Source organism: Impatiens glandulifera, chromosome 4 (assembly GCF_907164915.1).
Source record: "Impatiens glandulifera chromosome 4, dImpGla2.1, whole genome shotgun sequence".
Lineage (NCBI taxonomy): Eukaryota > Viridiplantae > Streptophyta > Magnoliopsida > Ericales > Balsaminaceae > Impatiens > Impatiens glandulifera.
This window is the reverse complement of record NC_061865.1, coordinates 4,567,167-4,711,345: the sequence shown is the minus strand read 5'-3', so window position 1 is coordinate 4,711,345 and position 144,179 is coordinate 4,567,167. Positions and strand designations below refer to the sequence as shown.

Sequence of the window (144,179 nt, the reverse complement as noted above, 5' to 3'; positions counted from 1 at the left end):
CATTAGTTTTTTTTATAAAGACTTGTTTGATGTAGGATTATTTAGAATTGTTTTAAAAAATATATTTGTTTGATTTATGTTTAATCTGAAATATTATAATGAAAACTAGAAAATAAAAAATAATTGAAGACAATGTTGTTATACTAGAAATTTATATAATTAAAAACTTTATTTACAATGTTACAATTTGTCCTTTATAGCACATTTAAAATACAACCTATTATAAATTTCGAAAAATCTTAAATAATCTTATTTCTTCATTAACTTGATTAATAAGAAGATCTGAATTTTCATAAATGACCTACAAATCAAATTAACATTACAATAAGATTATTGGTTTTAAAAAAAAAAATAGTCATAAAAGATCGTATAGAAACAATTTCGGAGCCCGAAATAACCATTTTTGGGTCCGAAATAACCATTTTGGGGCCCGAAATCACATGTGATTTCGGGACCAGAAATGACCCAAATGGTGGATTCGAGACTAGAAATTGTGGTTTCAGGACCAGAAATGCTAGTTTCGGGACTAGAAAAGCTGGTTTCGGGACCAGAAATACTGGTTTCGGGACTAGAAAAATTGTTTTGGGATTAGAAAAGCTGTTTTGGGACCAGAAATGCTAGTTTCGGGACCATAAATGCTGGATTTGGGACTAGAAATGGTGGTTTTGGGACCAAAAAAGTTGGTTTCGGGACGAAATGCTGGTTTCGGAACCATAAATGCTGGTTTCGTGACTAGAAATGCTGGTTTCGGGACCAGAAAAGCTGGTTTTGGGACCAGAAAAGCTGGTTTCGGACTAAAAAAGCTGGTATGCTGGTTTCGGGACCAGAAATGCTGGTTTCGGGACCAGAAATGCTAGTTTCGGAACCAAAAATACTGGTTTCAAAACCAGAAATACTAGTTTCGGGACTAGAAATTCTGGTTTCGAGACCAAAAATGCTGGTTTCGGAACTAGAAAAGCTGGTTTAGGGATCAGAAAAGCTAGTTTCAGGACCAGAAAAACTGGTTTCGGGATCAGAAAAGCTAGTTTCAGGACTAGAAATGCTGGTTTCAGGACCAGAAATGCTGGTTTCAGGACTAGAAAAGCTGGTTTTGAGACCATAAATGCTGGTTTCGGGACCAGAAATGCTGGTTTCGGGACCAGAAATGTTGGTTTTGGTACTAAAAATGTTGGTTTCGGGACCAAAAGCTGGTTTCGGGATCAGAAATGCTAGTTTCGGGACCAAAAATGCTGGTTTCGGAACCATAAATGCTTATTTCGTGACTAGAAATGCTGGTTCTAAGACCAAAAATGTTGGTTTTGGAACAAGAAATGCTGGTTTCAGAACCAAAAAAGGTGGTTTCAGGATTAGAAATGCGGGTTTCGGGACCAAAAATGTTGGTTTCGGGACTAGAAATACTGGTTTCGGGAACAAAAATGGCTCTTTTTTACAACCCTAATTGAAATTATTTCTGCAGCTAAACCTAAAATACAGTTAAACCTAATCGCTAAATCCTAAACCCTAAACCAATCATTTAAACCCTAATCATCTTAACCCTAATCTCATACACTAAACCATCAATGCTAAACAGATTCAATTATAAAAAGATGAATATATTTGTTTTTTCTTGGAGTTGGTGTTGTTTTGTTAGATGATGAACCTGCACCAGCCTGAAGACGAGAAGAAGTATGAAACGGAAGATAAACAGAAGATAAACGGAAGATAACGAACGATAGATAAACAGAAGAAGACTTACCATTTCGATCAAGCGAAAGACAAGTCGATAAAAAATGAGAGAAGAGAATCGTCGGTGGGTTTATGGAAAATGAAACGAAAGAGAAAGAAGGTTTTGATTTTGGGGGAAATGAAACGTTTCAATTTATTTTAGGGAAGAATGCCAATTTTACACACCAAGTTGTAAGAAGGTGTCAAATTTACTTATTAAATATCAAAATTCTATTTATACCTATTAACTTGTAAAAAAATGTCAAATTTATTTAAAATAACGGAAATATTAAACACCGTCAAAAATTTTGCCACATGTAATATCCACATATTTTTTATTTATTTTTATATTGTCATTACTTTGATTATTTTTTCATTTAAACAAAAATATTAAAAATTGTCCTTATCCATTCTTTATCTCTCTTATCTCACAATTATCCATTTTTTTTTTCTTAATTTCCCTCTTCATCTCCTCTCTAATATGCATAGGGAGTGCATAAATAAGTCTCTTCCTAAAATGAAATTGAGGCCATATCTTTGTAATAAGATCATTCAACCTCTATCCCTAATTTAATTCAAATGAAACATAATCTCTTTATATTATAAATCAAAAATAATTTATATTAAATTGAGTCTTTATAACTATCTAAAAAAACTGTAAAATTAATAATTGAACTTCAACAAGTTCAACTAAAATGACATTAAATGATTCAAAATAAATTATGTGTGACAAAAATTTATTGTGAATTTAATATAATCTATTAATTTTGAATCATGTAATTTCCATTTGAATTAAAAGTGGATAAAATAATATAAGATAATATGATGTGCCTATAGAGATGGAAATGGAAAGAGAAAAGTTCAAAGAAAATGAATAATTGTGAGATAAAAAGAGAGAAAAAATGAATAAAGAAAGATTTAATATTTTATTTAAATTGAAAAATAATTAAAGTAATGTTAATTTAAAAAAAAAATGGATATTACATGTCGCAAAAAAAAATTAACGGTGTTTAACATTTCCGTTATTTTAAATAAAATTGACACTTTTTAACAAGTTAGTATATAAATAGAATTTTGATACTTAATAAGTAAATTTGACACCTTCTTAACAAGTTGGTGTGTAAAATTGAGATTCTTCCCATTTATTTTATTTTTTTTGTCTCTCTAACCTATCCACGTGTCAAAACCGCATAGGATTCGTGGCTTTGTTTTCGCTAACATTTCGTTGAGTTTATCATTTCTCTTCTAATTTATAGTCGCGGTGGTACTCAAACGTCGATACTGTGGATAAGCACCGTCTCGACCGTAAGCCCCGGCCCAAATCCAAACAGAACTCCCCATTCAATCCCTTCTCCGGTCGTCTTCAACCCTTCCTCCTTCGATTTCCTCCACATTTCATCCATTATAAAAAACACGCTCGAACTCGACATATTTCCGTAATCGCTCAGCACTTGCCTCGATGCCCTAAGCTTCTCCTCCTTCAATCCCAGCTTCTCCTCCACCCGATCAAGAATCGCCGGCCCTCCCGGATGAGCGATCCAGAAAATCGAATTCCAATCAGAAATCCCCTACGGTTGAAACGCCTCCACCAGGGCTTTCTCAATATTCTTCGATATAAGCCCGGGTACGTCTTTAAGCAAATGAAACGTCAGACCCACTTCACGTAAATGACCATCAATCGCCCCCTCGCTGTCAGGTAAAATCGTCTGAGCCGCAGACACCAATTCGAACAGAGGGTTCTCCACCGGCAAAGGATCCGCTCCGATTATGACCGCCGCCGCTCCATCGCCGAACAAAGCCTGTCCGACTAGACTATCCATGTGAGTATCGTTCGGACCGCAGAAAGTGAGGGCGGTGATCTCGGAACAGACGACGAGAACTCTGGCGTTTTTGTTGTTCTCGGCGAAATCCTTGGCTAAACGGAGAGCCGTTCCTCCGGCGAAACATCCTTGCTGATACATCATGGTACGTTTAACGGAAGGAAGAAGTGCGAGGAGTTTGGTGAGCTGGTAGTCTGCTCCGGGCATGTCGACGCCGCTAGAGGTGCAGAAGATTAGATGGGTGATGTTTGATTTGGGTTGTCCCCATTCTTTGATTGCTTTCACGGCGGCTTCTTTTCCCAACTTGGGAACCTCAACCACCAACATATCTTGCCTTGCATCCAACGACGGCGCCGAGTACTCGCATACATTTGGGTTTTCTTTCAAAATCTCCTCCGTTAAGTACATGTAACGCTTCTCGATCATCGATTTCTCGCCTGAAAATTAAATCAATCAACCAACCAAATTATTTCATAAGAAGAAGATAATGGTTTAAAGGCTAGCTTACACATGCGCTTGAACTTCTCCTTCAACTCTGTCTTATGTTGGCTGTTTGTGATTCGGAAGTAATAATCGGAATAAGTGCTCTGATACACGCAGTTAGGAGGGTTGGCTGTTCCGATGGCCAAGACAGTGGCGTAGCCCTCAGCCCGGCGCTGTGTCTTCCTAAGTTCATCGACGGTTACCATATTCGCCGGAGAGATGTTTATGGATGTTATGATTAAACATTTGTATAATGCCTTTATTTATAGGAGATTTCAGAAAGACGTGTTCATATAAGTTTTTTTTGTTCATCTGCATGCCCCGCCGTTCGTTGTTGTCGGCTTTAACTCCACCGATCTTAATCTTTTTTTTCATCATTTTAATAAAAACAAAATTCAATTTAAACATATTAAAATATGATTAATTTTCTTTATTATATTATAATTTAATTTTTTTATTATATATTAATACTATTTTAATTTGTTTTACTAAAAGACTCATCTTTTACAATTTTATATGGAATAAGATTATTTAAATAAATTATTAGTTTATTTAAAATACCTATAAATTTATAATTTTTTTGAACAATAATAGCCATTTGGGGACTCTATAATACATTAAGTTTAATTTTTTTAACTTTGTGTTATAAATTTGTTTAATTTTGAGTTATAAAAAAATTTGATGGTTGATTCGAGTCTTGGGTTAAACACATTTCCCTTAAAACAATTCTATCGTCTCCCGTTTGTACTGGAGTTTATCGCAGATGAATGTCTCCCAAAGTACAACGAATCTAGCAGTGATTCTGCACTAGAATCACTACGCATCGAACTTGACCAACGTACCTGAACTATCACCGGGTTTCAATGGAAAATGTCAAACAAAGAACTCAAAGATCACTCATAAAATAAAAAGAGGACTTTTGAAATTTTAGAGTGAGAAAGAATAAGATAATATAGTGTACAAAATAAAGAGAGGACTTTTGAAATTATAGAGTGAGAAAGAATAAAATAATGTGATGCGGTGAAATGAATAAATAATTAGTATATATTGCTGATAATTAAACTTTCAAATAAAATCATTCAAACGTTTATTAGCAATGAATATTGCTCATTAATTTGTCAATTAGTCAGGTTAGACGTACAATGCTAACTAATTAAATATTTAATTATAATGTAGATTAAATTTATCGTTAATTCACGTTTGAATTTAATATGAATTTTATTTGATTTTATTACTCACAATCTTATTTTCATTCATTAATGGAATTAGCTTAATTCCAACAATTACATCGTTATTTCTTATCTGGATAGTATTATATTCACCGACAATTCTTCCTCTCACATCTCCTCAACCGTCTCTCAAATTAACCACATTTCCCTCGTCAATATAACTCCGCTATTTTTCTCTCTCAATCAATATATATAAATGACATTCTTATCTAAGCCAATATGAGTGATTTAAAACATCTTAATACTTCAATCTCTTATGGGTCATCTTTATCTCTCCAAGATGGAGACACTCTTCCTGAGTCATTTCTGTATCGAATCATTGTTGGTGCTCTCTAATATTTGATGCATACTCGACCTGAACTAGCATTTGCTGTCAACCATGCCTTCTAATTCATGCAATCTCCTACCATCACTCATTGGTCTACAGTAAAATGAATACCCAACTATCTTCATCATTATTCTCCTCACATGGACTTATCATTCGTCCATCATCTTTTCTCGATCGATATGCATTTTCTAACTTCGACTGGGCTGGTTGTCCGGACGATCATCGCTCACAACTGGCTACTACATATTTCTTGTTGACAATCTTATCTATTGGAATACAAAGAAATAACAAGTTGTTTCTCGGTCTAGTACCGAGTCTGAGTATCGAGCTCTAGCTCATGCCACTACTAAACTCATCTAGCTTCAATACTTACTACGTGAACTTTGCATCTCATTACCTCAACCTCCCATTTTATGGTGTGATAACATTGGTGCTGCATTTCTCTCGATCAATCAAGTTTTCCATGCTCGTACGAAACATATAAAGATTGATTTTCACTTCGTTTGTGAACGTGTTACTCTGAAATCTTTTTTAATCTAATACATATCTATTAATGATCAAATTGTCAACATTCTCACCAAATGACTTACGTTAAACCGATTTAGTTTATTATGTAACAAACAGAAGGTGTGTCTCCCTATTTTGTTTGAGGGAATGCAATAAAAACTCCACAAATAAAAATAACACTTGAGTCTCTTAGTATTCATATTCTAATTATTAAGGGTACATTATTTAAAATCTTTACATATTTTAACTCTTTAATTTTTTTTTATTTTTTTTTTATAAATTCACTCTTATAATTTAATAACATACTGAAAATATATTATTAATTAATCCATGGGTAAGTTCTTTTACTTATCTTCTCCATCTAAAATTATAATTTTATTTTGAAACTTTTGATCAATTATTAAATTTAATTTATATAAAACAAATTATCTATGCTTGTTAAAATTAATAATTAATAATTTTAAACAATAATTTTATTTATTTTAATAAGATTTAAAAAAATTAATCTATATGTACTTTTATTTATAATACATTTTATTTAAAATAATTTCTAGCATATATATTAAATAAATACTTAATCAAATATGTAAATAATAATAATTTAAAATAAAATATATTGAGATAATAATTTTATTTTTAAATTTTTAATAAAATTTTATATATAATTTTTTATAATACATTATTAAAATATATTTAATTTTTAAATGATTCAAGTATATTATAAAAAAATAATCTTACAAAAATTACAATTAATGTTTAAAAATATTATTATTATTAAATAAATGAATTATATATAAATTAAAATTATTCATTTTATTAAAATTTTGAAAAAATATTATAATTTGAAAATAAAATTATAATTTAAAAGTATATTATTATTTAATAGTAAAATTATTTAGTTAAAACATTAAATATATATTATAAAATATATATTTTGAATATAAGGGTGGAGTCCGCTTGTGTGTTTAGCTTAGTACACATGTCATTGTAGTTTTGTAAACATAATTAAATAGTGGGACAGTAAGACATTTATTACTATATTAAATAAGACTTAATTATTAATACCTAATTTTTACGCATGCCAACAATAATTGGATGATGATAAATTATTTGTCTTTAATTTTATTTTTTATTAGAATTTTGAACTAACATAATTCCACAAATTTAACCCGTTTTAAATCATAATTGAACCATTTTTCTTATTTTACATTTTTATAAAATTTGAAAATTAACATGTCCCCTGTCCTATTCAACTTAGAGTGTTTTAAATCAAATCGAAACTCATGATCATTGATTTCTTAAAATAAGCTTATAAATCATCTAGGGATTGGTTTCAAATAAAGAAAACACAATAATTGAACCCTAAATATAATTAATCCGATCAAACTTGGAAAAAATCAATTTTGAATCACAAATTGATCTATAGTGGATCTGTAAGCTTACAAATGGTTGGAAAACATTCCAATGATGTGCATTAAACTTTCCCAAGCCCTAGATCAAAGTTTAGATCGTCGAAGAAGTTTTTACAAAATCCAGTTGCTGGAGTTCATGTGAATTCTTTGATTAAGCTGTAATTTGTGATGATTGTTTGATGGATTGGGAGAAGAATGCCTATAGACTATTTATACCCAATCTAGGTCGGTTATTGAAGTCGAATTCAACTTCAATTTGACTTTTGAAGTTCTTCTTCAATGATTTTGTTTTGTACTTAGCAGTCTAGGTATAGGGTAGGATTTGAATTCAAAGTTTAGGGGTAATGATGGAGAGGTAAAGACGTGCTCGTGGGTGAAATATGGAGGGATAAAGATGGAAGATGGCGGAGATAAACTTCTAGAAGGTTGTCGGCGTCGGCCGCGGGCTTCCGACGTTCGCGAAAGAGACGAACATAACGATGATGTTTTGTTTAAAATGGAAGCTTTGTTGCATTCCGTTGGCGATCCGTCAACGTTTGAGCGATGAGGCTAACGGGGTTAGCATCTCGTTAGTTGATCCCATGTGGACTGGGCACGCGTGTGCTTCCGCTACCGCGGGGTGCGTGGCTTCTTCCTAGGCACTAGATAAAAATCCAGCGTTGATCTGATAGCCCTAAATCATGCTATAATATTTAAACATAATTTCAGCCACACATGATTATTAGTTTATAATTTTAATAAAATGGTTATTTGAAATCGATTTTTTTACCATTTCTTACGTTTTTATTCATTAAATTAATACACAAAAATATTTTTGACAACATAATAAAAATTATGATCATTTATTTTATTTTTGGGTATTTTTTGGTATTTTGGGATACTTATTTAATTGTTTTAAGTCATAAATTATAAATGATTTATGTATAAAATCATAAATAAATAATTTCAACCCCTTTTGGGGTTTAATTTGGTTAAAATAAATACAATGTTTTAACCTCAAATTATTTTTGAATTTTTAAATAATTTTTCTAATTAAGATTTATTTATCATAATAATCAACCATAATTTGATTTTTAATCTCTTTTTTGTTATTTTAAATTTAAAAATTCAAAATATTATTTTAATATTATTATAAATAATATTATTTATAAATTAAGGTATGCTATATTTTTATGTTTTAAAAAAGACTATATATACTAGCCACCTCCGACAATGTAAAAATAAGTGAGTTTCGATTCAACCTCTTCGTGACACATACAACTAATCATAATATAACATTTTTAATAGTCATAGATAAAACTCAATCTTTGACTTTTACAATGCACATATCATCCATAAAAATTTCACCATAAATAACGATTTATCCAAAGAACGAGATTTTGATGGAATCTTTGACTCCCAAAAATTTTCCCAACAAAAATTATATGGAATAATAATCTTAGAGAACAACTTGTAACAATGCTCCACATAAAAATTATTCATATCTTGCCAACGCATAACGTCTTATTCAGACGGAGACACTTGTTGTATCTCACTAAAAGTAAAACTCTATTTTGGGATGACCTCTCTAATGTTTAATCCTTTTCTAAATATAATTTGGTTAGTGAAACCATTAGAACGGTGATCAAATATGTCCTTAATTGTGATATTTCTACATATAGCAATGGAAGTAAGCTTATGATACAGTGTAACTAGACTTTTGACATTACACCAAATGTCGTCCCAAAAACTGATCAAATAACCATCCCTACAATGAATCTAGACTACTCACGGAAACTTTTCCACTGAGAATAAATTTCCCTACAAATGTTACACCCTGCTGGATAATTAAACATTTTGGTGAACCGACCAGACCAATCATGACTATACTTACATTTAATCATCGATGCCCAAAGACTATTCGGCTCTGTTACAAATAAAATACACCATTTTGATAGAATATTCTTATTAAAGAAAATAAAATCTTGAATATTCAGACCTCATTAATCTTTAAAATATTTAACCTTATCCAACACACTCTTAAAATCTCGAATATCCAGACCTCATTTCTCTCAATTTTCACCACTACACTCTTGGAAAGAATGAATAAAGATATCATATATGTGGACATAAATAACAACACGCTCTTAATGAGGATTTAACCGACTCCCTTTCGAGATTGTTTTATTTTTTCATCTAAATAGTTTACATTCTATTTTAGTGATAATCGGGTCCCAAAAGACCTTGAATCGTAATTTATCACTCAATGGCATACCAAGATATGTTGACGGAATACCACCAATTTTGAACCCCAACACATTTGTTAACATCACCCTTCTTCTATTCGAAACAGAATCTGAGAAAAAAATGTTTTACTTATTAAAATTAACTCGAAAACTAGAGCATGTATCGAATAATCATAAAATATCTCGAAGGTGTTTAAAATTTTTGTAGGTAAACTGAACCATGCAGATTGTGTCATTAAAGAAAATCAAATATGATATGGTAAAAATATATCTTCTTGACCCACAAATCACTCCACGGATGAGTCTCGAGTTTTCTACGAAAGTCATCATTTTTTAGAGGGCTTCCATAACAATAACAAACAAGAAAGGAGAGAGTAGATCACCTTGTTTGATCCCTCAGGAGCTCTCGAAAAATCAGTGAGAACTCCCATTGATAATGACAAAAAACTTAACCATCGATAGACAAAATCTAATCATACAAATCCATTTTGCACTCATTCATATTATGTCCATTACATCAAATAAAAGCTCTCAATTGACATGATCAAAAGATTTTTTGATATCTAACTTGACAAAAACACATTTATCACCACTTGAATTAGTTGAGTCTATGCACTCATTAACTATTTATATTGCATCATAGATTTGACAAAATTTGATGAACGTCATATGATTACTATATATGATTGTCTCTAACACCCTCCGCAACATGTTGGTCAAACATTTTGTAACAATTTTATAAAACGACGAAACAAGACTAATAGGCCCAAAGTTTTTCACATCAATAGTTCTTAGAGCTTTACGAATGAGACATATCAAAATAGAGTTTCAACTCTAGTCAAATGATGAAAACGATAAAAATAGTCAATTTATTTCATTATTTCAGTATTAAGGAAATACCTTTTTAAAAAAAACAAAATAAACATGCATGTTAGAGCATATGCAGCGCATGACCTGTGCCCGCATCGGACAACGTGTAAAAGGGCAGGTCATTGTTTTTTTTAATTTTATGCGTTGTATGTAAAAGCAAAAGGAGGGCGCTGACATGCCAAACTCTTATTTTTTTAATTATTATATAATATAATATACTATAATAGGAATATTAGTTATTTATTTAATTAATAAATATATATTTTAAACAAATCAATATATTTTTTTATTAACATTATAATATACATTGCACCTAATCTTTTCCTATTTTGAAGGCCTCAACTTCTTAATATTAATTATATATTTAATTATAAAAATATTTTTAATATTATAATATATTTTAAATTATAAAAATATTTTATATTTTATTATAATATAGAAATATTAATTATATATTTAATTAATAAATATATATTTTAAATAAATTAATATATTTTATTATTAATTATATTAACACGTTTTAAGAATTTAAATTCTCAAATTTTCCTATAATATAGAATACTAGTTATATATTTAATTAATAAATATATATTTTAAATAAATTAATATCTTTTAAAAAATGTAATTTTATAATAATTTTTAAAATGTAATTTTATAATATTTAAAATAGTATAAATAAAAATAACATTTTAATTATTCAGAGAAAAGTGTGGGTGGAAGCAATTGAAGTGTTTTTGACGAAGTACAACATGTGCACGCTTTCAGCTGAGGTGGAAGATTGATTTGAAAAAATAAATAGACAGAGGTCTTGTGCTGGACATGCTCTTACCTCCAGACGCTTTATCACTTCGGCACTCATTAATAGTGTCTTCAATCATTATATGTTTTAACAATTTATTATAATAGAATTATATATATATATATATAATTTAAAATAATTAGATCTATTGTTTATGAATATTGTTATTATTGTAAAATATTTATCTTAATTATCATAATTGAAATTAATTTTTTTAAAATTTAAACATATAAATTATTCTAAATGTATTTTATTAAAAAAAGTATTTATTTATTGAAAGTTTGTCTAACCTTACATAATGGTTATGAATCATAATAAAGGTTAAAAAACTATAACTATTAATTATAAATTATTTTTAATCCATACATAAATTTAAGATTTTTAAACAAACTTTATAAATAAAAAGGTATTTTTCTCATTTTTTTACACCATCTTTTAAAAGTCATTTTAGACCGAGTCATTCAAAACTTGTCCGAAAGTAGCTTGATGGTTAGCATAAATTCAACTTAAGAGCTTAAATATTTAATTCCTCAAATGTTTTTTTTTATATTTAAATTTATTAATAATAAAATAAAAATATTTTAATAAGCTTATAATTTGATAGTTATAATAATATTGATGTGATAGAGAAAAATTTATAAAAAAATAATTTAAGAAAATTCAAAAAAAAATCTCAAAAATACTAGATCAAAAAAACTTTAAATATTTTGTTGAAATGGTGATGGGAGGTGGTAAGGACGGTCAGGATTGGGGATGAGGAGGTAAGTAAGACTGGTTGATAGGATCGTGGGTCTTTGTTGTCAAGATTGTTTGTTGATTATTTTTCTCTTGTCAAGATTGTTTGTTGATTATTTTTCTCTAAGCCTTGTTCGATTTTTTTGTTATTTAAATAACTAAAAAAAAGTTTAATATTATTTATTTTACTCTCATTTATTAAATTATTTAATTTATTACTCAAAATACTTTTTATTTAAAATTATTATTTTATATATATATATATATATATATATATATATATATATATATATATATAAAAGTCTTCTTAAAAAAAATTTCCATCTGTTCAAAATTATCATAATTATTATTTATTTCTAATAATCTCTAACAAACAAGACTTAAGTGGATTTTTTTTATGAGAAATGATTTGGAAATGGAATTTGAGAAAGGAACGTTTGACGAAATGACATGGCGCAAGCAATCTGATTGACCGAAAAAATAACAATTTTTTTTTCTCTTTCCTCATCATTTATCATTTTTCCAACCAGTTATATAAGTTATATAATGACACATCATTCTCTCATCATTTTCTTAATATATATATGAGGAATGATAGAGAGCGCGACTCTAAGACAGCGACTGGAAACGCGATGCCTACGTGGTGTGCCTACGTGGGTTAACAGGTAGAATATTCTCTTTTTTTTATTAATTATTTTATCTCTCTTCTTATTAATTAATTTCTCTCTCCTCTTATTAAATAATTTCTCTCTCTATCTCTACAAATTAATTTATCTCATTTATCCATATTCTCATTTATTATTTTACTCATTTATTTGATATTTATTATCTCTCGTTTAACGGTTAAAATAAATCAATAATTTACAACAAATTCTTACATTAAATATTTTAATAATATGTTTAAATAAATTCTAAACCCTAAACCTTAAACCCTAAACTCTAAATCCTAAACTCTAAAACCTAAATACTAAATTCTAAACCCTAAACCCTAATTAATATCAATGATTAATTGATTTATGAATTTATCTCTTTTATTTTTATGACTTTTCAATTCATTTATTTATCAAATATTTTTTATGGCCTCTTTTTTCTTTTTTTTTATTATTTATTATTATTTTTTTTATATTCACTTATTAATATTTTTTTTAGTTTTATTACTTATAAATAAATGTTTATCTAATATTTCTATTCTCACGATTAATTATTTTCTCTCCAGTAACTAATTATTAATCAATTAATTTTTTCACTCATTTTTTGTTAAATTCATAATTCAACTAAATAATAAATAAAAGATATTTAATAAGAGGAGAGAGAAAATAATTAATAATAGAAGAGAGAAAATAATTAATAAAAGGAGAAAGAATATTCCTGTCAAACCCACGCACACCATGTAGGCATCGCGCTCCCAGTCGCTGTCTCAAGTCGCGATCTCTATCATTTTTCTATATATATATAGAGGAATGATAGAGAGCGATTGGGAGACATTTTTCTATATATATAGAGGAATGATAGAGAGCGATTGGGAGACAGCGACTGGGAGAGCATGGTCTACGTGGCCCCATAAGTGAAATTAATAAATAAATAAAAATATAATAATAATTAAAACACGTAGAATATTCTCTCTTCTCTTATTAATTAATTTCTTTCTTCTCTTATTAAATAATTTCTCTCTCTCTATCTCTACAAATTAATTTATCTCATTTATCCATATTCTCACAATTATTATTGTACTCATTTATTTGATATTTATTATCTCTCATTTAACATTTAACTGTTAAAATAACTCAATAATTTACAAAAAAAACTCTCACATTAAATATTTTAATAATATGTTTAAATAAATTCTAAACCCTAAACCTTAAACCCTAAACCATATACTCTAAACCCTGAACTCTAAATCATAAACCCTAAACTCTAACTCCTAAATTTTAAATACTAAATTCTAAACCCTAAATCTTAATTAATATCACTGATTATGATTAGTTGAATTATGAATTTATCTCTTTTATTTTTATTTTATTTTTATGACTTTTTAATTCATTTATTTATCAAATATTATTTATTTATTTTTTATGGCCTCTTTTTTCTTTTTTTTATTATTTTATAGGATATAAATTATTTAATAAAAAGAGAGAAAAAATAATTAATAATAGGAGAGAGAAAATAATTAATAATAGGAGAGAGAATATTCTACCTATCAACCCACTTAGGCATCGCTCTCCCATCCCAATCGCTGTCTCAAGTCTCGTTCTCTATCATTTTTCATATATATATATATTAAGAACGTGCGTGAATAAATAGTAGCTTAAAATAAAATAAAAACTCAGTCGCGCTCTCTATCATTTTTCATATATATATATATATATATATATATATATATATATATATATATATATATATATATATATATATATATATATATATATATATATATATTAAGAACGTGAGTGAATAAATAGTAGCTTAAAATAAAATAAAAACCCATATTAGAGGTTGTTTGTAAGGATGACAATTTGAAACCGCCTCCGAAAACCGAACCGAATTGTCCCGTTTGGGACGGTTTTTCTCCGAAACCGAACGAGGATGGGGCGGGGATGGTATTTGTGTCCTCCGCCCTGACCCGCCCCGATTTCACCCCGTTTTCACTCCGATTCTGCCCGAATACTATAAACATAATTAAATATATTAAATCACCAATATATTTATTTATTTACTATATTTTATAAGAGTATTAAAATTATTTCTTTATAATAATATAAAATTTTAATATATTACAATATATATTATATTAAAAAAATTTGTTTATATAATTTTATTGTATAATTTTTATTTATTTTTTTTAAATAAAAATTATTAATGGTGTCCGCGGTATTCCCAAAACCGAAAAAAATTGAACGGGGCGGGGATGGTTAAAAAATCCCCGAAATTAAAATGGGGCGGGGATGGTAATTGCATTCCCCGCCCCATTGCCATCCCTAGTTGTTCGGATTGGGGTTTTATAAAAAACTAGACGGAGAAAAATATAATGATTGGTTATGATTTTGAGAAAATGATTATTATTTTTGATAAAAAAAAACTTAAAAGGTATTGATATATATATATATATATATTGATATATATATATATATATATATATATATATATATATATATATATATATATATATATATATATATATATATATATATATATATATATATATATATATATATATATAATAAAAAATAGAAAGCGATGATTTTGAGAAAATTATTATTATTTTTGATAAAAAAAACTTAAAGGATATTGATATATATATAAATAAAATAAAAAATAGAAAATATTTTAATATTTTGGTTAATGATTTGAGTGATTTGATGGATAAAAGGAGAGTAAAGTGATGTTAGATTTTGTATGAATTTTTTTTAAACCCACGCAGAACAAGTGAATGTGTCTATTTCTTAGCCTTACAAATTGTAAGTGGGACATTTAATAAATAAAAAGATGGGAATAAAATTTGAGATGAATACTAAATTTAATTACAATTAATTGTGGATGTTAAATTTAATTATAAATTACAAATATTGTATTTATGTATACGAATTTCATAAAATGTATTATGTTTATCCTGTTAATAAAATAATAATAACATGTTGATTTTTGGTAAGGAGGTATTATTAGTTGTGTACTATGTAGGTATTATTAGTTATTTTTAGTTTCACTTGTCATAATAAATTGTTATTAATTTCTTTTTGTCAAATGAATAAATAATGCAACACATTTTTATTAAGTTTACATATACAAATAAATTATTTTTAGTTTATAATTAAATTTAAATTGAGTAGAAGGGTGATTTCAAAATTATAAATTTTATTTGGCATTCAACTTCCTAAAATGTAACTCGTAACTTTTGATATATATTTAAACTAATTATTAAAATATAAGATGCGTTCTCTCTAGTTCCTAAAAAAATTATTTTTTAAAAATATTAAAATATTTTTGATTATTTATCTAAATAAATTATTTTTAGTTAAAAAAATTAAACAAAACAAAAATAGGGTAAGGTTCGGTCCGGTTTTCAAGTTATTTGAATTTTTGGTTTGAATTTTTCGAATTTTTTTAAAACAAATTCAAAATTTAAACCGATTTGATATACGGCGGTGGAGAGGTGCTGACGACGGTGGTGATATTACTAGTGAAATAGCTAGATATGTGAAGAATTTAGATAGTCTTAAAGTTATAAATGAAGTGGATAACTAGAAGGACCACAAAGACCAATAAGGTGGACGGTCAGAGAAAGGGGAAAATGAACGAGGATTATAAATTTATTGAATTATTGGACTGGATATTAGAGATCTAGTAAGAGGTATATGATAATTTAATATATAATATGTAATAAATTATATAATACATAATAAAAATAATTAATAATAAATGAATTCGGTTTTCGGTTTGATTTTCAGTTGAAACCTAAATTCGCAAACCAAACAGAAACCCGTATTTAAATTTGAATCGGTTTAGAATTCGATTCGAAACTGAAAATGTAATTCAAATTCGGTAAATTTAAATTCGATCAGATCGGATATTCAGTTCCGGCCAAATATTGAACACCCCTAAGTCCGGGTACCTATTAATTTCGAACCGGCATTTAGGATAATTGAAATACCCGTTTTTTCAGGGCAATTTTGGGTTGGGTCCGATTCGAGAATCCCAAAACCTGTAAATTTGTCATGTCTATCTATTTACCATACATTCTACAACTAATTAATGTATCTACATTTATTATAATAACTTGAAATTTATGGTTCTATCTTATATCAATTAAAATAAAGTGAATTAAAACACAAACATGTATCGAGGATAATGGGGAAATTTGAAGAAATGACCCTAGAAATGACCCCAAAGATGGGGTTATTTGACCTGATGGTCCACTTCATTCAAATTAACATGATCTCTATTTCAAACCCTAACCTAAATCGATTTATGTTTTTATTTACACGATCTTCATAAACCCTAACCCTAAACCTATTTTGCATGCAGGTGAAGGATTCTAAGGATTTGAAGGTCGGAGAAGATGTTTATTTCAAACCTTAACCTAATTCGAGTTATGTTCATGTTTCCATTATCTTCATTTCAAACCCTTCGATTTAACCTGTTCTTATTTGGTTCATATTGGTTCATATTTATTATTTGATTCATATTGGTTCATATATGTCGATGATGATATTTGCAGATAATCTCGGATCATATGGGTTTTCGTTTCAGGGAAGATTCGCTATAGACTTACCGTTTCGCTAAGGACTTACCGTTTAGCTAAGTGCTTACCGTTTCGCTAAGTACTTCGTATTTCGTTAAGTGTCAAGATTTTTTGTTATTTATAGTTAATCATGAACTTCATTTGACAAAGTATCTACATCCCTCATGGTTTTGAAGAGAAGTTGTGTTAGAAAAACAAACCTTATCTTTTTACATTAATTGAAACATTTAGATTCTTTAGAAAATACTTTTGAAGAAGTCGTCATTGAGCTCCATGTAAGAGAAGATGGTTTCACATCTATTTCGTTAGTAATTAAGCTAATGAATTGAATTTTGAAACCATTTTCTCTTACTTGGAGCTCGTTAACGGCTTCTTCAAATGCCTTTTCTGAAAAATCTAAATGTTTCCATGTAAAATTATAAGATTTGTTTTGCTAACACAACTTCTCTTCAAAACCATGAATTTGTTGTTGATACCTTGTCAAACGAGATAGATTACCTATGAAACCAATAAAAAATTTTGTACTTACCGTTTCGCTAAGTACTTCGAGCTCTAGGTAAGAGAAGATTCCTTGAATTCGATTTTGTTCGTTATTAACCAAAATATGCTATGACTAACGAAATTGAATTCAACCCATCTTCTCTTACCTAGAGCTCAATCAAATGCTTGAAACATGACTTCGCGATACGCTAAGCACCTCACGATTCGCTAAGCACCTCGCGATTCGCTAAGCACCTCGTGATTCGTTAAGTACCTCGCGATTCGCTAAGTACCTCACGATTCGCTAAGTACTTAGTGAGTTGCTAAGTGCTCATCGACTCGCTAAGGAAGTCGAAGAGGCGCGCGTACGCACACGCACTATACCTTATATTTTAAAAAAATCATTTCAGCATCTGAACATTTCATTTGTTCTATCCTGCGCGACTTGTCTCTCTAACCCCTCTTCACTGAACTGCTCCCTGCCAAGGCCGATCATTGTTGCCCGTCTTCTCGGTTCTTTCTTCTCCTTCGTCATTATTAAACAAGTTCTTTCTTCTCCCTGCTAAGGCCGATCATTTTCTGGTTTTTGTTTATGAGTTTTGGTTTTTGCATGTAAAGTTTTAAGGTTTTTGCATGTTAAGTTTTAGGATTTTTGTTGGTCTGTTTCTGGTTTTTTGTTTATTAGTTTATGGTTTTTGCTCGTCTTATGTTCATTTTAATGTTCTCAATGGTTTCGCTATTAGGGTTTCGCTAAGTTCTTAGCGATTCGCTAAGTACCTAGAGATTCGCTAAGTACCTCGCGATTCGCTAAGTACTCAACGATTCGCTAAGTACCTCGCAATTTGCTAAGTACCTCACGATTCGCTAAGTACTTATAGTTTGCGATGGTTTATGTATTTGTTCTTACATTTTTGATGTTATTCCTTTTGTAGATGGCAGAAACCACAGTTACTGAGTTTCCTGGTCGGATTTCTTGGAAAATTGCCCTCTACCTGAAGAAGATTGTTAAGAAGTTCGAGGATATGGATCTTTTGAAGAGGGTTTACAATACCCAGTTCAGATCATTATTCACAGCCCAGTCTTGCAGTTCTTAGGAACAATAGTACATCATATGTTGATGAGGAGGGTAAGCTCAAACTCCAAGGAGATAACTTTAATGGTAAATGGGCATGAACTTATATTTAGTATGAAGGAGTATGCGTTGGTTACAGGCTTATACTTCGGCAGTTTTCCTGAGTTGAACGAAGAAGAATTCTGAGGTTGTCCACCTCTCTCGGTTAAATATTTGAAAGGGAAAAATAGTGTGCGAATGAGCGAGTTGGAGAATTCTTTTTTGAAATGCAAAGACAAGGAAGATGCATTCAAGATGGGGCTGGTATGCCTGATTTTCCAGTACCCATTTACATTTGACCCAAGGAGGATGATATTTCCAAAAATACTCCACATGGTGGAAGACGAGGAAACTTTCCTCTGATATCCATGGAGGAAGGTCACCTTTAGAGCCACCCTCAAGGGTTTAAACAAGAACATGAAACATCTTAGTCTCTCATATTATGAGTAGAAGAAAATTACTGATGATCCTTATGCTCCTTTTGCATATAACATTTATGGGTTCGCACTAGCACTTCAAGTGTGGACGTATGAGGTCATCCAAAACTTTGTCCCTAAATTCGCCAAAAAGAAGCAGCTTAATGACCCTCTACGCCCAAGGTTGTTACTCTATCATTCCACCAGGAAAAACACCTTGATCGAGATAAAGTCTGCCATTGAGACCACGGATGTGACTAAGATGGAAGAGTCCTCTATGGAGAAGAGGTTATACAGTGGTGAGGAATTTGAACAAATGGACGAGACAACTGATAATTTTTTTTTGAGGGATTTACTGAAGGAAAGTTAATCAAAGATGCTTTTGATGAAGATAAAAGTGAACATGAAGAATGTACTCTCAAACCTGCCCCTAGGAAGAGAAAGACTAAAGGTACTCTCAAAGAAGCAGTCAACTTGAAGAGGACGCTTTCTTATGAATCGAGTCTGGCCCACATTCCTAGTCCCCCCACCGCGATGTCAAGTCCTCGGGCTCCAACACCTTCAGTTGGATGTAAATGTGATGAGCTGAAGGAGGAGGTGAAAGAGATAAAAATAGAGTTGAAGGAGGAGCTGAAAGAGCTGAAAACAGAGCTCATCAAAGAGCTGAAAATCACAATCAAAGAAACTCAACAAACTCACCATGATTCTCTGAAGAAGATGGTTTTTAGTATGTCCCAACAGTTGTTAGATAAATCTAACAAAAGGATGGTCATATTATTAACCAAATTAGATGATATGGAGGAGATGAAGAAGAAGAAGAAGAAGAGCAAGGTGGACAAGAAGAAGGAGAAGACTGAGGTAAGATTTTGAATTTTGAACTTAACGATTCGCTAAGTATCTCGCGATTCGTTAAGTACATAGCGATTTGCTAAGTACCTCGCGATTCGCTAAGTACATATCTGACCAGAATGTTGCTATTTTGTAGGTGAAGAATTCTAAGGATGTGAAGGTCGAAGAATTCGAAGAGGAGAAGAGCAAGGTGGACAAGAAGGAGGAGAAGACTGAGGTAAGATATTGAATTTTTCACTTTACATTTCGCTAAGTACATATCTGACCAGTAACTATTTTGCAGGTGAAGGATTCTAAGGATATGAAGGTCGAAGAATTCGAAGAGGAAAAGAGCAAGGTTGACCAGAATGAGGAGAAGACTGAGGTAAGATATTGAATTTTGCATTTTACATTTCGCTAAGTACATATCTGACCAGTACCTATTTTGCAGGTGAAGGATTCTAAGGATTCTAAGGTCGAAGAAATCGAAGAGGAGAAGAGCAAGGTTGACCAGAAAGAGGAGACTGCAGTAAGATTTTGAATTTTGAACTTAACGATTCGCTAAGTACATCGCGATTCGTTAAGTATCTCGCAATTCGCTAAGTACATAGCGATTCGCTAAGTACATATCTGACCAGAATGTTGCTATTTTGCAAGAGATGATGGCGATGCAGGTGGCTGATGTTGTTGTGGAGGATGATGAGAAGATGGATGATGTGGAGAATGATGTGGCTATGGAGGATGATGAGAAGATGGATGTTGTGGATGATGTGGCTGTAGAGGATGATGAGAAGATGGATGTTGTGGATGATCTGAAAGTGAAGGTGAAGGATCTGAAAGTGAAGGTGAAGGTGAAGATGAAGGTGAAGGATGAGGAGAGTGTGGATGTGAAAATGAAGGATGTGATGATGCAAAAAGGAATTGAGAGTAAGAAGAAGGAGGTTGAAGATGACAATGATGATTTCAAGTTATACAATACTCCTCCTAAAGGAAAATTTGGGAGGAGAGTGAGGAAGCCGAAAAAAGATGACTCGTACACCAACCCTTCTTTGTCAAAACTGCCAAAGACAAATGATCCAATGAAAGTCAATCCCCTTCAAAAATTTGAAGATGAGCTGCTGGATAAAGTAAAAGAGTGGTTGGATGATCCAAAAACCAATGATGTGAAATAGGATGTAGCGACTTGCGAAGTAGGGAAGGATATGTTTGTTAGAGTTCTAACAAGGTTGACATGGCTTGAAGACACTGTAAGTCGTGTAGTTCATTATTCATTATTAATGTCTTCGCGAGGTACTTAGCGAATCACTATGTACTTAGCGGTTCGCTATGTACTTAGCGATTCGCGAAGTATGGTTCAATGTTGTTTGATATATACTGAATGTATTCCCATTGTGCAGGAAATCGATGCATTCTGCCACCTATTGCGAAAAAGGATTGCAGAATATCCCAAGACATATAAAAATTCTAAAGTCGTAATAGGGGATTGCGTATTGGCAGATAGAATAAGGCAAGAGCACAAGACTTTTAGTAAAGATCGTGCAAAATATCCAGTCGAAGAATTTAAAGACTATTACATGGGTTTAAAGCATAGATATATGCTTGAATGGTCAACAATCGACGATATATACGTGCCCGTGAACATAAGCCAGAAGCATTGGATTTTGTGTGTAGCACGTCTTCAAAAGAATCGCATTGACGTGTATGACTGCGATGCTTATATTTATAAGAATCTGGATCCTTATTTGAAACCGTTGTGTAAGATGATTCCACATGTATTTGCAAAGATGGTGTAATATCCAAATTTAAAAATAAAAGACTTCATATTTTAATGATAGTGGCTTAACATGTAGGTGACACATGCTTTGATTTAAAGGAAATAAGTGAAACAAGGCATGAATGACACTTGGACTATTCTAAGAGAGAGAGAGAATTAGCAAATGGGTTTAAGATATTAAGTAAATGACAAATGTCATTAACTAATAATCTTTCAATGCATGTAGTCCTAAACTTGGAGATCATTTGTATTTTTACTCTTTAGCTATAAAGAGAGAGAATCATGGTTTGGAGATTTGAGTTTGGTTGAAGGGAATAAAGAGAACTAAGAACTTATGGGAAATTAGGTAAGGAAATCTATTCTTCTACAGTTTTAGTTTTTAAAATATATATATGTATAAGTATTTTGGGTATAAGATGTTGGTTTTCATCAAACAGACTTTATGGTTACAGATTTATTGTTAAATGGGTTTATAAATGTATGGATCAAGAATGCATGTGTATTTTGATGATGAATTTGATAAAATGATAGTTTAGGATAGATGATTCTGAAATTGTTTTGATAAAAGGATAAGTTTATAATAGTTGATTCTGAAATGGGTTTTGATGAAATGAGGGTTTATGATTGATGATTTTGAAATGGGTTTTGATAAAAAAAAAATGGTTTATGAGAAATGGGTTTCTAAACAGATTGAGTGTATTATTTCGACAATGAAATGGATTACGATAGATTTGGACTTGAAAATGAAGTTTTACATAATTATGTCGATTGGACTATTTTTATTACTCTGGACTTAATTTTGTATTGTTTGTCTAATAATGAACTATTTGTGCCTCGAGTTCCGCTTACACCGGTTATATGCGTCAACGCAAGACACTTATGTCTTGGTTGATGGCCCATGCGTCAATGCAAGGCCTATGTCTTGATTGATAGCGCGTCAACGCAAGACGCTTATGTTTTGGTTGATGGCTAATGCGTCTATGCAAGACTTAAAAGTCTTGATAGATGACTTATTAAATTATTATGATAATTCAGACTTTATCTTGATCCCAGAGTTATTACTAAAGTATATTATTTTCTGTCCAATGAGAATCTTAATTACTTAATAGTTGGTTAACCTATATTTGGCTTCTTGATCCAGCTGTAGAAGGGTTTGATTTTCTTACTGAGCGTGTTTAGCTCATCCTTTTTAAATGGATTCTTTTCAGATAAGAACAACGACTAGTCAAGGGGATTAAGAGTGAGAAGACTATAGTAGTATAGATTAGCCGGTAAAGAGTTACTCTCTTTTTGTGTTAGTATGGATGTATAGAAGGTATGTAATATGAAAGGAAAGTTTTTAGGAATAATTGTTAGAAGAAGTTTTTTGTTTAGCCTAGCATATTATATTTGACTAATGACATGCGGCGTTTGCACGCCTCATGCCTTGGTTCGGGGCGTGACAGACAGTCACTATAGGTGAGATGAAAATGTATCCTGACTTCAACTTCAAAGACCCCATCCAACCCATGACATACAAACGGTTTTCACACCCGAAAGTCAAAACCGCAGCAGCTAAGGTAGGGGAAGTCCCAAGAGCAACCGAGAGCGGGGACTGTGGTGTATTCACGCTCATGTATATGGAATATTTGACTGCTAACCAAGGCATACAGAATGTGACCTCATAAAACATAGAGTTTTGGAGGCAAAAGATGGCGGTCAGGTTATTCCATCAAATTATCGAATCTTAGTATTGTAAATTGGATAAATTATTTGATTTGATGTAATGTAAATGTAAATTATCGAACCTTTGTTTTGGAGACAACTTGAAGTAATGAAAATGTATTGTTAACATATTTGAAGTTGAATTGTAAAATGTATATTCATATATTGAATTTTGTACTTCAGACTTGAAGATAACCTTCAATGTAAAAACAAGTGTAACTTTAACTTCCCGTTTCGCTAAGTGCTTACCGTTTCGCTAAGTGCTTACCGTTTCGCTAAGTGCTTATCGTTTCTCTAAGGACCTAGCGATTCGTTAAGGACCTAGCGATCGCTAAGTGCTTCCCAAACCACATGAATTAACAACATATACTACAACTTATCCCAAACCACCTGAATTAACAACATATACTACAACTTATATCTGACCAGTACCACCATAATTCAATTCAATTAAAAACATATATTACAACTTATCACCATAATAATCTTTCAAGCTAAAGGTTCATACTATTGAGATGATGACTCACGCTGCTTAGATGATGATGCTCTTGCAGTAGATGGTGTAGGCATCACTGTTTTGCATGTTGTCATATTATGTCCTAGTCCAGCACATGAGTTGCATCGTCTCGGGACCTTACGGACCTCACATTGGGATGACCTACGCTTTGTTTGTGGTCGACCTTTCTTAACCTTGACATTTGGTTTAAGACACGAGCGTTGCTTGATATGTTCGGGAACATCCCAATTTTCTTCATCACCAGGAGGATAACATGTCTCCGCATATGCATTTATCCAACATTCAATTGTGTAATACCTGTGTGCATGGAAAATATAACGATTTATCAATTGGTTAAACAGATTGAACATGTAAACTGAATAATACCTTGAACAAAAGTCATAAGAAACCAAATTTCGGCTACGGGCAACAACCATTGCATGCGTACAAGGAAGACCCGAAACTTCAAATACTCTACAAGTGCAGTTCATGTCTTTCAAATTGACTTTGAAATAGGACTGATTGTCATGCACATAAAACTCGAATCGGTTAAGCGATTGGACTGTATAGAATATGGCCTTCTCGAATCCCTCACGTAATAACTTCTCATAATTTGGAGATAAAACTTTTTCGTGATTGAACGTTTTTTCTCTTCTATCGTTAAACCAATGTTGTATTGTGAATCTTAAAAACTCAGTCATTTCTGAAATAATTGCTTCCCCGTGCTGACTATTGAAACTCTCAGCATAATTGTTTGTGAGTTGATTGTATCGCTTACCGGGAAAAAATGTTCTACTCCATCTTTGAAACCCAGTTTCTTTAAGTAGGCAGCAATCCAATGATCTTTAACCTTGATCTTGTCAAAAACCAATTAAATTCGTGGATAGTGTACGCTCTAGAAGCCGAATCAAACTCCGCATGACATTTATCACTTTTGAATTTGGTCATAATATTCATCTTTATGTGATATGTGCACGCACCGTGGTCTGCTTCTGGAAAAACAGTACACAAGGCATTGGCGATGTTTGTGTGTCTATCGGATACGAAGACGAGATCATCAACTAATCCAATTGCGTCTCTTAGTTTTTGCATAAAATAAGTCCATGAGTTATTATTCTCTGAATCAACAACGCCGAATGCGACAGGATATAGTTGCTCATTCGCATTCAATGCAATAGCCACCAATAATTGACCACTCACCTTGTGCTTAAGAAAACTAGCATCAACGCACAATATAGGACGACAAAAAGTTTTGAAACCCCTAATTGAGAGGCCTAAGGACATGAACATATACTTGAAGTGGTCGAGCTCATCTGTCTGGATGTCAGTTATGGTACCAGGATTATACTTCTCCAACATGTAAAGATATGATGGCAATATTCCATAGGAATCCTCTACCGTTCCTCGCACCGCTATTAAAACATTTTCTCCAGCCCTCCATGCCTTATTATAAGTTAAAAATATCTCATAAGTTGCATGCATGTCTTCAATCTTTTTCTTAGGCAAGTGGTTATGGTGATGGTCCATGTACTTGCTTTTCACGCACTGCCCAATAACCCATGTTGGTGTTTGCATTTTTTTCTTTGTCCTCGACAAAACTAAGCATGAGTGTTATTGCTCGAATTTCCGGATCTCAAACATCTCAGAAAACTTACCTTTCATAGCACGCAAGCTTGTCTCATCCAAATATTTCACACACCAAAGGTGTTTTCTTGAGTTCTCCACTTTGAATTCAAAATGAATGGTCATCGCATATTTATATAGACTAAGTTGAAGTTCTTTTTTATTTTCAAACAACGCACCGACTTCCAATACGGTTTCACTAGTTAATGTCATCGCAAATGAGGGGTCTGGCGGTGATGTGTCTGTCGGGTCTGTCAATGGTGTACCCATTGATGATCTTCTTGCACTAGATGGTGTACCCATTGATGATCTTCTTGCACTAGATGGTGTACCCATTGATGATCTTCTTGCACTAGATGGTGTACCCATTGATGCTCTTATTGCACTAGTTGGTGTACCCATGAATGATCTTCTTGCACTAGTTGGTATAGGTATTGATGCCTTTGCATCAGTATTAACATGCAAGTCCTGAGTAAGTGGGATGTGAGTCAAAGAGTTTTCTCCGGCTTCATTTTGACTTTCAACAAAGAATTCCGAGGGTACAACTTGTGGTACAATTTTTTGAGTAAGTTGTGGTGGTAGTATACTTTCTTGAGTTAGGTATGTAAGTAGTGGTATCTTTTCATTAGTAAATGCTGACTTCTCTACTACAGAGACACACAATGGTGACACGGTTCGACCCAAAATCAAGCGTGATAAATATGTGTTCAAATCCCATCTTCATCAATAAAAACAGGTTTTGGATTTCTGATATTCGAAATATCATATTTGACTTGCAACACTAAATCGTATGTAGATTTCTGCACGTTAAGTCTAGCATAGAGTTTATCAACTAATTCAGCATAACGAGTACTTTAGGGTAAATCAAATGTTTTGATTGAAGATGCATCAAAATACAATATTCCATCAGCATCAAATTTCCACTCTCCATTATAGAAAACGAAAACTTCAGCTGAAATAAAAAACATGATTTAATTTAGAAACGAGAAATGAATAATTAATATTTCGCAGAAACCTTAGCGAAACGGTAAGGCCTTCGCGAATTGTTAGGCACTTAGCGAAACGGTAAGCACTCAGCGAAACGGTAAACACTTAGTGACACAGTAAGCACTTAGCGAAACGGGAAGTAAACCATAAACAACAGTGATTCGAAGATGCATAAACCAAACATCAATAAACTTGAAGTATAATAGGATAAAATAAACGTACCGAGTGTAACATTGCTCGTGCTCGTCGTGAATTTCGTCGTCGTCGCCGATCAATCGCCGCCGCAGTTTAGAGAGAAGGAGGAGAAGAGCGGGAAGAGAGAGAAAGAGAAGAAAATAAATGGAAAAAAAAATAAGGGAGGTTATATTATTAAATAGTAAGGGTAATCTAGACATTTCACACATTTCCACTTCGTTCCGAAAATAGTAATTTCGTAAATAAATAAAAAAAAAAAAAAACCACAAAAACAATTAAATTTATGGGCGACCATCACGTCAAATAATCCATATTTTGGGTCATTTCGTCCGATTTCCCGGATAATGAGTTTTATTATTCAAAAAGATAAATAAAGGAGGGGATTTAAGTACATAGCAAAACAAATAGCACAATCAGAAAGCAATAACATTAGCAGCAGCAGCAGGCTACATCAGCCGGCGGTACTCAAACAGTGGCGGCGACGCTGTGGAGAACCACCGTCTCCACCGTAAGCCCCGGCCCAAACCCAAACAGAACTCCCCATTCAATCCCTTCTCCGGTCGTCTTCAACCCTTCCTCCTTGGATTTCCTCCTCATCTCATCCATTATAAACAGCACGCAGGCACTCGACATATTTCCATAATCACTCAGCACTTGCCTCGTCGCCCTAAGCTTCTCCTCCTTCAATCCCAACTTCGCCTCCACCTGATCAAGAATCGCCGGCCCTCCTGGATGAGCGATCCAGAAAATGGAATTCCAATCCGAAATCCCCAACGGTTGAAACGCCTCCACCAGGGCTTTCTCAATATTCTTCGATATAAGCCCGGGTACGTCTTTAAGCAAATGAAACGTCAGACCCACTTCACGTAAATGTCCATCAATCGCCCCATCGCTGTCGGGTAAAATTGTCTGAGCCGCAGACACCAATTCGAACAGAGGGTTCTCCACCGGTAATGGATCTGCTCCGATTATGACCGCCGCAGCTCCGTCGCCGAACAAAGCCTGACCGACTAGACTGTCAAGATGAGTATCGTTAGGACCGCGGAAAGTGACGGCGGTGATCTCTGAACAGACGACGAGAACTCTGGCGTTCTTGTTGTTCTCTGCTAGATCCTTGGCTAAACGGAGAACCGTTCCTCCGGCGAAACATCCCTGTTGATACATCATGAGACGTTTAACGGAAGGACGAAGACCGAGGAGTTTGGTGAGCTGGTAGTCTGCTCCGGGCATGTCTACGCCGCTGGTGGTGCAGAAGACTACATGGGTGATCTTTGATTTGGGTTGTCCCCATTCTTTGATTGCTTTCACGGCGGCTTCTTTTCCCAGCTTGGGAACCTCAACCACCACCATGTCCTGCCTTGCATCCAACGAAGGCGCCATGTATTCACATACATGAGGGTTTTCTTTCAGAATCTCCTCTGTTAAGTACATGTATCGCTTCTTGATCATCGATTTCTCGCCTGAAAATGAAATCAATCGATTAATTAAATAAGAAGAATACGAAGAAGATGATGGTTTAAGGCTTGCTTGCTTGCTTACACATGCGCTTGAACTTCTCCTTCAATTCAGTCTTATGTTCGCTGTTAGTGATACGGAAATAGTAATCTGGGTAAGCGCTCTGATCGACGCAGTTGGGAGGGGTGGCGGTTCCGATGGCCAATACGGTGGCGGGGCCCTCGGCCCGCTGTGCCTTTCTGACTTCCTCAACGGTTACCATTTTCGCCGGAGAGTTGATTTAGTTATTAGGGATAATATTGAAGATTGGGATTGTGAAGATGTTGGTTTGGGGGATTGATTTATTTATAGCCATAGGAAGCTATTGGATGAAAGAAGAAAAGTTTGATGATGAGAAGGAGGGTAAGTATGGGAGCATGCATCCTTCGTACACGTGATTCCTAAAAAAAATTATTATTATTATTTTTTATATTTGTTTTAATAGATAGGAAAGATATATGTAATTTATAAAAGTAGTTGATACTTAATAATAATATTTATTGGCAGATGAGGCATCCACGTGATAGATATCATTCGTACCTACCTCCCACCCCACGAGTGTGAATAAGTGATTAATAACTAAAATTAAGAATAATTAACTAAAAATAAAAAATAAAAAATAAATAAATAAAAACATTAATCAACTAAGCTAATAAAATTTTAAAATTTATATTCAAACACTAAATTTGATAAACATGAAATATTTTAACAATCTAAATACTTTAAAAATTAAGCATCATTATATATAGTTTTTTTGCAATCAATTTCGTTTTGTGCTTGAGGATGTTATCTTCGCGGTCTCTTTTCAATTTGAAAAACCACTTTAACCCGATGGTCTTGTGACCGGGTGGTAAGTCGACGAGCTCCCATGTCTTATTCTTCCTAATAGACTCGAGCTTTTTGTTCATGACCTCATTCCACGACTCTTCCACTACTGCTTCGTGATATGTTGTTGACTCGTAATTGGTGAGCAACAACAATTCATCAAAATTCATCTCTACCAGTAGTGCCTCCACATAGACATCTCGTAGGATTTCGAACTCCATGGAATTTTGTACGAGCTTGTTGTTGTCGTTGCACCACTCTCACTTCTTCTCTTCCTCGAATACGGCATCTCTGCTCACATAGATTTTCCCGCAAGATAGATTAGAAAACTTGTGCGTCTTGCTTTCGTCTTCGAACTTCACATTTTCAGTAATTTTCTCGCCGAGCTCATTGAGCTTCTCTCGATGATCCGTCATATGGTTGTTTGCTCCATTGTCAAGGTATCACACATCGGTGTGATTACACTCATCGAGTTTCTCCATGACTTTCTCTTCATTGAACAACACCACATCTAGTTCCTCCTTGGACGGTTCTTGCATGAACTCTTCAAGGTTTGTCTTCTCGTCTCCCTCAGTAAACATTAATATTGGCTCCTCGTCATAGAAGCTAGTGCGGTTTGCATCATTGTCTTCATGCAAAAAATTCGTCACTACCTCAGCAAACATTAATGATGGTTCCTTGTCATAGAAGCTAGTGAGGTTTGTCTCATCGTCAGACTTTTTGTTTGGGCACTAAGACGCGTAGTGACCGTACTTTTAACAAGTGTAACACTTCATTATGCTCTTGTGTTTGCGGAGTTTGGTGTCTTCTTGTCGAGGTGAGCTTTTTGCATGACATCTCCCTTGACCTTGCCCTTTTCCACGACCTCGGTTATCTCCACCGTTGTCGCTGCGACTCGACGATCTAGAAGAAAAATTGGTTTCTCCATTTTTATTCATTTGTGACATCCATTCATCATGCGTGAGCAATAGGTGCTCCTCCTCTTGGTCTTCATAGCCGCAAAGTCTCTCCTCGTGGACTTTAAGACGACCAATGATCTCCTCAACGGTCATATTCTTGAGGTCACCAAATTGCTCGATTGCTGTAATAATCTGCATGTATGTTTGTGGTAAGGCTCTAAGGAACTTCTTGATGATAGAGATCTCCTCCACCTTCTATCCTAACGAGCGGATATTAGTCACGATGGATGTCAATTTCATGGCGAAATCATCCACCGACTCCCCATTTTTCATGCGAATCGCCTCAAATTGTGTCTTCAAGGTTTGTACTTTTTCGACCTTGACTCTCTCCACTTCAGCATACATTGTCTTTAGCGTCTCCCACACTAGTTTGGTATAATCCTTTTCAGCCACCATGAGAAGGACGTCCTTAGGGAGTGCTTGATAGATGACGACGAGAGTCATTCTATCCTTCCGTTCGTCGACATCGTTGAGCATCACGAATTCCCACACTCATTGTGCTTATAAATTTACCCGCATCTTCAACGACCACACCGAGTAGTTAGTCTTTGTGAGTAATGGATAGGAGAGCGTCATGTTCCCTTCTCTTCCAATCTGCATAGTCGTCGCATCTCTGGTTGATCTTGTCGACAACATGTTCTTCAACTTAACTCTGATACCAAATGTTGGATTTGACTATTGGATTTTTTAAGAACATCTATGAAGATATGAAACTCTGGAAAATAGATATTTGTTAAACAGGAAAAAGTCTTTAGAGTCTTAAGTGTTGTATTATCAAACTTTACAAGCAACCCTTATAAATGAGTAATTAGCTTAGAAACCCTAAATTACTTATACATACAGGTCCAAGCTTATTAATAATTAAATAATCCCTAATTGTATAAAAGACAATAACGACCTACAACTTTCAATTTTCTGACAATCAACATTTAAACTCACATATGTTGTGTTTTAAACTAAAATTTAAATTCTTATATACTGAAATGTAATTTCTATTACACTAAAATGTAATGTTTCATATACTGAAATGTAATGTCTAGTATACTGAAGTGTGATGTCTGATATACTGAAGTGTAATGTCTGATATACTGAAATGTAATGTCTGATACATTGAACTATAATGTCATTTAAACTGAAGTGTAAGTTCTTTTACACTAAACATTAACGTTTTTTAAAACTCAACTAAATCGTGTTTTAAATTGAAATTTAAATTCTTGTATACTGAAATATAACAACTTTTACACTAAAATGTAATGTTTGATATACTTAAGTGTAATGTCTTATATACTGAAGTATATAATGTTTGATACACTAAAGTGTAATGTTTGATACAGTGAAAGTGTAATGTCTGATACACTAAACTGTAATATCATTTAAACTAAAGTATAACATTTTATATACTGAAGTGTAATTTCTTTTACACTAAACATTAACGTTTTTTAAACTCAACTAAATTATGTTTTAAATTGAAATTTAAATTCTTATATACTGAAATTTAATTTCTTATAAACTGAACTGTAATTTTTTATAAACTGAAATTTAATTTCTTATAGACTGAAATGTAATGTCTGATATTAAAGTTTAGTTATTCATCTTCTCGCCTAGCAGCAATAAGAGGTGGATATCATCAGCCTCCTTGAGAGGTCTTGGGTTCGAACCCGTTAAGTGACAAGTTCAGTGATTTGTTAAATGATTAAGTGTGTTTGCGGGTTATGTGCTTAATCCCCTTATGGCCACATTTTTTCGAAAATATTACAGTTCAGTTTATAAGACATTATAGTTCAGTTTATAATATATTATAGCTCAGTTTATAAGATATTATATTTTAGTTTATAAAAAATTACAGTTCAAAATTCAAATAACCTAATTAGTAACGTTTATTTTTTTATTTTTTTCTATCTTTTTTCTCTTCATATTATGTTTTTATCGTTGTGTTCAAACGATTTTCATCATTTTAATATAAATGGATATTTTTCAAAAAAAAAATATATAATATAATAAATATTTACTCTATAATACTCATAAATAATCGATAAAATTCTAATAAATTTAAATTATCTTAACCATGACAATATAATAGTTTAATAATTCATAAAAATGATTACAATCACCCTTCTCTAAATTATTTATAATTTTGCTTAAAACATCGTTGGCTACTGTAACAATCGGAATTCTCTTTCGTAGCTTAGCATGTGTCTAGACGACACGTGACAATATGAGAGATCGTGGGGTGGCTGGAGTTTTGATTTGTTTCAACCTTCGTTTGCGTGTCAGGCTTCTTTAAAAATGAAACATTTTTTTAATGATTTTGAAAATATCTCGGAGTTTTTTATATTAATTGTGTAAAATAATTAATTTTGTTCAAATTTTAATAATTTGGGGGTAAAATAATAATTTAACCAAAACCCGACTTAAATTAATTAAACATAATTAATTTAAAAGATTATTTATTTGAAAACAGATTCTCTAGATGGTTTTAAAAAAATCAATAAAATGCATGTGTATAAACATACTTTATACTAGAGTTTCTATAAGGGTTCGACTTTTGGTTACGCTCAGGATTGGGCTTCCGCGCTACGTCCTCTGCGTCCGTCAAATGACGGTTTTCTTTTTTAAATAAAGTTTGGCTATTACAAGATTTATTTATAATATTTATTTTCTTTAATTAGTAGTCTGGGGGTCCTAAACAATAATAGATTTAGATTATGTAAATAATTGTACAAAATTATTTAAAAGGGCGTACATGCGATTGCGTTGATATAAAACTGAGTAAAAACCCTGAAAAAAATCTAAAAAGTGTTAGACTTTAAAAATAAATTTCAAACGGGGCCTTATCCAAAATATTTGTTTAGGAAATATCCCGAGAATATTTAAATATCATTTTATAACCTTTCGAGATTATTTTAAAATGGATCGGGTTCCAAAATTACAAAAATAATTTTTGATTTTGAAAAATAGAACCAAACAGACCTTATAATCGGAGTCCTAGGGTCTGGGCTCGGTTTTGCTGATCTCGGCTCGGATAGACTCGTTCTAGACCGGGGTGGTCTAGATCAGGGCTCGGGAGAGTGGGTCCATGGATCTGGAGGGCTTGGTCTTGGGTTCGGGAGGCTCGATCTCAAACTCGGACTTCTCGGTCCTAGGCCTAGGAGGCTCGGTCCTAGGTCTAGTTTACTAGTCTGGTACTTCGGTTCTAGGGTTAGGAGGTTCTCAGTCCTAGGCTAAGAGAAGCCTCGATTCTATGTTAGAAAAATCGGTCCTAGGTTAAAGGGAGTGTTCTATCCTTCCTCAAGAACATCGGTCATAATCCTCGGTCCTTGATTCAAGAATATCGGTCCTTAGTCTCGGTCCTAACTCAAGAACATCGGTCATTGCTCTCGGTCCTGACTCAAGAACATCGGTCCTTGCTCTCGGTCTTAACTAAAATCCTCGGTCCCAATATAATCGAGTGTTCTTGATTTGATCAAGAATTTCATGTCTTGTATCTTTTGATACAGATAATAGAATCATGATCTAAAAGTAGCAATCAACCCATATGATTGTAGAGATTAAAAGCCATAACCCTAATCACGATCAATCGATTTTTACAAAGATCAATTTCTCAAAACCGTTTTTAGATAAAAAAAAATTGGGATATTTTGAATTATTCCATCTTAGGGCCTAATTCTTGTTTCATTAGTTTTGAAACGATGAACATAGTTGAACACAACTAAAACAAGAACATCATAGCATCTCTGTAACAACTTTTGAAAACAAAATTCAAATTCATTTTTTTTTTAAATTTCACTTTGATCAAACATGATCGGGATGATGTTATAATGATTTAGAAATCATCCTAACATGTTTAGTAGCTATTTGAATAAAGAAATTCAAGATTAAAGCTCAAGAAAACGAATTTTAAAAAACCTAGAATTTCAATCAAAATTTTCGTTTTTTCGTTTAAGGTTGATTTGATCCAAACTCTTTCGACAGAAAGTTCATATATCATCTATGGAATGATTCTAAATAAAAAATCATACAATTGAACCCTATAACAGATCAAACCGATCAAACTTGGAAAAATTCAACTTTCAATCACAAATTGAAATTCAATGGATTTGGAATTATACCAACAGTTAGAGAACACTCTAAGGAGTTTTTGGAAGCTTTCCCGAAGATTGGATAGAAGTTGTGTTCACCATAGAAGATTTAAAAAAAATTGTTCATGGCCGTAATTTTATTTCTTCGATTTGAAGTACAATATGTGATTTATGTTTGATCATTTGGTAGAGGATCACCTAAAGGACTATTTATACTAGGTGTAGGTTAGTTGAGGAAGATCAATTCGACTTCAATTTGATTACTGAAATTCCTATCTCTAACTTTGTTCTTATCTCGTGTAACCTAGTTTTAGGGTAAAATAAGGTTTCTATGTATAGGGCTAATGATGGCGAAGATAAGACGGTCACATGGGAATAAAAACAGAAGGATAATGTCGACTAGCGAAGGAGATAATCCTTCTGGAAGATCGCTGGAGTTCGTCGCGGCCTCTTGGAATTCTCAAGAAAACGATCAAAATGATGTCGTTTTGATCAGTCCAAAACGCGTCGTTGGCGGTCCGTCAGCATTCCATTGGCGCTTGGACAATTAGACTAACGAGGTAGACGTTCCATTAGTTGATCAGGTGTGGCCTCGGGCGCACACATGTTTCATTACAACGGGATATGTGGCATGTTCCTAGGCGCTGGATGAAAATCCAGTCTTAATCTGATGGTCTTGAATCCTGCTGCAACAATTAAACATAATTTCGACTACACAAGATTATCAGTTTATATTTTTAATAAAAGAGTTATTTAAAATTGAATTTTAATACCTTTCTTGCGTTTTTCTTCACCAAAAATTCTACAAAAATATTTTTGAAAACATAATAAAATTTATGTTTATTATTATTTTTGGGTATTTGGGGAATTTTGGGGTATTTATTTAATTGTTTTAACCAATAAATATACATAATTTATGTTTAAAATCTTAATTAAATAATTTCAACCCCTTTTGGAGTTTAATTTGGATAAAATAAATATAATGTTTTAACCTCAATTTTTTTATTTATTTAATTTTCCTAATTAGGATTTAACTATCACAATAATTAATCCTAATTTGATTCTTAATCCCTCCTTTGAATTATTTTGAATATAAAAATTCAAAATATTATTTTAAAATTATAAATTGGGGTACGTCAAACTTTCATGCTTACAGCTGCGTCTCGTATTATTTTTTTGGCCTCACCTCCCACAAATTATGGTCTTTCGTGAGTTATTCATCTTAGTTCAAATACGTTGGCTTTGATCTCGTTGGATTTTCTTATTTCTCAAATTTTTTTAGCATCTGTAAAACCGTTAACGCTAGATTTTTTTGTTAGGTTTGTTGGTTGATGAACATTTGTGACTTATATTTTTATTATTGTTTCTCAAATGCTTAATCTTGTTAAGTTTCAACTTTGTTTGGTGACACTTTGAACGATAATGTTTTTGTCATTATATTTAAACGATTCTCACTTATATAATATTGGATAAAAAAAATAAAAAAATTTATATAAAATAATAAATAAAATGTAATGTATTAAAAATATAAATAATCAAATTTATAAAAATAATAATTTAAATATATATATATAATATAAATAATCAAATTTATAAAAATTAAAATTAAAATATTTTAATAAAAACAATAATTTATATATATATATATAAATGAGTTTAAATGTAAATAAATTAATTAATTAATAATAATAATAAAATGAGCTTGAATAGTAAATTAGGTTAATTTGGGAATAAATGAACAAAACAGATAAGTTTGAGAAGTTGAACGAGAAATAAAGTTATTTTGGGAATTGATTATTCGGACTATAATTATTTATATAATCTAGAGGAATAAAAAAATAATGAAAGTTGATAATTTTGAGGAGGTGATGATTATTTTTGATAAAAAAAATACTTAAAATATATTTATATATATAAATAAAATATATAATAATAATTTGAAATAGAGGGTATTTTAGTATTTTGATTAATGAATTGAATGGTGTGATCGATGAAAATGGAGTGAAATGATGTTTGAGTGGTTTGAGACAAAGCTGAATGCCAAGACTTTTGAAAATTGTCAATTTAATAAAAAATCGTTTAAGCACAACGATAAATACATAACATGAAAAAATGTTATGTACAAATTAAATATATTAGAATAATTAATTTACTCGAAGATTTTCAAGAATAACAATAAAATTTCCACACGAATCCAAAGGTTTACAAGATCTAATCTCCGACATCATCATGATAATGGCATTGTGAATAATCCTTAACGGCCTACTTTCGTTGTTAAAAGTTATCCGATTTCTTTCCAACCAGATAGTCCACCAGAAAATTATAGGGATAAAGGGTATTTTCTAAGTCTTGCATTTTTAGTCGCCCCAATCCATGCCTCTTAGTAGCCACTAATGGTTTCCGGCATAACCCATTGTATTCCAATCAAATTCCACAAAAGACTACATATATTTGCAATAACGTGACTATGTAAAAGTAGATGAGAAGTCGTATCATCCTCTTTGTAACAATACAACAACAACTCATAATAAGCATGCTTTTTTTCATACATCTATTGTCAGTGAAAATTCCGCTGTGAATAACACTCCAACCAAAAAATGAGATTTTGGTAGGCATCTTAGAAACTGATAATTTTTCTCAACAAAGATCAATCGGGCTAACTTCATTGAACAAAGTGTAATAGTGTCCCACATGAAAGTTATTCAGATCACGACACCGCATAAAATCTCGAGAAAACGTATTTAAACCCTTATTTCTAACCATGAACAAAAGTCTATCATTGGACATATTTTCCTCACTGTTTAATCTTATTCTATATCTGATATGGTTAGCGAAACCACTAGACCGAATGTCAAACATATTTTGACCGATGCATCTCTAGAAATAAAAATAAAAGCAAGCTCGGGGAAAACCTTCTACAACCATTTACCACCACACCAAGTGTCATTCTAAAAACTAATCGAACTTTCATCACTCACAATAAAAATTGAATGCTCCTAATAAACCTTTCAAATGCCATAAATACCACCCCAAATGTTGCATCACACGGGTCTAGAAGAATTCTTGGTAAACCATCAAGACTTATCCTGATCATATTTATATTTAATCAATTTGGCCAAATACTTTCTTGCTCATATGTAAATCTAATACACCATTTGGATAATAAGGCTTTATCAAAAGAAACGATATCGTGGATTCCCAATTCCCCTGCTCTTTTATTATTTTAGCCTTATCCCAACTCACTAAATGAGAAAATGAGGAATCAAACGATCCCCATAAGAATTTACACATAACTCTCTCCATCTTCACGGCCACACACTTTGGGAGGACAAATAGAGACATCATATAAGTTGCCATTGAAGAAAATAGTGTTCTTGATAAGGACTAAATTACCTCCTTTAGACATCATATTATTTTTCCAAATGAGAAGCTTCTTCTTCATCTTACTGATGATCGGGTCCCAAGAAGCTTTGGAGCTAACATTAGCCCCTAGAGGGAGCCTGAGATATGTAGGCAGAAAAAACCTAATTTTAAATCTCAAAATACATGTTAATCTAATCTTTCTTCTAGACAAAACTGAATTAGAGAATAATATATCAGACTTACCCAAATTAACACGCGGTCTCAAAAATGCTCCAAATAATTAGAGAATATCACAAAGGTGCTTGACATTTCTTTTTGTAGCCTGAATACTGCAAAGGGTGTCATCTACAAATAATAAATGAGACATAGAAAACGAAGATCGTCTCGAACCGCACTCCACCCCATGAAACAATACACTCATTGGCGATTAGTGCCGCATCGAAAATTTGACGGCCTTTGATGAAATTCATCTGATTGCCAAAGATAAAATCGTACATAAAAATCCACGTATTCTGTTTATCAAACATTTCGAGATAATCTTATAAAATGATGTAACCAAACTGATGGGTCGTAAATTTTTCACATTGATAGTTCTGAATGCCTTACGAATTAGGACAATTAACGTAGAATTCTAACTTTTCTCAAAAGATGAAAATCGATAAAATTGATTCATAGCTGCCATAATATCATCCTTAAGAAACTCCCAAGCCTTTTAAAAAAACAAAGTAAAATTGTCGCTCTTGGGAGACTTATCACTACCACAATCCATTATTATCGCCAGGGACGGAGCCACTCATGGGCTAGGGTGGGCTCCAGCCCCACCTAAATTAAAAAATTAAAATAAAATATTTTATATATACATTTAACATATCAGTCATAGCCTAGTTGGTTATGTAATTAAACTTTGAACTTGAGGTCAGTTGATCAAACCCTAACCTCATCTTTAGTTTTTAAAAACTTATATAATTTATCTATAAATTAATTCATAATTATATAATTTTATTAAAATAATAATTATTAATATTTTATTTTCTAATATACAAATATTTATAATAACACATCAATTTTAATTAATATATAAATAAGATTTATTTATATAAATAAAGTATAAAAAATTATATATAAAATAATATAAATCATATAATAATATTATTTATTTTAAAATTATATTTATATAATAAATATACATTATTTTTTATTTATTTCAATATAATTAATAATACAAATTATTTATAAGGATAAAATATAAAAATTACAATAATAATAGTGTTTTATATATTTTAATTTTAAATTATTTCAAAAATTTATAAGAAAATATAAATTAATATTAATAAACAAGTTAAAATAGTTATATTAATTTGGTTCGGTATTTAAATAAAGAATTTGATATCCCTACTCAACCTAACAAATCTCCTAGAATTGATTTTGATGTAAGTTCTCTTAAACTTGATCCAGCGTTACGTATTTCGATATGGATATGTCATTTTAATCAAATGAATGAAATTAGACGAGCTTATATCAAGATGGGGTCATATCAACCTATTAAGGATGAGTACCTGTCGACCAAATTTGGAAATCAAAATCGACGGTTCCAAAGTCATTGGTTTAAAAAATTTACTTGGTTAAATACTCTCCTTTGAAAGATGTTTCTTTTTGTTTCTCATATTTCTTGTTTGAACATAAGCAACCCCAAAAACCTACATTTACAATATATGGATTCAAATATTGAAAGCGAGTTAATGATGGGGATAAATGCTCTTTTGTTATGCATATAGAATGTAATATTTCACCACATAATAGGGCAATTGAATATCTTGATTATTTAATGAATATCCTTGTCATATTGACAAATTACTGAATGCACAATGAAAAACAAAATAACAGATTACGGCTTACAACAACTATTGAAAGCACTCGGTGGCTCACTTTGCAAGCATGTGCATTGAGATGGCATGATGAGTCTCTATCTTCTATTAATCGTGAAAATTTTATTGAAAAAAAAGCGGAGCATAGAAAGTTAAATCTGAGATTCAAGTTGGAGTCAGTCCCAGATAATTTTTCATCCTGGCTCCGCCTCTGATTATCGCATCCACCTCCTCAATAGAGAAAGGAGCTTCCAGCATGTATTTCTCATTTGTATTTATAGATGCAAAATTGATGTTATTTAGTTTTGATCTAACTCGAAATAGTTCCTAAAACAAATCTTTGTAAAATTGAATAATACTATTAGATATGTCATTTAGGATCATGGGTGTTTGGTGTTAAGATTGATTGTTGATCATTTTTCTCTAAGACTTTGTTCAATTTTGATTTTTTTTAAATAATTCCAAAAAAAATAAACATAATTTCACTCTCTCATTCATCAAATCAATCAGCTTATTATTTAAAATTATTATTTTTATATATCATTACCTTTTAAATTTTTTTATTAAAAATAAATTCTCACTCTATCAAAATAATCATCAATCAAATTATATTTTTTTCTGTTCAAATTATTTGAACAAGCCCTGTTTAAGTGAATTATTTTATTATTTTTTTTATATATATTAAGAAAGTACGCGAATAAATACTATAGCTTAAAATAAAATAAAAACACATATAGTGAATGTCTCTTTCTTAGCCTTACAGATTGTATGTGGGACATTTAATAAATAAAAAGACTGAATAAAAATTTAGAAGAAATGCTAAATTTAATTATAAATTAATAATATTTTATTTATATATACGGTGTTTCATAAAATGTATTATGTTTATCCCGTTAATAAAAATTAATAATGTGTTAATATTTGGTAGGGAGGTATTATTAGTTTTGGGGAAGAATGTCAACTTTATCACTGAACTATAATGGAATATTAATGTATATCACTGAACTAATTTTTGTTCGTTATACCACTGTAGTTGAGATTAATGTTCGTCTATATCATTTGTTAACAAAATATCCAAATCCGTTATCTTTTCCGTTAAAAGATGACACATGTGATTGACATGTCATTTTTTAAAAATTAATATATATTATATTTTTTTTCATATTTCTAAATAATAAAACTCTTACATTTTAGATACATCGATTCATACATTTACCCAAATTCATTTTTTTAAAATTAATATATTTTAAACATTTTTAAAATAATAAAATAAACCACACATTTCTCATCTTCTTGTTACCCTAATTCACTAAGTAGTCAAAAATATAAACTAAAAACATACATAAATAACATTAATAAAAATTCATATAATATCATAAGTTGATCACTAAAATTCATCATTCCATACATCCCAAATTCAAAATACTGCATTCATTAAATACATCCATCATACATCTACCCAAATTCATAATACTCAAATTTAAAAAACTACCTCCTTATAAAAATCTACCAATTCACTTAGTAAGTTTGTCTTTTCTAAACAATTTTCTTTTTTGTTCATTGACTGCATCTTGTAGTTGTCTAGTTGAAATAGCCGGTGTACCTCTCCACATCAAGCCTGGTGGCCTTATACCATGTTGTAATTGAGTGGCACCAATAATAATTGGTTCACTTGCACCTCTACTTCCACCAATTTCTATATCTCTATCTCCACCAATTCTTGCATCTCCACCTGAACCTGAATGTGTAACTGCTCCAGTACCTGTACCAATTAATTTAATGGTTGATAAAAAATTATTATTTTAAAATATACAAACCTAAAATAATATCATAAGTTATAAGTTTCTTAATATTACCCAAAATATTGTGAAGTAGACTCGAGAATTCTCCCTGTGAGGATTGTCTTTGTGAGAATGGTTGTTGTGAGGATTGACCTTGTGAGAACGATATTTGTGAGGATTGGCCATGTGAGAACGATATTTGTGAGGATTGGCCTTGTGAGAATGGTCTTTGTGAAGATTGACCTTGTGAGAATGGTTCTTGTGAGAGTTGTCCTTGTGGGACATGTCTTTGCAAAGATTGTGCTTGTGTGTATGTGCCTGCACCATCAAATTATATAATTTAGACATTAAACTTTTTGAAATTAATATTTACACATTAAATTACCTAAATCGTCGCTTGGAGGAGCATTGGCAATTCCACCACTAGCTATAGTATTGCATCCTTTTTTGTTATGCCCTTCTTTTCCACAATTAGTGCAATGCATTTTTCTTCCTTTTCTTGACCTTTTTCCATGAGATTTTGGTTCTTCAGGAGTTCTTCTTCTACTTGTCTTTGGCCTACCAAGTGGCCTCCCCTGTTTTGGTGGTAAAATTTTCTCTTTAATATCACTCTTCCAAAATTCTAGTCCTCTCAAAGTTTGTATATCAACCATGTATGTTTTGAGATAAGTATCCTTCTTATACCAATGAGAAATATAATCTTCAATATTACCACTTGAATGATAAATTGCACAAATAGCATGTGTACAAGGAATACCTCTTATATTCCAAAGTTTACAAGAACATTTTTTATTTATAAGGTCCATCGTGCGTCTATGATCACCCTGAGTTATTTCATAACTTGTACTACCATTGAAATCCAAGTGGCATTCGTGATATCTAGATTTACTCAACTCGAGTAGTTTTTTAGCCTTAGGCGATATATTTTGATGCCATTTATGAATTGATCTTCTCTTCCTTGAAATCCTTTTTGTGGCCATTAACCTGATCATCTCTAACATATTAACAATGGACTTTTCCCTCGGAATTAGAATCAATGAATTAAAAGCCTCACACATGTTGTTTTCAATTACATCACATTTGGGTATCTCTCGGATAAAGGCTTTAGTCCATGTTTTTTTGGAACAGAAATAACTCTTCTCGTAGCACCCTCCATTAATTGATCCAACTTTAGAATATTGACATCAAGTTGTTCAGGATATGTTGATTTTGCACAAGCCCAAAATTGTAATTTAAGATCAGTATCTTTGCATTTCTTGGACCAGTTAGCATACCAATGCCTCGCGCAAAACCTATGCTCAGCTTCGGGAAAAACATGTTTGACAGCTGCAATTAGTCCCTATAATTATAAGAAAGTAATGAGTAGTCAATAAGTAACCAAAATATAATAGAACGATGTAATGATAAGTAAAAACAAGAAGAAATATTACCTTTTGCATGTATGAGATAATTGTCAAACCAACACCATCTAAGAAATCATCACCAATGTCTTTCATTAATAGTTCAAAAAACTATCTCCATGAATCCGTGCTCTCAGATTCTACCACAGCCCAGGCAATCGGGTACATCTGGTTGTTGCCATCTCGACCGATGGCAGATAACAACTCTCCCTTACAAACGGTTTTTAGAAAACACCCGTCAACTCCAATAATTGGTCTACATCCAGACAACCAACCCTTCTTGCAAACATCAAAACAAACATAAAATCTTTTAAAAATTAATTCATTAGTCTCTTCATCTCTTTCTACCTTCAACTCAACTGATGATCCCGGATTACTCAATTTAATTTCTTCGGCATATCTCCACAAAGAATTGTACTAAAGTAAATGGTCTCCTTTAATTTTTTTCAACAATTAATTGTTTTGCTCTCCTAACCATTGATTGAGTAACATCGGCATGCAATTCTGTCTTGCATAATTCCTTGAGCACTTTAAGTTTAATAGTGGGTTCTATCGTAATTCGATTTTCGAATTTTTTGGCAAGAAACTTAGTTGTTATTAGTCCATTCTTGTTATCTGTATAACAAGTATGATCTGGTTGATACTTCTTGATGATCCATTTTTCATCAGTTTTGTCTACACTAACCCATAAAACCCAAGGACACGCATCGTTATTACATACAGCTCTAATTCGAATGTTGTCAGCGATATTTAATCTCAACGACACACGGTTTTCAAAACCATATTCAGTTATGGCAAATTTTACATCTTCTTTAGAGTTAAAGGACATGCCAACCATAAACCGCGTAATACCTGTAACATTAGGATTATATGCATATCTTTTACTCGGTTTTCTAACCGGCTCAATGATCAATTTCTCAATATTAAATTCTTCTTCTTCACCATCATCATCTTCTTCAGCTCCCTCATTCTCATAACTTCCCACATCAGATGAATCATACTCAACTGTATCTTGACTATCTTCATCACTATTTATATCAATATCTAAATCATTCTCATTCTCATCTTCATCAAAAGGTGTTGGTTTATATGTATAATCATCTTCATCACCACTATCTACTTCAACTGCTTCTTCAAATTCATCTTCAACATATATTTCATTTGTGTGTATCTCATCCAAAATGTATATATCTATCTTTTTTTATTCTCTTAAATATGACGACATAACTAAGATGTCTTTGTCACAAGTTAGATCCATAATTCCTATGGTTAAACTTAGATTCGGTATGCAATAAAAGAATTTTGTGACAACTCGATTCATATATCCTAGTTTCTGGGCTATATCCATTATATCCCAGTAACTTAATTTGTCCAAATCTTCTATAAAGAAAATAAATTTAAACCCGTTCACATACCTCGTTTCTTCATGACATATAGTCAATTTACCTCCATGATATATAGTCAACTTATAATCATTCAATCTGGAAAAAAACACTAGGCATTATATAGTCGAACCCAAATCCATTTAGTGTCTAGCCATTGTTTATAAGTGGAAGTATTTGGGTAATTAATTCAAAGCAACAAAACAGAACATTATTCAAAGTTTACAACAACATAAACAGGAATTAACTAATAAAAATTATCACATGTAACAAAAATCTAATGATAACCAAAATTTACCCTAATCAATCAGATATATTCACCTTTAAGTAAATGCTATCCTGATAATATAAACCTTAATCAATCAGATAGATTCACCTTTCTAAAACAGAACAAGAATCTAGAAATATAGGAAGAGAAAGGTGAACAAACTATGAAGAGATAAGGAAGCATATAAGAAGAGAACAAGAACAATAATCCAGAAATAAGCCTTCAACAGAAAGAAGAAGATTTGTAAACATCATTACATGTCATCATTGTTCATTGTGAACTTTGTTTGAGACTGATTGAAGTAAGAAGAAAAAGTTGATTAGGAGAATATGAATCGGAGAAGAAGAATGGTGGGCTTAGGGCATTTGTAGCAGAATTCTTAAAATGTGTTATATCTCTATTATGAAGATAAATAATATAAAAGTTGTAAAAAAATGTTTTATCAAATTTCCTATCCTTGTAATTTTTTAGGGATGATGAACAATGAATCTTTATATTTAGGGATTACCTAGGAAGCACGGATACGGGTGCGTGAGTGCGGGTGCGCAGTGCGGGGATACGCCGATTCGGCAAAATTTAAAAAACAAGGATTCGGGTGCGGGGATACGTCATATAAAATATAATTATATAACTATATAAATTATAAGTACATAAAGTTACAATCTGACTTCCATATTGTCAACTGTCTTAATCATCTTGTAAAAACATTGCTTCAAACTCCGGCTCATCTATTGAAAGGTTATATATTTCAAGTTCTTCGGCACCATCAAGCGGATCAAATCGGTCACCTCCTACATCCCACAACCTTGATTGCCCTTGATTGTAATGTTCATTCGTTCTTGAAAGAAGCCTAAGATTGTTGTGCACAAAAACTAAATCTTCCGCTCGTTTTGGTAGTATCTTATTCCTTCGAATTGAGTAAATAAAGGAATATGTGCTCCAATTTCGCTCACAACAAGAAGAAGAACAAGGTTGGCATAATAGTTTCAAAGCTATTTTTTGGAGATTTTGTGCTAAGCTCCACGAACAATCCACCACATTCGTGGTTCCATAATGCCTCTTTTTTTCACGGAATCGGGACAACCAAAAATATCCATTTGCCCCGAAAAGCGAGCAAATTCAATATTTACCGTTGTTCTTGCTTCACTGGATGGAAAGTATCGTTTGAGGTACTTATTTCTTTCTTGCGATAGCTTAATATCAAGATGAGGAGGAACATAGATCGGAATGTTGATGTTGGCAGCAAGTGTATACGACTTGATGTAGTGGGGATTTCTAGCAAAATGGAAAGGTAACCCCCCTGAATAAAATGCTCTTGCAATTTCGCCATCCACTTGTGCTCTCACCTCCTGATTAAAAGTTTTATTTATAGGACTGTTCTTGTAAACTGCTTTTCTTTTGGAACCTTGTTTTGGCAGTATTTCAGCTCCTCCCTAGGCAGAATCTGATGAAGCATAACTCAATGGTGGGAGTGGAATCACAACCTGCCTTTTTTTCTTTCTTCTGCATCTGCCATCTCCCTTCGAAGTTACAACAAAATATCAGTAGTGACTCTGGGACACACTAAAACTCCTTCTCCCTTGATCTGCAACAGGTGTGCTTTAACCCTTGAATACGAACCCGTAAATTCCAGATTACAGAAGTTGCATTTAATTTTCGTATTTCCACCTCTCTCTTTCATTTTCACTAATTTTGTCACATGTTTCCACAGCGGGTCCTTAATTACTGAACTTTGTTGGCTTGGAGTGGTTGTCGTACTTGAAGCTGAGTTAGAGGAAGTCATTGATTCCATCTGCTATAATCTCTCTCTCTCTCACAGAAGAAGAAAAAGAAGAAGAAGAACTAACATGATAGTGGAAGAATGGTAGTGGAAGACAGGCAGCCTAGAGAAAAGCACCGTAGAGATTAAGTTTTTAATTTGGGGGTTAGGGGCTCATAATCATATATAATATTTTGGGGGTTTTTTAATTTGGGGTTTTTTTAATATTTTGGAACTCGTATTTACTGAATATGCCATTCCTGCACCCCCATTCCCGCACCCCCCCCCCCCCCCCGCACCCCTCATCTTCGATTCTGGGATACGCCACGTGGCGCACCCCGTACGCACTCCCGCACCCCCGAAGCACCCGGTGTGCAGTGCGCTACAGAAACGAAGCACCCATGTTTCCTAGGGGATTACTGTAGCATCCCTAAATAATAAAATAATATATTTAGGGATTACTGTAGCATCCCTAAATAATAAGGATAAGGAATCTGATGTAGAATAATTTATATTTTGATTCTCTAAAATAGGGATATTATTATTTTATATTATTTTTAGGGATACAAAATAGGAAAGCTGATACAAATGCCCTTAGTTAATTAGGGCATGAGAGGGAAATTATTAATAATTTTGTAAATGTTTTATTATTTAAAATTTTAAATAAATAAAAAAATATATAATATATATTAATTAAAAAAGATGACATGTCAATATATTAATTAAAAAAGATGACATGTCAATTCCACATGTGATCTCATTTAACAGAAACTTAACGGGGTTAGAGATTTGGTGGAGTAGTGACATAGATGAATATTAATCTCAATTTCAGTGATACGAGCGAACAAAAATTAGTTCAATGATATACGTGAATATTTCATTATAGTTCAGTGATAAAATTGGCATTCTTCCCATTAGTTTTGTGTACTATTATATTTTTAGTTTCACTTATTAATAAATTATTATTAATTTCTTTTGTCAACTAAATAAATAATATAACACATTTTATCAAGTTTATATATACAAATAAATTATTTTTAGTTTATAATTAAATTTAATACTTATGACCAACTCTTAGTTAAATTTAGTTGAAGGGTGATTCCAAATTAAGTATATTTGGGATTCAACTTTCTAACATGGAACTGCAGGTAACTTTTGATATTTAATAAAATTATTGAATGAAATATTAAAATATAAGATGCTTTTCCTATAGCTCTAAAATTATATATATTTAAATATGTAAGATATTTTAATTATTTATCTAAATAAATCATTTTTACATTAAAAAAAATGAGACAAAACAAAAATTGGTTATGGTTAGATCTGGTTACTTATTGATTCCGATATTTCTGAGTAATTGAAGTACCATCTTTTCAAGGCAAATTTGGGTCGGTCCGATTCGAGATATTCTATCTTACACTCTTCACCATAAACCCTAAAACAACTACCACAATGCATACAATAAAGTGAATTAAAACACAAAATTGTAACAAGGATAATGAGTTTTATTATTCAACAATATAAATAGAGGAGGGGATTTAACATAACAAAATAAATAGCACAAGAAAATCAGAAAGCAAAAACATTAGCAGCAGCAGCAGGCTACATCAGCCGGCGGTACTCAAACAGCGGCGGCGATGCTGTGGAGAACCACCGTCTCCACCGTAAGCCCCGGCCCAAACCCAAACAGAACTCCCCATTCAATCCCTTCTCCGGTGGTCTTCAACCCTTCCTCCTTCGATTTCCTCCTCATCTCATCCATTATAAACAGCACGCAGGCACTCGACATATTTCCATAATCACTCAGCACTTGCCTCGTCGCCCTGAGCTTCTCCTCCTTCAATCCCAACTTCGCCTCCACCTGATCAAGAATCGCCGGCCCTCCCGGATGAGCGATCCAAAAGATCGAATTCCAATCAGAAATCCCCAACGGTTGAAACGCCTCCACCAGGGCTTTCTCAATATTCTTCGATATAAGCCCGGGTACGTCTTTAAGCAAATGAAACGTCAGACCCACTTCACGTAAATGACCATCAATCGCCCCATCGCTGTCGGGTAAAATCGTCTGAGCCGCAGACACCAATTCGAACAGAGGGTTCTCCACCGGTAATGGATCTGCTCCGATTATGACCGCCGCAGCTCCGTCGCCGAACAAAGCCTGACCCACTAGACTGTCAAGATGAGTATCGTTCGGACCGCGGAAAGTGACGGCAGTGATCTCTGAACAGACGACGAGAACTCTGGCGTTCTTGTTGTTCTCGGCTAGATCCTTGGCTAAACGGAGGACCGTTCCTCCGGCGAAACATCCCTGTTGATACATCATGAGACGTTTAACGGAAGGACGAAGACCGAGGAGTTTGGTGAGCTGGTAGTCTGCTCCGGGCATGTCTACGCCGCTGGTGGTGCAGAAGACTACATGGGTGATCTTTGATTTGGGTTGTCCCCATTCTTTGATTGCTTTCACGGCGGCTTCTTTTCCCAGCTTGGGAACCTCAACCACCACCATGTCCTGCCTTGCATCCAACGACGGCGCCATGTATTCACATACATGAGGGTTTTCTTTCAGAATCTCCTCTGTTAAGTACATGTATCGCTTCTTGATCATCGACTTCTCGCCTGAAAATTAAATCAATTAATTAAATAAGAAGAATACGAAGAAGATGATGGTTTAAGGCTTGCTTGCTTGCTTACACATGCGCTTGAACTTCTCCTTCAATTCAGTCTTATGTTCGCTGTTAGTGATACGGAAATAGTAATCTGGGTAAGCACTCTGATCCACACAGTTGGGTGGGGTGGCGGTTCCGATGGCCAATACGGTGGCGGGGCCCTCGGCCCGCTGTGCCTTTCTGACTTCCTCAACGGTTACCATTTTCGCCGGAGAGTTGATTTAGTTATTAGGGATAATATTGAAGATTGAGATTGTGAAGATGTTAGTTTTGGGGATTGAATTATTTATAGCCATAGGAAGCTATTGGAAGAAGAAGAAGAAGAGTTTGATGAGGGTAAGTATGGGAGGAGCATGCATCCTTCTTTCTTGGTACACGTGATTCCTCAAAAAAAAAAAAAAAAAAATATTTTTATTTTAATTAAGTAAACTATTTTAATGGGTTAATATTGTTTTTGTTATATTTTTAATAGTTAAGAAAGATAGATGTGATTTATAAAAGTAGTTGTTACTTAATAATAATAATATTTATTGGCAGATGAGGCATCCACGTGATAGATATAATTCGTACCTACCTACCTCCCATGAGTGTGGAGAAGGGGGAGATTAATATATATATAACTGATAAGGATAAATGGTGTTAGGTGAAACGAACGGTCAGGATTGGGGGGAAGATGAGGAGGTAACTAAGGGTTGAGATTGGTTGGTAGTATATCGATAATCTCGTGGGTGTTTGGTGTTAAAATGCATGTGGTTTGGGGACCATTGGTTTTCTTGTGTTCAGACATGCAATGAAAAAGATTGTTTGATGGTCACGTTTCTCTGCATTAAGTAAGCCATAACTATTTATTTAGGTTTACATCGATTTCTACACCAAAATGTAGAAAATTTTAAATTCTCGGTTTTAGTTTATCGGTTTAATTTGTTCGGTTAGAAGATTAATACGATTGGTTTTATTCGTATTAATTGTTAAACAATATAATTATAATTAAAAAATTATTTTGAAAGGTAATATTATAAGTTGTAAATAAATTATGTATAATTTTTTTTGACAGTTAGAGACTATTAATGTATCAGTTTAACTGAATTGTGGTTTCATAGATGGTCGGTTATTTGATTTGAGTTGGTTTAGAATTTAGATGTATCTGACTATTTGATCGGATTTACTTACCCTTTTAATTTTATTATTATTATATTTTAAAACTGATAAATTTGTTTGTGTGTTTATTATTATTTTTTAAAATTTATTTACTTGTTTATTAATATAGATTTATTGTAATTGAGGCATATAATAGAATGTGTCACTTTCTTAGCCATATGTATTGTTATTGAAGCATATAATAAATAAAATAGTGAGAAGGAAAAATATTGAAAAATTGTTAAATTCAATTAAATTGGTAGTGAGAGTATAACTTTTAATGAAAAAAAAAAACAGTTGTATTTATTTTTATAAATACATACAATATTACTGGATTTGGCTAGATTTTTATGGATTGGTTTTCTTATCACAATCAGTCTTGTAGGGTTTACGACCATTTATTTGAAAAAAAAAAAGTTGATGGCTATTATTCCGCATTGGCTCCATCTACTCTCCCAAGGCCACCTTTTATGCCTCATAATTTTAAATTTAGGTTTAATTAAATATTATATATTTATGATCTCTCATTATTTATATCTCTTAATTTATTAATCAAGATATGTATTATTTTATTTTAAAAATATATATTTTATCATAAATATTAATACTTAACAAATTCTAGATTCAACTCTACCTAATCTATATATATAATGATGGTTAATTTGAATATATATATATGAGAGTAAATGAATAGTTAGATCGGATTCTGGGTGGATTCTGGGTTGACCCGCCCATAAATTTAAAACGGTTAAAAATAAAATTAAAATACTATAGATATGTTTTGAACTTGTAACCTAACCAAACAAGTATAACTCTTTAACCAACTAGGCTAATAACATATTATATTTTAAATTCAACACCAAATTTGATGAGCGCGAGACATTTTTAACTACCTAATCTATATATATAATGATGCTTAATTTTGAAAGTGTCTGATTGCCAGGTCGAGAACTGTGGTTAATTTGGATATATATGTAAGAGTAAATGGATATTTGAGTCAGATTATGGGTTGACCCGCCCATAAACTTAAAACGGTTAAAAATAAAATTAAAAATTTTATAGGTATGTTTCGCAACCTAACAAAATAAGTATAACTCTTTAACCAACTAGACTAATAAAACTTTATATTTTAAATTTAATATCAAATTTGATAAACACGGGACGTTGTTATAATATATTTTTATCCGTGTGAATCACACGGGAATCTCCTAGTTAAATTGAATTTTGTTTCCCAACTAAGCATATAAAATCAAACTAAATTCACCGAATTGACTATTTTTTAAACAGTTTAACCAGAATCAAGCTCTGGTTGATCAATTTAGTTGTGATCAAATAGATGATCGATAATGATTAAACTTTTAAAAAATATAAAATTTGGTTGCAACCAATAATTTTTTTATTAAAGGGTCTATATATATTAAAAATAAAAATAAAAATTGTTTAAGCAAAACGACAAAACATAACATAAATGAAAATAACAATTAAGAAAAATCAATACTTAATAATTAAGTTATCGAGCTCTCGTAAATCCTAACTCATATTTTATTTGTCCTTTTGATGACTTCTTTAGCATCGGAGAGTGTCTTATTTTTATTTTCACCACTCAGATTTGAGTTGGTATTGTATTTTGTTCGGTCCGACGTCTTGTTTAGTCAAAACGAAATTTTTGTCTCGAATTTTTTTACGGTCCCTCGTCTTAACTAAAAGCGCTTTCAGTTGGAATCAAACTCGTAATATTTTAATCTCTTAAATCGATTTTTACCACTGACCTACCTTGGTGGGTACATCCTCTTCTTAACTCATAAAATTATTAGATCGGGAGTTGTTTTTCTTATGTTCAATAAATATTTTTTAAGATGATTTTCATTTGGAGGTGCTCTTATAGTCTCCTTTAATTTGTACGAGTTTCTCATCCTTTTGAGAATATTTGTAAATGCTTAGTTATAATATGATATACCTTTTTTCGGCGTTGCTTACCAACTCACGGGTAATGACAAATTTTAACGCCACTCAGAATTGTTTTAAAGATTTTTCCGACATCGTATGATTGATTGATCGCATGATTAATTGTTCGGCTTGATTTACTTCTCGCTCATTGTTATGAAACTCAAATGATTTGTATTTAGTGTTGGAATTAAGCTAATTTCATTATCGAATGGAAATAGGATTGTGAATAAATAAAATCAAATAAAATTCACAAAAATTGAAACGTGAATTAATAATGAATTTAATCCAAATTATAACTAAATATTAATTGTTTAATTAATATTTAATGCCTAATTAGAAAATTAAAGTTAAATGTTATGATAAACATTTAATTTTAATTAGTCAATCAATCGACTAATTTTGACTTTTCAATTAGCTAGTATTAAATGTCTAACATTATATTTCTGCAAATAAACATATAGGCGAATTAACAATGAATGAGCAATATTTATTGCTAATAAATGTTTGGATGTTTTATTTGAAGATTTAATTCTCACATCAATATATACTGATTCATTATTCATTTTATATACTTTGATTATTTTCTCACAATTTTAAAAGCCCTCTTTTTGTTTTTGTGAGTGTTCTCATTGAAACCCGGTGATAATTCAGGTATTTTATCAAGTTCACTGTGTAGTGATTTCATAGTACAAGGGGAAACGGTGAAACTGTTCTAAGGGAAATGTGTTAAGCGAATCAACGTGATTTCGTTTTTCTTTAAATTTTATTTATTTGTAACATTATTGTATATATTTTCTCTTTATTTAACGACAAGATATCTAACATGTTAGAGTCACCGTAATCTTCTCTCTTTAAATTTTAAACATGATAATTGAATATTTGATTATCTGAGTCTAAGATCTCTCCCTTCGAACTTGCTGAAGTGATGAACAACTTAGATAGTGATAGGCTCGGTTTGAGTGGACTATGACAATTGACAGCTCTTCTGTTTATGAAGAAATTTATATGGCCAAACGTGATTAAGGATGAATACGTACATGATTAATTAGTCTGGTTCACAAATTCTATGCTTTAAATATCTGGGTAATTTAAGAACCAATTAGTCCTTTTCTCGGATAATTTAAATCAAACTTTATACTTTATGAAAACCCTACATGATCAACTTATATCCTATGGATTGAATATATAAGATATTTAGTTCGGTTGGATGAATATCATATTTTATACTTCAAATAATTCATATTCTATGTTTTTCTAAACTAATTTTAAAAAATAAATAAAATCATCTACAAAAATACAAACATATTTATCCTATAAAACAAACACACACAAAATCTAGTAGGTGTATCTATAAAATTTCTTGGTATATCATAACTTATAATATATTTCGAGTGCTAGAACCTATATCCGAATCTAATTAATCAGTTTTTAGTATTTCAAAACTCTATATCCGACGAATTATATGTTTTTTTGTTTGAATTAGGTCGGTACAGAGCTTGAAAGGTTAGGATCGATTCTCCAATCCAACCCGGCATGAATTTAACAAACCTACTCACCCCTATCTCAAAAGACAAAAGCCAACTTTCTATATTGCCTATCTGTATACCAGTTAATGATTTGTATTTTGTTTTTAACATTTTTATTAACGAATTGTTAGAAAAGGTTTAAGATACATGAATAAATTAAGAAACAAATATACATGTACACATAATAAGCATAAATTATGTTTAGAGAACTTACACATGCTTTGTTGGTTGGAGGGCAATTGACATTAACCGCAACCGATTTGCTACTTGTGTGAAAGAAGGCCTTGTGGCTGGATTTGGCGACCAACATTTCTCAATCAGCTCTTTCCATTCTGGATCACACTCCTCTGGAATCCGAGGTCGAAGTGTGTTACTCACGATCCCACCTTCCAATCGCAATTCCAGTTTTTTATTCGGTTAGTTAGTTCATGCATTTATAAATATGTTACTTACCAACATATATTAATTTACATACCTATGATAACACCACAATGCATATTTGCATATGGTTCTTCCCCAGTCAAGATCTCCCACATTGTGATGCCAAATGAATACACATCTACCTGTTGTTACAAATACTCATTAACAAAAACATCTTCTATTAAAATCTTCTTCTTATTATATATGTAATGAGCCCAACCTTCTCGGATACCCGGTTGCTGTTTCCATCGAGTAGCTCTGGAGCCATCCAAGGTAGGGTTCCACGAACACCACCAGACACGAGTGTGTTTCTTTTAATTCTTGATAATCCAAAGTCACCAACCTGAAACAAAAAAAAATTGCATTATAGAATATTGAATAATAATTGTATCTTCTTCTCTAGTACCTTGCAAATGGGTCTTTGATGATCACCCAAATTGACAAGTAGATTTTCACATTTCAGATCGAAGTGAACGATACTTTTCATATGCAAGTATTCCATGCCAAAAGCAGCATCCATTGCAATCAGAAGCTTTTTACGCTTATCCAGTATTCTGCACCAACAACAGAATTTTCCAATATCATTTGAATTTTTCCTTCCTACTGAGTTTAGCTACTATGTAAGAACATTTTCTTACCGATGTTTCCTCATAAGGACATTTCGCAACGATCCACTAAACATATATTCAGTTACAGTAGCTAGTGTACCTCCAGGCCCATCAGGAACCACACCATAGAATGCTACCACATTTGGATGGTGTAGCTTGGAAAGAATATGAGCTTCCCTCCAGAAATCTTTCGTCTACAATACAAGCACTGTTAAATTTGGAAAACAAATACTATACAGTGGTTTATTTGAAAACCAACCATCTTCTCTTGCTCTGCTAAACTTCCAGAGAAACAACTTTTCTTGATTTTCTTGATGGCAACATCTGTGCCCCTCCATTTACCATGATATACTGTCCCAAATGTACCAGATCCCAACTCTTGCAACTCCTCAACATCAGCATACTTTATGATCTGCAATAAATGTTGAATTTGGAAGACATGAATTCTAAATTCAAGATAGAAACAAAATTATTTAGGCTATGGCCTTATTTGATGTAAGTTATTTGAGATAAACTTCAAATAACCCATTATCAAATCAACAATCTATTCATCATCAATCACATCATTCAAATCTTCAATACCCGTATTTAAATAATTATGTATATTTATCTCGTAATGTCTTTTTGTCCAAATAATCTTAAATAACCTATATCAAACAAAGTTATTTGTAAATAATTAATTGGTCATTCAAACAAAACAAGGCCCTAGAATATAATGAGAATAGTGTGATTGACAACCAAGACAAATCCAGGATCAAATTCTAAGGCAGGTAATAAGAACTCAAACAAATTCAAGGGAAGCATTTTCAATCATGACATGGAACTACAATTGTTTGTCCTAAAGTATAATTTAAAAATAAAAATAGGTAAATAAAAGTTAAATGAGTAAACCTGCAAACCATAGACTCCTGCTTCCATTTCAGCTACAGCAGCATCACTGGTAGATGCATCTTGTACAGAATCCCCACCTCGAATAAACTAATTAAGAAGGTGCAGAGATCATTTAAAATTCTTGAGTAAAGTAAAATCCATAAGAAAGTTTACTAATTACCTGAAGGTCATATTCATAAAAGCTATCTGTATCAGTTATTCTTGAACATTTATTTTCTTCTAAAGACTGAACTTGTACAAGTGGAATAACTGAGGATGAAGACGGGATATCTGCAGGTACATGGCCTGTGACATCTTCAACTATAAGCATGGGTTCCTGCATACTTGATCTATTGGGAAGGTTATCTGAGGATCTTAAGGAGACTACATTCTCATCTCCAGATGTTGATGACTCAAAATAATCTACTCTGAATTCCAAGTTTCCACCACAATGGCTGGTAGGACTTTCGAACGGATTCCCATTATGGTGATAATCATTTTCACTTGTATGCTCATCAGTAAAAGGGTTCTTTTGGTGGGAGTCAAGTTCTCTATGACTGTCTTCTTTGGTAACTCTTTGGCCATCAAATTGGAAAAAATATTCATTATGGTGCTCTCCTAGATCATGTGCAGCAGGATCGAAGGAAACAGGCATTTGTCCACCCGGGTCTTGCAGAAATAGTCTTTCATCTAGACCCCAGTTTATTTCTTCCTTATTGTGGCCAGATGTCCTTAAAACTGGAGCTCCTGAAGTTGACGTCACAAAATTTGATTGATGTTTAGGAATCATGTTGTTACTTAGTTGGACAATATCTCTCTCGTCGAATTGCAGATGTGAGTCGGAATGTGCATGAGGGATTCTGGTGGAATGTGGAGCAGATGAAGTGGATTCCCTTTTAAGGTTAGGGTTATGGAAACGTGATTCATGGGATAGGTCGGGTTCTAATGGTTTATGATAGTGGTTACTGATGGGATCTGTATAATAAGATTCTCCATACGAAAGTTGGTCCATATAATAGTTGGATGTTTTGGGCTCTTGATTTCTAAGTGTGACTGGAGATAGAGGTGGAGATTGATTATGAACTTTAGGTGGGATTTGATAAGAAGTCGCAAATTGAGAAGATTCTCTTTGAATAACCGGATTATTGCTGTAATCCATGCTGCTACCCCACTGATATGATTGACATGATGAACCTGTTTCATGTATTCCATTGACAGCATAAACAAATTGCGAATCGCTATCAAGAGAACCTGGATTTTCGGATTCGTTAGGTGGGATGAGGAATATCCTCAACCGTTGAGATACTCTTGCCAAATCGTAACATTCTTCCATCATATGATGAAGATCCTCGTCAGAAGAGACTGATATAAGAGCATCGAGATCTTCGCCAGGAAGCTCGTACTTGATGATATGAATTTGATTGCTCATTGCAGATGTCTTCTTCACTAGTTCGTTGAAATTCGAGTTTTCATTTATTGATATGATTTTGTTCTCACCGCCTACGTACCTCAGTTTTCCATCACCTGGACGTGGTAATATTCTCCCTCCAAAGCTACATAATAACTTGATCTTCATCGATGGATCATTGTTAGCGTCAGTACTAAACCTAGAATCCATCCTGTTTTCAGAATCTCTTCTATTTTGATTATGTTCGTTAAAACCTACTCTGGTACTGGTATGATGATTATGTTCGTTAGCTGTTCTTCTTGGGAGAAAACGATCTCGGAGAAACTCTGTAGAGAATTCCTCTCCAGTATGTAAAGATATATTATCATCGCCAAAATAATTTCCGACTTGCATAATTTTTGGAGGATTGTTCATGAATCGTTGGCTTGAACTTCGAGAAAGTTCATTTGCCATTCTATCAAATTTAATCCGACTCTACTTCTTCAGATTTGATATACGGAATTCCTAAATCAAAGATAATCGAACAACCTATGAATTGATACGACACTCAAGTTGCATGAAGAATCCATGTTTACTAAATTCATGAGAAATATCGATATCTAGAAGCTGTAATAGGAAGATTTGATTAAAGAACGCAAATGAATACCTGAAAATCGGATAGATATCTATATTTCAATCTGTTTTCTTCTGTGTTGATTTTGAAGCTGCAGAGGAGATGAAATCATTGATTAAACGAGATGAAATTCGTATTTCGTTTGTGAGAGAAACGGTTGCATACGAATATACACGATTGCGAGAAGCGAAGAATGAAGGGATGATGATGGCGTTCAAAGAGAGAGAGAAATTGGAGAAGAAGGAAAAACGCGCCAACAATACTCAAGACTGTAACTGAATAAATATGCAGTTGATTTTTTGTTTTATAAACTATTTATAATAAATAAATAAATCATTTAAACACAAAAAAAAAAAAAATTATATAATATTTTTATTGTTTAAAATTGTGATTACTCTAAAAAAATATATATATATATATTAATGAATAGACAATTGCATGATAGTTCAAATGTCTAAACTTTTAATCATAATTGATAGATGCAATTTTTCTTTTATTTTCTTTAACTTTTTTTATATGTTCATTTATAAGTTAAATTATCCCTTTTCTTTTTTATTATTTAAGATGGTTTTGATGGTAGTCCGTAAGTTAAATACATAACTTGTACACATTTAATTATTTAATTAAGTACATAATTTGTCGTCTAACATACTCGAACTTAGGGAGACTGAGAATATTCAACTATTGTTATCGTTATGTTAGAAATGGGGATCTCACTTAAAACATCTTAAAAAAAAATTATACTAAAAATAAATATTAAATTAAATAAAACCCTACTGCAAACAGTAATTAGTCAATTTTTAGTTTAGTAATTAGTCGATTTTTAGTAGTTGGCTACTTGTTTACTAATAAGCAGTTTAATTTAATATTTACACCCTAAAATAAAATAAATAGAAACAGACAAAAAAAAATGAAATAGTTTAATATATGAAAAATAGCTATTTTCATTTTTAAAGTGATAATATTTAATTATCAATACAAACTATATTTTTATCAGTTTTAATAAATTTGATTGCGATTTTTCCTATTAATTAGATTAATAAAACAAGATTATATATAATCTTGTTTTATTAATCTAATTAATAGGAAAAATCGCAATCAAATTTATTAAAACTGATCAATAAAAATTCAGTTTAAGTGTTAGTAGGTGAGTAACACAAATGATCACGAGTTCAATTTTTACTTTAAAACATTTTGTTTGTTTGAACTTCTTAAATTAAAATAATAATAATAATAATAATTTGATTTAATTAAGTTTTGAAATTATTTGTCGCAAGGAATGGACTTGGTAAGGCATGCTAAGTTTCTTGAAAAAAAAAAACTCTCAAAAAAAAAAATATACACTGAGAAACTTTTAAGCTGATTGTGATAAAAGTTTAATAAATTTAAATGGAAACATTTATTTTTCAAAATTGACAAAATTATAAACAACTTCACATAAAAATATATTTGATTGTCGTGTTTATAAATTTATAACTATTTTGTAAGAACATAACAATTTTTTTTATCACGTGTTAAATGTAGAAATACAACTAGTTTTTTAAATTAAGCTAGTATGATAGTTTAAGTGGCAATAAAAATGGATAATATGTCAAATATTATGAGTTCAATTTTTTAAAATAATTTGCAATTAAAAATTATTTTATTTTATTTTAATCTAAAAGTTTATGAATGAAATAAGATAGCACGACATCTCCCTAAATAATTTAAAAATGACCCTTTGATGAGCAAAATTATGCATCAATCTACAAGAGAAGTTATGAGACAAAAATTAAAACCTTCTTATATTTTTTTATAATTTTATACTAACAAGAAGTCATAATTTAACCCAAATTTAATATTAATGTTTATATTAATACTAACCAAGAACGACATCATTATTAATAACAAATTTATTTTTGTGAGAGTTGCAATTTAATAAGTATAACACCAGTTATAATTAAAAAGATGACCAACCACTAACTTTTTTATAAAATTATAATACAAAACAATTAGAACGCAATTTACTAAAAAAAAAATGTCACACTGGTCAATGCACCAAATGATCAATGACTATAGTAAAACACTTAAATATTAGATGTCCTATTTTTATTTTTTCAACATTCCTAAACCACTAAAAAATCAATGAAATATTATTATTTATAAAATAAAACCGGCAATTATATAACATGAGGCTGGGCAAGAGGTTTCATAAGGTTCTTCAAGTCGTAGCAATTTCCGGTCATCTTCTTGATCGATAAGTTGATTTTATTCAGAGGATTGACGCTATCGGGTAAGCTTCTATCGCCAGTAACTGTGTCGTCGCACGTCGATATCATAGATCTGCCAGCATCGAGCTCGGTTTGCAGTGATTCAAAGTTATTTTCTTTCAAAGCCTTGAGTGCGTTTTTGTAGTCGCTTATTGCTGATGAGTATAATTGTCCACAATCTTTTATTCGTCTTGCACCAATCTTATCTTCCTTATGTAGCTCTTTAGAGTGTTTTTTAGACTCCTTAATTGCGGTCTCAATAGTATCCATGGTTGCCATTATCTATAGAATCCAAACATGTGCATGATCAATTATATATACATCTAATTATTTTATTTATTATTTAAATTATAATTTTTTTTAAGCAAGTTAACACAATTTTTCATAATGTAACCTCTCAAAGCAGCCATTTTTAGTGTGAACAGAAAGAGTCTGATAGATTTTTTTATTAATGTAATTTTAGTTGATGTATAAGATAAAAATATTATAATGGGTAGTCACATTCTTAATTTAATTGCAATAAAATAATGGAAACGTGTCAAATTGTACCTTGTGAAGGGACAAATTAAGTATAATATTATACTCTTGTTATAAAATACAATTGGTAGAGATATTAAATGGTTCCTAAAGTTTTGTAATGATCATTTAAAATATTAATATTTTATTTTTATCAATCTTAGTTATCTTTAATTTTTCTTTGAAAAAAAACTTTATTAAATTTGTTAATATATATATATATATATATATATATATAATTAAAATATACTTTGTAATATTATCTTATTAAATTAAAATTCGAATGAGATATTTACCCCAAAAAAATTGTTTTTTTTTTTCAAACCTTGAACCAACTATGAAATTGAGTGATTTCACTAACTTTGTCAATAATTTTTTGTTATGATAAAAGTATTTTGTCACTAAAGTATACAATGTGTATTCTTCAATTACTATATTGAGGTTTGAGATTGAATTTGTATCAAATATGCATGAACAAAAATTGGTGACTTGACCAAAAAGAATATTGCTTAGATCTCCATGTTTATGTTTGAGGGGAAATTTGATCTTTAATTTTCTAAATAGAAATTACCACCTTACTATTGTATAAAATAAATTTTACTTTACAATATACTAATACGAGGTTTTTATAGGAAGAATAGTGTAAAATCACAAAATTTCTAAGAACAAAATAAACGTGTAATCTCGATTACAACCTAGCTATATAAAATATGATAATATTACATAAGACACACCTGCATGCGTAAAACAGATGCAATGTCTTTACTTTTGCCATCTAGAAACGGGACAATAGAGCTAGAACAGATATCGGGGCTCGACGTCTTGTCACATATTGTCTTGATTTCCGGAGGTAGGGCATTTGCCGACGTGAGTGAGGAGAAGGAGGTGAGGATGGCCGAGATGGAAATGAGGAGAAATAAGTCACTTGTTAGGTCCATTTTGGGTGTCTATTATCTTGTTGTGAGGGTCAATTAATCATATGAACTATGAAGGAAAGGAAAGGAAAGGAAAGGAAAGGAAAGGAAAGGAAAGGAAAGGAAAGGAAAGGAAAATGAGAGAAGAGCATTCATTCATGCCTAGAAAGAAGGATTTGAGAATTTTGGTACACTTGTTTGTCTATAGTCTATACTATAAAATAGGATTAATTTGTGTCAATATGTACCAATCTCTTACTAGGATTTCAATTTAATTTTACCTTCTTAATCATTTTAATTAGCCTTGTCTTTAACCTATGAGTTCTATGTACACATATATTTATTTATTTATTGAAATATAACAAAACAATTTGTATGTATATTTTTAATAAAATTTGGCAAACATATATATTATACCCCGATTAATCACACCAACGAAGTATATGACAACAATCAAACCTCATAAACAGGCAAATATCGTCAATGTTGTGTAGGGGTGAGCATAATTTGGGTTTACCCAAACCCAAAATATTAATCCGGGTTGGTTAATTTGGGTTGGGTTGAGTTGAGTATGGGTTAGAGTTAATTTGGGTTGGGTTAGGGTTACCCAAATTATCCAAATTATATAAATTTAATTTAATTCTCTATTATTAATCCAATATAAACTAATCATCTTCCAACTTTAAGTCGAACACGTTTTTCACACGTTTAACACGTTTTTCACACATTTTTAATATTTTTAACACGTTTTCACAATTATAACACGTTTTTCACTTGTTTAACACGTTTCACGTTTTTGGCACGTTTTCATGTTTTTGGCACGTTTAACACGTTTTTGACACGTTTAACACGTTTTTGACATGTTTAACACGTTTTCACACTAATAACACGTTTAACCTTTTTTGACATGTTTAATACGTTTTTGACAAGTTTAACACGTTTTTCACGTTTTGGCACATTTAAAACGTTTTTGACATATTTAACACGTTTTTGATAAGTTTAACACGGTTTTCACGTTTTTGGCACGTTTAACACGTTTTTGAAATTTTAACACGTTTAACACGTTTTTCACACGTTTAACATGTTTTTCACGTTTTAGGCATTATTAACATGTTTTTGACATATTTGACACGTTTTTCACATGTTAACACGTTTTCCCCATTTTTGGCACGTTTAACACGTTTTTGACATGTTGAACACGTTTAACATGTTTTGGCTCATTTAACATATATTTAGCACATTTAACATGTTTTGATACATTTAACACGTTTTCACGTTTTTGCACGTTTTTCACGTGTTTTGTATGTTTAATACATTTTAACACATTTAACACGTGTTTGCACATTAAACATATTTTTGACATATTTAACATGGTTTTTGCACATTAACACGTTTTGACAAGTTTTAACACGTTTTTGACACGTTTAACACGTTTTTGACATGTTTAACACGTTTTCACATTTTTGGCACATTTAACACATTTTCACGTTTTTGGCACGTTTTTCACGTTTGGCACATTAAATGTGTAAAAAATGTATTAAATGTGTCAAAAACGTGATAAATGTGTCAAAACGTGCCAAAAATATGGAAAATATGTTAAACATGTCAAAACGTGTTAAACGTGTCAATACGTGTCAAAACGTGTGAAAATGTGTTTAAAATGTTAAAAACGTGTTAAATATGTCAAAAACGTGAAAAACGTGAAAACATGTTAAACGTGTCAAAACGTGTCAAAACGTGTTAAACGTGCTAAAAACGTGAAAAACATGTCATAATGTGTTAAATGTGCCAAAAATGGGAAAACATGAAAATGTGTTGAAAATGTTAAAAACATGTTAAACGTGTCAAGAATGTAAAAAACGTGAAAAATATGTGAAACGTGTCAAAACGTGTTAAACGTGCTAAAAACGTGAAAAATGTGTCAAAATGTGTTAAATGTGTCATCATTGTGAAAAACATGTTAATTTAAACATACCAAAAACATGAAAAACGTGTCAAAATGTGTTAAACGTGCCAAAAACGTGTTAAACATGTTTAAAATGTGTTAAACGTGTCAAAAACGTAAAAAACGTGTTAAACGTGCCAAAAACGTGAAAAATGTGGAAAACGTGTTAAAATGTCAAAACGTGTTAAATGGATTAAAATGTGTTAAATGAGTCAAATACATATTAAATGAAAAATAAAAAAAATAATAATTTGGGTTACCCAACCCATATCCAACTCAACCCATACTCAACCCATATTAGTAAATAATATGAGTTGGGTTATGGGTTGGGTAAATTTAATTTGGGTTAAATATGGGTTGGGTAATACGGGTTGGGTTTACCCGTTTGCTTACCCCTAATGTTGTGTAACTTTGTTAAAGTGTTTGTTAAATATAGTTTTACGATTGAATCCATAATTTAAAAATCGTTCAATATCAATTGGGGGCATATATTTTGACTTAGAGTTTGGATTCGATCGCGATGCCTTGGGCAAGAGCCAACAAATTATGTGTGTTTGGATGGAGTTGAATCTCAAGAACAACTTTCTCAAATATGTAAGTTTAGATCCTTTACTAGATGATTGCCCTTTATATGTGAGTTTATGCATGAAAAACTATGCATAACAAAGACGAGGGAATTTCAGATAGCCAAATGGTGCAGATCTTGAGATTCACTTGTCATTAACTGATTCAGTATCAAAGTTGGGAGACGATTGAGATTTCTAAAATTCTAAGCTTAAACTTCGCTATGAGATTCTTTGACTGAAATATTCAAACACAAAAGTGGTGACTTGTCACTTGTTAAGGTCGGCCCTAGGTAAGCCCAGCAAGCCTTCGAACTAGGACAGCCAACTCTCAAAGGCAGCCGATTTATTAAAACGTAACAAGATATTTAGTTAACATTGTTGATTTTTTAAAGAGATGTGATGTTGTAGTACAGTGAATAATTGATAAAATTTTATAATTTTATTTTATTATGAATTCAAATCTTATCAAAAATAATTCTTTTATCAATTTTTGAAACTAGGTCTATGAAAAAAAAGATCTATCTTTTCTGTTAAGGGGAAATGGGGCTGCCCAAAACTTTTATAAAATGGGATATAAAAATTTCACTATAATCCTTAGACTTCTACTGCAGTTACAAATAACATATCAAACTTATGAATAAGATAATTCTATCAAATTACTCCAAATTTAACTATTACAACTGAATTGGATACATGGGTCCTATGTTTACAACTCGAATGTATGGGCATTCCATGATACATAATTTATTTTAACAAGATTTTGTGAAACTAGACATAAAATAAATTTTAAATTATGTTAATTAAGAGTTTTTACTTTGTTAAAAAGAATAGCCCGATGGAGGTGAAATGGATCATATATGTGTTTATGGTGAGGACCGTGAGGTGATCTTAGTTTGAGTGTCGTTCGGTTCCATGTACCAAGATTTATCAATCTTATAAAATTTTCAATCGTTTAATGAAAATTAATTTCTTACACTGAGATTCAAGGGTTATTAAAATAGTTTACTAGTCATATTTTTCATGAGTCAAATTAATTAAACTATCTCATATTCTAGCAAATTACAATAATTTGTCTAACTATGTTAACCAATCATATTCGATGTTTTAATTTGGTAGTTCAACTTCAACTCATTTATCAATTAGTTCTAATTGTCAAAACAACCTAATATTAAAGTAAATTGAAATGTCATAAAATAATGAGTAAAAACAAGTTTAATTTTCAAATTGATTCCATGTTTGGTTTAATTTGGTATTTCAACAACTCATTTATCACAATTAGTTCTCATTATCAAAATAAACCAACCAATAGATCCAACAATACCGACGAGTTTTACAATAGAATAAACCGAAATGTCATAAAATAATGAGTAAACACAAAAGAGTTTATTTGCTAGACGTGACTGTTTCCTTGATTTTCTCGGTTACTTTATCGACCAAAGTTTCTGTTGCTTTTCCAGCTACATTCTTCGTCACGGTTTTCACCTATTCATATAACAAATAAAATTATTATTTTAATATTCAACAATATATGCATTACAAAAATCAAATACTTACACTATCTTTAACAACATTGCATGTTTTGTTCAAGTTTACCGCCCCCTCTTTCACTGCCGCCGCAGCCTCGGCCACCTTTTCATAAGCCTCCGCCTTCTTTTCATCTTTCTCATCTGCCGACTATAAATTGAATACAAAATACAAATTAATCATACGTTTGAAAACTTAAATAATAGATCTCGTTACCTTTGACAATGTCGGGGTAACGAAAGCTCGACTGCCGGGAAACCTAATTCCGACCATATCCAGAGATTTGGACAACTTTGAAATAATTTTGAAGGCCTTCATTATTATTATTGTCAAATTAAGAATCCTTTTCAAACTTTATATATTAATTTGTTTCATATATATATACAAAGAACAGTTAATGTACTATGTATGCAGTTACGTTGCATGCATATTAATCGGATTGCATGATGAACATTGCCCAAACGTGGGGAGAAATTCTCTCTTTGTTCAATGATTTTTAACTGCTTCTAGTAAATAGTAATAAAATAAATCCATTTCAATTTTTACTAATTCACTTATAAGTATTTGCATTGGGTCCATTTGTTTTTATAAATTTGGATTGTGCATGTCGAATGGGGAATTTGTTAATTTATATATTTTATAAACTAATTTTCAAATAATTAATTATAAAATAACATATATAACAATTTCTAATAATTGTCTTATTATATAATTGACCAAAAAATTAAGTTAGTATTTCTATATAAAAAAAAAAGAAGGAATATTAGTATAACACTCTCTCATATATCAGTTTTATTATGTATTCAAATAATTATGATTTTCAATTCTAAAACAATTGAACTAATTTCAATGCTCACATATACTTATATTTATAGTTTTGAAACCGATCCAATCCGGTGAAGAGATGAAAACTATATTTAAGTTATGATTTACTATTACACTTTAAATTATTTTTTAGTCCATTAAAAACAGAATCAGGTTCAAATAAGGGGTAAAGTTTGAGGAGAATGATTACCCACATAAAACTAGAAATAGGTAAGTGGGAACTAAAAACGGGGAAAGAAGAACTGAGAGAGTAATAAGTGGAAAAAAAAATTATTTTTTTTAAATAGGATAAACCCGCTTGGTTAACTCGGGCTATCGAATTTCCTGTCCAACCGACGGATTAACCGGATTTAACTAGGTTGATTATATTTTCGATTTTTTTCCATTAATCCAGCCCGTTGGATTTGTAAGTCCAACCGGACCGAGTTTCAAAACTATGTTTATATTATATTTGTATTCTTTTTATAACTACATTATTTTCTGAAAATGATATATATATATATATATATATATTAATAACAATATATTAAAATTTTATTATTTGCATTTGATTAATCAGACATCAATAACCCATCTCATCAAATTATTTAAGCTAAAATATTAAAATACATTTTTTTTATCTTTAAAACTTTTAAAATACCAAACTCCCTTAATGGGTTTTAAAGTACCAAATATTAAATTAGTAATTTTGATATTTATAATAAATAAATATTATTTCACATAGTTGAACTATTTCTAATGATCTCAAAACATTTGAAGGCTGACTATTTTCAAAAAATAATACATAATACAAGTTCACATATATTGCATGTGTTATTGAAATTTGAAAGAAAATAAACTCAAGAAAAAGAAGAAGCAATATAACAATTGAACCTGAAAACAAACTAAATTATGAACAAAGTCTTGTAACAACTAAGATATAATATCTAGGTGTTCTTTAGAAGAGAGAAACCGAAGCTTTATATATTCCTTGCTTCAAACAAATCATGTAACAACCTGATGGAACAAAAAAAAATCAATATTGAAAGACCCTTACAACTGTTTTTACTTTAAAATAATCCCCTCGATCGAAACAAGTCCATCATCGCCCAAACCAAGAACCGACCCCTCGAGGGAACAGACAGACAGATATCATCTTGTCAGGGCAATTAAAAAGAAAAAAGACAAGTTCCTATCTTTATTATACCAATACATTTTCTTTTTATTGTAGTTGTCGTTGTATTTGCGCAATCCAATCTGCATAACCGTTCATACCACTAACTTGGTCCTCGACTAAGTTTGATAAAAGAAGATAACCTTCTCTGGGCTGTTCGCCTTGTCTCACCAGATGACATAACTGGTAGTATATTTTTTCACTGCTCCTTAACTTCTCCAATAGTTTCATTAGCTTTCTAGACATCGGATTATCTCGCTCACAAATGTCCACCTGATAACACAAACAATTAAGTGTTTGTTTTAATTAAATTCATTTTATAATATTATCTCATCCAAAGATGTTGATTTAGATGAGATAATGTTTTCTCACTCACACCCAAATTCAGTTCCAATAAAGTTTTTCAAATGGGCCAATTTAAGCTAAAAACTATGGCTTAATTATGTAAGGGGTCACTTAACTCAATAATGTAATAAGAAAGTCCAAAAGACAGCTTTAACCCAGTAAGTTAATCAAATTACTCCCTCTTTAATTGATTTCCCGAAATCAAAACTTACCAAGTACTATTTATTTGGTTTATTTAACATTTATTTTCCACACTTAACTCGTCCAGCACTTAAAATTCAACATTTAGTAATTTTCAGTTTTATCAAATTTGCATCATTTGGAGAAGTTAGAAACAAAATCATATAGATATACCTTGGAAAGGTCGGAAGCAAAATCATCTCCGAGTAAGTTCATAGTGATGTCAGGTGAAACCATTCTTCCAAACCATAGAATGAAACGACAACCATCGTCAAATATATAAATCCCTCTCGAGTCCAAGCTATCAGCTGTAAGTGGTAGCCTCGTAAGTTTGAACTCAGCAATCTCGTGAGGAGATGATGACTGCAAACAAAAGGATGCAATTTTGAGATTTTCTTTTTTGAGACTTTTTTTCCCTTGAGATATCAGACTCTTAGTTCAAGGCTTGAAGGTTTGCTTTGAGATTATTATTAAATGAAAAACTTTTAGTAGGAGGGACGGTTCAATACCTTTACAAGATATTCATCAATTCGAATCAAATCTGGATAAAGCATCTTCAATAAATTTCTAACAGGCATAGTCATCATGGTATGTCCTGTCGCACATCGTTCATCCAGTTGGACATCAACATACCCTCCGCGAAGTGGTATTGACTTGTACCATGCCAAACCGTATATCAACAAGAATTTTAGCGATTCTGGGTATATCATCCTGCCTCCTAACCGATGCTGGACCGCATAGAGACTTCTGTACTCTTTCATTATTTTGACAATAATTTGTTGTACCGAGTTCCGAGCCTCTTCCAATTTATAGGTTAATGTTCTCTCTATTGCTGCAGTTAGTAGTTCAATTCAAAATAGTCATTTTTTTCTTAATGATACAAAAGACCAAGAAATGAACAGCATAGGGGACTTTTACGCTTTTACCTAACCGACAAAGTATAGAAACAATGGCGCCCATATCTGCCTGGCGATACATCTCTCCTAGATCTGAAACAACAGGTATTGCCGCTGTATGGACTCTGATTCGTCTTTCTCCACTTGATGAAGTATATCTTTTGATTGTTAAGAAAATAAGCCATTGACATTTATATTGGAAAAGGACATCAACTAAAAGATATAATGAAATAGAAATGGGTATTGTAAAGAAGGACAAGGGCAGAAGAGACCTTTAAGTGTTAAATAAAACAAACCAATATTTAAGATACATATGGCCTTGTTTGATGTGGATTATTTGAGATTAATTTCAGATAACCCAGTATACAATCAACAATCTATTCATCAATCACATCATTCAAGTCATCAAACAAAAATACTAAAATACCCTCTATTTTAAATCTATATTTAAACCCCTATGACTTTTTACCCAAATAACTTTATTTTAATAACCTAAATGATGGGTTATTTGGAAATAACCACTCTGTTATTCAAATAAACCCAGATCAAGCAAGACCTTACAAATACTAGAACGTTCACATAGGCACCTATGCTTCAAATCATGAATATCATAAAACAAGTTATTTGGAAACACGTCTGTATCTGAATCTGGATGAGAAAAGGCCAATGAATTTTCAAGATACATTTGGATTGAAAATTGTGACACTTTCAAATACCTCTCATTAATGATCCAATTACCATGAAATTTGGATATTTCGTAGATCTCTTAAGGATAGATTTTTAGACCTCACCTGGCCCAATTGGACACCACATCCACCCGTAAAAGCAATTATATCGTCAAATTAAGTGTGGATCTAGTCAGGACTACGTTGAAATGCACCATGTTTCCATACGGCCATATGAGAAATTCGACTGGAGAGTATTCCCAAATGAAGCCAATTTACTGCTTAGGTTTATGATTAAGTAGCATGAAAATTGTAGAATAAACTCTTAAACAAAAGATAGGATACAGCAAAGCAACTTGGAAATATACTGTTTGAGTAGTTAGCAATGCCTCCTCAAGGGAAAGCTGCATTGCATAAGCTTTATCGCAGTCCACAGCAGGAAGTGCTAATAAATCAGTTGATCTTAGCATAAAATTTCCATGATAAGATGTGAACCTAATACCTGCCCCCACAAGAAAAATAGCGTAGAACATAAGCTTTCGGAATCCACATACAACCAAACTGCTTAATGAGAATGAAACTCAATCTGAAGCAAATTTTGACCAATCATATCTTTGTAGATGGTCGATGATCACAGACTAACCTTTCCCGCATCTTATGCGCATGACAGCTTCCCATGCAGTTTCTCTTGTAAGATCTCTGGTTAACTCATGCTTCAATTTCTCCTTATGAATGATTGATTGGAAACTTGGATAGTAATATACTTGACCACCAGTATATTTGGCCAGGGTTCCTAAATAACAAAATACCCATTTTTTTATCCTTAAATCCAAAACTTCTAGACTTTTTGAATCTTGCATTCTTTAAATAATGTTTGGGGTCAAGTCAACATACATTGTAAGTTGAGGAACACAACAAATATACTTACCTAAGGAGGCTATATCAGTGTACTTGTCACTGATAGCATATATATTTATAGCTATCTGGTACTTGGTACAATCTGCAGCCATTTGTTTATAGAAAGGATCTTCTGCTATTCTCAACGAATATTCTTTGTCTGTCCCGTAAACGCGTAAATCATCTCCACGCAATCTTAAACGGCCCACACCAAGTGATGGAAGAGTGCTCTGGAATATCAACAATTTACCCCCAAGTCGGTTCTGTAAATAAGACATAAAAAAGGATTAATGTTTTGATGTGGGGTAATTTGGAAATAATTTTGGGCCTCGTTTGATGTAAGTTATTGAAAATCTGGTTTTTTGAGGTTATTTGGGTAAAAAGATATTAAGGTTATAAATATATAATGAATAAATAATAATCATTATTATTTATAAATAGATAGTATTTTTGTATATTGGTTGATAATTTGATTGATGAATAGATAGTTTACTGGATAGTGGGTTATTTGAAATTAATCATAAATAACCTACGTCAATCCAGGCCTTGTTTAATGAGAAAGTTGATCAAATTACCAAATACCCTCAGTATTTGATATTTTAAAAAATAGTGTTAGTTTGCTATTTTGGTTGATGATTTGATGGAAGAATTGAAGGAAATGATAGGATGTTGGATTATCCACATCAAACAAGTCTAGTTTCTAGACAAGGAAAAACAACTAACATTCTGCAACTACATGGATAATTGAATTACTTAAAAGCTACAAAAGAAACAAAAAGGAAAAAGTAAGTAAATTATGGTTTAAAAGTGACATGATAGAGCGGAGCATACCATAACCATAAAAGCGGCTTTAAGAGCAGGACCCAAAGCAGACTCCACATTGAAATTATTCTCAAACATTGAGGGTAAGCTATCAAGGAAAGCATCAATTACTGTTCTTGACTCAGACAAGTTCACAAGAAGGTCATCAGGTAACGGAACAAATATGTCATCAAGATCAGAAACTGCCAACATTTGGGGCTGTGTCAAGCTTGACTGAGAAAACAACCAGAAAAAAAATAGCAGTAAATCCAGCTGAACTGATAAAAACACTGCATTGCCTTAGTTTTACAAAAAAAAAAATATGAACTCACCTTCATGTTGTAGAAATGTATTGTGCTGTCAAATGTTATAAACCCAATTTGTGTTCTAGGAGAAGCGGGAAAGTTATCTAAACAAGACTTAATAGTTTCAGCCACAACCTGCAAAAGATTGAAAATGATTATAAAAGTCCAATTATACCATAAGATATGACCTTTCTGAGAGTGCATACCTCAAGCATCCCACTTTTCACAGCAGAAATTGATACATCAATCAAGAAGAAGTATACTGGTGGCATTGGAGGTCGCACCATGTACTCAGTAGGAGCAACAAACTCCACACTACCCTTGGTAAGCTCGGGCCTCTCATGTAAATCGATTCTCCTTCCACTAGCATCCAACTGAGCAAAATACTCGCCTGGGACTGCATACGATAAACAAACATATCCATATTAACATATCAACATGCATGAAGTGTTGCAGGATGCCCTTGCAATTAGAAAGAAAGATGTAATGATATTTATATCACGGAAAGAAAGTGAACAGACCATTAAATTACACATACATATCATTATCCATAAAAAGAACACTTGAATATCCAAAAATAGAAATAAAAGTGTTTAAAACTGAGGTCATTAAGTCACTTTATTATTTGCGTTATGTTACAATGGCTATCTATAATTTTTATAGTTTTTTTCAATCTAGATCCAGAAACATTTGTAACTTTTCATTTCTTTATATTCAGATACAAAATACAAAAACAATAAGTGCTTCCAAATGGATCCATATGTCTAACTAGGAGTCAACAAGAAGAAAAACTATCCTCCATCCCCTATGTTCTCGCTTTGATTAGATAAAAATGATCAGAAGACACATGAATAGCGATAGGGGTTTCTATGATAATACACATGACAATTTTTATTCCCACAAATGAGCCATAATCTGAACAATTTATAGACAGTTTACACCAATGCAACAAGAAGTAGTTAAAATACTTAGATGTTGCTTACTGCTCTAATTCTGGCCTTGCATTCAAGAATTCAGGCAGGTGAAATCATAAAGGTAAACAGCATGTTATCTGATGCAATATCATTAACCCAATTATCTAAGTATAAACATGGATTACCATCATTCAGCAAAGCGCAAATGTTGCAACGCCACTTTCTTCCACTATCCGTGAACGTCACATATGGATTCACATAAGTACGACATTTTCTGCACCGTATGATTCCTGTCGGTACAAAGTTTATTATGGGAACCTCCTCCTGATGTGAGAAAATAAATGTCAGGAAAGATCACAAAGCACACATGCCAAACTGACAACAACAATAAAAAAAATACTCACCCCTTCCGGAGCTTCAGCAAGTGGACAAACAACTGCTCCAAGAGGTAAATGCCATCTTGACAACAAGGATTGAGAAGTTGGTACACAATTGGTTGAAAGCCTCAGATATCGAGAAGGACAGTTCATGGGATACGTTTCAGCAAATGCCTTTGGTTCCACATCACAATCCAATGGCCTGGGAAATGACTTGGTATCAATACCTGGATCAAGTGATCCAGCAACAGAGCCAATGGTAAGAGAGTTGAAATCATCTGCCAAGCCCTGGGCAGTCCCCATAGGAGGCCCAAAGGGTTGTTGATGCATTTGTGGGTAAGGCCCTGATGAAGTAGCAATTGGTGGAGGACCAATTTGGCCTCCTTGATATGAAAGAAAGGGAGCAGAAGTCACTGGTGGACGGTTGGGTACAAAACCTCCTTGATAAGGAGCGGATGATTGTAGAGTGGGAGCAACCATGTTAGTAGGTTCATTGGAGGTGTATCCAGGAAAAGGTGGTCTTGTTGGTTGTGATGTTGTCCAAGGACCAGAGAAAGGCAAATTTGAAGGAGGGATACTTGCGATTGGGGGGGTAGAGCTCCTTGGCATAAACGGTGCCTGAGGCTGATGTTGAGGTTGATGATGAAAAGGACCTGGTGGAGGTGTAGGCTGAGTATTTGGTGGCGATGCTTGAGCTATTGGAGGAAATTGTGGAGATGGAAACCGCTGGAAGGGAAATCCTGCAGGCCTTGGATTTCCATATGGCATTGATGGGTTATTGTATATACCTCCTGGTGGTGCAGCTTGAGAACCGGATGGATCATGTCTAACAGAAGCTCCAGGTCCAGGTGATAATGAAGGCATGAAGGCTTGGGGAATGGGAGGTGCTGAAGAAACAGGTCTTTGTGAAAAGTTACCTCGGTTAGGATTTTCGGCTCCCATTGACTCCATACTTTACGTTTTATTTCTTTGTGAGGTCTATTCTTCCATGAAAAGCTCCTATCCAATCATGACATTATAAATGAGACTTTTATACCATGGTAAAAGAAAATGATCAACTTGTTTTCCTCTTCAAAGACCAACTTGCTTCTTGTAAACACAATTTGCATGCAGAGGATATGAATAACTGGTGAGCATAACATATCTACTGACTTGTGAAGTGACATCTAACAAGAGAAGCCCGATCAGCTTTTAGAATCAATCAAGTATAGGTTTTGCAAATTTGTATTCTATGCAACACTCGTAAGCATGACAAAGTAAAGGTATTATATGTAATGCCCCGGTTTTTGAATGAAAATGTGGCAACTGGCAAAAAGTGTAGTTTCAGTGATGTATAAAGTCATAATCACAACAAAAATGGAGAATAGTTCGTTCCCAATGAAATAATGTTTGGCGATCTGCCAAGACCCACCAAACAGTAATCGAACATCGTTAAGTTATTTTATCATTTTTGACAAGTTAAAGATCGAAGCTTCCATCGACAAAACAAGAATGTTAAAGATGGGAAATCCACATATAAGTCTAATAGTCCTGATCTCTCAGTAACAACGGAATTTCAACAAGAAATTCGACAATTTAACCACTTCAACATCACCCATAATCTCAAAAGACCAAATCTTGACATAAATAAAATGTTCTTGGGTCTGAATATTACCGGGATCAAAATTGCGCAACGCTGCCGCTGAACCCCCGATGCGATACTTGGAGGTACACTCAGCGGGTGAACGAACAGGAAATGTATGCTTTTATAGAGAAGATTGTCCTGATACGATTAAACTGCAACAGAACGCCAAACGAGATAGGTTAAAGAGTTGAAATTTCCTTGAATTGAAGCAATCTTTTGATGGAGATCCAGACGCAAAAGTTTTGAGATTTGATAGAGACCGAGATTTTGAGAACAGTTCACACTTCGGACCTCTGTCCGTCTCCGTCTTCCCAAGAACCGAATGCAACCCGGGTCGGGACCTCGGGTCGGGATAAATATGTCAACCTCTTTCTTTCTATTTTTTTTATATTAATAAATTATTACAAATTAGTAATCTTTAATTTATTTTTCTTAAAATTAACTATAAAGTGGGATAAATTGGAATTTTGGAATTTTTTTTTAATAGTTTTAAATGTATATACATAAATAAAAATTAATGTCACAAATTTAACACTTAATTTCAGAGAAACAAGAGGTTTAAATTTTAACTGCTGATTCACTAGTTAAAACCTATTATCGGTTGAAATCCAATTGTTAAATTGGTTATATGAATCTTTTATTTATTTATAAATGTCAACTAGATAATAAGTTAACGAGATAATAAGTTAACGACATTTTAATAATTAAGACAAAACTTCGTTAATATCACTCTAGTCTCTTTGAGATCATGGGTTTGAGTCGATCAGACAACAAATTATGTGTATGGTTAATTGTTAAATGTGTTTGCGGGTTATGTGTTTAATCCACGGGGTTAGTATCACTTCAAAGAAAAAGCGGAACTTAGCATTCTAAAAAAACAATAAAGAGTCTCAAACTGTGAGGTTTAAAATAAGCGGTCCGAAATCTAAATTTCTCGCAATAAATAACCTCAATCTCTCCATTTGGGCATTTAAATTACAAAATGCATTTAAATTATGTAATTATATATAAATATAAGTTGTATTCAACTCTTTTTTGTTTATATCACTCTAGCCTTCTTGAGGTCATGGGTTCGAGTCTGTGAGACGACAAGTTATGCATCCGGTCAAGTATGTTTGCGGGTTATATGTTTAACTCGCGATGATTAGTATCACTTCAAAAGAAAAGTGGAGCTCAACCTTCTAAAAAAATAATAAAGAGTCTCAAATTGTATGGTTTAAAAGAAGCCGTCCTAAATCTAAATCTCTCGCAATAAATAACCTCAATCTCACTATTTAGGCATTTAAAATATGAAATTGTATATAAATATAAGTTGTATTCAACTTTTCTTAAAAAAAATCCATTTCATCACATATAAAGTTGAACATAGAATCATAACAATGTAGGATCTCTTTATGAATGTACAATAGTGTGTGAGATATTCAAACAAAAAAAACTTATCTAATATATCTATTAGATCATGTATAAAGTTGAATGTATAATCATAAAGTATAACTAGTATAATATAATGGAATTAAAATTATAAAATAGATCACTAGGTAATTATAATTAAATTTAAATAATATTTTTATTTAAAATGTCTCTATATATACTCATTCTGACCTTATAAACAAGTTATTACACTACCACAAATTATAAATCTCCTTAAAATAGAATAATATTAATAATTTATACCTTTATTTTATGGGATTTTGCAATGATTTTAAAGGGTGGTTATATTTTTTATTTAAAAATATATTGATGATTTTCTTTGTTTCTCGAATTATTTATTTCACAATGTGAATCGACAATTTGTTATATATTTTGAATTTAATAAGTTAGTACGACTATTCAAAGTTAAAACTATTATTCTCACTTTAAAGTGTTTTTGGGTGAAAATTAAAAATTAAACAATAGATATACCACTTAAGTTATCATAGTATAGTTAGTAATACATTATTTATACGTGAAGTTAATGGACATTTAAATTTATTCTTTTACAATATTTTAGATGAAAAAATTACATAAATCATTGAGCGAAAATAGTTTAAAAAAAAAATTATAAGAGAGTACAAAGTTATAATTTTATAATAACCTTTAATTTTAAAATATATATAATAAAATAAATAGATATCAATATATCCTTATTGGATTTAATTGTCAATTAGAAAGTGAATTAGAATTTGAAAATTGTTATCTAGTGACAAGGGAAAAAAGATTTGTGGAACTTATATAAGATCATGTGATATCAAGTTAAATTATTAACTCAAATATGTAATGTATCAAGTTATTTCAATACTTTATAATATTTTATTTTATTTTTTCCATATACTCTATTTAAGGTGTTTATTATTTAAATATAATAATCAAAACACTATTACTTTATTTCATTTTAAAAAATATTATATATCAAGTATTTTTAATCAAATAAATCATTTTGGTCATAATCAAAACATCAATAATGTTATTTAAATAACTTCTATTCTAACAAACCCTATTACAAACAAATTATATAAACACATACTTATATAATCATATTTGTTCTATTCCCGTTCAACTACTGTTCAACTAATGATAAAACAAAAAATATCGCAAGAAAAAGGGCAATTCATCATCGTAGGTCTTGTTTGGTCGGAATTTTTAAATAATCTCAACATAATCAAACATCATTTTACTTTTTCATTGTAATGAATAAGATCATTCAATTCATCAGCTAAAATACTATTTATTTATTAATTATATATTAATATATTGTAAGTCTTTTTATAATTAAAAAAAATTACTTCATAAAAATCAACTCCATACTTTTTTAAATGATATATATTAAACATCCATTTAAATCAATATAAATAAGATACTTAACCACAAAAAAAGAAATATATTTTTTTTTAAGTTCAAACTTATATCAGATTGGGTGTTGAAATATAAAAGCCAATATATGATAAAGTTATAATAAATGTAAATTTATAATTTAGATGCACATATGAAAATGAGTTGGACAGTAGTATCCAAGTTAGAGTAATTAGAAGTTCAATCATATTTCATAAAATTATTATATTTTATTGGGCCTCTTTTAAATTATTAAAATAATAAGTAAAAATGTTCACTTTTAAAAATAATAAAAGTACAAAATTGTGAGTGATTTTGATAATTATAAAAGTGAAAGAAATAGTTTGAAATAAATTAAAAAGTACAAAATAAAAGTTATTTTTTATTCAATATAAAAAATGTAATTTATTTATATGAAACTTTTTAGGTAAAAAGTTAATAAAACATATTTTTTTATATAACTTTTAGATAATGTTACCCAAAAAAAAATTGCCAAATGACAAATTTTCTTTTAAGTTTTATCAAACTTAAAAATGTTTTTTCAAAAGTTCTATAAACAAAGTTGATTACTTGCCCCCCATCATCTAAATTACCAAAATATGTTTCTTGATTGTTATCAAATTATATTTTTCTATATTTATGCTTATAACACCATTTTCACTTAGAATATAGTATTGTTTCAAAAGATAAATAATAATAGGGAAAACAATGGGTCAAATATTTAATAATATTGTTGGCTAAAATAAGAAGTTCATAATGGTATATTAAGTTTTTAAAAAAATAGAAAAATGTAAACGCGCTAAATTGGATTAAGAAAGGAAGAAAATAATAGTCGACCCTACCGTTTTTGTTTCTATACTTTTTTTTTATATAAAATTTCGTTTTATTTCAAATATAAATGTTAATAGAACTAAGTGTTAATTGAAATTCAAATGTTTATCATAAAGCTCTCCATTTTTTCTTCCTAAGGTAGATTATTGTTCAATTTGAACCGCAATAAATAAATTGTGCGACTTTTGATTTCGTAAATCACTTATAGATGTATAGTTTATTTTTATCGATTCATTTAAGAATTATTGTTTTATCAATAAATAAATAATAATTTTCTGTAACATTTTAATTTGTTCTTAAAATTATTATACATATTTTAATTGTGTAATATATATATATATATATATATATATATATATATATATATATATATATATATATATATATATATATATATATATATATATATATAAAAGAAGTGGTGTTTGAAATTCTTATTATTCGTATATATCCAATTGTATTTTTTTTCTTCATTTGATTTTGAAGGACCATCAATACTTAGGTCTTGTTTGGAATAAAATTTTTAAGAAAATTTTATTATTTAAAAAAAATGACTTATAATAATTTTATTAGTATAAAGACTTAAAATATATTAATATACAACAATAAAATAATAAATAAAAATTTAAATATTTTTATTAATAAATTGAATTTTATAATAATTAAATTGATAAATAAAATAATATTTTTTAGTTTTGGTTATTCATACTTTCTATATAGATATAGTTGGATTTGGGCAATCTTTTATTTTAATTTATTTTTTTAAATATTTTTATTAGAGTATTTATTTGTACAAATGCTAAAAAGGCCCATATAAATATTATAAGTTTAATAGAAAAATGAATATTTTATAAAAATATAAGTTTTAAAATGGGCCCAATGGTAATCCTATGATTAGAGTGTAGTTTGATTTGGAGTATTTAAGTATATAAGATAAAAAACAAATTAAAAAACTAATAAAAATAATTGTGTTATTATATAATATAAAATAAAATAATACCAAACAAGGTATAAGGTCATGAAACCACAACCACCTAAATACGACAGTGACAGCAACGCACTTGAAAGCTTGAAAAGGCCATCCGAAGCTCCAAGCCGACCCTCTGCTCACTTTCTCTCTCTTCTTCTTCTTCTGTAGAATCTCATCCTCTCCGCGGTTTGCTCTTCCTTCATCATCATCCATCATCCCAGGCGTAAGTCTTCAAGCTCTAATCTCGCAACATAATTCATCGTTCTTTCATCTCCTAGATTCGATCTCTATTTCTCATCCAAATCGTAAGATTTGATCAAATCCTCTAGGTTTTGTCAATTCTAGGTTGTAACTCGACAGCTATGTCAATACATGCAATCGATTTTCACTTGATTGCATGTCGAACCTGTTAATCTTCAACGCCACTCTTGATTTTGTTTTCGCAGCTCGATTCATCTTTTAAACTCTTGTTCTTTTGTTGTTTCTTAGATTGATTTGGATTCCTTTTGTCATGAATAAGTGAATAGGTACGACCTGATTTACATAAGACTGGTTGTTCTTTACATTTTATTGGACTTCACTTGTAGGCAATCATGAGTGAAGAAGGAGAAAAGACTTGTCCACTTTGTGCTGAGGAAATGGATTTGACAGATCAACAACTCAAGCCTTGTAAATGCGGTTACCAGGTTAGGAATCTATTTCTGTTTATTGAATGGTTTGCATGCTTCGAAATTCATTAAGAACTTTCAGAGTTTTGGTCTAGACAGGTTGTTAGGAGAAGGAACTCTATATTGATTAATTGAATCTGATGAACTTCTGTTGCCATTGCATGGTCAATCTACTATTTGGTAACTTTGTCTGCTTGTCTTCAGATCTGTGTTTGGTGCTGGAATCACATAATGGAGATGGCTGAGAAGGATGAGACAGAAGGGAGATGTCCTGCTTGCCGATTTCCTTATAACAAGGAAAAGGTTGTAGGCTTGGCAAAAAAATGTGAAAGGTTGTCATCCATGGAGATATTTATCTATCAGAATCTCTTTTCAGATTTATTTTCTACTTCTTATTTGAAGATGGCGTCAATGTGACGGTTACAATTGACAGGTTGGTTGCTGAGATGACTATGGAGAAAAAAATGAAGACACATAAGGCAAAACTCATCTCAGCTGAAGCAAGGAAGCTACTTAGTAGTGCACGAGTGATTCAAAGGAATCTCGTATATGTTGTTGGGTTGCCTCTAACTTTAGCGGATGAAGAGGTGTGTAATGTATATTATCTTTTGTGCTTCTACTTCTTTGATTTAAAGGTTTTATCATGATTTTCACAGATCCTCCAGTGTAAGGAATACTTTGGCCAGTATGGAAAGGTGCTAAAAGTGTCCATTTCTAGGACAGCATCTGGTGCAATTCAAAATGGTGCAAACAATTCTTGCAGTGTGTAAGTGTTTCATTGAGAATGAGAGAGTTTTTTTTTTTCTTTCAAAACTTGAAGTTGTTTTAAAAAAGTGATCCTCGGTCTCAAATGTTTGATTGTGCAAATGTGATGCTACAATATTTTGATTGTACTGGGAAATGGGGAAGTTTGATGGTTATGTTTCCAAAGCATAATTTTTATCTTTGCTAAATGTGGCATATCCTTATCTATTAGCTTATTTCTTCTTGAAAGTTTGGCTTGCACAGTTGCTAATATTATGTCTCCCAGGTATATTACTTACTCAAAAGAGGAGGAAGCGATTAGATGTATTCAGTATGTGCATGGGTTCGTGCTGGAGGGTAGACCTTTAAAGTAAGACTATGGACTGAAGATTGTGATCAAATATTAAGTTTATTCTCTATCATATTATTTATGGAGAATTTGAAATATGTGTCACAGGTCATGCTTTGGAACCACAAAATATTGTCACGCATGGCTGAGAAATGTGGTATGATACTTGAAACCTTTTAGTATTTGTCTGTAGTTTATAATTCTTGTTGGAACGGGCTAGTTCTTATTTAATCAAATAATTTTTTCTTGACACAGACTTGCAACAACCCAGCTTGTTTGTATTTGCATGAGGTTGGTTCACAAGACGATAGTTTCACTAAAGATGAAACCTTATCTGCCTATACAAGGTACTTTTGACCATGCGATCCAATCTGATTGTTGCTTCATGTTCTTACGTTTCTATTGATTAATATTTGATCACAAGTTCTTATGAAGACACGTGCTATCAAGTGCATGAATGAATGAAGTAACAAGAAATATAGTCTGTGAATTTCATTTTTTTTCATCTTTAAAAAGGTTGAACGAGTATGGAGTTTGAAAGCTTGCATAAAATAAGGAACTAATCTTTTTGCCCTTTCTATCCTATGGTTCAATAGTGTGAAGTACATGCTGATATACATGGATAGTATTATCCTACTGGATATATATTTGTTTGACTTTGGTTTGCTTTCATTATTATGTCTAAGCCTGTGGTCTCCTAAACGAATGATATTCATTTTATTGGGACTTTTTCTCGTTCATGGATACTTAATGAAGGTTTCTTTAGTCTAGCTAATTAACTTTAGTTGTTCTGAAGGAGTAGGATTCTTCAAATTACTGGTGCTACACATATTATGCAACATCGTTCAGGGAATAAGTTACCACCTCCTGCAGATGACTACGACCATAGCAGCTCCACGTCCTCAGGAAAACCTATGAGTAAAAGTGCTATAACTGTAAGACTTTCTATGTTCATCATTCTCATGTCTAGATTTGACGTTAGGGGAACCCATTCTTTCAGTTGGACACAACGTTGTTAATGATGTATCAATAATACATTTGCAAGTGGCTGAGGTCAGCCTCATACATGTGTTTTTGTTGCCACTGTGCAAGTTGTACTCTATAATTTGCATTTTTTTATTGTGCTATTGCAGTAATTTTTTTGTTTGTACTGATTCCATCTTATCATCTGAGTGGCAGAATACAATAGCCAGTGTTAAAAGTTCTCTGCCAAATGGTGGTTCTAGTCACTCTCTTGCATCACAGTCTTCATCACCATGGTATGCTAAATGGTTCTGTCTCATCTCTAGTTCTCTCTGTTCATTGATCATGATAACTGTTTGTTTTAATGTATCAGGGGACCACCCAGTTTAACAATTCCCAATGGGAATATAAAACGGATGCCTGAAACTAGAAGTGGTTCAATGACTTCTATAGATGTTGCAGCAACAAGTCAAACTCAGTTTCAAGAAGATGGGAAAAAGGGCTTGACAATACTAAATAGAAGTGAATCTGAGCCAATAGAATCAGTTACAAATGCAGACAGTAGAACCCCTTCTTCTAATGGAACTCCTACAACAGGAACGCCTGCTATGTCAAATAACAGTCAGTTGAAATTTTCACTGGAATCTAAAGTTAAACATGAAAGCACGGAAAATATTACGAAGTCTGTTGTTAACGTTACTGAGGGTTCTCTCTCTGAAAAGAAGCAGCATGTTTCTTCCTCCAAAGGAAAGGTTAAGGATTCGTCCTCCAGTATGTTGTCATCAATGGTCAATGGAGACATTGAAGATACTAGTGATCGTGTGCGGCAACAACAGAACCTTGAGGAATTGCCTTCAGAAGAATCCTTGTCATCAGTTGCGACTGTGAGGAATAATGTGGAATTAGTTGATGAAAATTGCATGTCTGTTGAGCAAGACTGGCCTGAGACAGTTGTAAATTCAGAACCATCCATAGAACATGACGAGTTTGAAGAAGATTTACGACATTTTGAGAACCAAAGACTTAAAGATCCGGAAGTCACTCGAACAAATGGTTTCATGAGTCCTTCCCATATTTTTCATGTTCCAAATCATCATAGAGATCAAGCTGAGCAGTTAGAAGCTCAAGTTTTTGATAAGAGATTTAAAACATCACCTTTTCCTCTTCAATCCAGTACATCAGCAACCAACCTTGAAATTTTGCTAAATAAGCAACCCATTGTTTTAGATCAAGCAGCAGCTAGTAGTCATTCAATGCACATGCAAAAAACTGAAGTTCAATTCAGAGATATTGATGATTGCAGCCTAGGGTCTGGGGCAATGGGAGAGAGCAATATAATATCAAGTATTTTATCTATGGACTTTGATTCATGGGATACATCACTAAAGTCCTCCAAAAATTTGTCTAAATTATTTAGTGAAAGTGATAATGATAATGATCAGGTAAATCTAAAATTATCTAGTTCCTTACGAGGGCAAAACAGTAGTCAATCTAGATTCTCTTTTGCAAGAAATGATGATTCTAGGTATGAAGCATCTCATCTTAGACCATCACCAAGTCGCAATGGTCAGCAACCTAGCTCGGATCACTTGTCGGTCCATGACTTTTCAAGAAGCAGAGATATGTCTTTAGCTACTAACCTTGGTGGTTTTAATAATGTTCCCTCAAATGCTTACTTCCATGACTCTGACATTTTTAGCAGCGGTTATCCTCATTTATCTTCTAATAAGTTATCAGGTCAGTTACCTTCATTACCAACTATTTAGCTGTCATTTTTTTTTCATATGAAGCATTCTTCTAGTGCACATTTATTTTAATAATTTGACTATTTGGAAACTAATATTGTCTCAATGTTTGTCACAGTCACAATTTCATTGGAAATGTAAAGTTAAAATTGAAACTGTTTTTTGGCTTAAGATATTCTTTGTATCACGATGAATATTTTTTTTTAGATTATAGTGTGTGATTTTTGGTACTTCACTTGGTATATAAATCATTTTCTATATCATGATCCAAATTATAGTGTAACTTTTTGGTTTATAGATTTTCTTTTTCTCTATATTATTATTTTGATAATGATCTTGTTATTTTTCAGATCAAATGTAGATTATTTAAGATCATGATCATCATAAAAAAATTGATACCAAAACAGCCAACTGATAACTGAATTTTGTGTTTTCCATGTGCATCATTAGTAAAGCATTTCATGCCATTTACTTGTTATGATTGGGTATACCTATCATAGAATGGCTAAGATGAAGATCTAATGGCTGACTGTTGCTAGTTATAGAATAAATTCAAGCCTAATTGTAACTTCTCCTCCATCTATTTTTCTTCAATTTAACTTTCTTCGTGTTTCTCAATCTCTGTTGTTCATGCTTAATTTATGTAATGATAATATTTTGAATGCTTGTATACAGTTTCAAGAGCTCAAACTTCAGCTCCTCCGGGATTTTCAGCTCCCAGCAGATCACTTCAACCGCCGCCCCCTGGCTTTGGTGCACAAGAAAGAATGGAACAGCCTCTTGACCACCATCACATGTCTGGTCAGTTCAGTTTTTTATTTTGAAAAACATCATTGTTTGATGAAAAAGTGAATTATCTAGGCTTATTTCGGTTAAATGAAAAAGGGTGTTTTTAGTTGATGAAGCGATGAATGATGGGATAGGTGTTATTTGGATTAAATCAATGTGTTTCAATTCTAAAAAAGAAGAGTTTTCACTTTTCATTAAACATTTTTTTTTCTTGATAGGGAATCACTTTCTGGGCGTATCATCCTTATTGGGAAACTCTTATCATCAGTCACCACCTAAGTCGAATGGAAGCAGTGTTATAGATAACGAATTCATGGATCCCGCCATTATGGCAGTTGTGGATGAAAGACTTCCTGGTGGGATTCGTAATGGGTTGAGTTACCACCACCATTCACAATCGAATGCCTTAAAAAACGAAGCGAGACTTCAATTACTGATGCAAAGATCAGCTGTCCCTCCCTTACAAAACCAGGGAATGGTCGAAACATCCCAAATGGGAAACAATGGCTATTTTAATTTGAACGATGCTTATAGTAGGTTGATGGTCAGTGGGGAACAAAATCATATCTCGTATCCACAACAACTCAACCAACTTAACCACCATCAGCAGCAGCAGCATCAGCAACTTCAGCAGCCGCAGCAGCAACAACAGCAAAATAGATCGAACCTCATGTCTAAAGGTCTGTGGGATGGGTGGAACGAGATTTCCAGCAGAAACGACAGATTGGGTGGTGTTAACAAATTCTTCAACGGATATGAGAATTCGAATTTCCGAATGGGGTCGGAGAATCTGTACAATGGGTCATATGGAAACTGTTGATGAGAATCGCGATTGGGGGAAAGGTTCATCTTTCCTGTTTGGGGTCATAGAAACCGGCGTTTGAAATCCTAAGGATCTCGAGGAGGAATGGGAGAGAACCGGACCGACAATGGCAGACCTAGTACTACACCTTGCTTTGGCTTTTTGCAATTCTGTTATGAATTTTGGTGGCAACACCCTTTAGAGAATTGCAGGCATGGTTTTGGTTGATTGATGATAAAAAGATGTTTTTGCATTCATTTGTTTGTTTGCATATAGAAGAAGAATTGTCAAATCTTTGGACTTTGTGGTATTTATTGCTGGTCTTAAAACTTGGTGTCATCCCATATTCCAACTGAAAAAAGACATTTTTAGTTTTTTTTATTATAACTAATTGTCTGGTTTCATTTCATTTTATAATTAAATGGCCTATTATTATTTTAAAATAAGTGTTGTTTTCTAGAGAAAATATGAAATTGATGAATCTATTAATGTGCATATAGAAGTGAATTACATTGTAATTATATGGTTTCAAAGCATATCTAACAGAAAATCAATAAAGTAGATATAAGTTTCATATGATCACAACACTTTTCTACTTGATTTTGTTTTGGTTGATAAAAGTTTTTTTTCAATTACTCGATCATTATATAACTGTGAAATTTGTACAATTTTTAGATATTTTTTAAAATATTAGTCATCAAGAACCTCAATAATTAATAATATTATCCAAAAAAATAATTCTATAAGCAAATTAAGTTATATAAAAATATTAAAACTGACAGATTTGTCGGTAATGGCGGTTGAATCAGATCATAATTAAAATTTAGAAAATATACATAATTTATAATTGATACTTCAATATTTATCTTAATAATCCAATTTTCAAATCACAAAATTTCTATATATGACGTTGTTATTTATTTTTTAAAACAAATATATATAGTTTGATATTTATTTTTTAAAATAAAATTTATGTATAGTTATATTATTTAGTAATAATTTTTTACCAGGGAATAAAACCAATTGAAGTAACTAAACCAATTCTTTTTAATTTAAAAAAAACAATTTCATTGGTTTATACGTGTATTCTAATATATAAACCGATTCAATCAAGTCATTTACCCTCCTTACAAAATCTCATCCGGAGATCTTATTTTAAAAAGGAAACTATAAGTCAAGGCAGCATGGATAGGACTATTGAAGTTCAATTTGAAATCATTTCGCCTCCAGAATCTCTTGTGCATCCAGTTATCTTATGCGACGCATCCAAACCAGACGCCCAATTTGACCAATAAATACAATTAGATGAGAGAGTTAGATAGACGGTAAGAAGGAACTGACTTCATCAGCTGTTTTCGGTTCTTATTACTATGCTTTTTAATTGGACCGCACATTGTAAGAAAAAAATTTGTGTCTCTAGATTTTATTTAGACGATCTTGAAAAATTAAATATTGAGTTTTACTTGACTCGTTTGCAGTCATAGTCCAGTCTAGTTAAAAAATTAATTTAAGAAATTAAAATGTTGCAATTACATTTATTATATTGTTTAGTTGAGTTGAATGACAAAATTTTTTTTTTTTTGGTTAAGAATAAAAAAATTGTGAATAAAATTTTTTAATTTGACAATTAAAGAAAAAATTATGTAAAAAAAATAAAAATAAATAAAGTGAGCTGAAATCCTAGTTTTGGTCGTCTCTCTCTCTTGTGGTCGGAGAGAAGTTGATTTACAGATCGTCGGAGATGCTTTGTCTTCTTCTCAATTGCGTCTTCCACTTTTCCTTCTTCCTTTGATTTTCAATCCAGCTCCACACAACCTCTATCATGCACTCGTGCGCGCTTTTCAGCTCAATAAATTGATATATTCACCAGACTGCGATGGCTTCGAGGTGTTGCTTTAGGGCGAGCAGATTTCTCTTACAGAGAGGAAACAAAATGATGATTGCGAACTCTCACAATGTCTCCATCGCCGCTGTCACTCGTTTCCCTAGTTCCCGTCGCTTGACCTCTTGCCTGTCCGGCGGGAAAACTCTCCTTCACTATCATTTGACTACTTCTACTTCTATTACTACTACTACTACCAGGAGTACCTCTCATTTCTTCAAGCACCTGAAGGGTTTCATTTCTGATCCAAGTTCACGACCTTCAAATCCACAAGTAAGAAGAAGAAATTTCTGAATTATGCTGTATTGTGAAAAGAAAATTTGATTAATAATGCTTATGTGATGAAATTCCAGAACAAGGATTTTTCTGGGTTAGATGGACATGCTATGTTCTCCACATCAGCTGGAAATGACCAACCTAGTAAGATAGAGAAGAAGACTTCTGTGGTGAAAGGTGATGATACTTCTGGAGAGAATATACCCAACACGAAAATCCTTGCCACTCTAGCTAAATGTTTGTGGATGAAAGATAACCCTGAATTTCGGTTTAGGGTGATTGCTGCATTGGGTTTTCTGGTTGGAGCCAAGGTGGGTTACAATTTACAACTTACAAGTCTAGTTTTGTTGTTCATTTCTCTTAGTATTGATCAGGTTGAAGATATTTTCAATGGATTTAACTTGGGTTGTCAGTGAATGTCTGATCTTCAGGTTTTGAATGTTCAAGTGCCATTCCTGTTCAAGCTAGCTGTTGATTGGTTAACTACAGCAACTGGCAATGCTAGTTCCCTTTCTGCATTTACAGCAGCTAATTCAACCGCTTTAGCTCTCTTTGTAAGTCCTGTTGCTGTACTAATTGGATATGGTGTGGCACGGACAGGAGCGTCTGCTTTTAATGGTACTTCAATCAAAATATGTTATTTTCTTTTGGCGTAATTGAGTTAACTGGATCTGAATTTCTGTTTTCCCATAAATCGAGTTCAACTTTCACTCATGTTTTAGCGTTTGTGTAATTAGGTATAGTTTCTCGATAGTTGGCCTAATTTTTTTTACCTTGATGGTGTAGAGTTGCGAAGTGCTGTATTTGCAAAAGTGGCGTTACGTACAATCCGTTCTGTTTCTAGAAAGGTACGACGCTTTCACCCTTTTCCCCAGATTTATAGGAGATGTGTAGTTTCTTCATAGGTGAAAAACCATTTTCTTGTCAATTGTACTTAGCTTTATAAGTTTTTCATACACAAGGTCAACAAATTAGAGGATCGTTTCTGATACTTTTGTATTCAAATGATGAAATTTATGATGTATTTGCTTTTGAAAATGAGAACTAAGCATGTTCAGTATCTCGTTAAAAGTTCTAAATCTTTTTGATTGCTAATACCAGGATTTTTCCATTTTGCTAAAAATAAAGGAAAAAATGAAGCAAATTAAAGGATAAAAAAGAAGGAATTTAGTTTCATCTCCGACAAAATGAAGGAAAAGACTACAAAGTAGATGATATTTAGTGTGGACTTAAACTCCTCATAGCCTTATTTTGTAAAAAAATATTGTTTGTGAGACTTGTCTTTCATAAGGAGCTCATCCGTCAAATCGCTTCCTAATGGGACATGTAGGAAAACGTATTGAAAACACCCTTCATTTTCCTGCAATTGGCCACCACCATTGCAATTTAAATCCCCATATGGTATTGTGCTTCTGCATTGAATGATCTTAGATGTTACCTTCTAAAGGTTTAAAGATTCTTTAGCAAGGGATAATGACAAGAAAAGAAGAAGAGACAAACCCAGTAGTACTGAAGATAATTCGTCTTCCCTTTTTGATGATAATTATTACTGAACTGAGTTTTAAAAATGAGCTATCTAGTTAAAAAGAATAATGTCGATATCCACTAATATGATTTTTGTTAAAAAGAACTAGTTTGTGTTTTAGTTTGGAATTATTGTTGTTTGAAGATTAAGAATTTAGGAAAAAATCCTAGAGTTTAGTGGACAAGTGTTGATACAATAATTCATAGTTCTCTTGAGTGGAACGAGTCATATCTTGAAAGGGGTTAGAAAAGATAGAGAAGATTATTTCATTCTCCCAAGTCCAAACGTCTTTCGAAGAGAGGAAACAAACTCCAAAGCCTCAGCTTAAACTTGAGTGATTGGACCCAAGTGGAATCATTCAATGATTTGGAGAAACATCTTGAAGATAAGAAATCATATGGTACATTGTATCACTCAAGGGGGTATTATGTATTTTTGAATAAGGGTCATTAATTAATATCGTTGAGAAGAGGAACAAATTACATGAAAGCAAAAACAAAAGCTCAAAATGAGAAACTACAAGGGTTTCTCGTGCTAGCCTATGTTTTTTCATTTGTTTTGCTCAAATTTCTTTAATGTCCTTCCTTGTAGGCTAAGATGTGAGCCATTTCCTTATTCCTTTCTTTTTATTTCTTCTCTCCCTCTTCCTTGGAAACCGTCTTTTTTATGATTATCTTTTGAATTCACAACCTTTTCTAAACATCATTAATACAAGTTTACTTTTCCCAAAAAAGAATTTAGCCCTACCTGAACATTACAGTCATATTTTTTTGGTGATCATAGGATTTTGTCTCACTTTATGTGCAACATGAATGTTGCTGGGTTTGGCACAACAATTTTAGCTATTATATTTTTCTTTGTTAGTATACAAATGGTCAAAAAGTAAGAAAGCTAAGAACTTTTTGGAATACGAAGTTATTATTAACTTGTTAAGGAGTATAAGAGCAGTACTTCCCAAGTATCCCATTGTTCATGCTATGCCCTATTATATCTTATCGCATACAATGCTTTTTTTCCCTGATTTTTTTTAAGCTATAGGAAAATCTCTTGATGTTTACTTACAAAGTATCGTGCCTTAAAAAACACTTACCCGTTTCAAGTGTCTGGCTTATTAAATCATTCCATATAATCATTGTTTGAAATGCTTGCTTGAAAAAGTGTTATAATTATTTATACCCATTAGTCTCTAACTCTTCTATTGTCATATATCACAAGCCTGCTTTCTCTAAGATTTAAAACTGTGGCAAGTCCTAACACACTGATCTGTTGCTAATTATGTTTTCAGGTTTTTTCACATCTGCATGACCTTGATCTTCATTATCATCTTAGGTATGTTCTTGATCTCATGCGTTCACACCTTTAACTATCTCTTAAACATGGAAACCAGTCCTTTTATTCTTTGTTTAGTTAAAAAATATATAGATCATTTCAGATGAAGAAAGTTTAATGGAATTAAAATATGAGTGATGCACTGATGCTTAACCATCTGAAAACCTTTATTGTAAGCTAATAATTAATGGAAAGGATGTATGTTCCTTCCATCCTTATCAGATGCTGTACTCGTTGATCACTTATGGATAATGTAGTTGTTATAGGATATCTTCAGCTATACCACACTTGGTTCTTTTTCTATTGTAGTTTGGTGAAAAAAATTTGCCAAGTCCATCATCCTGCACACCTAGATGCTTGCAATTGTAGTAGATATATGGCTTGTAAAAATGTAAATTGTGCATTCTTGTCAAAAGCTATACCACACATGTGCTTTTCTCTTTTGCAGTCGAGAAACGGGGGCTCTTAACCGAACTATTGATCGTGGAAGTCGTGCAATAAACTTTATCCTTTCCGCCATGGTTTTCAATGTTGTACCTACCGTTTTGGAGGTATGATCTTGTTGCCTTGATTTTTGTCTGCATGATGGTTGAGTCAGACTGAATGATATTCAAGGACACTGTAATGTTGAATTTGTTTAATTATATTGATCTACTATCTCTATATTGTCCCTTTTCATTTTTATTCCTTATTTATTTCTTGTTTAGAGTGTTACATTACTCCAGGGAATAAACCCTGGTTTAAAAAAAGAAGATTATTGCTTGTTTATTAATAACTATGTTCCTTTTCCTTCAGTTTTTCTCCATCAATTTGATTTCAACAGATTTAACCTGTACCCCTCCAGATATCTCTGGTATCAGGTATATTGGCATACAATTTTGGAGCACCGTTTGCTTGGATCACATCACTTTCTGTTGCTGCCTATGTAGCTTTCACATTGGTTGTGACACAGGTTTTGATCTTTGTCTCTTATCATTAGCTCTCTTTCTTTCTGAACAGTTTCCTTTTTGTTACACTAATAGTTCAAGTAGTTGAGTACCTTGGTTTATATTTTAGTGTTGTGTGTAACATTAGTAGTAGGATATCTTAGTAGTAGTTTAAGGGTAGTATAGTAAGTAGTAGTATAAGGATAGTATGGTTATTAGTGGAGTAAGTTAGTAGCTTATTGGGTTTAGTAGCTTATAGTAGTAGAGTATCCATTATTTGGAGTTATGGTGAAATAGTATTGATTCCGGTTTATCTCCTCTAAAGGTCTAGGTCATTCTTCGTCTCATCTACATTTCCTTACAAATCCTAGATCTCTAGACTGTTAGGTAACATTGTGTTTATGTGCTATCAATCACTGGTTATCCTAGTGGCATTCACTGCAAATGTCAATTACCCCTTTGTATTTTTATTCTTCTGTTCACATTTCCAGCTTACACTGGATAAGTTCTGTATAGAATTGTTGTTTAAACAACAACTGGTCTATTGTCCTCTTTAGTTGATGAAACGTGGGAAAATTTTGAAATCTTAATAAATAATGATCACTTATGTTTCTTCTGCAGTGGAGAACAAAGTTCAGGAAAACCATGAATAAAGCAGATAATGATGCCAATACAAGGGCCATTGACTCACTTATCAATTATGAGGTGCAATGAAAATATGTAGCAGAATGTTTTGGATTTAGATCACTTAGTATCTTGCTTGTCATTGATCTTTTTTGATCTCCTTGTTTCCATTTTCAGACAGTCAAATACTTCAATAATGAAGTTTATGAAGCTGATAAATATGATGAGTTATTGGAGAGTAAGTTGATTTTCATCATGTAGTTGTTTACGGCTTAAACATGTCCGAAGATGGGAAGGAATGATTAAAATGTTGTAGGCAGTTGATGATGTCTGCTTTTTCTATACATATAAATTTGGTATTTTGATACAGTCTTGCCAATATGGCAAAAATGATGAATTCACATGTTTTCTCTTTTATGGACACTTAAGGAACCAATTTATCTGTTATTTGTTTTTTAAATAGAGAACTTTGATCAATTTAAGACGAGGCATTTTTTTTCAGAATATGAAGATGCTGCCTTGCAAACTCAAAGGAGCCTTTCGGTTTTGAACTTTGGCCAAAATCTGATATTTAGCACAGCTCTATCAACTGCTATGGTATTGTGTTCACATGGGATTATGAGTGGCAAAATGACAATTGGTGATTTGGTAATACCTGTATACTCTTAAATATTTGTAAACCTTTTCCTTAATCTTTGAAAAACTAATTTGGTTCATATTCATTGAAAATCCCAGGTTATGGTGAATGGGCTTCTTTTTCAGCTGTCTCTTCCATTAAACTTCCTTGGCAGTGTTTATCGTGAGACAATACAGAGTCTTGTTGACATGAAATCCATGTTTCAGTTACTTGAGGTACTTAGAAGCTTCTTTTTATTCATTTTCAGAATTAATGATGATATTGAGTATTGGAGCATAAGATATAGATGTCTTCTTTCTCATTTGGTTAGAAGGTCTGATTTACTTTCTGATTGAATGCTACCTTTTGCAGGAAAAAGCTGGCGTTCAGAATGAAGTTGATGCAAAGCCACTGGTTTTGAAGGGAGGTAGCATTCAATTTGAAAATGTTCACTTTAGGTAACTGTTTCTCTGTATTGCAATTTAAAAAATAAACTAATTTTAACTCATCATTAGTCTAATATGTATGAGTGTTGCAATCCGCTTTTCATTCATTCATAAGTGTGCATTACATAAAGAATAATTTCGAGGTTTGTGTGATATCAGTTGCTTGAATTTACTTTTGAAATTAATAATTGTATTTATTTTCACTCTTTGTTCTATAATTATTTGTTTGTTAAGATTTTACTTTCTTGTGTTTATTAATACAAACTTTAATTACAAAATAAATTAATAAATCTTTCTTAGATTTTGTGAAAAGAAGCGGTATGTCATTTTCTTTTTTTTTTGTTCCCAAGGGGGAAAGGGGAGGACTAAAACACTACAGATCTTGATGTATCTATGGTTTATTTTGTTTCCATGGGCATTTGGCTTTAATTCTTTTTGCATGTCTTGAAACTGATTTATATTCTTGATTTCTTTTCTTTCAGTTATCTATTGGACAGAAAGATTCTAGATGGTGTATCGTTTTCTGTTCCATCCGGAAAGAGTGTAGCAATTGTAGGAACCAGTGGCAGTGGTAAGCAATCATAGTGGTCATTGTACACCTTTGAAGCCCTTACACATCACTCTATATGAAGGTTCAATAAAATGATGTCTTCATATTGACAAGTATTATCTCATAAAGAAAGAGCTTTTAATGTTCATCTATAAATTGTTGGTTTTGCAGGCAAGTCAACCATTCTCAGATTGCTTTTCAGATTTTTTGACACTGATTCCGGAAATGTAAGATCCTCAGCATGCTTTGCTTGAAACTACTTTTTTATTTTATTTTATTGAGATGAAAAGTATAGAACCTTTTGTAATTTCATTGAATGATTAAAATGATAACATGAGTCCACATATATATTATTGTTTTTGAATTTAGGATGCTAGCACGACCCTCTTCAGTCATGACTCCCAATTAAACTTAGTGCATTCTTAGTGGAATCAAATAATAATAGGGCAATCCTAACTCTACAATAGTTTTAATTCTAATAATTATCCTTACCAACTAACTAAAATAAATAATTAAATATAATTATCTATTACCATTAATTTGACGGCCACATGTTTTCGTGTGATTGACCCTTATAAACCCCAATCTGTGTTTCGTATTACTAATCTGATCATGTGCTTTAGAAGCAGAACTTCATGTAAATTTCTGATAGAACTAAAGCATTTAATACTTACCTTGATTTAAACTTCCTGTCATGCCAGATAAGAATAGATGGTCAAGACATAAGAAATATAACTATGGAATCCCTCCGCAGATCCATAGGTGTTGTTCCTCAAGATACTGTGAGCTCTTTCTCCAGTTTCATCATCCTAACCCATTCTTTCTGATTTTCTTCATGTGGCATATTTATTGTATACTTAAATGATTTCTTTTAAAATATAGGTTCTCTTCAATGATACTATATTCCATAATATCCAGTATGGTCGTCTTTCATCGACAGAGGAAGAGGTTTTGCACTGGTTCTTCTGGAAACATTTAAAATATTCATTTACTTGTACGTTTTCAGAAAATAATAATAATTTTTTTACTCGTATGCTTCCTCAAATTCTAGGTGTATGATGCTGCTCGAAGTGCAGCAATTCATGACACTATCATGAAATTTCCGAACAAGTACTTAACCATGGTGGGAGAGCGTGGCCTGAAGGTGAGATGACCGATTTTAGTAATATTTTATCATCACTTCTTTTGCTCTCTCGAAGCAATCAAGACTTGCCTAGTTGTTGAAGATCTTATTCTTATTTGAGAAGCTAAGCGTTCAAACTTTTTACTATTATCAAAAAGAAAAACTCTTCTTTCTAAACCAGGAAACTCCTCTAACCGAGAGAAAATAAGCTATAGAAAAATGGATATTTGGATAAAGACGCCGTCTGGAAAAACATTTTCTTTTTTTTTCTTCTGGAAAAACTTTTTTTTGTGACCTGGGTTTTTGGGTGGTTAGCATGACCCCCCACCGTCATGACCCCCTTTAGATCAAAGGGTAGACAAGTGTTTCCAAATTGTCCATTTGCTTTGATTATAGTTTTTATTTGAGAAAGGAACCCATAGAAAAACGAAAAAGACGTGGATAAGTACCCACCCCATTTGGAAACACTTTTTCATTTTTTTGTATCTTGGATCCATATACAAAAACATTGGGAAAATTAAACTTAATTGGAGATAGATTCTAAAATTTATTTTTGTTTCTGGATATGCACTGATTATGCTTTTCATTTGGATGCGTGCAATTACATGATCCTTTTATTTGTTGAAGTTAAGTGGAGGTGAAAAGCAACGGGTGGCTCTAGCTCGTGCTTTCCTGAAAGCTCCGCCGCTTCTGTAAGTTCTCTTTTGCCAAACAGACAGAAAAAGTTATCTTAGAAGTTGCATCCACCTTTGTTAATTTTTCTTTTGAGAGAAAAAACCGCTGGGGGAAAAGTTATCCCTAAAAGATAAAAATAAACTCGCAAGCTACTTAGAAACCCTTGAGGGACCTGAGTATACAAAGATATGTATAGAGAAGTTGTAACCTTTGGTGTACACGTTGTAACAAATATTTCTTCTAATTTATTTATCTATTTATTAATGAAGGCTTTGCGACGAAGCAACAAGTGCTCTTGACAGCACAACAGAGGGAGAAATATTGAGTGCCTTGAAGTCTATTGCAAATAATCGAACTTCAATCTTTATAGCTCATAGGCTCACAACAGCTATGCAATGTGACGAGGCAAGTGTTCTTCAATTTTCTTTTCCTATCAATTCATCATATCACGAATCACGATCTTCCTTACTGTTTGTATTCATACGCGTTCTACATAAATTCGATTGTTACAGATAATAGTTCTGGAGAATGGGAAGGTAGTAGAACAAGGCCCCCATGAAGCTCTTTTATTAAAGGCGGGTAGATATGCTCAATTATGGGGGCAGCAGAATAGCACTGTTGATGGACTTGATGCTGCCATCAAATTGGAGGCTTGAAAGTTGAAACTTATACAAATTAAACTGATTCAAATGTAATCTTTATTCTCTATTCAGACATCTAAATTTGATGTGTGGATTGTCCATTTTGTAATAGTACATTGCTATACAAATAAAGGTTTGGTTATCTAAACAGTTTCAATAAGAAATCAACATTGTAATTTGTTTGTTTTAAAGTCTATTTGGAGATTTGTTGCCTTGTTGGGTTTGAGATTTTGGTCCCCCACCCCCATTTGTTACAAAAGTTTCGGATCTGGATGAGATCATGTTTGAGCAATACACAAATTCAAAAACTTATTGGTTTATTACAAATTGAAATTATTTTAACTCATTGGTAACTCAAGTGGTAAAGTTGGTGTCTAAGAAATTAAAAGATACGAATTTGATTCTCACTTAGAATTACAATTTTGCGTTTTACTCAAAAACGTCTTAACCTGAAGTGTGCAATTAAAACGTCTTTGAAGGTCATATTATATTTATGGGGTTGTGTTTGATTCCTAAATTATAAGAAATGAACATATTTTTAAAATTGGATCTGAACTAACTTCAGAGTATATATTATTCAAGTGACAAGAACATGTGTCTAAGAAATCAAATGCTACGAGTTCGATTTCTATTTAAAACACTCTAATTTGAAGTGAATACAAAATTTTGATTACAAAAACGTAGGTAAAAATAGAGATCAAACAATTCTATCGATCGTCATGAGATAAATTGAAAATTAGAATGGAGTATTTTAATATTCTAGTTATAATTTTTATAAGTGATTTTTTATTTTAAAAATAAGATTGATTTATTTTTACCAAATAAATAAAAAAATAAATAAAAAAATTGAGAGTATCTAAAATATAGGGTTGGATGTGGTCTGAAATAGAAAGTATTGGGGGTGTATTAATATATTCTACTCTTCTCACCCTTCTGAACATTTACTCGAAATCAGTTTTGACGAACAAGAGAGAGAAAGAGATAGAGAGAGAAGAGTCGTCTAGGGCAGAAACAGAGAAAGAGAAAGAGAGATGGGGAAGCAACCAGTGAAATTGAAGGCGGTGATATACGCGTTGTCTCCTTTCCAGCAGAAAGTAATGCCAGGTCTATGGAAGGATCTTCCGACCAAGATCCATCACAAGGTCTCCGAGAACTGGATCAGCACCATCCTCTTACTCACGCCTGTCATCGGAACCTACACGTAATTTCCTTTTTCTCATCCGATCTTCTCTCTTTAGTTTTAATCGTGATTACATATTCTCTTTCGATTAGGTTTTATCAATATCTCGTTCTCGATTAACAAAAACACTCACCGATCTCATGTATATGTAGTAGCTTACAGTGATTCTGATTTTTACAAGATCTGTGAAATTAGATATCTAAATAATAGGTATGATGTAGGTTTGTCTTAGACGCTACATGAACAGATTGTGTTTCTTTTTAAGCTTTTGATAATTCAATACAGCTCCTTCAAGATATTTCGTTAACGAGAATCTGATATTTGTTTCATTTTCACAAGATAAATGTCTATGATTCAAATTCTATAGATGTACTATGAATTTAGAATAACACTAGTACAAAAATACTTTGTTGTAAAAATAGTCGAAGATAAGATAAGAGCAATTGAGAATTAATATAGGAAGATAGAACCCTAACTCTTAGGGAGAAGAATACAATGAGGAAGAGAGAAATTTTAACAAGAGTATTTGACTAATTCATTTCATTCCATACCATACACATAACAACTATTATTCTTGCTTTAGTTTTATTTGTGATTATATTTACTCTTTCGGTTAGGTTTTATCAATATCTCCGTCTGGATTAATTTTCCTCCATCTGTTATTGATTTAACAAAAACACTCACCGATCTCATGTATATGTAGTAGCTTACAGTGATTCTGGTTCTTACAAGATCTATGAAATTGGATATCTAAAGAGTGAACACATATCCTCCTTACTTTTGTAAGAATTGCTTTGTCTTAGACGCAAATGAACAGATTGTGTTTCTTGTTAAGTTTTTGATAATTCAATACAGCTTCTTCAACACATTTCGTTTAAGGAGAACCTGATATTTGTTTCATTTTCACAAGATAAATGTCTATGATTCAAGTTGTATATGCACCTTGGAAGCTGATGATGTACTGTGAAATTTAGAATAACACTAGTACAAAATCAAAGAGAAGATAAGAGCAATTGAGAATTAGTGGAGGAAGATAGAATCCTAACTCTTAGGGAGAATACAACGTGGAAGAGAAAAATTCTTAACAAGAGTATTTAACTAATTCATTTCATTCCATTCCATACACATAACAACTATTATTCTATTTTTTCTACTATATTAATAACCTCCACTTATCCTAACCGGTATGTTTCCCAATCGCATACTTTCAACCATACTTTTAGGCTTTCCATCTGTACACTTCCACCATAGAGCATTAGCCATAACCCTTTTCCCTTGTATCAGAAGATTAACCCTACAATTGGTTTGTGGTGTTGGGAGAAGGAATCAAAGGCACCACAATCTCTTCGTTTGATTTGCAATTTTAAAGGATGGTTTAAAACTTTATTGTCTTTCAATGAAATGACTCCAATTTGGAGGGGAATGTTGTAGAAGGAAAGGTTTAAGCATGGTTAACTATAAAACTATCCAAATAAGTGAGAGGAAGGGAATGAATGGTATAGAGAGTAAATTCCCCCTTTATCCTTTTCTCCCTCCTTTTTCCTTCCCTCCATTTATTCCTAAACACAGCATAAATCTGATATGTTGCAGGAATGTTTGAGTAAGAAAATAATGGGTATAAACCCCTGATTTTCCAGTTTGCTTAAACTGAAAGATTATATTATTTTTTGAATTTTAGGAAGGTAGCACGACCCCACAATTTACGTTCTTAGTGGGAATAGAAAGATATTATATCTTAGGCAAGACTCTTTTCACTTGAGCTACCCTACCCCAATTCACGTTCTTAATGGGAATAGAAAGATATTATATCTTAGGCAAGACTTTTTTCACTTGAGCTACCCTATTGGGTTAAAATGAAATATTAGATGTAATTCGATTTTCAGAAGTCCCATCCTCACTTAACTTCTAGTTGATATCTTATCCCAGTAATGTTTGCTGATTGAAATTTGTTTCTGCCCATTTGGGTGGATGATATTGTTTGTAGATTGCACCCTAATATATATAATTTTACTATATGCCTCTTATTGACCCAATTTGGTAACTTTATTTATTTATTTTTGTTTATGCATAATATCTAGATACACTAACATTCAGAAACTAAACTTTGTTAAAGACAGATTCAAAATTTAGTCTTGTTTGTGTATCTATTGTATGCTCATACAAAACCAGATTTAAAAATTTGTTTATTCTTGCTGAATTGTGTGTTTGGTTGGTGTCTCAAAACAGATATGCTCAGAATTACATCGAAAAGGAGAAATTGTCACACAGATACTAAAGATTATCCCCATTTTGCGATTTTCTTCAATCATGGTTGGGTTGTGTCAATAATTTTACTACTGCCCCTTAATGGTCATTGCCATTTTGGTATGTTGAAACTGTTTTAAATCACTTTCTGCTATTGTGTTTGTTATCTTGACATTTTGAACAAAACTTTATTTACGAATGTGACGTTTTTCAAGCTATAAAGAATGGTTGTAGCATTATTGGTTAGCTTAAGACATTATCAACATAATGTTTTGACTATTCATTTCATTGCTCAGATTAGTTTGGTCTTAGTCTATTAATGAAGGTTGTTAAAACTTAAAAGTCAGATTAGTTTAATATTCTAATTAAGTTGATTTTTTTGTTTAAAATATATACATCTTAAATAGATTTATTTTTGTCAAAATTAATATTTTGACTATTGTAATGATTTTTGAACTGGAAAACTTTACATTAATTGGTACTTTTGTATAAAAATAAATATAATGATCTAGAAATAACTTAAATTATTATACAGTATAAAATGTCATGTTATGATCTAAATTATTATCAAGAGATTTATATTTAAAAACAATAAAATTATTTTTAATTTTAACTTTTGATAAAATTATCCTTAAAGATTGACTTGTGAAAATAAATGAGGGAACATCTGTTAAAGAAATGGTATTTTTGTTTAAATGATTTGTGCAATTTTATTATGAAAGCATTACGACAAAAGTATTACGTTTGTGAAAAAAATCATACGGAGATCTTTAATATGAGATCTTTAAGGGGCGGGAATAATGAGCTTTCTGATTGAAAAAAATTGTTAAAATGGATATATATTTTCTTTTAGTAGTTTGGTTTTGAAAATTCTCAAGGAACCGTTTATTTTTTAAATATATAATAATAATTTTATATAATATATTGAAAATAAATTTAAAATTTTTATAAAATATAAAAAATATATATATAATAAGGGACAACTTTAAAAAATATGAGACCTACACCAACAAAATTGATAAATGAACGCATCTATAAAGAGTTATATATTTAATTGTGTTTATTAGTGTTAAAATCGATAACACAATTATTTTTTTAGTCAACTGTATAAATAAACGTAAAAAACGTCATTTCAAAGAAAATACTTTAAAACCGCCATTGCATATTATAATGGTCATCGTTGTATAACTTTTTCTAATCTCTTAAAGGGTAGGGTATTTTAAGGCTTTTTATATTTTTAATTGTTTTAAATATATTTTTTAAACAATAAAAATATCTTAACTTTAACATTAAAATTAATAAAAGTTTAATTTAACTTAATTAATTAGTTATCTTATTTATTATTTATTACAAAAACACTTTTTGTTTAGTGGTCATATAAAGAGATGATCCTATATTTTATATTTTACTTTATCCCCCTCTTCCCAACCTTTATGTTCTTTATTATTTATTGTTTTGTTTCATGATTGTTTCATGTTGTGTTAATGTGAACATAAAAAAAATTATAAAAAAATAAAAAGAAGTTTGGCATAGTTTGGAGCACAAGGATTGAACTTATAGGTCTGAGGCGGCGGGCGGCGGCGAAGGAATAAAGCAAGAGACCACCGCCAATTAAGACTCAGTTCTAAAACGCGCGTTCTCTCTCTCTCATCCATTTCTTCCTTTCTTCTCTTACTATATATTACCTACTTTCCTTTTCTTTCCTTTTGGTCCTCTCTCTCTCTCTCTCATCATTTCTCCCCGTTCATTTCTCGTCGAATCGCGGAATTCAATCTCTAACGCCTCCTTCAACAACTCCAGGTATTCATCTTCTCCATCTCTCTCAATCTTTCTTTCTTTTCTCTCTTTCTCTCTATTTCACCTTTAGCCTAGAATTATTATTAGGGTTTCCTCCCAGATCCCCCTACCCCTTTTTCTAATCAATTTCTCTTTACTAGCAGACCCACTTCCGATTCGTCTTTCCTTTTCTCGCTCTGGTGCTGGAGAGATGGCTTCCAAGCGGATCTTGAAGGAACTCAAGGATCTGCAAAAGGATCCCCCAACTTCATGCAGTGCAGGTAATACAGATTCAATTGATTCAATAGATATATAGATAGATCTTTAGAGATTGGGTTTTTATGATTCATCTAAACAGGTCCTGTAGCTGAAGACATGTTTCATTGGCAAGCAACTATTATGGGTCCAAGTGATAGCCCTTATGCAGGAGGAGTTTTTCTCGTTTCCATTCATTTCCCACCTGATTATCCATTCAAACCCCCCAAGGTTTGAGATCTACCCATCAAAATTGTCTTTTTATATGTTGGATTTGCATTTTTTTTTTATGGGTTTGTGTTCATGTTCTTTAGGTTGCATTTAGAACCAAGGTTTTCCATCCAAACATTAACAGCAATGGAAGTATTTGTCTTGATATCTTGAAAGAACAATGGAGTCCTGCTTTAACCATATCTAAGGTGTGTATTTATGTATATGTATTCATTCAGTGTCATTTCTTTGGGTTATATGTAGATAGGTTGAGTTGAAAGATGAAAAATGAGGTTATTTTTTTGGGTTTTAGGTTTTGTTGTCAATCTGTTCTTTATTGACTGATCCAAACCCGGATGATCCTCTTGTACCCGAGATTGCTCATATGTACAAGACCGATAGAGGCAAGTACGAGGCAACAGCGCGAAGCTGGACTCAGAAATATGCAATGGGATGAAAAAAATTTGAATTTAGTTGTTTAAAAAACAACTCAAATGATCTACTACTATAAGTAAGTAAGAACATCTTCTTAATTCCTGTCTTTAATGTTGTCATTGATTCATAATAGATGATAAAGAACTACTACTTAATGTTGTTGGGTTGTTTCTGTTATGAGATATCAAATTGATTGCTTTGTTAAAAAGATATTTGTTATTGTTGTCTTTCTCTTTGTCTTTATGGTTTGTGAATATTGATTGATTCATTTACTAGTTTAGTAGTAGTAAGTTTATATTTTGTGTATGTTGAAAGATCTCTTTTCTTTATTATTATTATTTGCAACAACTTAGGGTTTACCAAATTATTAACTCTTATATCTAATTAAGATATTAGTTGGAGGGTTTATTTGTTCTTGGGTTATTTAGATAATCAATATGTTATTGTATACAAAAATTACCTTTTATATTAGATATGAAGACATATACCAACCACCAACAACCTTATTAAGGATTGTCATGGATGATAATTTGGTGAGATTTTGTTTATTTTGAAAAACAATTTTCCAATTCTGCTGTGAGGGTTATATCTATTTAAAAAAAATATTTTATATAAAAATATTTTTTAATATTATATATATTGTAATATTATAAAAAATTAAAATTAATTTATTTATAATTATGAAAAATAAATAAATATAGTGTTAATGTTATACATTTAATTATGTTAATTATGTTGATTAGTGTTTGAGATAAAATGGTGGAGTAGCAGACTGCCGGTATAATTAAGGACAATATAAGGTGAAGAGAGCAGTACATTTATCATCCCATAATGAAAAATTACTGTTTTAATAGATTTTTTAGAAAATAAAATTTTTCTATTAAAAAATAAATTTATTATTTTAATAAAATAGAAAGAATACATAATATATTTGTGGTGATATTAAATTATGTTTATTAATGTTATAGATAAGATCATTTTACTCATTCCAAGTCAAATTATGAAAAATTGGCCTAATTTGGGTGCTTAATCCTAGTTCAAATATTTTATAAATAAATATTTTATATAAAAAAGAATAAAAAAAGTAAAACAAATAATAAATGATATAATTAAAGAGAAACAATTAATTAATTAAATAAATAAAATAAAAATTAGATGAGAAGAAGTATACCTCTCTACGATATGATGATGATGATCTTCTCTAAGAAGAAGAAGGATGAAAATGGAAATGTTGTTTGGATCAAAGTGTGGTCCTGCAAGTGGGACAAGTAGAGCTTTTGACTATCCACTTATCGATACATTTCAAGTGAAATCCATGTTTACATTTCGGCAAAACCCTAACTTCTTCTCCCGCCATAAACTCTCCAAGGCAAACCGTACATTCCGTCCCCTGAATCTCCATCTCCGGCTTATACGTCTTCTTCGCCGGAATCTGTATCTCTGGTCTCTTCCATCTACTAGAGTAGTCCCTGTTCAATGTAGATGATGATGATGATGATGATGATCTAGTAGTAGCTGTCGACATTTCAAATCGGAAACTATCTTCTTCTTCTTCTGGCTTACACAAATTAGAGATCAATCTACAGGACATCTGGATCATACAGAGGATGAATAACCATGCAGCGACTTTCATGACAGTCTTGCCGTCAATTATGTTATAATCTCTCTCAATCGCTATTTGATAAGGTCTTGCCATTGCCTGCCGAGTACTTTCTATTCTATTCTATTGCTTTGCTATGCTAATCAACCGTTTTTATCTCTAAATTTTATTTTATATTTATTAAAACCAAATAAAGTTTGACCCGTTCCATTTTTTCTCATCTTATATATTTCACGACTTTGCCACAGACAATTCACATTTTTATTCTCCATCTTTACCTAAAAAGCTGCTTTACTTTACTATTTTAAGAAACAAATAACGAAATTGTGTTGTGATCAATCCACTCATACAGGGAGGGATAGGACGGACCCATTGGGTTGGGTTTATATTTTGTGTGATAAATTATATATCAAGACGTTATATTTTAATAATTAAATAAGTTAAACATTACCGGATTTAAAAACAATAAATTCATCTATAATAAAATATGAGTAATGATACATACAACACCCTTATACAACCTTTATACAACACCTTCACACAACACATACCTCATTACTCATAAAATATATATTTACATCTTTAGATAAATCTATAAATCTAGTTCAATATAGAACGTTAAAAATTAGGTAAAAAAAATCATGTTCTATTTTATTGGAAAGTTCTGTCTTCACATTTTTTTTTCTGAAAATGTTTTTTTCTGTAATAGTAAATTTGTTAGTTAAAATTAAATAAATATTTTATTAAATAATTACAGTGAAATTATAAAAAAAATAGAAAAAAATAAATGAGGTTAACTTATAATATTAATCCAACATAATAAAATCAAATAGTTATATAAATTAAGAAGAAGAATATTAGAGAAGAAAGAATAAGAAAAAAATTATGACATTCTATTTTTTCGATTTAGAAAATTAAATTTAAAAAATTTAATTGAAAATAATTGGATGATACAAATTTAGTAATATATTAAATTAGGGAAATAAAATTTAAGTCTAAATAAAAAAATAAAATATATATATATGGTATGCATATTGTAAAGGGGTGAGAAGCAAGGATTTTAAATTTTAAATTTTATTATATATATATATATATATATATATATATATATATATATATATATATATATATATATATAAATTAAGGGGTGGGCTTAGTCCCTGGCTCATCCGATGAATTTTTGAGGTGACTTATTTTTATAAAAATTTTAAAAAAATTATACAAATTAATGAAAGAATATTAAAAAGGAGAAAAAAAATCATTTTAGAAGCAAATAAAATAAATTAATGACATTTTTACTATGGAAAATTTGACTAAATCACCCTCATAATAGGGGTAAATGATTTTATAATTTGAAATGTACTGTTGACCACTTTATATATATATATATATTTTTTTTTATAAAATTGTCTATGTCACCCGACGCAACCGGATGCTATGTGAAAAGTTCACAATCGCGAGAAGTAATTTTCAAAAAAACAATTTAAAAAAAATAAAATGTACGTCTCGCGATTGTCGGTTGCTTCTCGCGATTGTGCACTTTTCACATAACATCCGGTTGTGTCTCGCAATTGAAGGTCGCTTATTGTGACAGACACAATTCCGTCAAAAAATATAAAGTGGTCTCCAACGCATTTAGCGACCAGCTCATTTACACCATTTTTAAGATTATTTCGTCAAATTTTCCTTTGCCACCCACCCAGAAATCGAAATTGAGAATAGAGGATCCAATCAATTTTAGAAAGTCTCAAAATTAAATATCAGTTTCATTAATAGGAAAATAATTATTTTTTTTTATGAATATAGACTCAATAAATGATTACTAATTTTATTTTATTATAAAAATTTGGTAGATCAAACAAACTTGTATTTGCTTTTTATTTTTATTTTTTTTTATTCACAACTCAATGGGTCAAAACGAATGGTACACTTTATAAAGAAGATCAAATATAAATGAATACCAAAAGACCATGACTAATATTTATTTAATTTATTTCTTATCATATAATAAAATTAATGTATACCATTATAGAAAATGATCTAAACCATAATTAAATAATCCCTTTTTTAATACTAAAATCCGGATCATTAATAATAAAAATAACATTAAATAAAAAAATAGACTCAATTCAATGATTCATCAACAAAAACAAATCAGTTCAATTTATTGGTTGTAGTATCAAAGAAGTCAACTTATTGATAATATTAAATTTACTTGAAAATAATGATCAAAATTATAATATGATTAATAATATAATATCCATTTACACCTAGCATAAATGTCTGTTACAAATATAATTAAAAAAAATGAAAGTCTTTGAGCTAAAAAAACACTTCCACTTTTTTATTTTATAATAAAAAACACACTCTACATTATTATTATTATTATTATTATTATATATATATTTTTTTTATCAAAGAATCAAATCTCACAATTAAGATTTTTTATTATTAAAATTATAATTTTTTTTGTTTTACCGTTTTTGAATATCCTTAACTTATTATCTATATGGCATATATAAATAAATAAAGATTATGTCCCAATTTAATTATCGGGAATTTAAAAAATTGAGGTTTTAGATAAGTTAACGTCGTATAATTTAACTATGGAGATTTGATAATTTTAGCCTTATTATCTTATGCAACTTACCTTACACCCTAATGAATGTTAATGAAATAGTTTTCTCTTAATGTAATAAAGGATTATTATTATCATTATTATTATTAATAATCATAGTCAAGTTAAGTTGGTAATAAAACAAACAAGTCCTTATAATTTCTTTCTCTCTCTAGCGTTATTGCTGTCTCCTGTGAGTCTGACAACTGCAAATAACCTCCAAATTGCATCTTGGATCGTTTACAACGGAGAGCTCCTCCATTAATTCCATTGATCTTGTATGTATTTCTCTGCAACTAATCACATATATATATTTATATATTGAATGTATGAAATGTCAGTTCATCATATACACGTGATGAATATTATTCGTTTGAATCAGCAGATCTGAGGTTCATAGCATCGAGTTCGTGCGAAAATCTCATTCTCTCTATATTTTTTTCTATTTGAACTGTAATGTGAATTGTTTCTTACCTTTTGCAGTTGAACTTGTTCGTGATTTATTCGGATTTTATGAGTATCAGGAGTAGGTTACTTGAATTATTGTATATTAGTCATGATATCGGTTTTCGATTGAATTTTTCATGTTTAATGGAGATTATTGTGGTTTATTGTTTGAGCAGATTGTGATTAAGCATAAGATATCGAAAAAAGAAGTGAAAATGAGTGAGAACCAGCGGTTTCAGCTGGGAACTGTGGGGGCGCTGAGTTTGTCAGTTGTTTCTTCGGTGTCAATCGTTATTTGCAATAAGGCTTTGATTAGCACTCTTGGTTTTATGTTCGGTTAGTCATTTCTCTATTCAGCTGTGAAAATGTTGCTATTGCTTGTATTTTGTTCATATCTATGAAATCAAATTATCTGCTCTTAACTTTCAATTTAGTTGTATGCTAGAATGATTAACAAATAAGGTTGAAGATGGATTAAGTTGATGTAGAAGATCACTTTGGTTATCATTTTGAACTTCAAAATTTTCCAAATAGTTACAACCGACAGTTCATTTTGACTACCGACAGTTCCTCTCTTCACTCTTTATGTTTCTAAACAACATTGTATTTTCCTCTTGTTTTTGGTAGCTAAGATGCTGCACCACTTAAATGAATCATAATATACTTCCAATCCAAATCAGAAACCCTAACAAGTTTTTTGCATTTGTTTCTTTAAAATTCCTTACCGCTTCTATCTGCCTGAGACCATAAGTATGAGCAGGGACAATGTCTAATTGATTTTGGTCAATGTTGCTAGTTTTTTTTAAACACTGATTCTTAATTCATATTTTAAAAGGGCTTGCCTGTTTGTAGATGTCATGTTATTTAAATTTATTTAGATGGAGGACAATAATCTCATTTCAATTATAAGCAAAAATCAGCAATTCTGTTTAGCTACATACATCTATCGCGAATAACGTTTCTAAAATGTGCAAGACATGTCTTTTCTAGAAAGATAAGGATGCAAATTATTTGCCAAGTGCGTGCTAAGTTGAAGATAGATGGAGCATTAATATTCAACTTTTGGTCACATGTATCTTGTCCAGTGAGAATTGATAATCTATTTGAGTATCGTTGTGAACTAGAGCCTTGATCAGGGAACCGAGGCTACATTACCAATGCAAGCTTGTCATTAAAGAAGATAATCTATTGGATATCTATATTATTCTAGTGCTAATTCTTTGGTTGAGAAGTAAACAAGCTTTCTAGGTGATTGCTTATAGGAAATCATTATAAGGTTTTCTAGGCATACTTAACTCTTTCTATATCTTGTTTTCTGTGTCCTTTTGTATCAGCTACAACATTGACAAGTTGGCATCTACTAGTCACTTTCTGTTCTCTCCATGTTGCTTTATGGATGAGATTGTTTGAGCACAAGCCTTTTGATCCAAGAGCGGTGATGGGATTCGGCATTCTGAATGGAACTTCTATTGGGCTTCTCAATCTTAGTCTTGGTTTCAACTCTGTTGGTTTCTACCAGGTAAAATTACTTATTCCTTTCTCTGGTATTCATTTCATTTCATGGTTCAACTGGATCATTTGGTTCTTTTCTTTTTTACATTCAAAGTTGAACCTGTACGGTTTCTCTTATTTTTCTTCCAGATGACGAAGCTAGCAATTATACCCTGTACAGTACTTTTGGAGACTCTCTTTTTCAGAAAACAATTCAGGTGAGGTATTGTCATAATCGTGTCACACTTATGTATTTTCCAGAAAACGCTTGCCTTTCTTTATGAAGTCTTAGTACATGGGCATTGTTGTTCATTTGATTCGCTATTTTGATTTTGGTTGTGCATTATCTTTTAACACTTCATTTCATCAATATGTGCAGCCAAAATATACAACTTTCACTGACTGTCCTCCTTATGGGTGTTGGGATTGCAACTGTCACTGATCTTCAGCTCAATGCCCTCGGATCTGTCTTATCTCTTTTGGCAGTGATTACGACCTGCATTGCCCAGATTGTATCCTTGTTTATCTTGTTTAATTTTTGGTAAAACATTATTAGATAGATAAAGTACCCTTTAATCAAACAAGAGGCCTTAGGATACTTTAGTGATTTTGAGTTCTTAACCATATTCACTTCATAGATGACAAACACGATCCAGAAGAAGTTCAAAGTTTCTTCAACACAGCTCCTTTACCAATCATGTCCCTATCAGGCAATCACATTATTCCTGACTGGCCCGTTTGTTGACGGGCTTTTGACAAACAAAAATGTGTTTGCGTTTAAATACACCCCTCAAGTCCTGGTGAGATTTTCTCTTACCAGTAGAAGCTTCTCAAGTACTTATTTCCCAAAATAAATCTTAAATTTTTAACATGATGATTTGCAGGCCTTCATTGTTCTATCCTGCATGATATCTGTTTCAGTGAATTTCAGTACATTTCTTGTAATAGGAAAAACATCTCCAGTCACTTATCAGGTTCTTGGACATCTTAAGACATGCCTTGTTTTGGCATTCGGTTATGTTCTCCTTCGCGATCCGTTTAGCTGGAGAAATGTTTTGGGCATCTTTATTGCACTAATTGGTATGGTCTTATACTCATATTTTTGCACCCACGATAGCCAGCAAAAGACAAATGAACCCTCCTCCACTCAACTATCCCAGGTAAATATCAGCTCATTCGCTTAAGATAACGTTAGTTGTACTAAAATAGGCTCATAATTGTTTCTTTTTCGATGATGATGATGGTGTAGGAAAGCGAATCAGATCCTTTATTGAGCGAGGAAAACGGAACAAACAAATTGGTAGATGGTATTGGTGGTCCTAAAGGACCTTCTTGGAGTTCAAACAAGGATCTGCATGCTTAAAACATTAACCAAATCTGTTAAACTGAATCCTCCATAGTCCATGCACATGTGTTGAAGATCTGCCACGAGAGAAAGAATAAGAAAGACGAGATTGAACTGTTTAATCAAAATTTTAAAGGAATTTGTTTGAATGGTTTGATTGAACTTTTTTTTGTATTCATGTAACTATGCATTCTTTAAGAAAGAAAGAAAAAAAAAATACATTAATGCAAGTGGTAGAGCTGTTTGTGCTGCCAATATGTTAGGTTCTACCATTATTTACAGATGGAAGGTTCTATATACTTAGTAAACAAAAACATATCATATTTCTGTAATCATCTCATTTTTAGGTTTTTGTTTGTTTTGTTTGTTGAAGAAAATGGATATTGGTATTTTTTATGGTTTCTCTATTCTTAAAGATTTGTTCATTGAATCTCTATGTCTTTTCAGTAAGAGTGTTATTAAATATATATATATATATATAATAATAGTTAATATAACTTTTTTGTGATGACATTATATGCATGCTTCATTTCTATTAGAGATGACAATGGGACGGTTTGAGCAGGGAATGTATTTACCATTCCCGTCTCGTTTTTATTTTTGGGCATATGAATCATGACCATCAACATCATGTACACGATGTTCTCCACGCGCAAGGCGTTGCTCGAATTGCTGCATTGTCTCCTTAATTCTTCTAAACTCAATATCACAAAGGTCTCTTTGACGAGCTTTAGGATCTTCATCGTTTGGTCCTCTTATTATCCGACCAACCATTGTAGACCAAAACTCTGATACCAATTTGACACCGATAAATTAGAGAAATATAAAGTAACACAAGAAGTCACTCAACGCTCATCACTCTAGGAATCCACCGAAAGAGTTTAAAACTAGATAAATAAAATATAACACTTCTAAACAAACTTCAAGCACAAGGTAATTATTAATCACTAAGTTGTCTTTCACGCTTACAAAATGCCTATAAATAGGCAAGACTAGAAAGTTGGAACAACCCCAAAAGAAGTAAATAAATTTTAATAATAGATAATTAAATACTATTACGACTGATCTCAAAGAAGTGACTATTTGAATTCTACCACACTTTTCCCTATCTCTTTGACTTCTAGGTCTTCCCAATGAAATATGATTGTCATATGAATTATTCTAAAGGCAAACAATTTTATGAATAAAGTGGTTCAATTTTTATTGAAAATTTCAGCATATTTTCTCTATTAAATGTTTTTTTTACATAACTTATATAGTAATTTCTTCAGGATCTATTCATTTAACATTGTTTTCTTCATTTTCTTGGATAACTTCATCAACTATCATCTCAATCTCTTTTCTTACAACATTCTTAATTTCTTCTAGAATGAACTCCCTTACTTTTTTAGATTTATTACTTTTGTTCTTCCCCTTTCTAATGATGACAGAAACAAATTAATAGAGCAGGGTAATTGCAGAAACCCTAAAAGATGATCACATATAAACTACAATTGATGGCAAATTCTAGCAGATGTTACAACTACACAAGAAACCCTAGACTAACAAAACTTAATGGATGACTTACGACGCAAGACTATATCATGCCGCTAATGCCAATCGTGTCGTGCCGCCTGTGCCTATCATGCCGCCCATGTCGATCGTTTGTTAACATGTTAGAATGAATTACAAGTAACTGTAATCACATTTTGATCATGTTTGACCAAACTAAAATTTCAAGATTTAAGCTTTAAAAATTGGATTTCTTAAATCTTGTGTTCTTGAGTTTAATATAATTTTTTTGATCCAATTAGTTGTTATACATGTTTGTTGATATGTTGGGATGAATTCAAATCAACTGTTCATCACTTTGATCAAATCTTGTTTTTGAAAATTTTTGGATTTTGATTCAATCTTCAAAACCTATTTTAATGATGTTATGATGTTTTTGTTTTGGTTGTGTTCAACTATATTTATCCCAATTAAAAAATACGAGCTTCTGAAATTTTGAACTAAATAAGAACACACAGTCCTAAGATTTTAGCCTAGGACTGGTGATTATCGATCATGTTCTTCAGTAGGGACCGAGAAAACGAACCCCAGGTCAAAACCCAGGACCGAGAAAATGCACATAGGACCGAGAATCCTAGGACTGAGTTTTCTGACCTAGGACCGGTATTCTTCAGCTAGTACTGAGCCTAGGACCGGTAAGCCTAACCCTAGACCTAGGACCGATGTTTCTAACCCTAGGATTGAGCCTTCACTTAGTCTTGGACCGATGTTTCTAACCCTAGAACCGAGCCCTCAATTAGCGTAGGACCGTTAAACATAACCTTAACCCTAGACCTAGTACTAATGTTTCTAACCCTAGGACCGAGCTCTCCCTTAGCCTAAGACCGGTAAACCTAACCCTAACCCTAGACCTAGGACCGATCCCTCACTCACCCAGGACCAAACCTCCCAAACCCAACCAAACCTAGATTGGCTAAACCAAACCCAGACCCCAAGACTCCGATCATAGGCCTATTTGGTTCCACTTTTCAAACTCCAAAATTATTTTTGTAATTTTGGAACCTAAATTCATTTTCAAATAATCTCGAAAGGTCAGAAAATGATATTTTTTATATTTTCGGAATATTTCCTAAACCAATATTTTGGATAAGGTCCCGTTTGGAATTAATTTTTAAATTATAATACATTTCTTTGATATTTTTAGGTTTTGTTAAATCGAAATACCAGCGCAACATGTACACATCCCTTTTCAAATAATTTTGTACAATTACTTACGCGAGCTAAATTTATCATTGTTTAGGACCACTAGGCTACTAATTAAAAAAATAAATGTTATAAATACGTTTTTTTTTCTTGGGAATTAAAGAGGAACTAGCTTGACACCCCACAACCATGGTTCCCCGTTTAAACTCAAAACGTTTTTAGATGGAATAGAACCCGTGACATTTTGGTCTCTTAAGCCGACTCTTACCACTAGGCTACATTGGTGGAGTATAAATAAATTTATCATAGCCATATTTTAATTTTAAAAACCGTCCTTAGGCGGGCGCGGAGGACATAGCGCGAAAGCCCTTTCACGAGCGTAAACAAACAACGAACGACCCTTTTCAGAAACTTTGGTATAAATACGTTTTTATATGTATCATTTTAATGATTTTTATAAAATTATTTGACGACTCTGACTTTCAAATGATTAATCTTTTAAATTAGTTATGTTTAATTAATTTAAATTGGGTTCTTACTAAATTGTTATTTAGCCTCAGATTATTACAGTTTGATTAAAGAATTAATTATTTTTACATAATTAATTTCTTACGCTCTATATATTGTTAAAATCTTTTAAAAACTAAATGTTTCATTTTAAAAATGTCTGACACGCATGTTAAGTTATTCAAATAATGACTAGAATTAGAATTGTATTGAGTTCCAACTCAAAATAATGTCTCTGAAAACTTCCTCTTTATCCAAAGTAGTTGAATCATTTCACAAATTTACACCACGCTGCTATCATCTCGGTTCCCTCGTCAACTGCTAATGTCCATACCTATATTAAACATCAGCAAATAGAAACCAATTAGAAAAAATAAATAAAGTCAAATTATTCAAAATATTGTATAAACATTGTTTATAATATTCAACTTTATCAATACAAACGGTCAAACTTTTTAAAATAAAATTATGTATTCCAATTGTGAGTATATGAAGATATACACAAATGAACTTCATAACAAATAACAAGAAAATATATCTAAATATCTGTAAACACTAAAAACTTACCCATCAATTTATAAAAATAAAATAATTATTTTGATTTATTTTAAAATAAGTAAAATCAAAATAATTAATCCATGGCCAAAAACCATTTAAAACTATTAATTATGGTAATTAACGACTAAATGCTTATGAAAAATGGTCAGAATAATAAAAATAAAATTATTTTGGATAAATTTTGTACTCATTTATCTTACAATAATTTTAGAAAAACTCAGTGATTAAAATAAATAATTTAGGATAAAATTAGGTACTCATTTCATCTCCTAAAAGTATTTATTTAACCTTAAGAATATGCAAAAATAAAATAAAATAAATTGGTAAAATATTTTCCATATTTATTTTGATATTCTGTGTATTTAAAAAGATCAAAATTAAAACCAAAAGGTGCAAGACAATTTAATTTCAAACAAACCCTTAAGGTTTTAAAAAAAGTTCGTGTGTAGCCAAAATCAGAAAAAGAAGTTACAATCGAAGCCACAACCATCAGATGAGTGCTGGATTGTCATCCAACGACGCACACCCACGTAGCCCATTGTAGCGGGGTAGCGCGAGCTCACAAGGAACCAGATCAACTAACTGGACATTATCCTCATAAGCCAAAAATGCCCAGACACAACGGCGCCTTGACAAATCGCTAAAGGAATACCAGGATTCATACAAAATGACGTTGTTTTGGCCTCCGATCGTCGTCTTCATCGCGACGCCGCGAAGATAAGGATGAAGATCCTTCTTCGATTTCTCCAACATTGAACTCGGCCAATAGTCAACCATTTCGACTGATTTAAAGGATGTAATGATCACCCTACCATAGTGATCATTTATCCTACAACCATAGGGATGATTCATCCCTATTTCGCCAAGTTGACTTAAGAAATGTCAAAACACTATCAATCGCTTTTGATTGATTTAGTGCACTTGAAGCCTCCACTAACTTAGGGATGCTATAAATACATCCCTAAGTCATTTTGAAAGCAAGAGATCCACTATCCATTTTCAAATTGAAGAAAATAAATAATCCTCCATTAAAGCTTGAAGCTTTCAGATTTTTCGATTTTTCTGTTTAAAGCCCTCAAACTTGGATTGAGCGTCCCAAAAACTTCCCTAAAGATCAAAAATTGTTCTCTAATCCTTGGTAAGGTTCCAATCACCCTCTTATTCATAATTAAAGTTTGAATTTGAAATTTTTATATTTTAAATTGCATAAGCTTGTATGCTTCCTGTTTATGGTGTTTATTGGTTGAAAAATCATCCTTGGATGATTTATGAACTTTATGGATATATTAGAAACAATTAATCAACCTAAAACAGAAAACCCAAATTTGAATTTTCAAAATAAAAAATAAAAACTTATTTGGTGTTCTTGGACTAATTCTCTTGAATCATAACTTATAAAGCATCCCAACATTATTGTAATCATGTTGGGAAACTATTTGAATCATGTTTGATCAATCCCGATCATGTTTGATAAAAATCAAAATTTTCAAAAATAATTGAAATTTTGAGTTCTTGATTTGGTCAAAACGAACAACTAGTATTCTTGTTTTGGTATCAATCAAGTATATGAGATATAAGGAAGCTATTGGATAACTCATTTCCCCTCAAAAAATTTTTAAAATAGAAAATCAGAATTTTGATCACAAACTATTTTGAACGATTTGATCATCATCCATGTTGATTGATACTTTGAGATGATGATCAACATCTTCTAGGAGCTTTGTGAAGTTACCCAAACCCTTGGATCAAAGATTCCAAGCTAAAAAATCGAATTTGAAAAAATGAACTTTGGTATTCTTGAGGACCAAGGCTTGTTAGCATGGGACACAGAGATTCGACCGTGGATCCTCAGTTCAGACCAAAACCTAGGACATAGAATTCATATCTAGGACCGATACCCATGACTGAGAATTTCAATAAGACCGAGTGGTCTGACCGATGTTCTTGAGCTAGGACCGAGAGATCCGACCGAGGATTTTTATATCTATGACCAAGAGGTCCAACCCAGGACCGAGAGGTTCGACCTAGAACCAATAATTCCCAAACCTAGGACCGAGAATCCCCAAACCTAGGACCGATGAACTTAGCCTAGAGCTAACCCATGGCCGGTGGGTTTATACACCAAAACTGATAAACTTAGCATAGGGCTAACCCAGGACCAATGGGTTTATACATATAGACCGGTAATCTAAGCCAAAGACTAAGACTCATTGGGATTTAGACTAAGGGACTTCGGCACTCCGACGAAGATCCCGAGCCTCGACCGAGACCAAGGATTTTTAGACTCCGATCCAAAAAAATGGACCCAAGGCTTAGGACTCCGGTCCTAAGGCTTGTTTGATTCCACTTTTCAAAACACAGAATTATTTTTATAATTTTGAAAAACCAAACCATTTTCTAAAACCCCAAAAAACTAGAAAATGATTTTAAAATATTTTTGGGATATTTCTACAAAAAATATTTTGACTAAGGCTTGATTGACGTTTATTTTTAAACCCTAATACCCTTAAAAATGACAAATATTCTTCAGGTATAATCCTTCCTACTTATCATCAATAACATGTACTAGTATTTTAATATTGTTGTTTCAATATTTTAAATAACTCTAAAACTAGAAGCATGACTAGGACCAGAAGATTATCGGTTTTAAAAATCAATTTTATAAGTAGAGCTCGTTTTTTAAACGGGTACGGAGGATGAAGTACGAAAGCCCTTTCCCGAGTATCACCAAACTACGAACTAAAAGAAACTCTAGCCAATATGTTTGTACACGTATGCCAACTTTTATTGATTTTCAAAAATCAATTGGCGACTTTGTTTCAAAATTAATAATCTTTTAAATTAATTATGTTTAATTAATTTAAACTAAAGGATTTCAAAAAAATCAAATTGTGATTTGATTACAGTAAATCCCCAGATTATTAAAAATTGAACCCCGAAATTAATTATTTTTGATTAATTTCAAACCTGTCAAGATAAAAATCTTTTAAAAATAATGTTTATTTTAAAAAAATATTTCTGAAACGCAACCCGAGGTTGAAATTTTCGAATCTCAAGCTTTATCGCAAAACTTTTATATACCAAGGGTTTTTCCAGGGTTACAATAACAGATTATCTATAATATACATAAAATAAACAAAATCAAACACATCGATAGTACTAGAGCTAGAGCAGGTAAATAATGATTTTATCCAATTAGTAAAATAAGTCAATCATATATAATGGGATATAGAACAAATAATGTATAGAAACCTAGCAGATTCACAACAACATTGTCCTCGTGCTGATGAAAAGTTACAATGCATTATTAGTTTTTATTGTCAAAAGATTTAATAAATCATTATCGTCGCACATAACATTTTATATATGCATGTCGGGAATGATCCCAAAAAAGATGGATTAAACATGATACATATAACATGTCAAATTACCATAAAATACAAATTGAGTCCCTCAATTGATAAAGGATACCCATTAAACACTTGATTTATGAACCATCAAATATAGAATAACAGATTAAACTTAGAAAAATCTATAGACCAAATCTCTCTCTTTTGACATTTTAGAATAACTACAAGTACCAGACATGCCTCTAGAAATGACAAATGATGCATTTGGTCCGAATAGAATGGCAAGAAAGTTAAAAGGTAGAATCACCGCAAATATCATACATGCCTCTAGAAATTGACAAATCACTAGTAAAAAAAGATCCTATAGCGATTGGTAAACCCATCGCTATTAACCACCAAACCAATCGCTATAGGTCTATAGTGATTGGTCATATGTCAATCGCTCTCAATCGACAAAAGTCTTCTCGTTGTTGCTTTATTTGGTAACGACGATTGGTAGCGCTATAGGCCTATAGCGATTGGTGTAATAATCTATCGCTATTACTCAAATCATTTAGCGATTGGTTTATTAACCATTCGCCAATTCCTTTAGCAATTTTTTTTTTTTTATCATTTTATTCCTTTATCAAGGAAAGTCTTTTATACATACATTTTAACATACAATATTCTTCAACATAATTGAAAAAATTTATAAATTCTTTTTCCTTATAGTTCAACTGAATTGGCACGATTTACGGTAATCACATGCAATGAATGAAGCATCTCGTTATTCAACCCCTTACACTATGTATTATGCTTCTTAGGATCCACAATCTTATTGTCGTTCTTTTGTTGAATGAACAAGTCAAGATGATCACGTGCACCTTTCTTTACTAGACAGAATCGACCATAAGAAACCTGTTTAAATAAAATCAGACCTTGGTTGATGAAGGGTTATTTGTATACAAGTATATATATCTTAGCAATATTAATTTTATAAATGGATGTTTGAAATTAGGGTTAGACTTGAAGAAAGGGGATATGAATACACTCTTTCTATCTTCATTCATATCTATAACTCTATTCTCTTCTTCAATAATCCCCTACATGCTAGCCTACGGCCTTTTAGGGTGTGCATCACTCTCTATTTACACGTGAAAAATCTCTTCTTCTCAACCCCTACTTCTCTTTTAAACCCTAGATTCCAGATTTGGTATACAACACAAAGTTAGGGAGAAAAGGACGAAACAAATAAATAAATAAAAATCACCTTAGCATCAATAAACAATAAAAGCAGTAGCCACAACTTCATGCTTGGATCAGTTTGAGAGCATGATATACAACTTTGAAAATTCTATACCTTATCATGTTCATCATTTATTTGGTTGGTGGAGTTCTTAAGGGATGAAGTATGTGCCATCATCATTATTGATCCATTGTCTCAAAGAAGTGTTCCTTAGATGATGACTCATAATAAAGTTGGTTAATTTGAGAGTAGAACTTTGGTTGCTAAAGGGGCAGGAGCACCTAAATTTAAAGACATAACTCATAATTAAAAATGAAAGAAAATGAACTTGAAACATGAACAGAGAAAAAACTATGTTTACAGATCTTCCAAGAAAATCATGTTTTATTGATATTTTCTACTTTAATTAAGTTAAAATATTAAATATATATTAATTACACGATTTTTATAATTTAAAATAACTTGTTAAAGCTTTTTGTTTATCCAATTTAACAAATCAAATAGATAAATATAATATTTTTCATATATTTATGAAAGGATTGAACCTTATACAAAAATATATAATATTTATTTAAAAATAACTATAATATTAATCTATTATATATATACAAATTATAGATTTAACAAAATAATAAAAAGAAAATTGAACTTAAGTCTAACCCCTATTAATTTATATAATTATAATTTATATAATTATATATTATTATTATATATAATTAAGTGTATATCCATTAACAGTTTTAAAATATATATATTAAAATATAAAATTAATTAAAAAATAATTACAAGTAATGGTACTATAAAAATATTATATTAATGTATTTATTTATTTTATGAATATAAATTAACTCTTTTTAATGTAAAATACTAAAATCGAAATTATTTATAATTTATAAAATCTTATTATTTTAAATATATATTTTGATTAATTTACCAATATAAATTAACTCTTTTCAATGTATAATTGTATAAATTAATAAAATAAAAAAATTAATTAACTCATAATTACTTAATTTTAAATATAAAATAATAAGAACTTCCAACCAAATCTAATGGCTAGGTTGAGCCAATAATGGACATATAGCTTAATTAAAAAAAAGTATTTTTTATCTTTCTTTCCCCTTTTTTTTTCTTAAACTTTCACTTTCTTTAAAATAAAAAGTATTAAATTTTTGCTTTCTTAATCTTTCACTTTCTTTTAAAAAGTATTAAAAAATATTTATATATAGATCCTGATTTACGGGTTGGTGATAACTTCATTTATTTGGACTTATTTGTCAAACTTCTTTATATACTTTTAGAAACTTTATGTCATCACTAAAATCATGGATTTTCATAATTCAAACAAATTCTTAAAATCTTACATATAAGTCTTGTATGGTGGTAAAACAGGATCTCTATTTTTCTTTATATAAGAGAGTGTTCTTAAGTACAAGTTAGTAAATTGATAGTAATATACCATGAAGTCTGTTTATAATCCCTTACTGATCCTGTCGCTGGTGGTAATTACTCTCTCTACCAATGTTGGCGGTAGGCCCGTACAAAAGCCTATGCCAGCTCCGCACCATTCATCACCGCCAGTTGAGGGGAAACCACCAGTTGATGTGAAACCACCTTCCCATAAATCGCCTAAGACACCACATCCATCGCCTCCACCACCACCCACTGAGAATCCTATGCCATCACCGCCAGAAGAAGGGAAACCACCAGTTGATGCGAAACCACCTCCCCATAAATCGCCTAAGACACCACATTCATCGCCTCCTACGCCATCCACAGAGAAGCCTATGCCATCACCACCAGTTGATGTGAAACCACCTTCTCATAAATCGCCTAAGACACCACATCCATCGCCTCCACCGCCACCCACAGATAAGACTATGCCATCACCACCAGTTGATGTGAAACCACCTTCCCATAAATCACCTAAGACACCACATTCATCGCCTCCACCGCCACCCACAGATAAGCCTATGCCATCACCACCAGTTGATGTGAAATCACCTTCTCATAAATCGCCTAAGACGCCACATCCACCGCCACCCACATCGTCGTCAAATCATTTGATGAAACCATCGCCCGTACAGAAGCCTGCACCAGCTCCGCACCATCCATCACCGCTAGATGAGGGGAAATCGTGGGTTAATGTGAGAGACCCTCCTATAAATAATCCAAAGCATCACCACGTGATGCCGCCATCACCATCCGTTTACTAAGAGTCAACTTAGGCTGGTTAAGTTGGCACATGAGAGATCTATTTAATACTAACTTTAGTACTTTAATTATCTATGTATGACACATCAAGAAGGAAATATGGTTGGTTGCTGTTAAATTTTTAAAAAATAATTGAATTGAAAGTGTTTTATTATTGAAATAAGTACATCTCTCCCTTAATACAAAATTTTATTATTAACTTAATTTAAAAAAAATAACTATCAACTATTAAAATTAGTTAATTAATTAACAATTTAATAATATACAAAATAAAGTTTTACCTTGACAAAAACAAGTTTATCAAATTATGATTTTCATTATAATGTTGTCATTTTGTCCCCTTTTATTGAAGTCAAATTCTTTATTCCCTAAAATTTATTTTCAAATAAACTCACACTAGATGAACTATTTCATTTTCAGCAAGCCCAATTTAGTCCTTTCATTTTTTTAAGGCTACCCAATGTAGACCTTGCATTTTGTTTAAGCTACTCAATATTAGACATTCCAATCTCAATTTATCAAAACCCAACTAATCCAAATTTCCCAAGTTTAATTAGCTCAAAACCACCCTAATTATCAATTCAAATTTTTAGGTTTTGTTAAATCAAAATACCAGCGCAACATGTACACGTCCCTTTTCAAATAGTTTTGTACAATTACTTACGCGAGCTAAACTTTCCTTATTTAGGACCACTGGGCTACTAATTAAAGGAAAAAAATGTTATAAATACGTTTTTTTTTGAGAATTAAAAAGGAATTAGCATGACACTCCACAACCATGGTTCTCCGTTTAAACTCAAAACGATTTTAGATGGAATAGAACCCATGACCTTTTGGTCTCTTAAGCCGACCTCTTACCACTGGGCTACATTGGTGGGGGTATAAATAAATTTATCATAACCATATTTTAATTTTAAAAACCGTCCATAGGCGGGCGCAGAGAACATAACGCGAAAGCCCTTTCACGAGCGTAAACAGACAATGAACCATCCTTTTCAAAAACTTTGGTATAAATACGTTTTTATATGTATCATTTTAATGATTTTTATAAAATTATTTGACGACTCCGACTTTTAAATGAATAATCTTTTAATTTAGTCATGTTTAATTAATTTAAATTGGGTTCTTACTAAATTGTTATTTAGTCCCATATTATTACAGTTTGATCAAAGAATTAATTATTTTTACATAATTAATTTCTTACGCTCTATGTAGAATCAAAATATTTTAAAAACTAAATATTTTATTTTAAAAGATGTCTGACACACATATTAGGTTCTTCAAATAATGACTAGACTAGAATTGTATTGAGTTCCAACTCAAAATAATGTCTCTGAAAACTTCCTCTTTATCAAAAGTAATTGAATCATTTCACAAATTTACACCATGTTGCTATTATCTCGGTTCCCTTGCCAACTTCTAATGTCCATATCAAACATCAGCAAATAGAAACCAATTAGAAAAAAATAAATAAAGTCAAATCATTCAAAATATTGTATAAATATTGTTTATAATATTCAACTTTATCAATACAAACTGTAAGATTTTTTAAAATAAAATTAAGTATTCCAATTGCCAGTATATGAAGATATACACAAATGAACTTCATAACAAATAACAAGAAAATATATCTAAATATCTGTAAACACTAAAAACTTACACATCAATTTATAAAAATAAAATAATTATTTTAATTTATTTTAGAATAATTAAAATCAAAATAATTAATCCATGTCCAAAAATCAATTAAAACTATTAATTATAGTAATTAAAGACTAATTGATTATGGAAAATGGTCAGAATAATAAAAATAAAATTATTTTGGGTAAATGTTGTACTCATTTATCTTAAAATAATTAAAAAAAACTCAGTGATTAAAATAAATAATTTAGGATAAAATTAGGTACTCGTTTCATCTCTTAAAATTATTTATTTAACCCTAAAATATGCAAAAATAAAATAAAATAAAATAAATTGGTAAAATATTTGCCATATTTATTTTGATATTTTGTGTATTTAAAAAGATCAAAATTAAAATCAAAAGGTGAAATAAATTTTAATTTCAAACAAACCCTTAAGGTTTAAAAAATAATAATCGGATGTAGCCGAAATCAGAAAAAGAAGTTACAATCGAAGCCACAACCATCAGATGAGTGTTGGATTGTCATCTAACGACGCACGCCAACGTAGCCCATTTTAGTGGGGGAGTGCGAGCTCACGAGGCACCGGATCAACTAACTGGACATTATCCTCGTAGCCAAAAATGTCCAGACACAACGGCGCCTTGACGAATCGCTGAAGGAATGCCAGGATTTATACAAAACGACGTTGTTTTGGCCTCCGATCGTCGTCTTCATCGCGACTCCGCGAAGATAAGGATGAAGATCCTTCTTCGATTTCTCCAACATTGAACTCGACCGATAGTCAACCATTTCGGCTAATTTAAAGGCTGTAATGATCACCATACCATATTGATCATTTATCCTACAACCATAGGGATGATTCATCCCTATTTCGCCAAGTTGACTTAAGAAACGCCAAAACACTATCAATCGCTTTTGATTGATTTAGTGCACTTGAAGCCTCCACTGACTTAGGGATGCTATAAATACATCCCCTGAGTCATTTTGAAGGCAAGAGATCCACTATCCATCTTCAAATTGAAGAAAATAAAAAAAATCCTCCATTAAACTTGAAGCTTTCGTATTTTTCGAATTTTCTGTTTAAGGCCCTCAAACTTGGATTGAGCGTCCCAAAAACTTACTAAAGATCAAGGATTGTTCTCCAATCCTTGGTAAGGTTCCTATCACCCTCTTATTCATATTTAAAGTTTGAATTTGAATTTTTTATATTTCAAATTGCATAAGCTTGTATGCTTCCTATTTATGGTGTTTATTGGTTGAAAAATTATCCTTGGATGATTTATGAGCTTTATGGATATGTTAGAAACAATTAATCAACCTAAAACAGAAAACCCAAATTTCAATTTTCAAAATAAAAGAAAATAAAAACTTATTTGGTGTTCTTGGATTAATTCTCTTGAATCATAGATCATAAAACATCCCAACATTATTGTAATTATGTTGGGAAACTATTTGAATCATGTTTTATCAATCCCGATGATGTTTGATAAAAATCAAAAATTTCAAAAATAATTGAAATTTTGAGTTATTGATTTGGTCAAAACGAACAACCAATATTCTTGTTTTGGTATCAATCAAGTATATGAGATATAAGGAAGCTATTGGATAACTCATTTACCCTTAAAAAAGTTTTAAAATAAAAAATCAGAATTTTGATCACAAACTGTTTTGAACGATTTGATCATCATCCAGGTTGATTGATACCATGAAATGTTGATCAACATGTTCCTAGGAGCTTTGTCAAGTTACCCAAACCCTTGGATCAAAGATTCCAAGCTAAAAAATTGAATTAAAAAAAACAAACTTTTGTATTCTTGAGGACCAAGGCTTGTTAGCATGGGACACAGAGATTCGACCGAGGATCCTCAGTTTAGACCGAAACTAGGACGGAGAATTCATATCTAGGACCAAGACCCATGACTGAGAATTTAAATAGGACCAAGTGGTCCGACCGATGTTCTTGAGCTAGGACCGAGAGATTCGACCGAGGATTTTTATATCTAGGATCAAGAGGTCCAACCCAAGACCGAGAGGTTCGACCTAGGACCGATGAACTTAGCCTAGAGCTAACCCATGACCGGTGGGTTTATACACCCAAACTGATAAACTTAGCATAGGGCTAACCCAGGACCAATGGATTTATACACCTAGACCGGTAATCTAAGCCAAGGACCGAGACTCCTTGGAATCTAGACTAAGGGACTTCGGCACTCCGACGAAGATCCCGAGCTTTGACCGAGAGGCTCCTTGACCGAGACCGAGAATTTTTAGACTCCGACCCAAATTGGACCCAAGGCTTAGGACTCCGGTCCTAAGGCCTGGTTGGTTCAACTTTTCAAAACACAAAATTAATTTTGTAATTTTGAAAAACCAAACCATTTTCTAAAACCCCCAAAAAATTAGAAAATGATTTCAAAATATTTTTGGGATATCTAAAAAAAATATTTTCACTAAAGTTTGATTGACGTTTATTTATAAACCCTAATACCCTTAAAAATGACAGATATTTTTCAGGTATAATCCTTCCTAGTTATCATCAACAATAGGTACTAGCATTTAAATATTGTTGTTTCAATATTTTAAATAACGCTAAAACTAGAAGCATGACTAGGACCAGAAGAATAATCTGTTAAAACTCAAACGTTATACAACTGATTTTTAAAAGTCAACTTTATAAGTAGAGCTCGTTTTTTAAAAGGGTATGAAGGATGAAGTACGGAATCCCTTTCCCGAGTATCACCAAACTACGAACTAAAAGAAACTTTAGCCAATATGTTTGTACACGTATGTCAACTTTGATTGATTTTGCAAAAATCAATTGGCAACTCTGTTTCAAAATTAATAATGTTTTAAATTATTTATGTTTAATTAATTTAAACTAAAGGATTTCTAAAAAATCAAATTGTGATTTGATTACAGTAAATTCTCAAATTATTAAAAATTGAACCCCGAAATTAATTTTTTTTGATTAATTTCAAAAAGTTGTCAGGATAAAAATCTTTTAAAAATGATGTTTATTTTAAAAAAATATTTCTGAAACGTAACCCGATGTTGAAATTTTCGAATCTCAAACTGTTCTGCAATACTTTTATATACCAAGGGGTTTTCCGGGGTTACAATAAATTATCTATAATATACATAAAATGAACAAAATTAAACACATCGATAGTACTACTATGTACTAGAGCAGGTAAATAATGATTTTCTCCAATTAGTAAAATAAGTCAATCATATAATGGGATATAGAATAAGTAATGTATAGAAACCTAGCAAATTCACAACAACATTGTCCTCGTGCGGATGAAAAGTTACAATGCATTATTAGTTTTTATTGTCAAAAGATTTAATAAATCATTATCGTCGGCATATAACATTTTATATATGCATGTCGGGAATGATCCCAAAAAAGACGGATTAAACATGATAGATATAACATGTCAAATTAGTATAAAATACAAATTGAGTCCATCAATTGATAAAGGATACCCAGTAAACACTTGATTTATGCCCTTCAAAAGTTTTTAGACATGAACCATCAAATATAGAATAACACATTAAACTTGAGAAAAATCTACAAACCAAATCTCTCTCTCTTTTGACATTTTAGAATAACTACAAGTACCAGACATGCCTCTAGAAATGACAAATGATGCATTTGGTCCGAATAGAATTGTAAGAAAGTTAAAGGTAGAATAACCGCAAATATCATACATGCCTCTAGAAATTGACAAATCACTAGTAAAAAAAGACCTTATAGCGATTGGTAAACCCATCACTATTAACCTCCAAACCAATCACTATAGGGTCTATAGTGATGGGTCATATGTCAATCGCTCTCAATCGACAAAAGTCTTCTCGTTGTTGCTTTAATTGGCAACGACGATTGGTAGCGCTATAGGCCTATAACGATTGATGTAATAATCTATCGATATTACTCAAATCGTTTAGCGATTGGTTTATTAACCATTCGCCAGTTCCTTTAGCAAATTTTTTTTTATAACTTTAATTTTTTTTATAATTTTATTCCTTTACCAAGGAGAGTGTTTTATACATACATTTTAACATACAACATTCTTCAACATAATCACACGCAATGAATGAATTCTTTTTCCTGATAGTTCAACTGGATTGGCAACCAATAGTTCTGTATCAGGTCCACGGTTTACAGTAATCACACGCAATGAATGAAGCATCTCGTTATTCAACCCCATACACAATGTATTATGCTTCTTAGGATCCACAATCTTATTATCGTTCTTTTGTTGGATGAAGAAGTTAAGATGATCACGTGCACCTTTCTTCGTTCTTTTGTTGGATGAACAAGTTAAGATGATCACGTGCACCTTTCTTCGTTCTTTTGTTGGATGAACAAGTTAAGATGATCACGTGCACCTTTCTTTACTAGATAGAATCGACCGTAAGAAACCTGTTTAAATAAAATCAGACCTTGGTTGATGAAGGGTTATTTGTATACAAGTATATACATATCTAACTTAGCAATATTAATTTTATAAATGGATGTTTGAAATTAGGGTTAGACTTGAGGAAAGGGGATATGAATACACTCTTTCTATCTTCATTCATATCTATAATCTATAACCTATAACTCTACAACTCTACAACTCTATTCTCTTCTTCAATAATCCCCCTACATGCTAGCCTACGCCCTTTAGGGTGTGCATCGCTCTCTATTTACACGTGAAAAATCTCTTCTTCTCAACCCCTACTTCTCTTCTAAATCCTAGATTCCAGATTTGGTATGCAACACAAAGTTAGGGAGAAAATGACGAAACAAATAAAAATCACCTTAGCATCAATAAACAATAAAAGCAATAGCCACAACTTCATGCTTGAATCAGTTGGAGAGCATGATATACAACTTTGAAAATTCTATACCTTATCATGTTCATCATTTATTTGGTTGGTAGAGTTCTTAAGGGATGATGAAGTATGTAAAGTTGGTTAATTGTTAATCGTAGACGATTGTTCCTTTGAGAGTAGAACTTTGGTTGCTAAAGGGGCGGGAGCACCTAAATTTAAAGACATAACTCATAATTAAAAATGAAAGAAAATAAACTTGAAACATGAAAAGTGAAAAAACGATGTTCATAGATCTTCCAAGAAACACAGGATGACAATGGAGACACAAGGAATGAAATCAATAATAAAATAGTTAGTATTGATTCCCTTTGACTCTCTCAACCAAATTTAGCAAAAAAAAAAAAAACATTATACAGAATGAGTCAAAGTAGTTGATATACCCTGTGACGGTAAGTAACAAGATTCATATTTTGATTTGGGACAAGAGCCTTAGACCTTAGTTCCTTCACATCCTCCACTTGATCCTTTTGCCAACTCCCTGCCTGAGCCCATAAAACACATCATGGACCAAGGAACAAAATTACATTACTAGTCTTACAAGCAAATGAAGTAAGCAATAGGAAAACTATAAAATAAATGACAAAAAATATAGAGAAAGTAAATGACAGCAGTCCATGGGATGAGAAAGTAGAAAATGAGAGTGTGAGTGTAACACTAATTACTGTGAAGCCTTACAAGCAAGATCATCTTGATCGTGGACACTCCTGTAAACACTAGTTGTAGTTGCAGGAGCAGTTACAGGTATTAGCAATAATATTAATATCAGAAATAAACATCCAATAAACAAGAAAATGTATGTGGTAGCCAAGTTTATTGAGAAGTAGTCTATAACCTTGTATAATGTTTAAAGACTAATTTTATTTAAACTACTAAAAATTAACAAAAGCAAACCAGTACAACTAAGATGTCAACTTATATTCCTTTGATTGCAGAAAAAGTTTTCCATGATCATTCACTAATGATCATAGTGGTCGTTAAAATTTGAATTGCACAATATGCTATGAAACTTCTATGCCCATGCATTCTTGAATGGATTTTCTAATAGTTGTATGCATGAAAGCACTTTCTTTATATGCTCTGCTCAATCTTAATAGTTGTAACCACAACTTCAATCACTAGACAATGTTGGGTAAGTCCATTTCATCCTTCAATCATACCAACAATCATAAAAACAAATATTCAACTGTTATTAAAGTTTGAACTAGTTTTGTAATGAAGAAGAAGGCAGAGTTTGGTCAAATGCCTATGTGTTCTGTGATTTTATTTGTAAGAGATTGAGTCCTGCAAAATAGAGAATCACATGATTTGCAAAAGAATTCTTTAGAGAAATTTTCCATTACTTCTCTAGCTAAATCATCTCTTGAACAATCTAAAAGTTTGGCATTACTTCTCTAGCTAAATCATCTCTTGAACATAACTCATTTCTCTAGCTAAAAGGTTTCTTACAATGCATACACGAATACTCTTCATGAGACAGAAAAATCATAAACTGCAAAACCATTGCGCAAACAACTGGCTCACAATTCCTTCGGGTTCCAATTATAAATATCAATGGATTAAAGAGCCACAACATCACACAATAGGTGTAGACAAAAAAACTTGCAAACCATTTACCTGATATACGTAACTAGAAAAGATTGCAATGCGTGCTAAAAATCGAGAGGCTAAAGAAGTCAAGATTCTCAACAGTCTTCAAGCTTCACACGTATCGACTACATGTAAGATTGATAAAGAAAGAGAACCGCTGAGTATAAACGTAGCGACATTTCAAAGGCAGCTCAGGAAATTAAAGTTTTCTCAACTAATCGAAGCTACCAATGGATTCTCAGCCGTGAGTTTAATTGGAAGTAGTGGAAGTATTCAAAGCGGGGAAATTTGATGAAATGACCTTAAAGATTGGGTTATTTGATCTGTTGGTAAATTATAATTTTTATTGCGTTCGTGGTCTTTTTATTTTTTTTTGACGAAATTGCCCTTGTAGCGAAACGCTAAGGGACTTAGCGTTTCGCTAAGTGGTAATGTGTGGAATATTCAGATTACCCTTACTATTTAATATATCCCAGCCAATTTTTTTCATTTCTTTTTTTCTCCTTCTCTCTCTTCCCGCTCTTCTCCTCTTTCTCTCTAAACTGGGCGGCGGCAATCGGCGGCGATCGACGGCGACGGCGAAATCCACGACGATGAGCTCCACGACGAGCACAAACACGGTTCCACTTGGTACGTTTATCCTGTGATACTTTAAGTTTATTATTGATGTTTGATTTATACATCTTCGAATCTGTTGTTTAAGGTTTACTTTCTGTTTCGCTAAGTGCATAGCGTTTCGCTAAGTGCTTAGCGTTTCGCTAAGTGCTTAGCGTTTCTTTCTTTCTCTTGTTTGGTGTATTGAAGAAGAATAGCTTAGTTAAATTTGTCATGAGGAAAAAGATAGAGATGGATTAGTGTCGTAATGCAGGGATTAGTTGCAGAAGAAGAAGTAGGAACAATTATTGCTTCTCTTGGTCTTTAGAATCAAAGGTAGTATCTTTTTCTAGCTAGGACAATGTTTGTTTTTTATTCCATGATTGGATGAATCATTCATGAATATATACCAAGCTCCTTCTGCGGGCAAGTTATCGTTGCAAGAAGCATCATTTCTCCTGCAATTTTACAACATTTTGTGGCTATTATTCATGGACATTGTTTATGTTATTGGGTTTGATTCTTAACTTTTGATGAGAAAAAGGGGTTAAAATATGTTCTGTTTTTGACAGGCAGGCCGAAGAACCTCCTTTTGTGAAGGAATTAGGGACTGATTGCTCTTTTGTCCTGAGGATTGGAGCTTTCAGTCCGTATCATATCAATGGCAACCAAAATCAAAGGGATTCGTAAAGGATTTAAATTTATATCACAAATCTTTGGTAATTCCTGCATGCAAATTGCAAACCCTCTTTTCTTTTTCTTTTCTCCCTTTTATCATAAGTCACAATAATGATCAAGAATTCTTCTTGCAGTTGTGAAGGATCGTGAGTTGGATATTGAGTATCCAACAAACGTGAAACATGTGTCACATATTGGCTGGGATGGATCCACTAGTAATGCTCCCGGTTGGGTATGTTCTAATTCTTTCTCAATTTGTGTAAATTCAACTTCAATTATTGTCCTTTAATTTGATGATGATATGATGATGATGATGATATAGATGAACGAATTCAAGACATCGTCTGATTTCTCGACAACCTCCATAGGCAACATTCATGAGCTAAGAGGCGGTTCCAGTTCCATAATCTCGTCAACATGGGCGTCTCAAGGTTTGAAAAAACAAATAATTCTAGTTTGATTGATGACTTGATTTAAGGAACATATTTGATTTTGAATCCATATTTGTTTTCTTTCTCTTTTCTGGTGGGATATATAGATTTTGAATCCATGGACAGCCAACCAGTAGCTGATATATTCAAAGACACGCCACCAATGGATATGCCAGATATTCCTAAGAAGCAAAAACGGAAGAAATCGAAGTCAAGTTCCTCATCGTCGACGTCTACATCCGCATCTTCGTCAAGATCGTCTCGAGCAACTGCAAAATTGAAGGCTAAATTCGTCGATGAAACTGGCAGACAAGAAAACAGAGATGTTGTGTTATAAAAGAAGATACCATGCATCCCTTTTAACTAAACCTTAATATTTTGACCAACAGATGAAGTGTTTGCAAGAACAAGGATTGAGGAAAATTGTCAATGTTTTATATATTGTTGTAAATGCTCTAATGTTTTCGGTTGCACAGAGCTTTGATCATCATTTGTCTCCACTAAAATTGAAAATAAACATTTAAGCATTCCTCCATCAAAATTTCAGCACGCGTTTCGCTAAGTGCTTAGCGTTTCGCTAAGTGCTTAGCGTTTCGCTAAGTGCTTAGCATTTCGAAATGGATATATTGAACCCTATTTATTATTATTATTATGCATTGTTAAGCTATCTAGAGATTTTCTCATCTCTTTTGAAGATTATACATAATACAAAGGATATGTTAAGCATTTTCAACTAATAAGTACTTCACTAATAAACTAATAAAGATTATTTGTTTATTTGTATCAATTACTGTAAATAAGTACTTCACTAATAAAGATTATTTGTTTATTTGTATCAATTACTGTAAATAAGTACTTCACTAATAAACTATAAATACCTTTATAGGGTACCTCTTGAGTTTGATTATACTAGTCTCGAGGTACTTTTAGTATATTTTTCACGGGTAATGATACTTGTATCAAAACTGACCCGATAGTAGGAATAAGGTGTCACGAAGAGTACCTCTTGAATCTTAAAGAGATCGCGACGACTAAATTCCCATCATAAAATCACAGTTAATATAGTGATATATTTGTGGTTTGTTTTGGATATTTATAGTTTATTTTCTCACGTCTTACAATAACTAATATACTTTTTAAGAGTAAACTCTAGAATTTGTTTTTAATCATATATAAAAACAATCAAAATAAAAAGATGATGAATGTCAAAAGTACTGAAAAAATTAACATTATATATTAATGCCACAAGAAGCACACAAGTTAAAACAATTATATCTACATAGTCAAGTTTAGTTTAGTTGTCTCTAGCAACCTTATAAAAAGAAAGAACATGAACTGTATTTGCTGCAACAAACAGCAAAACATCGTTATCATCTTAATCTTAAGTAGCATTCACACACACATAACTAATAATAATAATACATCATTTCATCCATCCCGATCTAAACAAAGAGTCTTCATCATAAAGGTAACAATAAGTCGCAAAGCTTAGTATATGTACTCATGGGAGTGATGATCTTCAAAAAATGGATTATAATTATCGCTCATCATCTTTGACTCCTTATCAGTCTGCATCATATACAAGAGATTTCAGTGAAATTTTCAATTAGTTGCATAAAACATTTTTTTCATACCCTTATCCGAACAAGGTCTAAAAAAGAAACGTCGTTGTGGGGATAACATATAATAACAAAAACAATTCTTTACAACTAAAGAAACAAAAAGGTAAGCACTTAGCGAAACGATAAGCACTTAGCAAAACGGTAATCACTTAGCGAAACGATAAGCACTTAGCGAAACGATAAGCACTTAGCGAAACGATAAGCACTTAGCGAAACGATAAGTACTTAACGAATCTTCCCTGAAACGGAACCAATATGAACCAAATAAGAACAGGTTAAATCGAAGAGTTTGAAATGAAGATAAGATATTGGAAACATTAACATAAATCGAATTAGGTTAAGGTTTGAAATAAAGATCTTCTTCTCCTTTTTTCTTCGACCTTCAAATCCTTAAAATCTTTCACCTGCATGCAAAATAAGTTAAGGGTTAGAGTTTGAAATGAAGATCGTGTAAATAAAGACATAAATCGATTTAGGTTAGAGTTTGAAATCAAGATCATGTAAACTCCGCCGCCTCCGTCGCCGCCGTCAAAGAAAGAACAAGAGAAGAGAGGGAAGAGAGAGAAAGAAAATGAAGGAAATGGAAAAATTAGAATATTTATACTAAACCTAATCCACTTAGCGAAACGCTAAGTCCCTTAGCGTTTCGCTACAAGGGCAATTTCGTCAAAAAAAAATAAAATGACCACGAATGCAATTAAATTTATAATTTACCACCAACTCAAATAACCCAATCTTTAAGGTTATTTCGTCAAATTTCCCTCAAAGCGTCGTTGAAATATACAATATTTATTTAAAAAATAATTAAATATTAATCTATTATATATTTAAAAAAAATACATATAGATTTAACAAATAATAAAAAAAATATTGGACTTAAGTCTAACCCCTATTAATTTATTTAATTATATATATAATTAAGTATATACATTAATAATTTAAAAAAATATATAAGTCTGGTATAATTATAAAACAAGATCTCTATTTTTCTCTATATAGAAAAGTGTTCTCCAAGTACAAGGTACAAGGTAGTAAATTGATAGTTGTATAACATGAAGTCTGTTTATAATCCCTTACTGATCTCACTCCATCAATGTGTAGGCCCTACAAAAGCCTATGCCAGCTCCGCAACATTCATCACTGCTAGTTGAAGGAAAACCACCGGTTGATGCGAAACCATCTCCCCATAAATCGCCTAAGACACCATATTCACCGCCTCCTCCGCCACCCACAGATAAACCTATGTCATCATCGCCAGAAAAAGGGAAACCACCTCCCCATAAATCTCCTGAGACACCACATCCATCGCCTCCTCCGCCACCCATCGAGAAGCCTATGCCATCACCACAGGTTGATGTGAATCCACCTTCCCATAAATCACCTAAGACACCACATCTATCGCCTCCACCGCCACCCACAGATAAGACTATGCCATCATTACCAGTTAATGTGAAACCACCTTCCCATAAATCGCCTAAGACGCCACATCTATCGCCACCCACATCGTCGTTAGATCATTGGTGAAACCGTCGCCCGTACAAAAGCCTACACCAGCTCCGCACCATCCATCGTCGCCCACACATAAGCCTATTCCAGCTCCGCACCATCCATCACCGCTAGATGAGGGGAAATCGTGGGTTAATGTGAGAGACCCTCCTATAAGTAATCCAAAGCATCACCACGTGATGCCGCCATCACCATCCGTTTATTAAGAGTCAACTTAGGCTGGTCAAGTTGGCACATGAGAGATCAAATAGTAACTTTAGTACTTTAATTATCTATGTATGGCACATTAAGAAGAAAATATGGTTGGTTGCTGTTAAATTTTTGAAAAATAATTGAATTGAAAGTGTTTTAGTATTGAAATAATAACATCTCTCTTAATACAAAATTTTATTATTAACTTTAATTAAAAAAAATAACTATCAATTATTAAAATTAATTAATTAATTAACAATTTAATAATATACAAAATAAAGATTTACCTTGACAAAAACAAGTTTATCAAATTATGATTTTCATTATAATGTTGTCATTTTGTTCCCTTTTATTGAAGTCAAATTATTTATTCCCTAAAATTTATTTTCAAATAAACTCACACTAGATGAACTATTTCATTTTCAGCAAGCCCAATTTAGTCCTTCCATTTTTTTAATGCTACCCAATGTAGACCTTCCATTTTTTTTAAGCTACTCAATCTTAGACATTCCAATCTTAATTTATCAAAACCCGACTAATTATCAAAACCACCCTAATTAGCTCAAAACCACCCTAATTATCAATTCAAATTTTATCCTTATATCTTGTTTTGAATTTGGAATTAACAGTTGGTTTAAGGATTTGTTTAAAATATGTTTGTTATTAAAGAAAAAAGTTTTATTCTTTTAACTTAAGAGTTTTTAGTGGAATCTAATCTCAAACATTTGCATAACTTATGCAAGTGAAGGATTTTCTTAAAACTAGTCTGTTTTTCAGCAACAAAAATTAAGGGTATGTTAGGCTCTTCAAAATAATGTCTCACTTCTTCACTGGACTCCAAAATTAATTATTTTTAATTAATTTAAAAAATCTGCCAAGATAATAATAATCTTTAAAAATAAAATTCCTAAAACACAAACAAGTTGAAATTCTTAAACCTCAAGCTTTTCTGCAAAACTTTTATACAAAAAGTTTTTCGGGTTACAATATTAGATTATCTATATACATAAAATGAACAAAATCAAACACATCCATCTATATACATAAAATGAACAAAATCAAACACATCCATAGTACTAGTGCAGGTAAATAATATTTGCTATAGTTTTCTCTAATGAGTAAAATAAGTCAATCATATAATGGGATATACAATAAGTAATGTAAAGAAACTTAACAAATTAACATCATTGTTTTTGTGTCAATGTAAAGTTGCAATGCATTTTTAGTTTTTATTGTCAAAAGATTTAATAAATCATTATCGTCGCCACACAACATTTTATAAAGACGTGTTGGGATAGAACCCAAAAAAGACGATTAAACCTGATAGATATAACATGTCAAATTACCATAAGATACAAATTGAGTCCCTCAATTGATAAGGATGCCCAATAAACACTTGAGTTATGCCCTTCAAAAGTTTTTAGACATAAACCATCAAATATAGCCAGATCTTTATCGTTATATCATGATGCATGCAGTAATAACACATTAAACTAGAGAAAAATCTATAGACCAAATCTCTCTCTTGTGATATTTTAGAATAACTACAACCATACATGCATCTAGAAATGACAAAGGATGTAAGAAAGTGAAAGGTAGAATAACCGCAAATATGATACATGCCTCTAGAAACTGACAAATGGTGCATTTTTTCTGAACATAATTATAAGAAGATGAAAAGAGGTATTAATTTCAATAAATATTTGAAATTCAAAGAGAAATAGAATTTCAACTAAGTTTAAAAAATAAATTTATGAATAAAGAGTTGAGTTAAAACTAGTATACTATCAAACTTTTTCAGTTTCTTCTAACCAACATTACTTAAAACTTATTCATATAATCAAAACACATTTAAGAAAAAAAATCATGTTTTATTGATATTTTTTAGTTTAATTAAGTTAAAATGTTAAATATATATTAATTACACATTTTTATAATTTAAAATAACTTGTTAATGCTTCTTGTTTATCCAATTTAACAAATCAAATAGATAAATATAATATTTTTTTATATAATTATGAAAAGATTGAACCTTATACAAAATATACAATATTTATTTAAAAAATAACTATAATATTAATCTATTATATATTTACAAAAATACATAGATTTAAGAAATTATAAAAAGAATATTGGACTTAAGTCTAACCCCTATTAATTTATATAATTATATATTATTATTATATATAATTAAGTGTATATACATTAACAATTTTAAAAAATATATATTAAAATATAAAATTAATTAAAAAATAATTACAAGTAATGGTACTATAAAAATATTATAAATTAACTCTTTTCAATGTATATTCTTATAAATTAATAAAATCAAAAAATTAATTAACTCATAATTAATTAATTTTAAATATAAAATAATAAGAACTTGCAAAAAAATCCAATGGCTAGGTTGAGCCAATAATGGACATATAGCTTAATTAAAAAAAGTATTTTTTTATCTTTCTTTCCCCTTTCTTTTTCTAAAATTTTGACTTTTTTTTTAAAAAAAAAAACTATTAAATTTTTGCTTTCTTAATCTTTCACTTTTTTTTTTAAGTATTAAAAAATATTTATAAATAGATCATGATTTACTGGTGGGTGATAACTTCATTTATTTGGATTTATTAGTATGTGATTTGTCAAACTTCTTTATATACTTTTAGAAACTTTATGTCATCACTCAAACCAGGATTTTCATAATTCAAACAAATTCTTAAAATCATACATACAAGTCTTGTATGGTTGTAAAACATAATCTCTATTTTTCTCTATATAAGAGAGTGTTCTCAAGTACAAGGTAGTAAATTGATAGTAATATACAATGAAGTCTGTTTATAATCCCTTACTGATCCTGTCGTTGGTGGTAATTACTCTCTCCACCAATGTCGGCGGTAGGCCCGTAGAAAAGCCTATGCCAGCTCCGCACCATTCATCACTGCCAGTTGAGGGGAAACCACCAGTTGATGTGAAACCACCTTCCCATAAATCTCCTAAGACACCACATCCATCGCCTCCACCACCACCCACTGAGAAACCTATGCCATCACCGCCAAAAGAAGGAAAACCACCGGTTGATGCGAAACCACCTCCCCATAAATCGCCTCCTCCGCCACCCACAGAGAAGCCTATGCCATCACCACCAGTTGATGTGAAACCACCTTCCCATAAATCGCCTAAGACACCATATCCATCGCCTCCACCGCCACCCACAGATAAGACTATGCCATCACCACCAGTTGATGTGAAACCACCTTCCCATAAATCTCCTAAGACACCACATTCATCGCCTCCACCGCCACCCACAGATAAGCCTATGCCATCACCACCCGTTGATATGAAACCACCTTCCCATAAATTTCCTAAGACGCCACATCCACCGCCACCCACATCATCGTCAAATCATTTGGTGAAACCGACGCCCATACAGAAGCCTACACCAGCTCCGCACCATCCATCGTCGCCCATACATCAGCCTATTCCAGCTCCGCACCATCCATCACCGCTAGATGAGGGGAAATCGTGGGTTAATGTGAGAGACCCTCCTATAAGTAATCCAAAGCATCACCACGTGATGCCGCCATCACCATCCGTTTATTAAGAGTCCTTAGGCTGGTTAAGTTGGCACATGAGAGATCTATTTAATAGTAACTTTAGTACTTTAATTATCTATGTATGGCACATTAAGAAGGAAATATGGTTGGTTGCTGTTAAATTTTTGAAAAATAACTGAATCGAAAGTGTTTTAGTATTGAAATAATAACATCTCTTAATACAAAATTTTATTATTAACTTTAATTAAAAAAAATAACTATCAACTATTAAAATTAATTAATTAACAATTTAATAATATACAAAATAAAGTTTTACCTTGAAAAAACAAGTTTATCAAATTATGATTTTAAATATAATGTTGTCATTTGGTTCCCTTTTATTGAAGTCAAATTATTTATTCCCTAAAATTTATTTTTAAATAAACTCACACTAGATGAACTATTTCATTTTCAGCAAGCCCAATTTAGTCCTTCCATTTTTGTAATGCTACCCAATGTAGACCTTCCATTTTTTTTAAGTTACTCAATATTAGACATTCCAATCTCAATTTATCAAAACCCAACTAATCCAAATTTCCCAAGTTTAATTAGCTCAAAACCACCCTAATTATCAATTCAAATTTTATCCTTATATCTTGTTTTGAATTTGGAATTAACAGTTGGTTTAGGGATTTGTTTAAAATATGTTTGTTATTAAAGAAAATAGGTTTATTCTTTTAACTTAAGAGTTTTTAGTGGAATCTAATCTCAAACATTTTGATAACTTACGCAAGTGAAGGACTTTCTTAAAACTAAAAAAACTAGTCTGTTTTTCAACCACAAAAATTAAGGGTATGTTAGGCTCTTCAAAATAATGTCTCATCTCTTCACTGGACTCCAAAATTGATTATTTTTAATTAATTTAAAAAGTCTGTCAAGATAATAATAATCTTTAAAAATAAAATTCCTAAAACCCAAACAAGTTGAAATTCTTAAACCTCAAGCTTTTCTACAAAACTTTTATAAAAAAAGTTTTTCGGGTTACAATATTAGATTATCTATATACATAAAATGAACAAAATCAAACACATCCATCTATATACATAAAATGAACAAAATCAAACACATCCATCTATATACATAAAATGAACAAAATCAAACACATCCATAGTACTAGAGCAGGTAAATAATATTTGCTATAGTTTTCTCTAATGAGTAAAATAAGTCAATCATATAATGGGATATACAATAAGTAATGTAAAGAAACCTAACAAATTAACATCGTTGTTGTTGTTTTTGTGTCGATGTAAAGTTGCAATGCATTTTTAGTTTTTATTGTCAAAAGATTTAATAAATCATTATCGTCGCCACACAACATTTTATAAAGACGTGTTGGGATAGAACCCAAAAAAGACGGATTAAACCTGATAGATATAACATGTCAAATTACCATAAGATACAAATTGAGTCCCTCGATTGATAAGGATGCCCAATAAACACTTGAGTTATGCCCTTCAAAAGTTTTTAGACATAAACCATCAAATATAGCCCATATCGTTATATCATGATGCATGCAGTAATAACACATTAAACTAGAGAAAAATTTATAGATAAAATCTCTCTCTTGTGATATTTTAGAATAACTACAACAGACATGCATCTAGAAATGACAAAGGATGTAAGAAAGTGAAAGGTAGAATAACCGCAAATATGATACATGGCTCTAGAAACTGACAACTGGTGCATTTTTTCTGAACATAATTATAAGAAGATGAAAGGAGGTATTAATTTCAATAAATATTTGAAACATAGAAAATAGATTTTTCAAAGAGAAATAGAATTTCAACTAAGTTTAAAAAATAAATTTATGAATAAACAGTTGAGTTAAAACTAGTATACTATCAAACTTTTTCAGTTTCTTCTAACCAACATTACTTAAAACTTATTCATATAATCAAAACACATTTAAGAAAAAAAATCATGTTTTATTGATATTTTTTAGTTTAATTAAGTTAAAATGTTAAATATATATTAATTACACGATTTTTATAATTTAAAATAACTTGTTAATGCTTTTTGTTTATCTAATTTAACAAATCAAATAGATAAATATAATATTTTTTTATATAATTATGAAAAGATTGAACCTTATACAAAATATACAATATTTATTTAAAAAATAACTATAATATTAATCTATTATATATTTACAAAAATACATAGATTTAACAAATTATAAAAAGAATAGTGGACTTAAGTCTAACCCCTATTAATTTATATAATTATATATTATTATTATATATAATTAAGTGTATATACATTAACAATTTTAAAAAACATATATTAAATATAAAATTAATTAAAAAATAATTATAATTAATGGTACTATAAAAATATTATATTTATTTATTTGAATAAATAAATATATTTATTTATTTTATAAATATAAATTAACTCTTTTGAATGTAAAATTTTAAAATCGAAATTATTTATAATTTATAAAATTTTATTATTTTAAATATATATTTTGATTAATTTACAAATATAAATTAACTCTTTCCAAATGTATGATTGTATAAATTAATAAAATCAAAAAAAATTATTAACTCATAATTACTTAATTTTAAATATAAAATAAGAAAAACTTCCAACAAAATCTAAGGGCTAGGTTGAGCCACCTATAGCTTAATTAAAAAAAATATGTATTTTATCTTCTTTTTTTTCCTTTTTATTTCTCAACCTTTCACTTTCTTTAAAAAAAAAGTATTAAATTTTTTCTTTCTTAATCTTTCACTTTAGAAAGTATTAAAATATATAGAGAGAGAGTCTGATTTACGGGGAATTTTTATTAATTTAGACTTATTATTAGGTGAATTGTCAAACTTTTTTATATACTTTTATAAACTTCATGTCATCACTTAAACCATGAATTTTTATAATTTAAGTAAATTCTTAAAATCATAAATATAAGTATTGTATAGTTGTAAAACAGGATCTCTATTTTTCTCCATATTTTTCTCCATATAAGAGAGTGTTCTCATTTACTACAAGGTAGTAAATTGATAGTAATATACGATGAAGTCTGTTTATAATCCCTTACTATCCTGTCGCGGGTGGTTATTACTCTCTCCACCAATGTCGACGGTAGGCTCGTACAAAAGCCTATGCCAGCTCCGCACCATTCATTACCGCCAGCTAAGGAGAAACCACCAGTTGATGTGAAACCACCTTCCCATAAATCGCCTAAGACACCACATCCATCGCCTCCACCACCACCCACTAAGAAACATATGCCATCACCGCCAGAAGAAGGGAAACCACCAGTTGATGCGAAACCTCCTCCCCATAAATCGCCTAAGACACCACATCCATATACTCCTCCGCCACCCACAGAGAAGCCTATGCCATCACTACCAGTTGATGTGAAACCACCTTCCCATAAATCGCCTAAGACACCACATCCATCGCCTCCACCACCACCCACTAAGAAACTTATACCATCACCGTCAGATGAATCTTAAAAGTTTAAACTAGTCTATTTGTATTTTTATTAAGAATCACTTCTTCCCTTTCAAACTAACAAACATTAATTGTATAATAAATAAATAAATAACTATGGATGGATTTGTGTAACAGTGTGTATTGAGCATAAGCGAATGAAAATAATATTACGTACTAAATCTTATAGTATCCTAACCTTTTAAAAATAATAATAGATTGTACTAATTATTTAGTGATTTGTAAGATAAACTATGTATACCACTGGTAGAAAAAAGGTCTTCTATAACGACTACTAGTAACGGCGCTCGAACACTCTTACTAATACTTTTTATCTGTAACGGTTATACTAAACCGTTACTGTTATAAGAATATCAGTAACGGCTATATAAGACCGTTACTGATAAAAAGTTACGGTAACGGATATAAATAATCACCGTTACAGATAATAGCAGCGTAAATTATATTTTTCGAATTAAGGTATCAGTAACGACTTTCGAAAGTCGTTACTGATATTGTATCATTTTACAGTTTTTGAAAAAGTCATCAGTAACGGTTTTCTTCTTAAACAGTTACTAATGTATTATTTGTAACAGTTTTCGTAATAACCATTACAGATATTAAGTTGTCTTTACATCTTTCCTCCCACTATCTGTAACGGTTTTATCAATAACCGTTACAGATACGGTTTCAGTTAACGTTTTAGGGAAAATGCCATCAGTAACGGTTTTCTTCTTAAACCGTGACTAATGTATTATCTGTAACGGTTTTTTACAAAAACGTTACAGATATTAAGCCGTCATTTCATCTTCCCTTCCACTATCTGTAACGGTTTTATCAATAATCGTTATAGATACGGCTTCAGTTAACGTTTTATGGAAAAGGCCATCAGTAACGATTTTCTTCTTAAACCGTTACTAATGTATTATCTATAACGGTTTTTTACGAAAACCGTTACAGATATTAAGTCGTCTTTTCATCTTCCCTTCCACTATTTGTAACGGTTTTATCAATAACCGTTACAGATACGACTTCAGTTAACATTTTTTGGAAAAGGCCATCAATAATGGTTTTCTTCTTAAACCGTTACTAATGTATTATTTGTAACGGTTTTCGTAAAACCGTTACAGATACTGTAAAAGAAGATGAAAAGACGGTTGGCTATCTGTAACGGTTTTTCAAAAGCCGTTACAGATAGTCTGTAATAAATCCACGAACAACTTCTTCTTTCTTTTCTTTCTTTTCTTTTCTTCCTCTGCGCTTTCTCCTCTTCTTCCCGATCAGTCACCGCCCGTGTGTTGAAGTCGCCGCCCGTCTGTTGAAGTCGCCGCCAGGTAAGTTTCCTTTCCCTTTTCTTCTCTCCGTCGTTCCGCCGTTCATCGCGGCTCTATTCCCTACCAACACCGCCGATCATCGATCCAACAGGTAAGACTTTCTTCTCCCTCTAATGTACTTGATTCGGTGATAGACAATCACACCATTTTCATCATGCATTTGGTAAAAAATTGAGGTTGATTTTCATACCTGTTTGTTGTTCTATAAAAAGTTATTTCTTGTATACGCGTATTAGGAAATCAGATGCATTTACTTTTAGATTGTTGGAAGAGTTGTTGATAATCAATCCTGCAATTTACTTTTGATATACATTGATTTCTATAGTGAATGAAGACTCTTTCTAGCTTATTTTGCTGCTTTATGATTCATTCTTGAACAAATTTCAACATTGACATATAATCCAATTCTTGAGGAGTATTTAAAAGTGAAAAACCTACACACAATCTCCATGTTCACTTTGGTCTTGTTTGTATTTGACTGGCGTGGGAATTTGGTTAAAACTGGTTTATTGCAAAAAGAAAGGTGTTTGTGTTTGTGAAGTTGAAGTTGAAGTAGCTTGTTGGTTTATTGCAAAAAGAAGGGTGTTTGTGTTTTGACTTTGGGGATTACAAAAATCTAGTTGTATATCCAATTCTCCTGTCAACATAATCCAATTTTTGGTTTGCATAAATTCTGAATTTCCCCGTTTGAACTGTTGAATTCGTTCTTCACTACCGTTTGAACGGTATAATCAGGTATTCAATCATGTTACTTCTTATATATGTTGAACTGTTGAATCAGGTTTTCATTATCACTTTTTGCGTTTGAACTGTTGAATTAGGTTGCATCCATTTCAATTCTATCGGGGTTTGAATTTTCCATTGTCTTTGCTGCCGCGGATTGTAGTTTTCACTTCAAAATCCAGGTTAGTTCTTATTTACAATCAATGTTAGATTGTTAGTAGATTATTGATGTTAGGTTAGTGGATAATTTGTATGTTAGGTTAGATAATATTGAATGCTAAGTTAGATTATTTTATGTTAGATTTAGGTAAATTATTTGAATGTTAGATTATTGGATTGGCAGATTAAGTTAGATTATTTGTATGTTAGATTATTGCATGTTTGGATTATTAGATTAATTGTATGTGAGATTATTAGATTGGTAGATTAAGTTAGATTATTTGTATGTTAGATTATTGCATGTTTAGATTATTAGATTAATTGTATGTTAGATTATTGGATTGGTAGATTAAGTTAGATTAATTTGTATGTTAGATTATTGCATGTTTGGATTATTAGATTAATTGTATGTTAGATTATTGGATTGGTATATTAAGTTAAATTAATTTGTAAGTTAGGTTAGATGGAAATCTCAGACAAAACATGGATGACTATACTTCGCACTGATCCTAAATATAGTGAGGGGGTGGACAAATTCATAGAATTTGCTGAAAGGTCTACGGGTAGATCATCGATTGCATGTCATTGTGTAAGGTGTGCAAATCGAGTATATGAGAATAAGAGTGTGGTTAGATCCCATCTTATTGTATTCGGAATAAGATAAAATTATGGTTTTTGGTATTTTCATGGTGAAAGGAGAATTGGACGTCAGAATATAAATGTTGTTACTAAGAATGTGGAGGAAGATGAATCAGATGATGAAATTGAAGACGAACCGATCAATGTACCAACAAATAACGATATTAATATCATGGATGACGAAACTGTTGAAGTTTGTGAGGATTATCTAATAGAAGATATTATTGCTGATTTGTATCCTAATGTCAACAATCATAATGAACATCCAAGTGAAAATGAGCATCTCATTGATGATGCTAAGACGTTTTACAAATTGTTGGACGATTCGAAACTACCTTTGTATGAAGGTTCTCGCATTTCCAAAGCCTCAACTCTTCTAAAACTTCTTCACATAAAGAATGTAGGTCAGTGGACAAACACGTCATTTGATTTATTGTTGAGTTTATCGAAGGAGGAAATACTGCCAATTTATAATCAACTACCGAATCCGTATTATGAGTGCAAGAAATTCATTAAAGACATGGGCCTATCGTACGAAACAATTGACGCGTGTAAGAATGATTGCATGCTTTTTCGTAAAGAGGATAAGGATTTGCAGTAATGTAAAGTTTGTGGGCTTTCTAGGTGGAATGTCAATAAATCTAATGGTGTAATTCGAACGAAGGTGAATGGTAAGTATATACCCAATAAGTCGTTGCGCTATTTTTCATTAAAACCGAGGTTGCAAAGATTATACATGTGTTCCAAAACTGCTCCACGCATGACTTGGCATAAAGATAACAATCCCGAAGATGATGTGTTGAGGCATCCTGCTAATTCAATGACATGGAAGATCTTTGATAACTTGTACCCAAATTTCTCAACAGAACCTCGAAATGTGCGACTTGGTTTGGCAAGTGATGGTTTTCAACCTTTTGCTAGCGGAAAAACATCATACAACATTTGACCATTTATTCTCATCCCTTACAACGTCTCTCCTACCACATGTATGGACAAAAATAATTTTCTTCTTTCAATTCTCATTCCAGGACCAAAAAGTCCGAGAGATTGTATTGACGTATTTCTTGAGCCACTTATTGAAGAGTTGACGGAATTGTGGAATACCGGTGTGAAGACATACGATGCAAGCAGAAAACAATATTTTGATTTACGGGCAGCTCTTATGTGAACTATTAATGATTTCCCGGCATATGCAAATTTGTATGGATGGAGTACAAAGGGGAAATTGACATGTCCGTCTTGTAATCAGAACACTGCGTCTTTGAGGTTAACAAATTGCCAGAAGGAGTGTTACATGAATCATCGACGATTCCTCCCGTCTAATCATCGATGGCGCAAAGAGACCGATACGTTTGACGGGCATACTGAGCATAAAGGTCCTCCTGTACTATTATCTGGTTCCGAAATTCAATTGCAGGCACGAGATCTAAAGGAAATTTGTTTGACAAAGTACCTGCCTAAGAAAACGAAAGTTATACATGAATCCCGAGGTGATAATTGGAACAAATTCAGTATATTCTTTCGATTGCCTTACTGGAAATCTTTGATGTTGAGACATAATTTGGATGCAATGCATATTGAGAAGAATATATGTGATAGTTTGTTGGGAACTTTAATGAATTTCAAATAAAAGACCAAGGATGGAATTAAAGCAAGGAAAGATTTGGTCATAATGAACATAAAACATTCCTTACATCCGGTTGAAGT

At 31.7% G+C, this 144,179-nt stretch overlaps 16 protein-coding genes, 1 long non-coding RNA gene and 1 pseudogene across 22 annotated transcripts; 10 read left to right on the top strand and 8 right to left on the bottom strand.

Annotated features, from left to right (window-relative positions):
- Window positions 1-2,938: 2,938 nt before the first annotated feature.
- On the bottom strand, window positions 2,939-4,231 carry LOC124936442 (annotated as a pseudogene).
- Window positions 4,232-27,369: 23,138 nt separating this feature from the next.
- Window positions 27,370-28,745, bottom strand: LOC124936440 (chalcone synthase 1-like). Its single transcript, XM_047476938.1, has 2 exons — window positions 28,502-28,745; window positions 27,370-28,422 (listed from the first exon to the last, which is right to left on the bottom strand). The coding sequence occupies exons 1-2, from the start codon at window positions 28,677-28,679 to the stop codon at window positions 27,428-27,430; spliced, it is 1,173 nt and encodes a 390-aa protein (XP_047332894.1). The 5' UTR covers window positions 28,680-28,745; the 3' UTR covers window positions 27,370-27,427.
- Window positions 28,746-47,624: 18,879 nt separating this feature from the next.
- Window positions 47,625-49,112, bottom strand: LOC124936441 (chalcone synthase 1-like). Its single transcript, XM_047476939.1, has 2 exons — window positions 48,829-49,112; window positions 47,625-48,753 (listed from the first exon to the last, which is right to left on the bottom strand). The coding sequence occupies exons 1-2, from the start codon at window positions 49,004-49,006 to the stop codon at window positions 47,759-47,761; spliced, it is 1,173 nt and encodes a 390-aa protein (XP_047332895.1). The 5' UTR covers window positions 49,007-49,112; the 3' UTR covers window positions 47,625-47,758.
- Window positions 49,113-53,610: 4,498 nt separating this feature from the next.
- LOC124934512 lies at window positions 53,611-57,172 on the bottom strand. The gene is made up of 8 exons (XM_047475049.1): window positions 55,493-57,172; window positions 55,333-55,419; window positions 54,701-54,853; window positions 54,472-54,635; window positions 54,240-54,387; window positions 54,054-54,176; window positions 53,889-53,976; window positions 53,611-53,799 (listed from the first exon to the last, which is right to left on the bottom strand). Exons 1-8 carry the CDS (start codon window positions 57,170-57,172, stop codon window positions 53,624-53,626), a joined length of 2,619 nt encoding a protein of 872 aa, XP_047331005.1. The 3' UTR covers window positions 53,611-53,623.
- A 2,319-nt stretch (window positions 57,173-59,491) lies between these two features.
- LOC124934511 lies at window positions 59,492-61,035 on the bottom strand. The gene is made up of 2 exons (XM_047475048.1): window positions 60,832-61,035; window positions 59,492-59,863 (listed from the first exon to the last, which is right to left on the bottom strand). The coding sequence occupies exons 1-2, from the start codon at window positions 61,033-61,035 to the stop codon at window positions 59,492-59,494; spliced, it is 576 nt and encodes a 191-aa protein (XP_047331004.1).
- A 5,697-nt stretch (window positions 61,036-66,732) lies between these two features.
- LOC124933809 (protein transport protein Sec24-like At3g07100) lies at window positions 66,733-74,285 on the bottom strand. Its single transcript, XM_047474251.1, has 13 exons — window positions 74,059-74,285; window positions 72,432-73,403; window positions 72,213-72,351; window positions 71,320-71,510; window positions 71,141-71,248; window positions 70,839-71,042; window positions 70,039-70,270; window positions 69,754-69,903; window positions 69,456-69,612; window positions 68,476-68,603; window positions 68,059-68,381; window positions 67,724-67,912; window positions 66,733-67,297 (listed from the first exon to the last, which is right to left on the bottom strand). The coding sequence occupies exons 2-13, from the start codon at window positions 73,353-73,355 to the stop codon at window positions 67,073-67,075; spliced, it is 2,970 nt and encodes a 989-aa protein (XP_047330207.1). The 5' UTR covers window positions 73,356-73,403; window positions 74,059-74,285; the 3' UTR covers window positions 66,733-67,072.
- A 4,425-nt stretch (window positions 74,286-78,710) lies between these two features.
- On the top strand, window positions 78,711-85,077 carry LOC124936716. Of its 2 annotated transcripts, none has more exons than XM_047477236.1 (13): window positions 78,711-78,860; window positions 79,225-79,323; window positions 79,510-79,637; window positions 79,739-79,892; window positions 79,962-80,071; window positions 80,336-80,419; window positions 80,507-80,555; window positions 80,654-80,745; window positions 81,201-81,333; window positions 81,578-81,657; window positions 81,735-83,098; window positions 83,782-83,907; window positions 84,114-85,077. In XM_047477236.1, the coding sequence occupies exons 2-13, from the start codon at window positions 79,231-79,233 to the stop codon at window positions 84,713-84,715; spliced, it is 3,015 nt and encodes a 1,004-aa protein (XP_047333192.1). In that variant the 5' UTR covers window positions 78,711-78,860; window positions 79,225-79,230; the 3' UTR covers window positions 84,716-85,077. The 2 variants fall into 2 exon arrangements, with proteins under 2 accessions (XP_047333192.1, XP_047333191.1); XM_047477235.1 differs by having other exon boundaries at window positions 81,195-81,333.
- Window positions 85,078-86,382: 1,305 nt separating this feature from the next.
- On the top strand, window positions 86,383-95,524 carry LOC124934153 (ABC transporter B family member 25, mitochondrial-like). The gene is made up of 20 exons (XM_047474634.1): window positions 86,383-86,852; window positions 86,933-87,166; window positions 87,287-87,473; window positions 87,642-87,703; window positions 89,666-89,709; window positions 90,158-90,260; window positions 90,554-90,661; window positions 91,257-91,340; window positions 91,437-91,497; window positions 91,762-91,907; window positions 91,995-92,111; window positions 92,248-92,333; window positions 92,804-92,892; window positions 93,043-93,098; window positions 93,573-93,653; window positions 93,754-93,819; window positions 93,923-94,015; window positions 94,622-94,686; window positions 94,939-95,074; window positions 95,182-95,524. The coding sequence occupies exons 1-20, from the start codon at window positions 86,574-86,576 to the stop codon at window positions 95,323-95,325; spliced, it is 2,241 nt and encodes a 746-aa protein (XP_047330590.1). The 5' UTR covers window positions 86,383-86,573; the 3' UTR covers window positions 95,326-95,524.
- A 731-nt stretch (window positions 95,525-96,255) lies between these two features.
- On the top strand, window positions 96,256-99,029 carry LOC124936091 (cytochrome b-c1 complex subunit 8-like). Its single transcript, XM_047476549.1, has 2 exons — window positions 96,256-96,511; window positions 98,717-99,029. The coding sequence occupies exons 1-2, from the start codon at window positions 96,342-96,344 to the stop codon at window positions 98,763-98,765; spliced, it is 219 nt and encodes a 72-aa protein (XP_047332505.1). The 5' UTR covers window positions 96,256-96,341; the 3' UTR covers window positions 98,766-99,029.
- A 1,345-nt stretch (window positions 99,030-100,374) lies between these two features.
- On the top strand, window positions 100,375-101,687 carry LOC124934049 (ubiquitin-conjugating enzyme E2-17 kDa). Of its 2 annotated transcripts, none has more exons than XM_047474513.1 (5): window positions 100,375-100,534; window positions 100,675-100,791; window positions 100,869-100,996; window positions 101,080-101,184; window positions 101,289-101,687. In XM_047474513.1, exons 2-5 carry the CDS (start codon window positions 100,722-100,724, stop codon window positions 101,430-101,432), a joined length of 447 nt encoding a protein of 148 aa, XP_047330469.1. In that variant the 5' UTR covers window positions 100,375-100,534; window positions 100,675-100,721; the 3' UTR covers window positions 101,433-101,687. The 2 variants fall into 2 exon arrangements, with proteins under 2 accessions (XP_047330469.1, XP_047330470.1); XM_047474514.1 differs by having other exon boundaries at window positions 100,387-100,534; window positions 100,672-100,791.
- A 963-nt stretch (window positions 101,688-102,650) lies between these two features.
- Window positions 102,651-103,106, bottom strand: LOC124934509 (RING-H2 finger protein ATL73-like). The gene has a single exon (XM_047475047.1). The coding sequence runs from the start codon at window positions 103,104-103,106 to the stop codon at window positions 102,651-102,653; it is 456 nt and encodes a 151-aa protein (XP_047331003.1).
- Window positions 103,107-105,793: 2,687 nt separating this feature from the next.
- LOC124934047 (UDP-xylose transporter 3-like) lies at window positions 105,794-109,301 on the top strand. Of its 4 annotated transcripts, none has more exons than XM_047474510.1 (9): window positions 105,794-105,905; window positions 106,111-106,153; window positions 106,251-106,410; window positions 107,409-107,593; window positions 107,716-107,783; window positions 107,945-108,077; window positions 108,204-108,365; window positions 108,450-108,725; window positions 108,815-109,301. In XM_047474510.1, the coding sequence occupies exons 3-9, from the start codon at window positions 106,290-106,292 to the stop codon at window positions 108,926-108,928; spliced, it is 1,059 nt and encodes a 352-aa protein (XP_047330466.1). In that variant the 5' UTR covers window positions 105,794-105,905; window positions 106,111-106,153; window positions 106,251-106,289; the 3' UTR covers window positions 108,929-109,301. The 4 variants fall into 4 exon arrangements, with proteins under 4 accessions (XP_047330466.1, XP_047330465.1, XP_047330467.1 ...); XM_047474509.1 differs by having other exon boundaries at window positions 105,799-105,905; window positions 106,111-106,157; XM_047474511.1 differs by lacking the exon at window positions 105,794-105,905 and adding an exon at window positions 105,955-106,033 and having other exon boundaries at window positions 106,111-106,157.
- A 9,403-nt stretch (window positions 109,302-118,704) lies between these two features.
- On the top strand, window positions 118,705-119,460 carry LOC124934508 (vegetative cell wall protein gp1-like). Its single transcript, XM_047475046.1, has one exon. It carries the CDS (start codon window positions 118,705-118,707, stop codon window positions 119,458-119,460), a length of 756 nt encoding a protein of 251 aa, XP_047331002.1.
- Window positions 119,461-126,241: 6,781 nt separating this feature from the next.
- LOC124937008 lies at window positions 126,242-127,336 on the bottom strand. Its single transcript, XR_007099201.1, has 2 exons — window positions 126,658-127,336; window positions 126,242-126,464 (listed from the first exon to the last, which is right to left on the bottom strand). It is a non-coding gene; the product is annotated as an uncharacterized LOC124937008 (long non-coding RNA).
- Window positions 127,337-128,824: 1,488 nt separating this feature from the next.
- LOC124933521 (CRIB domain-containing protein RIC10-like) lies at window positions 128,825-129,616 on the top strand. Its single transcript, XM_047473935.1, has 4 exons — window positions 128,825-128,882; window positions 128,976-129,073; window positions 129,164-129,272; window positions 129,380-129,616. The coding sequence occupies exons 1-4, from the start codon at window positions 128,825-128,827 to the stop codon at window positions 129,607-129,609; spliced, it is 495 nt and encodes a 164-aa protein (XP_047329891.1). The 3' UTR covers window positions 129,610-129,616.
- Window positions 129,617-132,010: 2,394 nt separating this feature from the next.
- On the top strand, window positions 132,011-132,418 carry LOC124934507 (pollen-specific leucine-rich repeat extensin-like protein 4). Its single transcript, XM_047475045.1, has one exon. The coding sequence runs from the start codon at window positions 132,011-132,013 to the stop codon at window positions 132,416-132,418; it is 408 nt and encodes a 135-aa protein (XP_047331001.1).
- Window positions 132,419-135,410: 2,992 nt separating this feature from the next.
- Window positions 135,411-136,187, top strand: LOC124934506 (pollen-specific leucine-rich repeat extensin-like protein 3). Its single transcript, XM_047475044.1, has one exon. The coding sequence runs from the start codon at window positions 135,411-135,413 to the stop codon at window positions 136,185-136,187; it is 777 nt and encodes a 258-aa protein (XP_047331000.1).
- Window positions 136,188-139,283: 3,096 nt separating this feature from the next.
- On the top strand, window positions 139,284-139,640 carry LOC124934505 (protein TRACHEARY ELEMENT DIFFERENTIATION-RELATED 7A-like). Its single transcript, XM_047475043.1, has one exon. The coding sequence runs from the start codon at window positions 139,284-139,286 to the stop codon at window positions 139,638-139,640; it is 357 nt and encodes a 118-aa protein (XP_047330999.1).
- Window positions 139,641-144,179: the final 4,539 nt, after the last annotated feature.

Excerpts from the sequence above, each read along its gene's own strand:
- LOC124934153 (XM_047474634.1), top strand. The coding sequence starts at position 86,574 with ATGGCTTCGAGGTGTTGCTTTAGGGCGAGCAGATTTCTCTTACAGAGA. Across the intron at positions 92,112-92,247 it reads CCATGTTTCAGTTACTTGAG|GAAAAAGCTGGCGTTCAGAA; the intron begins GTACTTAGAAGC and ends TACCTTTTGCAG. Across the intron at positions 92,893-93,042 it reads TGTAGGAACCAGTGGCAGTG|GCAAGTCAACCATTCTCAGA; the intron begins GTAAGCAATCAT and ends TTGGTTTTGCAG.
- LOC124936091 (XM_047476549.1), top strand. The coding sequence starts at position 96,342 with ATGGGGAAGCAACCAGTGAAATTGAAGGCGGTGATATACGCGTTGTCT. Across the intron at positions 96,512-98,716 it reads CCTGTCATCGGAACCTACAC|ATATGCTCAGAATTACATCG; the intron begins GTAATTTCCTTT and ends GTCTCAAAACAG.
- LOC124934508 (XM_047475046.1), top strand. The coding sequence starts at position 118,705 with ATGAAGTCTGTTTATAATCCCTTACTGATCCTGTCGCTGGTGGTAATT.
- LOC124934049 (XM_047474513.1), top strand. The coding sequence starts at position 100,722 with ATGGCTTCCAAGCGGATCTTGAAGGAACTCAAGGATCTGCAAAAGGAT. Across the intron at positions 100,792-100,868 it reads CCCAACTTCATGCAGTGCAG|GTCCTGTAGCTGAAGACATG; the intron begins GTAATACAGATT and ends TCATCTAAACAG. Across the intron at positions 101,185-101,288 it reads CTGCTTTAACCATATCTAAG|GTTTTGTTGTCAATCTGTTC; the intron begins GTGTGTATTTAT and ends TTTGGGTTTTAG.
- LOC124934512 (XM_047475049.1), bottom strand. The coding sequence starts at position 57,172 with ATGGCAAATGAACTTTCTCGAAGTTCAAGCCAACGATTCATGAACAAT. Across the intron at positions 54,177-54,239 it reads ATCAAAGACCCATTTGCAAG|GTTGGTGACTTTGGATTATC; the intron begins GTACTAGAGAAG and ends TTTTTGTTTCAG. Across the intron at positions 53,977-54,053 it reads GCAACCGGGTATCCGAGAAG|GTAGATGTGTATTCATTTGG; the intron begins GTTGGGCTCATT and ends TTGTAACAACAG.
- LOC124933809 (XM_047474251.1), bottom strand. The coding sequence starts at position 73,355 with ATGGAGTCAATGGGAGCCGAAAATCCTAACCGAGGTAACTTTTCACAA. Across the intron at positions 72,352-72,431 it reads TTGCTGAAGCTCCGGAAGGG|GAGGAGGTTCCCATAATAAA; the intron begins GTGAGTATTTTT and ends TTCTCACATCAG. Across the intron at positions 71,511-72,212 it reads TTGCGCTTTGCTGAATGATG|TCCCAGGCGAGTATTTTGCT; the intron begins GTAATCCATGTT and ends TATCGTATGCAG.
- LOC124936440 (XM_047476938.1), bottom strand. The coding sequence starts at position 28,679 with ATGGTAACCGTTGAGGAAGTCAGAAAGGCACAGCGGGCCGAGGGCCCC. Across the intron at positions 28,423-28,501 it reads GGAGAAGTTCAAGCGCATGT|GCGAGAAATCGATGATCAAG; the intron begins GTAAGCAAGCAA and ends TTTCATTTTCAG.
- LOC124934511 (XM_047475048.1), bottom strand. The coding sequence starts at position 61,035 with ATGGACCTAACAAGTGACTTATTTCTCCTCATTTCCATCTCGGCCATC. Across the intron at positions 59,864-60,831 it reads CATCTGTTTTACGCATGCAG|ATAATGGCAACCATGGATAC; the intron begins GTGTGTCTTATG and ends TGGATTCTATAG.
- LOC124934505 (XM_047475043.1), top strand. The coding sequence starts at position 139,284 with ATGCCAGCTCCGCACCATTCATTACCGCCAGCTAAGGAGAAACCACCA.
- LOC124934047 (XM_047474510.1), top strand. The coding sequence starts at position 106,290 with ATGAGTGAGAACCAGCGGTTTCAGCTGGGAACTGTGGGGGCGCTGAGT. Across the intron at positions 106,411-107,408 it reads CACTCTTGGTTTTATGTTCG|CTACAACATTGACAAGTTGG; the intron begins GTTAGTCATTTC and ends CTTTTGTATCAG. Across the intron at positions 107,784-107,944 it reads TTTTTCAGAAAACAATTCAG|CCAAAATATACAACTTTCAC; the intron begins GTGAGGTATTGT and ends CAATATGTGCAG.
- LOC124936441 (XM_047476939.1), bottom strand. The coding sequence starts at position 49,006 with ATGGTAACCGTTGAGGAAGTCAGAAAGGCACAGCGGGCCGAGGGCCCC. Across the intron at positions 48,754-48,828 it reads GGAGAAGTTCAAGCGCATGT|GCGAGAAGTCGATGATCAAG; the intron begins GTAAGCAAGCAA and ends TTTAATTTTCAG.
- LOC124933521 (XM_047473935.1), top strand. The coding sequence starts at position 128,825 with ATGGCAACCAAAATCAAAGGGATTCGTAAAGGATTTAAATTTATATCA. Across the intron at positions 128,883-128,975 it reads ATTTATATCACAAATCTTTG|TTGTGAAGGATCGTGAGTTG; the intron begins GTAATTCCTGCA and ends TTCTTCTTGCAG. Across the intron at positions 129,273-129,379 it reads GTCAACATGGGCGTCTCAAG|ATTTTGAATCCATGGACAGC; the intron begins GTTTGAAAAAAC and ends TGGGATATATAG.
- LOC124936716 (XM_047477235.1), top strand. The coding sequence starts at position 79,231 with ATGAGTGAAGAAGGAGAAAAGACTTGTCCACTTTGTGCTGAGGAAATG. Across the intron at positions 79,324-79,509 it reads CTTGTAAATGCGGTTACCAG|ATCTGTGTTTGGTGCTGGAA; the intron begins GTTAGGAATCTA and ends GCTTGTCTTCAG. Across the intron at positions 81,334-81,577 it reads TGAGTAAAAGTGCTATAACT|AATACAATAGCCAGTGTTAA; the intron begins GTAAGACTTTCT and ends TCTGAGTGGCAG.
- LOC124934509 (XM_047475047.1), bottom strand. The coding sequence starts at position 103,106 with ATGGCAAGACCTTATCAAATAGCGATTGAGAGAGATTATAACATAATT.
- LOC124934507 (XM_047475045.1), top strand. The coding sequence starts at position 132,011 with ATGCCAGCTCCGCAACATTCATCACTGCTAGTTGAAGGAAAACCACCG.
- LOC124934506 (XM_047475044.1), top strand. The coding sequence starts at position 135,411 with ATGAAGTCTGTTTATAATCCCTTACTGATCCTGTCGTTGGTGGTAATT.